This window comes from Dryobates pubescens, chromosome 36 (genome assembly GCF_014839835.1).
Source record: "Dryobates pubescens isolate bDryPub1 chromosome 36, bDryPub1.pri, whole genome shotgun sequence".
Classification (NCBI taxonomy): Eukaryota; Metazoa; Chordata; class Aves; order Piciformes; family Picidae; genus Dryobates; species Dryobates pubescens.
In genome coordinates, this window is record NC_071647.1 from 2,612,004 (window position 1) to 2,749,313 (window position 137,310).

The 137,310-nt window shown below is 58.1% G+C and overlaps 4 protein-coding genes across 5 annotated transcripts; 2 read left to right on the forward strand and 2 right to left on the reverse strand.

The window, feature by feature from the left end:
- Nucleotides 1-7,394: 7,394 nt before the first annotated feature.
- PHB1 (prohibitin 1) lies at nucleotides 7,395-14,573 on the reverse strand. Of its 2 annotated transcripts, none has more exons than XM_054176977.1 (7): nucleotides 14,489-14,573; nucleotides 13,659-13,784; nucleotides 13,109-13,270; nucleotides 11,632-11,774; nucleotides 10,423-10,539; nucleotides 9,302-9,397; nucleotides 7,395-7,686 (listed from the first exon to the last, which is right to left on the reverse strand). In XM_054176977.1, exons 2-7 carry the CDS (start codon nucleotides 13,744-13,746, stop codon nucleotides 7,474-7,476), a joined length of 819 nt encoding a protein of 272 aa, XP_054032952.1. In that variant the 5' UTR covers nucleotides 13,747-13,784; nucleotides 14,489-14,573; the 3' UTR covers nucleotides 7,395-7,473. The 2 variants fall into 2 exon arrangements, with proteins under 2 accessions (XP_054032952.1, XP_054032951.1); XM_054176976.1 differs by lacking the exon at nucleotides 14,489-14,573 and adding an exon at nucleotides 14,393-14,410.
- A 39,223-nt stretch (nucleotides 14,574-53,796) lies between these two features.
- Nucleotides 53,797-68,381, forward strand: NGFR (nerve growth factor receptor). Its single transcript, XM_054176829.1, has 5 exons — nucleotides 53,797-53,933; nucleotides 60,418-60,777; nucleotides 64,124-64,367; nucleotides 66,183-66,343; nucleotides 66,420-68,381. The coding sequence occupies exons 1-5, from the start codon at nucleotides 53,831-53,833 to the stop codon at nucleotides 66,719-66,721; spliced, it is 1,170 nt and encodes a 389-aa protein (XP_054032804.1). The 5' UTR covers nucleotides 53,797-53,830; the 3' UTR covers nucleotides 66,722-68,381.
- Nucleotides 68,382-69,092: 711 nt separating this feature from the next.
- On the reverse strand, nucleotides 69,093-114,225 carry LOC128898941 (uncharacterized protein DKFZp434B061-like). The gene is made up of 3 exons (XM_054176609.1): nucleotides 114,087-114,225; nucleotides 72,048-73,464; nucleotides 69,093-69,156 (listed from the first exon to the last, which is right to left on the reverse strand). Exons 1-3 carry the CDS (start codon nucleotides 114,223-114,225, stop codon nucleotides 69,093-69,095), a joined length of 1,620 nt encoding a protein of 539 aa, XP_054032584.1.
- Nucleotides 114,226-122,869: 8,644 nt separating this feature from the next.
- Nucleotides 122,870-124,747, forward strand: NXPH3 (neurexophilin 3). The gene is made up of 2 exons (XM_054176938.1): nucleotides 122,870-122,930; nucleotides 124,013-124,747. The coding sequence occupies exons 1-2, from the start codon at nucleotides 122,874-122,876 to the stop codon at nucleotides 124,745-124,747; spliced, it is 792 nt and encodes a 263-aa protein (XP_054032913.1). The 5' UTR covers nucleotides 122,870-122,873.
- Nucleotides 124,748-137,310: the final 12,563 nt, after the last annotated feature.

Sequence of the window (137,310 nt, forward strand, 5' to 3'; positions counted from 1 at the left end):
GGGTGAGCAGGGAAGCTGAGGCCTGGACAGAGCATTGCCACCTTGCTGACCTGGTCTGCAACCCAACCAGCTGACTCTCAGATGAGTGCTTTATCTTTTAGGTGTCCTGCAGCACTCAGGATCCTCTCAGGCAACAGGAAAGGAAGCAAAAGGAAAACAAAGGGGTTTTCCTGCTAGCTCTTGTCACAGGAAGCTCTGTGCTGTCTGAGGGAGCCCCCACCACTGAGTTCAGAGGCTTTGAGACTGCAGAGAGTGAAGTTAAAACTTGAAGCAAAGGAAATTCCTGTTCCCATTCTTCCTTCTCCTTTACTAGTTCAGTGTAAGGCCACAATTAAAGGCTGCTTCCAAATAATAGAGCAGAGCAGGCACCCACCACCCTCATGCCCAAGATTAGACCCTCAGGGCAGCAGGGTACAGGCTGAGCTGACATGCAGTGAACATCTGAGGGACTCTGATGGTAGCAGCAGCTTTAACTGTGCCCCTCTGAGGGTGTCCCCCTAGACAAATCCAGAAGAGCCTGGCAGAGCCAGGAGTGGTTTTAAACTTTCTTTGGGGTTCTGGGGGGGGGGGGGCAGAGTGACCTGAGCCATTGGCCTCTGTATAAAAATGGTACCACCAAAGAAATAAAAGTTCTCTCTGGGGAGCCTTGGGGTTGTGGTTTTTTGTTTGATGTTTTTTTTCACCCCCCCCTTGTTTTAATACAGATTCTGAGATGGAGAAGAGCAGGATGGGAGTGAGGGGAAAGTCCCAGAGTTAGGCTTTAACTCTCTGTCTGACAGAGAGTTTTGGTGTTATGCTGAGGTTAAATGGAAATGTCACCATGCCAGGCTGTTCCTGTTCCTCTGGTGCAGAGCACCTCTGCTCAGATCAGCACCAAGCAGCCTCACCACAGCAGTGCAAGTAGGGTCCACACATCTTGGCTGGTGAGGAGCCAGCTGGTTTAATGAGAGTCTTTTCCACTCACACTTCATCTCTCAGCCAAGCTGTTTGAGTAGAAACCTACTCTGAGTCTGAAAAGCATCCCTGGGAAGCTGTGCTTGGGAGGAAGATGCTGTGACACAGAAACTGAGCTCTGCAGAAGGGGCACTGCAAGGCCTGGCCCCATGGAAGTCATATTTCACTTGATGTCTCTAGGATGGACTCACCTTGTGGAGGTTTAGCCCTGGCTTCCTTCCTGTTCTTGCCTCTTCTGAGTATTTTTAACCTCCTGTTTCAGAGGCATCCTGCACAGCCTCTTCCCAGCCTCCTCCTGGCCTTCCTGCCCCTGCCAGCACAGGGGATGCAAACGTGTCTTGCAACTGGCATCTTCCATCAGCTTCCCCCTTTGCACTGCCCTCCTGCAGCTCACTCTGGGACACAATTTCCCATGCTCATCCACAGCTTTGGCTTGTCTGAGGTCAAGGATCACCCACTGCAGGACTCCAGCTGTATCCAGATCAGCATCATGTGCAGATCCAGTGTGGGGACACCCAGATGCTGATTTACAGCAGCAGCTGAGCTCAGCCTCCTGTGGCAGCTTGTCAGCCCCTCGAGTTCCTCTCCTTTCTGGGGATGTCTTGGGCAAGAGCTTGATGTTGGCTCCACTAGGCCCTTCAGATCTGAGGCTTTGTTGCTGTCTGTGGGTGGGGAAAATGAACCCAGCAGGGCTGAGGGTGAGGAAGTGGTTCAGAGAAGTCCACTGTGATTGTCTGAAGGCAGATGCTTCACTTTCTCTGGAGGTTTGTCCTGCATCCCTTAGCTGGGGCACACTTAACATCCCCTCTAAGTCACCCTGACACCTCTCTCCCTGTAACAACCCTCTCATCTCTCACCAAGTAGAAAAACAGCACAAAAAGCTGAGTTGTCCCTCAGTAAACCTGACCTACCCCTGACACTTACCCTAGTGGAAGTCAGGCCTTGCTAGGCTGAAGTCAGCTCAGTTCTGCTGATGGAAACCAGGCATGAGAGGAACATCTTGGCCCCTGGTGCTGCCCAGTGCCAGGCAAGGAGTAATGAAACCAAATCTGGCCCTGAGAATTGCTCCTCATCACCCAGCTGAGCTGAGCCCCCAGCCCAGCTCAGCACAACCCTTCCTACCCACTTCCACAAGTGCTTTCTGGCCCCCCCCCCCACGCCCCCCCCACATCCTCTGTGTTTCAGGAGAGGCATTTTCTGCTCCATCCACTTGGATATACAAACAGCACAGAGGAAGCAATAAGGAAACTCCTCCCCATCCTTTGCTCTAACCACTTCAGACATGCTGCCAGCTTGCTGCAGGGTATGAATTATCACAAACTCTGGGAGCTCCCCTACCTGCAGAAGCTTCAGCTCTGGTGCACCAGGGACTGGCAGGGAGCAGGTGCCCATTTCAGTGCCCCAGCTGTGCTGCAGGTGACCCCTGCTCTAGGGTGCCTGGCCATGAGGTTGCTTTCTCTTCACAGGTCAGGTAGGCTGGTTATCTATTAAATAGGGAGAGAGAGAGGCTGAGCATGCAGAGGAAATCAGGCAATTTCCTGTTTGTTTATCTTGAACAAAAGCTTGTTTGGCTGGTCTGAACATCGCTAGCAGGCTGGCCCAGCTGCTGCTGCAGAGCTGAGCTCTTCCATTGGGCATGAAAGGAAGGAGAAGGCAAAGTCTCCCAGGGGAAAAAAGAACAACCCAAACCCTTCTGGAAGTTTTTGCCATGGCAGAGTGGTGGGCAGGGAGATTTCACTTTGGCTTGCAGGTGTGTGAAGGTGATGAGGGGACTGGAACAGCTCCCTTGTGGGGAAAGACACAGAACTGGGTCTTTTTAGTCTGGAAAAGAGGAGAGAGGGAGGGAGAAAGGGAGGGAGAAGGGGAGGATCTCCTAAATGCTGACCAACACTTCAAGAGTGAGTGTCAGGAGGATGGGGCCAATCTTTTTTCAGTGATGCCCAGTGGCAGGACAAGGAGTACAGGCACAGACTTGAACATAAGTTGTTCCACCTAAACATGAGGAGGAGCTTCTTTACTTCAGGGGTGGTGGAGCACTGGAACAGGCTGCCCAGAGAGGTGCTGGAGTCTCTCTCTCTGGAGCCATTCAGAACCCACCCAGATGTATTCCTGGGTGGCTCTCTTTAGGTGAAGGGCTTGGTCTTGATGTCCTTTGCAAGTCCCTTCCAACCCCTGCCCTTCCCTGTGTGAAGGTGGCAGCAAACTGCTGCTTTTTGGGCCCAAGTGGGAGATGTGCTCTGGCAGCAGGGAGAGCTGCAGTCCCCCTCATCCTGGGCTCTTCAGTTACCCTCAGCAAGTCTTCCGTTGCACATTTCCAGCAGCCCTTTGCCCCAAACCTGGTCCCTGTTACTTTAGGGCTGCATTCAAAGAGACACAAGTGATAGGTCTCTGCTGGGCCACAAACTGCAGGGCAACACCTGCCAAGCTTTTACCAGCACTGGGCTCTCCAGTATGAGTTCCTGCCTGTCCATTTCGTTCTGCCCTTCAGGCAGCTCTCCTACCAGCACCTGCTTTTCCCTTCTCACCCAGGCACTGTGCTATTGTTTGCCCCTGTCTACATCCACTCCTTGTGCCCTCTGCCCCGGGGCAGAGTGACCTCGCTGTTCACCTGTCCCCGCGGGAGGCTGAGGGACACCCTCTTGTTCCCTTTGCTTGCCTTCCCCTGCAGGGAGAATTGCTGCTGCCATCTGGTGGGGGAGCAGCCCGGCTCCAGCCTCTGCTGCTCCTCAGCTCACATCCATCTCACCATGAGTGGGGTCACCTCTTCCCAAGTGTCCCTCCTGCCTACACGATCTCTCATGGGTAGCAGCAAAGCTACAGCCTCCAACCACTCACCCCAAATGATACCCCAGGCCCAAGACTTTGGTGCTGAATGTAACAACTTGCTGGAAAATGGAAAGATTCCTCTTGGTGTGGTGCTGGTGAGAGCTCTGTCCTCACTGCAAGGCCACACACCTCAGCCCTCTCTGGTTCTCCACCCCAGGTTGCACTCCACTTCCATGAGCAAGTGTTTGTTGCTGGATTGAGAGCAGCAAGGTTAGAAACACCAGAGAGGGAGAGGGAGGGTGGGGACACCTTGTTTGCTGGAGCTCTGAGGGCGGCCTGCCTTCATCTTCCCCAAGCCTGCAGCTCTTTCTGTTGCCCTGACAAGCAGAGCGCTGGGAGCCAGGGCTCACACCCTGCTAACGCCTCCCCACCGCTGCCAGGGAAGGGCCCTGGGAAGCCAGGTTCAGCCTTCAGCTCTCTGCAGTCCAGCCTTGGCCAGGAATGCCAGGCAGGCCAGTCCTTGACTGCACAAGCTCCATGCTTTGGTTTTACCTTGAGGAGCCCTGCCAGCACCTGAGAAGCTTGGCAGAGGATGCCAGGCAGGGCTCTCTCACCGCTGCACAGCGGGAGCGGAAGGCTTGTTGCCTCACCCAGCATCCTTGTGGAGTCCACACAGGGATACTCAGGCCCTGTCCTGATTTGTAGGGTCACTGTTCCCACCTGGAGCCAGACAGCTGGATGGTCCACACGGTGAGGAGCAGCTATAAACACAAAATCAACACAGGGTGCAGCCAGCACGCCCCCAGGCAGTGACAGCTCTGGGAGCAGCTCTGAAGCCTTGAGTCGTGGCAGCTTTAAGCATTAAGCGAGCAGAGCGAGGAGAAAGGAGCAGTTAACAGCCAGGGAACATTGGTGAAAAGAATTAGCCCCAAAAGCAGAGGAAATGGTGATTAATTAACCCCAGGAGCCACCCTTAGAGCCTCAGACACCTCCTCCAGAGAGGCCAACAGCAGGAGCAGCAGGAAACGCTCCACACTCCACTGGAAACACCCCACTGGAGGGCGAGGGAAATGCAGAGCCACAGCAGCTGAGGAGGGATTTCAGCCACGCTGGGTTGAGCCCAGCACCTGGAGCATGAAACTAACAGCAAAAGGCAGGAAACACTAAGGGGGATTTAAAAGGAGCCTTGGGAGGAAAGTGGAAGTTTCCTTAGAAGTGTCTGAAGTGGTAAAACCAGAAGAATAAAGAACCAGAGCAGTGGAGGAGGAAGAGGTCTGGAAGTTATTTGGGAGTTATGGACCTGACTGCTCAGCTGCTTAAAATATTTTGCAAGCTCAGGCACCTCATCACTGCAGGAACATACCTTGCCCAGGAGAAAAACCACTGGAGAGTCTGTTCTGCCAGGGATGAGGGCAACAACCCTGAATGAAGCAGCTGTACGGTGTGGGAAGCAGCCCACCCCCCCCAGCAGCTTTCCTGAGGGCTCAACATCCTCAGGGGAGGGATGACAGCCACCCAAGAGTGTGTTGCTGAGGGATAAGACACCCTATGAGCATCCTTACTTGCAGGAGGAACTTCTTTAAGGGTCACAGCCCACTGGAACAGGCTGCCCAGAGAGGTGGTGGAGTCTCCATCTCTGGAGACATTCCAGACCTGCCTGGATGCATTCCTGTATGACCTCCAGGTGACCCTGCCTTGGCAGGGGGCTTGGACTTCTCATAAAATCAACAAGGTTGGAAAAGACCTGAGAGACCATCAAGTCCAACCTATTACCTAACCTCCTGACAACTAAACCATGGCTCCAAGCCTTTCCTGAACACCTCCAGGGATGGTGACTCCACCACCTCCCTGGGCAGCACATTCCAACAGCCAATCCCTCTTTCTGGGAAGAACTTTCTCCTCACTTTGAGCCTGAGCTTCCCCTGGTGCAGTGCCATAGGTCCCTTCCAACCCCTACCAGGGTACTGTGAGGGGGTACTGGTGTACCAGGCTAGTACAGAGCCTCCTGACAGCCAGAGGGGTTTGGAGCTCACTGAGAGGTTGTCATCTGGTCCAACACAACCCCATCTTCTCTCCAACATCACCCTGCTGCACCAAGAGCACCCTGGAAAATGTGGAATACATGCAGTGACCATCCTGAACTGAGCTTGGAAGGCTGTTCAAACCCTCTCAGCCTTACCTTGTGTGGCAGGAATACAGCCCCCCAAAATGAAATCAATCACATTTCAGGCTTTAAATGGTCACAGCAAGACCTGCTTGCCTCTGCCTTTAGCCAAATAACCTGGCACAGGCACCAGGAGGTGTCTTGCTTCACTCTTCTGAGTTATGAAAGGTTGGCCCAGATGATCCTTGGGCTCCCTTCCAACCTGGCATTCTGTGATTCTGTTATCATTGAGAGGGGGGAAAAAAAACCCAAACCAAACCAAACCCCAGACCACCCCACTTGGGGACAGTGATCAAACCCCAGACCACCCCACTTGGGGACAGTGATCAAACCCCAGACCACCCCACTTGGGGACAGTGATCAAACCCCAGACCACCCCACTTGGGGACAGTGATCAAACTCCAGACCACCCCACTTGGGGACAGTGATCAAACTCCAGACCACCCCACTTGGGGACAGTGATCAAACCCCAGACCACCCCACTTGGGGACAGTGATCAAACCCCAGACCACCCCACTTGGGGACAGTGATCAAACCCCAGACCACCCCACTTGGGGACAGTGATCAAACCCCAGACCACCCCACTTGGGGACAGTGATCAAACTCCAGACCACCCCACTTGGGGACAGTGATCAAACCCCAGACCACTCCGCTTGGGACAGTGACATTTATTGAAGGCTGCTTACACAATCTCAAACCCATCCCATCCTCCTCACCATTCAGCTTCCCCAAATAAAAAAAGAGTGTGGATGTACCAGAGAATTCTGCCCACCTCTGCCTGCCTGAGCCATGGAGCACCCAGTCATGCCCTTCGTCCCAGGTGCCACCTGCAGCTGACCTCGTGGCGACAGAGCCAGCGCTGCAGCGAACGGATCAGTGCGTGGCAGCAAAGGGGAGGGAAGATGTCCCACTGCTGGCATGTCCATGAGAAGTTATTTCCTGCAGAGGAACTATCTTCTCCTCCATGCCTGAAACCTCTCCACTGCAGAAAGTGAACCTCTGCTGTGCTCGCTCCGCTTGACCTCTGCCTCCAGCTACCGGTGCTGCGCTTCACACCCGGGCACAGCGGAGCCACTCTCCCACCCACTGAGATGTCTCTTCCTCTCTCCCCTACACCTGAAACAAGACTGGTTTGACTGGAGAGCAAGCCCTGAGGAGCATCCTTGTGCCATAGTCCAGGACCTGCAAGTCTCTTAACAGCCCTGGCTCAGCCAGCCTGAAGGCACTGAAGCATCGCTGTGGAAAAAAACCTGATTGCTAGAGGGACCCTCGTGGTCAGGGAGTGAACAGATGAAACCTCTGCTCCTGTTGCTCAAACTGCCTGGCAAGGGGCAATTCTCAAACCTAGCTTGAGGGTCAGTGAAGGCTCTTGCTCTGACCTTTGATGGGAGGGATGCAGGTTTGCTGTCCAGAGTGTTCAGGTTTTATTTCACTTTTAAGAGCTGGAGAATGGGTTTGGATTTCCCCTTTCCCCCCTCCGGCTTTAGGCCCAGGAGGGAGACCACAACAGAAAAAAAAACAAAACAACCAATGATTCTTTTTGGAAAGGGCTGATCTGGTAGGTTGGAGGTGAGCAGGCTAGCTATGGCTCACTGGGGCAGCTGGAGGAGCACAGACTGTCCAGAGGGCAGGTAGGTGATGTTGCGGGAGCGGGAGAGCTGGTAGGCGATGTCCTCGGCCGCCTCCAGCTTGCGCAGCTCGATCAGCCCGTCGCCCGCCGTGGCCAGGGAGTTGGCAATCAGCTCTGCTGCTTTGGAGTCTCCCTCAGCAGAGATGACAGCTGCTTTCTTCTGCTGCTCAGCCTGAGTGCAAACAGAGGGGAGGGGCAGTAAGCAACAGGGGAAACAAGAGTTGGAGAGGAAGGAGGGCATAGAAAGGTTGGGGCTGGAGAAAGACCTCCAAAGTCAAGGCCAAGCCTGACACCACTGTGGCCCCGGGTGCCATGGCCACACATTTCTGGGTCATAGAATCAATAAGGTTGGAAAAGACCTCAAGGATCATCAAATCCAACCTATCACCCAAGACCTCCTGACTACTAAACCATGGCTCCAAGTGCCACATCCAATCCCCTCTTGAGCACCTCCAGGGATGGGGACGCCACCACCTCCCTGGGCAGCACATTCCGATAGCCAACAGCTCTCTCTCTCTGAAGAGCTTTCTCCAGCCTAAAACATCTCCAGGGATGGGGACTCCACCACCTCCCCAGGCAGCACATTCCAATGGCCATCAACACTCACTCTCTGTGAAGAACCTTCTCCAGCCTAAAACATCTCCAGGGATGGGGACTCCACCACCTCCCCAGGCAGCACATTCCAATGGCTAACTCTCTCTGAAGAACCTTCTCCAGCCTAAAACATCTCCAGGGATGGGGACTCCACCACCTCCCCAGGCAGCACATTCCAATGGCTAACTCTCTCTCTGAAGAACTTTCTCCAGCCTAAAACATCTCCAGGAATGGGGACTCCACCACCTCCCCAGGCAACCTGCTCCCCTCTTGCAGCAGTAAATTGTTCCTCGTGTCCAACTTAAACCTCCCTTGGTGCAACCTGAGGCCATTTCCTCTCCTATCACTTGAGACTAGGGAGAAGAGACCAACCCCCACCTGCTCCAGCCTCCTTCTAGGGAGTTGTAATGAGGTCTCCCCTCAGTCTCATTTCCTTCAGGCTGAACAACTCCAGGTCCTTCAGCTGCTCCTCACCAGCCCTGTTCTCCAGACCCTCCACCACCAGCTTTGTTGCCCTTCTCTGAAGCCACTCCAGGCCCTCAATGTCCTTGGACTGAGTGGCCCAAACCTGCACCCAGCACTCCGAGTGTGGCCTCACCAGTGCCCGGCAGGGGGAGACAATCCCCAACCTCCTCCCGAGGTCCAATCTGACTCTCCCCTGCTCCATGGTACCAAACACCACGGAAAACATCAGCCCCCCTCTCACAGCTCACAGACAGCAGGCTCATGGGCTGCCCAATCTCACTCCTGAACCTTTCTAACTGGCCCTCCTCACGAGTGCTGTTTCCTCCCTGCTCTGTGCAGATGTTCCTGTTCAGCACTCTGGGAAGGCCACAACATGGTAGTAAAAGGATAAAGAGACTCCAAAAGCCAACAAAACCAACCTTAGGCTTTAGCCACCCCCCAGTCACATACCAGAGCTGAGAACCACACTGGTGAGGTTGTTTAAAAGCCACAGAGATGTGGTGCTGAGGCACATGGTTTAGCACCAGCCTTGGTAGAGTTAGAGACTGGTTGGACTCAATGATCTCCAAGGTCTTTTTCAACCAAAATGGTTCTATGATTAAGACCCTAAGTGACTTTGTCATTCAACCTGCCTGGTCTCCTGGCCAGGCCAGTGAGATGTTCACTGCAAGCTAGAGGGGGACGGAGATAGCAAGCACTGTTTCAGGTTTCTCAGTAGGACAAAGTACCTTTTCCACAATGAATCTGGCTCTCTCTGCTTCTTGCTGGGCCACTTGCTTCATTTCCACTGCCTCTGTGAACTCCTTGCCAAAGGTCAGATGTGTCTGCAGGGCAGAAACCAAGCAAAGTCCACCTAAACAGTTACCAGTGAAACTGGGATGGGAGATGGAGAGCAGTATCCCTACAAGAACAGAAAGTGGGACAAGCAGGACTCCCCACCCAGTTCTGAGCTCTCAAGGGAGACACTGCAAGTGCAGCTCCAGTCCAGCAGACCATCAGAGATGCACCACACTCTTGGGTCCAGTGCTGGCAGAAGGTGCTCTGGCTGCACAGGGCAGGGAAGCCTCACTGCCTGCCAAGCCACCTTACACCTTCCATGCTCCACTGTGCACTGGTGTGCTCAGCTTGGGCTGTCTGGGCAGCTGCAGGCTCCTGGGATGGGCCAGGGGAAGATGCATTTCCTGCAGTACTGTGGCTCAGTGGAGAGCAGCAGAACCCAAGAATCAAAACCTCCTAAAGTCACCTTCCTGCAAGGACTCCCTGGATGTTCCCAGCCAAATCAGAGAGCTCATTTCCCTCTCCTCAAAAGCAACCTTCCCTGGCAAGTCCCAAAAGACAGGCAGAGGGGCACACACAAACCAAATTACAGCAGAGTTGATTTACAAAGCTTGTAGGGAGGTAGGAGGGAAAAGCTCTCTCCTTGAGCAGCCTTAGAAGACTTCAGCCAGGAGAACAATACCTCAGAGGAAAAAAGGATGCTGTAAGGAGTGCACATTTCACTGCCTCCTCATTCTGCTGGTGTCTCAGGGTGCCTGTGGAACAGCTGCCTTCTCTAAAGCAAGGTGCAGCCTGATCCACCACCCACAGAAGCCTTTCCTCTTCACCTCAGCTACAAAAGCCCTGCAGCAGCCAAGCCTGCCCATAAGCCAGCACAGAGCAGCCTTCAAGGGCTTGCTCAAGGTCACAAGCCTGTGACAAAACCAGAGGCACTGGCTTGAGCAGTAACCACCACACTCCATGCAGCTGCAGACACACAGACAGAGTCCAGACATCCAAACTTCCAGCCCACCCTCCTCTGAGTCTCCAACTGCTCTTCTCTGGGTGCACTCCAAAGAGGAAGAACTCTTACCAAGGACACATCGTCCAGGATGAGCCCGAAGGTCGCTGCCCTCTCCGTGAGGTCTTCACTCACTTGCCTTGAGACCAGCTCCCTCTGAGTGATCAATTCTCCAGCATCAAAGCGAGCCTGGAATCAGGGGGGGACATCAGAAACCCCCAGGAACTGACAGATTCTCCAAGCTCAGCCTCTCTCTGCACCCACAAGCACTTGAAGAGAAACGTGGAAAGACTTGGGAATTAAAGCTTAGGCTGGAGGGGAGGTTGCCCAGCTGAGCACTTCATGGAGGTGCTGGACTAAAGGTGGTCAGTGATCAGCTGGAGATGCTTCCAAACCTAAGGAGGGTTGTCCAGCTGAGCACTTCATGGAGGTGCTGGACTAAAGCTGGTCAGTGATTGTTTGGAGATGCTTCCAAACCCAGGGCAGGTTGAAGCTTAAGCTGGGGGGGAGGTTGCTCAGATGAACACTTCATAGAGGTGCTGGACTAAAGGTGGTCAGTGATCAGCTGGAGATGCTTCCAAACCCAAGGGAGGTTGTCCAGCTGAGCACTTCTTGGAGGTACTGGACTAAAGCTGCTCAGTGATCAGCTGGAGATGCTTCCAAACCCAGGGCAAGTTGAAGCCTAAGCTGGAGGGGAGGTTGCCCAGCTGAGCACTTCTTGGAGGTGCTGGACTAAAGCTGGTCAGTGACTGTTTGGAGATGCTTCCAAACCCAGGGCAGGTTGAAGCTTAAGCTGGAGGGGAGGTTGCCCAGCTGAGCACTTCTTGGAGGTGCTGGACTAAAGGTGGTCAGTGATCATTTGGAGATGCTTCCTAACCCAGGGGAGGTTGTCCAGCTGAGCACTTCTTGGAGGTGCTGGACTAAAGCTGCTCAGTGATCGTTTGGAGATGCTTCCAAACCCAGCAAGCTGAACTCTAAAACAGTCCCACAAGAAGTGAAAATGCCAGTCTGCTGCCTGTCCTGGAGGGGGAGGGGGGGTCTGAAGAGCAGAGCTAACAGCTGGAAACAGGGATCTCTTCCCATCCAGAATGACTCAAATCAGGCACAACACCAGAGAACAAGCAGCACGCCTCAATGTGCTTCCCCGGATGGCAAACAAGAGCCTGGGGCTGGAGGCGGGGTGGGGGGTAGACAAAGAAGCTTTAACCTGGAGCACAACCCACACTCCAGAAGGTCTAAAAAGAGGAAAGGAAGAGGCCCAGGGGACCCCAGCAAGCTCACCACCACAGACTTGAGGATCTCAGTGGTGATTGAGGGCAGGACACGCTCGTCGTAGTCCTCGCCGATGCTGGTGAAGATGCGCGGCAGCTGGGCGGTCACCGGCCTGAAGAGGATCCGCAGGGTGATGTTCACGTTCTGCAGGTCTGCAGGGAGAGACAGGCACAAGTTCAGTGGCAAGCTCCAGAAGCTGTCCTCTCCAGGGCTCACTGAGTGACAGAGAACAACCACTCAGGGTTTTGCCAGCAGACAGCAATCCGTAGAGGCCGGCGAGAGGTCTGGAGCACAGCCCTGGGAGGAGAGGCTGAGGGAGCTGGGGTTGCTTAGCCTGCAGAAGAGGAGGCTCAGGGGAGACCTTCTTGCTGTCTGCAGCCCCCTGAAGGGAGGTTGGAGCCAGGTGAGGGTTGGGCTCTTCTCCCAGGCAGCCATAGAATCACAGAATCAACCAGGTTGGAAGAGACCTCAGAGATCACAGTATCACCAAGGTTGGAAGAGACCTCAAAGATCATCAAGTCCAACCTATCACCCAACACCAAGCACCACATCCAAGCCTTTTCTGAACACCTCCAGGGATGGGGACTCCACCACCTCCCTGGGCAGCACATCCCAATGGCCAATTCCTCTTGCTGGAAAGAACTTTCTCCTCACCTCCAGCCTAAACTTCCCCTGGCACAGCTTGAGACTGTGTTCTCTTGTTCTGGTGCTGCTTGCCTGGGAGAAGAGACCAAACCTCACCTGGCTCCAACCTCCCTTCAGGAAGTTGCAGAGAATGGCAGAACAGGACACAGTCTCAAGCTGCCTCTAACCTGCTCTGGTGAGACCCCACCTGGAGTAATGCATCCAGTTCTGAAACCTCTGTTACAGGAGGGATCTGGAGGTGCTGGAAGGTGTCCAGAGAAGGGCCACGAGGATGAGCAGAGGGCTGGAGCTGCTCTGCTATGAGGACAGACTGAGGGAGCTGGGGTTGTGCAGGCTGGAGAAGAGAAGGCTCCAAGGAGACCTCACCGTAGCCTTCCAGTATCTGCAGGAGGCTCCAAGAAAGCTGGGGAGGGACTTTTGAGGGTGTCAGGGAGTGACAGTATCCCGGGGGATGGAGCAAAACTAGAAGTGGGGAGATTCAGACTGGATGTTAGGAAGAAGTTCTTCCCCTGGAGGGTGGTGAGAGCCTGGCACAGGCTGCCCAGGGAGGTGGTGGAAGCCTCATCCCTGGAAGGTTTTGCAGCCAGGCTGGAGGTGGCTGTGAGCAACCTGCTGCAGTGTGAGGTGTCCCTGCCCATGGCAGGGGGGCTGGAGCTGGCTGAGCCTTGAGCTCCCTTCCAACCCTGACAGCTCTGTGGTTCTCAGCAGCGAGGCCTCACTGATTTAGCCTGGAGAAGAGGAGGCTCTGTGATCCCTCACTCCACGCCAGACTGGACTTGGGACATGCAGAAGGAAACAGGCATGAGAGCATCCCTGCCAGCTGCAGGGGCCAAGCACTCACCTTTGCTGCCAGTGATCACCGGGATGTTGCGGGGCCGGGAGCGGCAGTCGAAGATGATCGGCTTCTGCACCCAGGGGATGAGGAAGTGAGTGCCTTCCCCCACCACCGTGTCCTGGACCCCACGGAACCGGTCAAAGATGACAGCTCTGTGGCCTGCATCGACTGGAGAAGGCAAAAAGCAAGGGGCACATCAAGCACTGCTTCCCCATTACTCTCCACGGTCCCCGGGGGAGAGTTAAAGCCTTTGGCTGCAGGAGAAGAGTGAAGTGAATTAGATCCCCAGGGCTGGGGGGCAAGGAGAAGATGCAGCGGTGAGTCCAGCTCCTGAGGGCAGCAGCTACCTGACAGCTTTCCAGAGAAAGGACCTTGCAACCCCTCTTTGCTTGTGCAATGCACAAGGTACAAAACAGCCCTGCAGACTTTGTGTGTGATTTCCACCCCCCCCACCCCCCCGATGCCAAGAGCAATAAAAGGGCAAAAGCAGCCAAATTACACCCCCCAAAAAAGGTGACAGAAGGTGATCTGCAAGCGCTGGGCCTCTCCCACTCACCATTGTAAAGAGCAGAATTGACCACTCCACCTGCAACAGCCAACCCCAGGCCAAGCTTCCCAAGGCTTTCAAACACCTTCGCAGCCATTTCACACCTCCAGTTCCAGCCCCTTTAAACAGTCCCTCCTGCAAGGACACCCAGGGTTTGTTACACACCGATTAAGCAAGAAGCAGGAGGGTCCTGCATGCAGCTGCCTGCAGAGCCACAGATGAATAGCCAAGCCGCATGGCAGAAACCCCCAGCAACTCTTTCTCCCTTCAGCAGCCACCTTAGCCTCCTCCATATGTCCCCTTCCCGGGCTCAGAGCCTGAAGCTCTGCAGCACTGCGGGTGTGTGGAACCCCCCCGCCAGAAAGCCCCACAGTTCCAAGCCGCCCCCCTAACGCACTCCCAGCCCACGCTGCCCCCAGCCCCTCTGAACTACCTCGGCTCCCCACTCCAGCCCCCCCGTACCCGGCAGAGTCGCCTCCCGCAGGCCAGCTCTTCTCCGCCAGACCTCATTCTCCCCGCACCCTCCCAGGCCTCCCAACCCGGAACAGGCTCCCCGTGAGCCAAAACTCCGCTACCGGCCGCGGCTAGGCTCCCTCCTGGCCTCGGCCCATGGTCCTGATCCGGACCCTGGCTCCCTCCCGCAGGCCGCAGCTCGGCGCCTGCTCGGCCTCCTCCCGGTCGCGGTCCCCTTTCGGCCTCGTTCCGAGCCCAGGCTCCCCCCTAGAGACTCCTTCTCGGCTCACCTCCCGGTCCCAGCGCCCTCACAGCCCCGGCAACGCTCCCGGCCCCGAGCCCTACCGCACCCTCCCACCCCAGTCCCCTCTCACAGCGCCCCTGACCTCCACATGAATCCGCGGCCACCCGCGCCAGCGCGCCTGCGCGCCGCGCCAAGACCGCCGCTCCTCATTGGTCTGCGCCCCCGCGTGGCACTCTGGAACGTGTAGTTCTGATTGGCCCTGCCGTCTGCCGGGCGTACTATGACTCCCGGCATGCCCCGCGGGATGCTCTTCCCGAGTAAGATCGCTTTCCATTGGCTATGTCGTGCCGCAAAGCCTTTTGGGAGCCGTAGGCTCGCTGGCGGGGAGCCACGTGGGGCGGCTCCGGGGCCGCTGCAGGGGGGAATGGAGGTGGCGCCGGAGCACCCAGGGACAGTGGGGCAGGGTGTGCCTGCTCCTCGTTTGTCACGAGAGAAAGAGGGCCTGGAGTGGGCCTTCCCCAGCCCCGTCTGAGGGGCAGCGGGTCCTGGAGGTGGAGGGCGAGAGGGGTGGGGCGTGGAGACAGCGATGCGGATGCAGTGCTGAGGACGGATCGCAGACGTCCGGCCACGTCCCCCTTCTGGCTGTGACAGTGCCTCGGAGCAGGCAGACGCCCGCTGTGTGCATTGTCCCCTTTGGCGTGAGAAGCCAGACAGCCGCCCCCCCGCCTCAGGGCAGCCCCCGTCCCGCCGCGGACAAAGGGTGCTTTCTCCCTCGGCATTCCCTCCGGGCCGGCAGCCCAGGGAGCTGGAGCCCCGGGGCCGCTAGAGGGAGGCAGTACTCTCCCATCGGCTCCAGAATCCTGACGGTGAAAAAAAAGAGGGGCGCAAAACACCCCCAAACCCTATGCCCAGGGATACCCCCGAGCCCTGTCCTGTCCCCACCGTGTCACCCTCCCCTCTGAGTTTTCCCTCTGACGTTACCCTTCTCGGCACACAGGACTTTATTCCTTACACCCCCCGAGGCCATGTCCTCCCTGACGGCATCTCAGGATGAAAATGGTGCTGAGCTCACTTCTTTAGGGCCCAGCACACGCCGGGGGTAATCAGGGAGCATTGTGCCCCCTCTGCAGGCTCAGAGCGTCCCCTTCCCCCTGCTGTGCTCTGTGTGGGGAATCTGAGGCATGGAGCTGCTCAGCAACCCATTGATGAAGGCTTCTGTGTGGCAGCCTCCTGGCTGCTTGCCCTTGAGAGGGGTGATGGACAGGGGCCCTAAAAGTGAGGGCAGGTCCCAGCTGATGTCTCCAGTCCCCAGCTCCCTGTGCATCCCTCCAGCCCCATGTGCTCAGCACAGGGTTGCTGTGCTGGAGCAGCTCCTGCCTGGGGAGGTCAGCCCCTCCAGGGTCCCTTGTGGCATCCCTGCATCCCCAGCACAGCTGTGCAGACAGATGTGTTGTGGAAGCTCCATCCTATGTCTGGCAATGCTCCTTCTGAGGCCACAAAAGCTCTTTTGTGCCTCAGCAGCACTGGGAAGCCGACACTGAAGAGGAACAGGATGAGGTGGAGGCATTTGGTGGTGACCAGACCTGCCAGGGCCCCCCATGAATTCCACCTGAAACAGGGGTGCCTGAACAAGCCCCAAAACTATCCTGAGCAGGACCTGGCCCTGCCTGTGAACATTATTCCCCAAATCCTGAGTCACTGCAGACCTCCTGGGTGCCAGTTTGTGCCCACTGCTCCTTGGCCTGTCCCTGAGCACCACTGAGCAGAGCCTGGCCCCAGCCACTTGCCCCCCAGCCTTTAGCTCTTGCTGAGCATTGCTCAGATCCCTTCTGAGGCTGCCCCTCTCCAGGCTCCACAGCCCTGGGGCTCTCAGCCCTTTGCTCCTCACAGAGCTGCTCCAGGCCCTTCAGCATCTTCCCAGCCTCTTCTGGACTCTCTCCAGCAGTTTTCTGTCTCTTGAACTTGGGAGCCCACAGCTGGACCTAATACTCCAGATGTGGCCTCACTAGGGCAGAGTAAAGGGAGGAGAGAACCTCCCTGGAGGTTGAATTTGGGATGCTCCTGGGCCTGCCCTTAGCCACAGGCTCTCCTCCAGGGATTACTTTGGGGGTCATCCACCTTTGCCTCCAGCCCAGCTTGTAGGATCAGCCCTCCCCTCCCCCAGGCCTCAAAACTCTCCCACCAGCTTCTGGTCTTTCCCCTCCCAAGGCTGATTTTGCTCCAGGAGGCTTCTGTCTGCATCTAATCCAATAACAGCCTCCTGACTGGTGACAAAGCCACACCTACAAACACCAAGAGGCTGCTTCCCTTTTGACCTGAGATTCACACAGGGCAAAACTCATTCCTTAAACTCAGGATTGATGGAGCTGGGGTGGAGGGGAGCTAGGGAGGGTCAGGACCCTAACCCAGCATCTCCCTCTGCTTTGCACTGCACAGCAGCCAGCCTGGGTGTGTTCTCTGCTGGGTGTCCTTCCTTGTCCCTTGCTGTGTCAAGGCAGCATTTCCCATTCGTGCATCCAGACCAAAAAAAACCCAAACCCCCCTCCCCCCAACCAAAAGAGGGGGGAGAAAGGCTGATGGCCAGGAGGAGCTTTTGGTCCAGGGCCCAGTTTTTGGGGTGGGATCCTCGGGGGCCGCCGGGTTGGAGCCAGTGACACCCAGCTGGGTGAAACAGGAGGAAAAAGGCTCCTTTGTGCAGGGAATAGCTGGTGGGTGATTCAGCCAGGGCTGACATGGGGGCTTGTGGGGGCTTGTGGCGTGCCACACTGCTGTGCTGAGCCTCTGTGGGCTGGGGGGACGTGGCACAAAGCCTCGGTGGCCTGGTGGCTGCCTGGGTTTGGGGAGAGAGGCTGAGCGGTCCCAGAGCAGCCAGGAGCAGCCTAGAGTCATAGAATCAGAGAATCAATAAGGTTGGAAAAGACCTCAGAGATCATCCAGTCCAGCCTGTCACCCAGCACCTCCTGGCAACTAAACTGTGGCTCCAAGTGCCACATCCAAGCCCCTCTTGAACCCCTCCAGGGATGGGGACTCCACCACCTCCCTGGGCAGCACATCCCAAGGGCAAATCTCTCTTGCTGGGAAGAACTTTCTCCTCACCTCCAGCCTAAACCTCCCCTGGCACAGCTTGAGATTGTGTCCTCTTGTTCTGGTGCTGGGAGAAGAGACCAACCCCCAGCTGGCTCCAACCTCCCTTCAGGGAGTTGAAGAGAGCAATGAGGTCTCCCCTGAGCCTCCTCTCCTGCAGGCTAAGCAACCCCAGCTCCCTCAGCCTCTCCTCCCAGGGCTGTGCCCCAGACCCCTCCCCAGCTTTGTTGCCCTTCTCTGGACACCTTCCAGCAGCTCAACCTCTTTCCTGAGCTGAGGAGCCCAGAACTGGACACAGGACTCCAGGTGTGGCCTGAGGAGTGCTGAGCACAGGGCAGGATGAGCTCCCTGCTCCTGCTGGCCACACTCTTCCTGATGCAGGCCAGGATGCCCTTGGCCTTCTTGCCCCCCTGGGCACACTGCAGGCTCCTGTTCAGCTGCTGTCCACCACTCCCCCCAGGTCCCTCTCTGCCTGGCTGCTCTCAGCCACTCTGCCCCCAGCCTGCAGCACTGCCTGGGGTTGCTGTGGCCAATGTGCAGCCCCTGGCACTTGGCTGTGTTCAGTCTTCTGCCCTTGGCCTCTGCCCATCTGCCCAGCCTGGACTGACCTTGGTGCCCCAAGGAATGAGGTGAAGGAAGCCATGGAGGTGCCCCCCCCCCAAAGACCCTGGTTTAGGTTGGAAGTTCTGGACAGTGAAGGGTGCTGGAGCACTGGAGCAGGCTGCCCAGGGGTGTGGTGGAGGTCCTGTCCCTGAAGCCATCCAAGAGCAGACCTGCTGTGGCCCTGGGGGTCTAGCTGGAGGTGTCCCTGCTGACCAGAGGACCTCTGAGGGTCCCTTCCAGCCTGATGGAAGCCTGGGAGTCAGTGAGAACAGCTCCAGGCTGAGCCCCTGCTGTTGGGTGGTGATGGCAGTGGCTGCAAGCTGCATCCTTCCCTTGAGCCCTCCGAGGAGGCTGCTGCCATCCAACACATCTGGTGGGGACATTCCTCCACGAGGCCAAGAAGCAGCAGCAGCAGCTTCAAGAAGCAGCTCATTGTCCTGGGGTGGTGGGGCTGGGGCAGGGCAGCCCTGGCCCAGCTCTCAGCACCACACAGCATGGGAAACAAAAAGCTTCCTCTTCTCCAGCCCTCTGCAGCCCTGCCCAGGGCTGCCCCTGAAAAATGTATGGCATGAAGTTTGCCAACTGCAGAGGCTCTGGGTGCCCCCTGGCCCTGGGGCCATGCTGGCAGATGTCAGTCCTGAGGGGCAGGGGCAGAGCCACCTGAGTGGAGAGTGGCTTGGGGCAGAAATCACAGAGGCACAGAGTGCAGCAGGTTGGAAGGGAGGCTCCAAGGGCATCTTGGCCAACCCCCCTGCAGGCAGCAGGGACAGCTCCAGCTGGAGCAGGCTGCCCAGGGCCACAGCAAGGTTGGGCTTGATGATCTTGAAGGCCTTTTCCTACCTTCCTTCCCAGCAAGAGAGATTGGCCCTTGGGATGTGCTGCCCAGGGAGGTGGTGGAGTCCCCAGCCCTGGAGGGGTTTAGGAAGAGCCTGGATGAGGCCCTTGGTGCCAGGGTTGAGTTGATCAGATGGTGCTGGGTGAGAGGTTGGACTGGATGATCTCTGAGGTCTTTTCCAACCTGGTTAATCCAATCCTCTCCCCTCCCTCTCCCCTCCCTCCCTCTCCCCTCCCTCCCTCTCCCCTCCCTCCCTCTCCTCTCCTCCCTCTTCCTCTCCCTCTCCCTCTTCCTCTCCCTCTCCCTCTCCTCTCCCTCTTCTCTCCCTCTCCTCTCCCTCTCCTCCCCTCCCTCTCCCCTCCTCTCCCTCTCCCTCTCCTCTCCCTCTCCCTCGCCCTATCCCTCTCCCTGTCCCTATCCCTCGCCCTCTCCCTCTCCACTCCTCTCCCTCTCCCTCTCCCCTCCTCTCCCTCTCCCTCTCCTCTCCCTCTCCTCTCCCTCTCCTCCCCTCCCTCTCCCCTCCTCTCCCTCTCCTCCCCTCCCTCTCCCCTCCTCTCCCTCTCCCTCTCCTCTCCCTCTCCCTCTCCCTCTCCTCTCCCTCTCCTCTCCCTCTCCTCTCCCTCTCCTCTCCCTCTCCTCTCCCTCTCCTCTCCCTCTCCTCATCTCTCTTGTGCTGGGGGGGGAGGGGAGGTCCCATAGGTGGACACAGCCCTGCAGATGAGCTCTCACCAGAGCACAGTGACAGAATCACCCCAAACCCCCCCAGGCTTTTTTTCCCCCCCATCCCAAACCACAGCTTTGCTTCCCAGGGGGTGGGATGAGGCTGCTGCTGCTGTCCCGGCTGGGCCAGCAGGGGGGTGGTGGTTCCCAGCTTGAGCCCCCTGCAGCTCCAGCCTGCCTGTAAGCCACTTAGTCTCAATCAACGCTGCAATTCAATTAGTTAAAGCCCATTAAAGGCCTGCGAGGACACGGGGCTGGGTGGAAACAGCCTTAATGTGATTTCAGCTGACTTCCCTGCCACGATTTGCAAGTCAGAGAAATCGAATTAAGGCTCTTTTTTGCCTTCCCCCCACCCTCTCCCCCCTCCCCCCTCCTGAACTCTGTCCACACAGCCTCTGCCCTGCAGTTTAATTAAGCTGCTGGAAAATTGAGCCTGCCCTGTTCACTCAGGGCCACTTCACCTGACTCATCCTAGAGAAGCAAAAGCCAGCCCCAAGGCAAGCCAAACCAAACACAAAGCAAGAAACACCCACCCCGGGCAGGCAAAAGGGCTGGGACCTCCCTGGGGCAGGCAGCAGGGATGGGTTTGGACTCCTTGGGAAGGATCTGGGCTGGGTTTGGACTCCTTGGGCAGGATCTGGGCTGGGTTGGGACCCCCTGGGCAGGCAGCAGGGTTGGGACCCCCTGGAGCAGGCAGCAGGGTTGGGACCCACTGGAGCAGGCAGCAGGGCTGGGTTTGGACTCCTTGGGAAGGATCTGGGCTGGGTTTGGACTCCTTGGGCAGGATCTGGGCTGGATTGGGACCCCCTGGAGCAGGCAGCAGGGTTGGGACCCCCTGGAGCAGGCAGCAGGGCTGGGTTTGGACTCCTTGGGAAGGATCTGGGCTGGGTTGGGACTCCCTGGGAAGGATCTGGGCTGGATTGGGACCCCCTGGGCAGGCAGCAGGGTTGGGAACCCCTGGGGCAGGCAGCAGGGCTGGGTTTGGACTCCTTGGGCAGGTTCTGGGCTGGGTTGGGATTCCTTGGGCAGGTTCTGGGCTGGGTTGGGACCCCTTGGGCAGGTTCTGGGCTGGATTGGGACCCCTTGGGCAGGTTCTGGGCTGAGACCCTCCCAGAGAAATCACTGGGCTGGGATCCTCCTGGGCAGGTGGCACAGCTGTGTTGGGACCCCCCTGGGCAGGCAGCAGGGGTGGGACCCCTTGGGCACAATCTGGGCTGGATTGGAACCCCTTGGGCATGTTCTGGGCTGAGACCCTCCCAGGGCAAGCATTGGGCTGGGATCCTCCTGGGCAAGTGGCAGGGCTGGGTTGGGACCCCCTGGGGCAGGCTCTGGGCTGGGTTGAGATTCCCTGGGCTGGGCTGGGCAAGGTTCTAAGCTGGGAACCCCCAGGGAAGGCAGCATAGCCGGGTTGGGACCCCCTGGGGCAGGCTCTGGGCTCAGCCCTGGGGCTGAGGGCAGCAAAAAGCCCTGAGAGGCTTAGAGGAGGCTGGGATTATCCCTAATCCCATCAGGGAATAAACAATCTGGGGGCAAGCTCCAGGCAGCAGCCAGCTGCAGCCCCCCTGCTGCCCACTGAGCAGCCCAGCCCCCTGCTGCCCGGGGTCCCAGCGGTGCTGGAGGCACTGGGACCAGGGTTTCTTGGCTCTCCTCGATGGTTATCATCACTTAACAAAGTTTCCTCCTCGGTGGAAGTCGGCAGCCAGCTCAAACCAGCTGCATTAAGCCTCCTGCTGCTCTGGTGTCTGTCAGCCAGCAGCCCCAAGGAGGCTGGGGCTGGGCTAGGGGAGATGTTTGCCCCCTTAAAGAAAAGGAGTCCCCCTCAACCCTCTTAACCCTCTTTATTTTCCCCCACATCCCCCCAGCCTCTTCCCAATCCTCTTCCCCATCCCCTCTCCAGCCTCTCCCCACCCTCTCCAGCCTCTCCCCACCCTCTACAGCCTCTCCAACCTCTCCCTATCCTCTCCAACCTATCCTCTCCAGCCTCCCCCCAGCCTCTTCATCCTCTCCCCAGCCTCTCCTTCTGCCTTTGTAAAGCGAATTTTGCCCCCAAACACCACCCTGGGGGGGGGGGGGGGGTTGGAGGGGGCTGCCCTTTACTTTGTGTGCCCTGAGGAGGGGTCTTTCCCCCCCTCCCCAGCCTCCCTTTGCTCCCAGCTGCCCCTCTTGCCCTGCGGGGCTAAACCGGCAGCTCCATAAAGCAGCTCCAATTAAAAGGGAGCTAACGACTTAATGAATCAGCCCCGAATCTGCTTGCATTAGCAGCTGAACTGCTGACCCTCCCTCCTCGTGGCTCGCAGCTCTTTAATTGCAGCCCTTTTGATTGCCCTCGCCGGCAAATTGGCTGCACGTTAAGTGTGCTGAGGGGGGGAGAGGGGGGGAGAGGGAAGGGAAGAAGGGGGAGGGAGAAGGGGGGGAGAAGGAGAAGAGAAGGGGGGGAGAAGGAGAAGGAGGGGAGGGGGAGAAGGAGAAGGGGGGGAGGGGGAGAAGGAGAAGGGGGGGGAGGGGGAGAAGGAGAAGGGGGGGAGGGGGAGAAGGAACCTGAAGGGGGGGAGGGGGAGAAGGAACCTGAAGGGGGGGAGGGGGATAAGGAACCTGAAGGGGGGGAGGGGGAGAAGGAGAAGGGGGGAGGGGGAGAAGGGGGAGGGAGAAGGAGGAGAAGGGGGAGGGAGAAGGAGGAGAGAGAAGGGGGAGGGAGAAGGGGGAGGGAGAAGGGGGAGGGAGAAGGGGGAGGGAGAAGGGGGAGGGAGAAGGGGGAGGGGGAGGGAGAAGGGGAGGGGGAGGGAGAGAGGGAGGGGAGCTCTGCTTGGACAGGAAGGGACAGGTAAAGCCCAAGCTGGAGCGGGTGAACCCCAGCCCTGCAGCCCAGCGCTGCCCTGAGGTCCAAGTTCCAGCAGTCCCAAGCTGTGCTGCCAGCTCCTGCTCCGGGGGGGGTTGGTTGTAATGCTGCAGGAAATTAAGGCTTAAATTAAATGGATTTAGATGAAATGAAGTGGTTGGTTTTCTTGCTGGGGGTGGGCAGGAGCTGCCCAAACCCTCAGCTGAGGCTTGCATGCTGCTGCCACATCCCCATCACCCCCCACCTCCACCTGAGAGCACACCCCCCCCCCTGCCCCAGAGCAGCCAGAAGGGCTGTCAGGGCCTCCTTCCTCTTCATTAACTCATTAAGTGCTGATTAATTCCCCCTCATGCCACCAAGGGCAGCTCCAGCAGGGGCAGCCTGCAGGGTTGCTCCTACCCCCAGCCCCTTGCCCAGCACTCTGAGCTGGGTTAGGAGCTGGCTGGGGGCTGAGCCCAGAGGGTGGTGGTGAATGGTGCCACAGCCAGCTGGCAGCCAGGCACCAGTGGTGTGCCCCAGGGCCCCATCCTGCTCAATATCTTCATTGATGATCTGGGTGAGGGCACTGAGTCCATCAGCAGTGAGTTTGCAGATGACACCAAGCTGGGGGCAGGAGTTGAGCTGCTGGAGGGAAAAGAGGCTCTGCAGAGGGACCTGGGCAGGCTGGAGATGGGCAGAGCCCAGGGGCAGGAGATTGAACACAGCCAAGTGCCAGGGGCTGCACATTGGCCACAGCAACCCCAGGCAGTGCTGCAGGCTGGGGGCAGAGTGGCTGAGAGCAGCCAGGCAGAGAGGGACCTGGGGGTGCTGGGTGATAGTAGGCTGAACAGGAGCCTGCAGTGTGCCCAGGCAGCCAAGAGGGCCCATGGCATCCTGGCCTGCAGCAGGAAGAGTGTGGCCAGCAGGAGCAGGGAGCTCATCCTGCCCTGTGCTCAGCACTGCTCAGGACACACCTGGAGTCCTGGGTCCAGCTCTGGGCTCCTCAGCTTAGGAAAGAGGTTGAGCTGCTGGAAGGTGTCCAGAGAAGGGCAAGAAAGCTGGGGAGGGGTCTGGGGCACAGCCCTGGGAGGAGAGGCTGAGGGAGCTGGGGTTGCTTAGCCTGCAGGAGAGGAGGCTCAGGGGAGACCTTCTTGCTCTCTGCAACTCCCTGCAGGGAGGTTGTAGCCAGGTGGGGGTTGGTCTCTTCTGCCAGGCAAGCAGCACCAGAACAAGAGGCCACAGTCTCAAGCTGTGCCAGGGGAGGTTCAGGCTGGAGGTGAGGAGAAAGTTCTTCCCAGAGGGAGAGAGATTGGCCCTTGGGATGTGCTGCCCAGGGAGGTGGTGGAGTCCCCATCCCTGGAGGTGTTCAGGAAGAGCCTGGATGAGGCCCTTGGTGCCAGGGTTGAGTTGATCAGATGGTGCTGGGTGCTAGTTGGACCTGATGATCTTTGAGGTCTCTTCCAACCTGGTTAATTCCCTTCCACCAATTAAGCCCCGCGGGGGTCCGTGGGGAGCAGGGAGGGGAAGCAATTGGCAGGGCACTTAAAGTGCTTCGAAATTCGGGGGGGGGGAAGATGGAAAGAGGCAGCAAAAAGGGGGGGATGGGGTGGGGGGAGAGGGCTCCCAGCTGGCAGCAGTGCCAGGGAATGAAACTGCTGGGAGAGAGCCACGGGGGGGGGCCCGGGGGGGGAGCAGTACCTGGGGAGCGCTGGAGATGCATTTGGCAGAGAAAGCCTCAGGGCTCTTGAGGAGCTGGAGGGAAGAGCTGGGGGTGCTGGGGGGGGGGGGTACAGGGGGGGTGCTCGGGGTGGGGGAGGCAGCTGCCAACACTCCCCCCCCTCCCCCCCACGGGCTGCCCCCAGGTGCTGGGGGGGGGGCAAAGAGCAGCAGCTGAGCAAGCCTCTGATGCCTGTGAGAGCCCCCCCGTGTCTGTGAAGCCCCCTGATGCCTGTGACCCTCTCCCAGTGTCTGACCCCCCCCCAATGGCTGTGATCCCTCAGTTCCTGCAGCCCCCCAATGTCTGTGCCCCCCTCCCAGCGCCAGCAACCCCCTCTCCAAAGTCTGTGCCCCCCCCAGTGCTAGCAACCCCCTCCCCAATGGCTGAGCACCCCCAGTACCTGCAACCCCCTCCCCCATGGCTGTGCCCCCCTCCCAGCGCCAGCAACCCCCTCCCCAATGTCTGACCCCCCCAGTGCCTGCAACCCCTCTCCCCAATGGCTGTGCACCCCCAGTGCCTGCAACCCCTCTCCCCAATGGCTGTGCACCCCCAGTACCTGCAACCCCCTCCCCAATGGCTGTGCCCCCCTCCCAGCGCCAGCAACCCCTCTCCCCAATGGCTGTGCACCCCCAGTGCCAGCAACCCCCTCCCCAATGGCTGTGCACCCCCAGTACCTGCAACCCCCTCCCCAAAGTCTGTGCCCCCCCGTGCCAGCAACCCCCTCCCCAATGGCTGTGACCCCCAGTGCCAGCAATCCCCTCCCCAATGTCTGACCCCCCAGTACCTGCTACCCCCCAATGTCTGCCCCCTCCTCCAGTGCCATCACCCCCCCCCAAACTCCTGTGCCCCCCTCCCACTGCCAGCCAACCTCCCTGCCCAGCTCCCCCTGCTGCCAGCGCCGCTGGTTCCTGCCCTGACTCACAGCGAGGGGGCCCTGTCCCTGCCCCTGCGGTTTGTCTGTCCCCCCCTGCCCCCCACCTCTCCCTCAGGGCTGTGCCCGGGGCGGGGGGGGGGGGGAAACAAAAGGCAGTTTGACCTCGCTGGCGTTTGGGAAGGTTTCTTTTCACAGCAGCCTCCACAAAGCTTCAGATTGTTTGTGTCCCCCCCCGCCCCCAGCAGCCCCACAGCTCCAGCAGCCCCAAGCAGCCCCACAACTCCAGCAGCCCCACAACTCCACCAGCCCCACAGCTCCAGCAGCCCCACAGCTCCAGCAGCTCCACCAGCTCCAGCAGCCCCACAGCTCCAGCAGCCCCACAACTCCAGCAGCCCCACAACTCCACCAGCCCCACAGCTCCAGCAGCCCCACAACTCCACCAGCCCCACAGCTCCAGCAGCCCCACAACTCCAGCAGCCCCACAACTCCACCAGCCCCACAGCTTCACCAGCTCCAGCAGCCCCAGCAGCCCCAGAGCCCCAGCAGCCCCAGCAGCTCCAGCAGCCCCACAGCTCCAGCAGCCCCACAGCTTCACCAGCCCCAGCAGCCCCAGCAGCCCCAGAGCCCCAGCAGCCCCAGCAGCTCCAGCAGCTCCAGCAGCCCCACAGCTCCAGCAGCTCCAGCAGCCCCACAGCTTCACCAGCTCCAGCAGCCCCAGCCGCCCCACAGCTCCACCAGCCCCAACAGCTCCAGCAGCCCCACAGCTCCAGTAGCCCCAGCAGCTCCAGCAGCCCCACAACTCCAGCAGCTCCAGCAGCCCCACAACTCCAGCAGCTCCAGCAGCCCCACAGCTCCAGCAGCTCCAGCAGCCCCACAGCTTCACCAGCTCCAGCAGCTCCAGCAGCCCCACAGCCCCAGCAGCTCCAGCAGCTCCAGCAGCTCCAGCAGCCCCACAGCCCCAGCAGCTCCAGCAGCCCCAGCAGCTCCAGCAGCCCCACAGCTCCAGCAGCTCCAGCAGCTCCAGCAGCCCCACAGCTTCACCAGCTCCAGCAGCTCCAGCAGCCCCACAGCTTCACCAGCCCCAGCAGCTCCAGCAGCTCCAGCAGCCCCACAGCTCCAGCAGCTCCAGCAGCCCCACAGCTCCAGCAGCCCCACAGCCCCACCAGCCCCACAGCTCCAGCAGCCCCAGCAGCCCCAGTTCAGCTGCTGTCCACCACTACCCCCAGGTCCCTCTCTGCCTGGCTGCTCTCAGCCACTCTGCCCCCAGCCTGCAGCACTGCCTGGGGTTGCTGTGGCCAATGTGCAGCCCCTGGCACTTGGCTGTGTTCAATCTCCTGCCCCTGGGCTCTGCCCCTCTGCCCAGCCTGTCCAGGTCCCTCTGCAGAGCCTCTCTCCCCTCCAGCAGCTCAACTCCTGCCCCCAGCTTGGTGCCATCTGCACATTCCCTGCTGATGGACTCAATGCCCTCACTCAGATCATCATGCCACCAGGCCTGGGGATCTCCACCTGCTGGGGGGGAATCTTTTGGGCCAGGAGACATCGAGGCTGAGCCCTGCCCAGGCTGCCCACCTCCCAGCCTTGCAGGAGGAGCTGCTGGCAGGGGAAGGCTGAGGGCCATGGAAGCACAGTGATGCTCCCAGCCTCTTGACCCAGACGGTAAAAAGCCTGAGGCAAAAGCTGCTAAGTAAACACTGAGAGCCAAGGAAGAGACTGGAGGTGACCCTTCCCCACCTCCCCCTGCCCCCCTCGCCCCCTCCAGCTTTGCCCAAAGCTCCCTGCCAGGGGTTTTCTGTCCCTGGGTGAGGTCTTGGAAGTCTGCTCTGCAGCAGCTTTGCTCCCAGGGGCCTCTGAGTGGAGGTTTTTATGAGAGGCCATAAAGACTGAGTGAGAGCCTGGCTGCTCAGAGCACCACTTGCCAGCACCCCACAGAGCTGGGCAAGCAGGGCTGAGGGTGAGGTGGGCTTGGGGCTTCTCATTGGGAGGGGCTGGCAGCATCCCCCCTTGGCGTGGAGCAGCACAGAGCTTTGTGGCTCTGCAGATCCATGTAACACCCCCCCATGTGACACCCCCCCCCCAGATGTGACACCCCCCAGATGTGACACCCCCCCAGATGTGACTCACACCCCCCAGATGTGACTCACCCCCCAGATGTGACACACACCCCCCAGATGTGACCCTGCTTTGCTCAGGGCTCAGCCTGCTCCAGGGCTCAGCACCCTCACACCAAAGAAGTTTCTCCTCCTGCTCCAGTGGAGCCTCCTGGGTGCCAGTTTGTGCCCACTGCCCCTTGGCCTGTCCCTGGGCACCACCAAGCAGAGTCTGGCCCCAGCCTCTTGGCCCCCAGCCTTTAGCTCTTGCTGAGCATTGCTCAGCTCCCCTCTGGGGCTGCTCTGCTCCAGGCTCTCAGCCCCAGGGCTCTCAGCCTTTGCTCCTCACAGAGCTGCTCCAGGACCATCAGCAGCTTTGGAGCCTCCTCTGGACTCTTTCCAGCAGTTCCCTGCCTGTATTGAACTGGGGAGCCCAGAACTGGACACAATCCTTCTGATGTGACTGCAGAGAAGAGGGGAAGGAGAGGGGGGAAGGGGAGGGGGGAAGGGGAGGGGGGAAGGGGAGGGGGGAAGGGGAGGGGGGAAGGGGAGGGGGGAAGGGGAGGGGGGAAGGGGAGAGGAGAAGGGGGAGGGAGGAGGAGAGAGGAAGGGGAGAGGGGAAGGGGAGAGGGGAAGGGGAGAGGGGAAGGGGAGGGGGGAAGGGGAGGGGGGAAGGGGAGAGGGGAAGGGGAGAGGGGAAGGAGAGGGGGGAAGGAGAGGGGGGAAGGAGAGGGGGGAAGGAGAGGGGGGAAGGAGAGGGGGGAAGGAGAGAGGGGAAGGAGAGAGGGGAAGGAGAAGCTTCCTTGCCCTGCTGGCCACAATCATCTCAATGCCCTCAGCCTGGCAGGGTTGGTGGCTGCTTGCTGGGCACTTGGCTGCCCCTGTTGAACAGAGCCAAGGAGGCAAAGGGAGGAAACTCAGCACTGCAAAGGTTTTGTGCTCTGGAACTCAGGTGAGAGCAGCACAGGGAGCAAACAGCCACACTGCCAGCTCCTCTCAGCCCCATTTCCCTACCCTGCCTGCCCTCAGGAACCCTCCCACGAGCAGGAGATGCAGGAGAACAACCCAGAGCCCAGGCTTTGACCCAGGGGAACCTGCAGCAGCAGCATCTCAGGCTTTCTGTGAGCTGCCTGACCAGGCAGCAGCAGCAGCCAGAGAGCCAAGCAAGAGGGACAGCAGCAAACCAGAGCAGGGAGCCAGCCTCTGTGTTTGGGGGGAGTTGTCTGGGTGGAATAATTAAGCCAAGGCCTGAAGCTGCAGGGACAGCAGGACCTGACACACTGGATCATGCTCCCATCCTCACCAAGACCTCTAGGCACAACCCAACAGAGAGCTGAGTCTGTGGCTTTGGGGAGAGGGCAAGGGGGGGGAGGCTGCTTGGAAAATGGCTTTTAAATGCATCTCTCTCAGAGCAGAGTTGTCACAGGAGGAAAAGCTGACTCCCAGCAGGGTCCCTCCCTGCCATTACCCCATCCAGGCAGCCTGAAGCACCTGGCCTGGATGAGGGATGTGAGCTGGAGGAGCTCCTCTGCACAGAAGGACAGAGGAAAAGCTGATTCCCAGCAGAGTTCCCCCCCAGTATTCCATCTGGGAAGCCTCAAGGTCCTGGTCTGGATGAGGGCTGTGAGCTGGAGGAGCTCCTCTGCACACAGAGGGAAAGCTGATCCCCAGCAGAGTTCCCTGCTCCCCCACCTCCCCCCATTACCCCATCCAGGCAGCCTCATGGACCTGGTCTGGATGAGGGAGCTGGAGCAGCTCCTCTGCACACAAGGACAGAGGACAAGCTGATTCCTAGCAGAATCCCCCTAATATTCCATCTGGGAATCCTCATGGACCTGGCCTGGATGAGGGAGCTGGAGGAGCTCCTCTGCACACAAGGACACAGGAAAAGCTGATTCCTAGCAGAATGCCCCCAGTATTCCATCTGGGATCAAGGTCCTGGCCTGGATGAGGGAGCTGGAGGAGCTCCTCTGCACAGAGCGCTGGGGCTGGGGTCTGCTCCTTCCATCCCACCCCAGCAGCAGGAGGCTGCAAGCTGCGCTGCACCGCTCAGGCTCCACCGGGGCTGGAGATCGTCCTGCAGAGGTCTCCTGCTGCCCGAGAGCCTCACTGGATCCCTGCCGGCTGCGGTTTCAGGCGCTCCATCCGCTGAGCTTTCAGCCTGCCCCCTTCCAAGCCGCGCAGGCAGAGCCCCTGCTCGCCCTGCTCCCGGGAGGAGGACTCTGCACAAGTCCATTAGCGCCCTGCGGTTTCTTTCCGAGCCGTGAAAGCAGCCAGGGACCTCCAGAGCAAAACCACCTCCGGGGCAGGAGTGAGGGATGACCCTGGGACCCCCCTGGGACCGCTCCAGCCCTGCAAGCCCTCAGGGGCTGGGAATGCCCTGCACCGTCAGCAGGGTTGCTCTGGCAGGACAGCCAAGCAGCCTCCTGCTTGAAAAGGAGCCTGGAAGGAGAAGGTCTTCCTCAGGAGCCTCCCAGGCAGCCTTTTGCTCTGGGGAAAACCACTCGTGGTGAAGATTTGGGGCCAGGGCTCAAGTGCTCCCAGCTGGCCAGGGGCTGGGCAGCAAAGGGCAGGATTTTGGCAGCCTGGGTGCCCAGCCCTGGCTCAGGGCTGGAAGTGAAGCTGGGTTCATGCCCAAATCCTGCTCCTGAGGTGCCCTGGGTGGTGGTCTGCCTTCAGAGCCCCCAGCAAGGTGAGGAGAAAGTTCTTCCCAGAGAGAGTTGTTAGCCATTGGGATGTGCTGCCCAGGAAGGTGGCGGAGTCCCCATCCCTGGAGGGGTTCAAGAGGGGACTGGATGTGGCACTTGGTGCCGTGGTTTAGTCATGGGGTCTGTGGTGCCAGGTTGGACTCGATGATCTCTGAGGTCTCTTCCAACCTTGGTGATTCTGTGAGATGCCCTCTAGCTTGCTGGGCAGTGATTCAGCCCATCTGAGACATCAGCTGTCCCTGGAAGGATCCTGTCCCTCTCCATTGACTGGAAGGAGAGCAGAGCAGCTACATTATTCATAGAAACATCTCAGGCTGCTGCCCAGGGCAGAGATGCAGCTCCCAGAGCACAGACTGAGCACACAGCAAGCCTGCTGCAGGCTCAGGGCTTGCAAGAGCAGCTGGGGAGAGCAGAGCCAGGTTCATCTCCCTGCCCCCGGAGCTCTGCCTCCATCAGGGGGTGCTCAGGGGGAGCAGCCAGCGAGGGGGAGTGGATGCAAGACTGGGGGAGGGAGATTCAGGGTGGAGATGAGGAACAAATGCTTGGCATCCTCTCTCATCCTGGCACTTCAAGCCTTGTGCTAAGCCCCTCCCAGCCCTTCTGTAGCCCCCTTCCTGCAGGAAGGCTGGAGGGGGACTTCTCATAAGGGGTCTAGAGGCAGGCCAAGGGGGAATGGTTTGAAGCTGAGGGAGAGCAGGGTTAGAGTGGAGCTGAGGAGGAAGTTCTTCAGTCTGAGGGTGGTGAGGCTCTGGAACAGGCTGCCCAGGGAGCTTGTGGATACCTCCTCCCTGGGGGTGTTCAAGGCCAGGCTGGCTGAGGCTTTGAGCAACCAAGGCTGGTGGGATGTGTCCCTGCCCACAGCAGGGGGGGGTTGGAACTGGCTGATCTCGAAGGTCCCTTCCAACCCAACCCATTCCATGAATCCCTGAACACTCTGCTGCCAGCAGAGATCCACCCTGGGACTGCAAGCAGCCCAAGGAGCTCAGCACCTCCACATGGATGTAAGAGGGCAAAGCCTCCAGCACCCAAACTCTGGGGGGGGGCTAAGAGAGAGGAGGTGGTGGAGTCCCCATCCCTGGAGGTGTTCAGAAAAGGCTTGGATGTGGCACTTGGAGCCAGGCTTTAGTCAGTCAGGAGGTGTTAGGTTGGACTTGATGATCTCTGAGGTCTTTTCCAGCCTGATTGATTCTGTGATTCTGAGCTCCAGCCCAGACTCCCTGGAAGGTTTCTCCTTCCTCCCAAGCATCCCTTTGCAGGGAAACCTGTGATGGATGAGTGAGCAAATGGAAGGAAAGCTGCTCTGCTTCTCCACATCTGGGTCAGCTGGTGGAGGCAAGGCCTTGAGAGCTGCTGGAATACCCCTGGTGCATCTTCCACCCACGGAGCAAGAGGAGAGTGATCCCTGATCCCCTGCTTCTTGCCTTGCTCTGGAGCAGGTTGCATATGGGGGGGGGAGAGAGAGAAGAGAGGCAGCCAAGGCTGCTCCAGGCCATAAATTAACCTCAGGGTTTCCTAATGGCACCCTGATTTATCTCCTGCCTCTGTCTGAACTAATTGAGTTCATTCTACTCCGTGATTCATGCCGTGGAAATGGGTTCCAGAGGAAAAATGGGACCCCGAACAGCTCCAGCAAATCCCTCTCTTTATTAGCCCAGGGAGCCCGAAGGCTTTTAAAACAGGGAGCTCGTCAACAGCAGCCTCAGCGGCGGCCACCGCCCACCCCCACCCACCCCCCCACCCACCCCCTACCCACCCCCTCCAAACCCATCGCTCGCTGCCAGGGACCGCAGCTCAGGTTTCAGTCGGGGCTGCCACTTCCATCCCCTGCCCAGCCGGGGCTGCCACCTCCAGCCCCCTCCCCAGCCGGGGCTGTCACCTCCAGCCCCCTCCCCAGCCGGGGCTGCCACTTCCATCCCCTCCCCAGCCGGGGCTGCCACTTCCATCCCCTCCCCAGCCGGGGCTGCCACCTCCGTGCCCTCCCCAGCCGGGGCTGCCACTTCCATCCCCTGCCCCTCCGTCCCCTCCCCAGCCGGGGCTGCCACCTCCGTGCCCTCCCCAGCCGGGGCTGCCACCTCCATCCCCTGCCCCTCCGTCCCCTCCCCAGCCGGGGCTGCCACCTCCGTGCCCTCCCCAGCCGGGGCTGCCACCTCCATCCCCTCCCCAGCCGGGGCTGCCACTTCCATCCCCTCCCCAGCCGGGGCTGCCACCTCCATCCCCTGCCCCTCCGTCCCCTCCCCAGCCGGGGCTGCCACTTCCATCCCCTCCCCAGCCGGGGCTGCCACCTCCAGCCCCCTCCCCAGCCGGGGCTGCCAGCAGCACCCAGAGGGCAAACCCAAGGCGTTCGTGACCCCCCCCTCCGGCCTTGCTAGGGGCAGGGGGGGCTCAGGGAGCTGCCAGCATCCCAAGAGGGGTAGCAAATGGGTGGTGGAGGGGTGGTGGTGGTCCCTTGGCCGTGCCAGGGGATGGGGAGGGAGGTGGGTGAAGGGAAAGCCACCTTGAGCTGCTCTCCCCCACCCCTCTGAGCAGCACGGGAGGTGGAAGAGGGGCTCTGATTCCTGGTGCCCACCCCCTAAGCTCAGCCCCTTCCCCCCCCGCCCCACACATTGAGCATCTCACTCTCTTCCTCCTCCTCCTCTCCATCCTGCCAGCTTCCAGAGTGTTTCCCCAAGCCTCCCACTGCCAATTCCAGCAGAAATTCAGCCCAAACCGAGGCAGCCTGGGGACGGCAGCTCCCCCAGTCCTCCCCCCCCCCGACCCCTGCTGGTTTGTTGTGGTCTCTGAGCGGACACAGAGGAAGGCTTTTGGCGACAGGAGCAGCAGATAATGGTTTGTTTGCTTTCAGCTCGTCTCGAGTGTCCCCGGGGAGTCTGAAGGCTCAGCCTCGGCATCCTGCCCCTCCGAGGCAGCGAAGAGAAGGCCACGGAGCTCTTGGAGACCTTGGAGCAAAACCTTCCATGGTTTATAAAGACACTAAACCCCTCCTGCCCCCCCCCCATTTCCCCCCATCCCACGGTGCCACCAGCCCAGCAGGGGACCTCTCCATGCCACCAAACGTGGGTGCAGACCTTGAGGGGTTGGAGGGATCCACTTCCAGGTGCACCCCAAGCTGCAGCCCCCTTGGGAAGCGTTGGTGCTTGGCTGTCTTGGCCTCACCACAACCCCCCAGAGAGCCCAGGAGCTGCTCCCCCAGGAGCTGCTCCCCCAGGAGCTGTCCTGCTTCTGGTAAGCAGGGAAGAGTGGCCAGGCCCTGGAGCAGGGAGGTGGTGGAGTCCCCATCCAGAACACAGAATTAACCAGGCTGGAAGAGACCTCAGAGCTCATCAAGTCCAACCTCTCACCCAGCACCATCTGATCAACTCAACCCTGGGTTGGAGGTTGGACCTTGGAGGCCTTTTCCAAGCCAAACCATGCCATGATTCTCTGCCAGTGATGGGCTGGGGAAGAGCAAGAGCAGGGAGACATGGGGGGAGAAGGTGCCCCCAGGGTGCTGCTTGTGCCTGGCTCAGGTCCAGCATCCTCTAGGTCCCAGGAGTTGCCTGGACAGCAAAGATAGGATAGGATAGGATAGGGTAGGATAGGATAGGGTAGGGTAGGATATTGTAGGATAGGGTAGGATAAACCAGGTTGGAAAAGACCTTTGGGATCACCAGGTCCAACCTCTCACCCAGCACCATCTGATCAACTCAACCATGGCACCAAGGGCCACATCCAGTCCCCTCTTGAACACCTCCAGGGCTGGGGACTCCACCACCTCCCTGGGCAGCGCATTCCCATGGCCAATCTCTCTTGCTGGGAAGAATTTCTTCCTCACCTCCAGCCCAAACCTCCCCTGGCACAGCTTGAGGCTGTGTCCTCTTGTTCTGGTGCTGGGTGTCTAGGAGAAGAGCCCAACCCCCACCTGGCTCCAACCTCCCTGCAGGGAGCTGCAGAGAGCAAGAAGGTCTCCCCTGAGCCTCCTCTTCTGCAGGCTAAGCAACCCCAGCTCCCTCAGCCTCTCCTCATGCCTGGAGGTGATCCAGAAACCTGTGGCCATGGCACTTGGGGACCTGGTGCAGTGGGCAGGGTGGTGTTGGGGTGCTGCTTGGTGGTGACCTTGGAGGTCTTTTCCAAGCAAAAAGAGCTCTGTGGTCCTCCTGGGTGGGTTTGCTGCTGCCCTGCTTGCCCAGCCTGCTGCTGCCAAGGCCAGCTGCCTGCCTTTCTTGCTGTCATGTTCTGGACCTCATTAAAACCCTTCTAGAAGCCAGAATAGAATTACCTGAACCAATTTCCTCCTTGTCCTCAGCGTTGTTTACTCACTTGGAGAATTCCAGCAGGTCTGGAAGGCCCTCAGGCACTGCTCATCCCAATCAGATTACCTTGATCCAATTGATCTTCCTTCATCTGACCTTTATAAAGCTCTCACCTGATTTGCAGAGCACAAAACCTTTGCAGTGCTGAGTTTCCTTCCTTTGCCTCCTTGGCTCTGCTCAGCAGGGGCAGCCAAGTGCCCAGCAAGCAGCCACCAACCCTGCCAGGCTGAGGGCATTGAGATGATTGTGGCCAGCAGGGCAAGGAAGCTTCTCCTTCCCCCTCTCCTTCCCCCTCTCCTTCCCCCTCTCCTTCCCCCTCTCCTTCCCCCTCTCCTTCCCCCTCTCCTTCCCCCTCTCCTTCCCCCTCTCCTTCCCCCTCTCCGTCCCCCTCTCCTTCCCCCTCTCCTTCCCCCTCTCCTTCCCCCTCTCCTTCCCCCTCTCCTTCCCCCTCTCCTGTCATATCTGAAGGATTGGGTCCAGTTCTGGGCTCCCCAGTTCAACAGAGGCAGGGAACTGCTGGAGAAAGTCCAGGGGAGACTCCAAAGCTGCTGAGGATCCTGGAGCAGCTCTGTGAGGAGCAAAGGCTGAGAGCCCCTGGGGCTGAGAGCCTGGAGCAGAGCAGCCCCAGAGGGGAGTTGAGCAATGCTCAGCAAGAGCTAAAGGCTGGGGGGCAAGAGGCTGGGGCCAGACTCTGCTTGGTGGTGCCCAGGGACAGGCCAAGGGGCAGTGGGCACAAACTGGCACCCAGGAGGCTCCACCTGAGCAGGAGGAGAAACTTCTTTGGTGTGAGGGTGCTGAGCCCTGGAGCAGGCTGCCCAGAGAGGTTGTGGAGTCTCCTGGTGTGGAGAGTTTCCAACTCCCCCTGGGCACTGTGCCCCTGGGCAAGCTGCTGTGGGAGCCCTGCTGGAGCAGGGGGCTCAGACTGGCTGAGCTCCAGAGGTCTCTTCCAACCCTTCCCCATGCTGGGATTCAGTGAACTCATTGGGAACCAATTGATTAAGGAAACCCCACCCCAACGGAGTTAATTGAACTGAAGGGGCTGGAGCTGGGCTGGGGGCAGGAGGGGAGCTGGCACCACGCAGATGGGACACGAGTGGAAGCTGTCTGTGCTCCAGGGTCAGCAGAAGTCAGTGCACAAAGTCCGGTGGCTCCCACCCGGAGTGGGGCAGCTCCCAGCCCAGCTCCCTGCAGCTGCCTCAGGGCTTTGTTGTGAGGGGCAGCGGCTGCTGATTTGCATGGGGAGTGAAGGCAGCAATTAGTTACCTCATCAGCTCTGCAGCCTGGGAAACCAGCTCCTGCTGCAGCCAGCCACAGTTGCTGGGAAGAGGCTCCGGGGACAGGGTGGGGGGAAGGCAGCAGCGGCGCTGGGCACCCGCTGCAGAGCCACGCTGGGCTCAAGCTGATGGGACAGCAGCCACTGTCCAGACAGCCCAGTCACACAGCAGGGCAGTGCACTCCACCTGCTGCACAGCCATGCTGGGGGCAGCCTGCAGGGAAGGAGAGCTGCTGGGGGCAGCCTGAAGGGAGTGAGAGCTCAGCCCAGTCAGCCCAGACTCACACCAATGCTCTCCACTCATCCCTGCAGAGCCACACTGGGCTCAGCCTGCAGGGAGTGAGAGCTCAGCCCAGTCAGCCCAGACTCACACCAGTGCCCTCCACTCATCCCTGCAGAGCCACACTGGCCTCAGCCTGCAGGGAGTGAGGGCTCAGCCGGCAGGGAGTGAGGGCTCAGCCTGCAGGGAGTGAGGGCTCAGCCTGCAGGGAGTGAGGGCTCAGCCTGCAGGGAGTGAGGGCTCAGCCTGCAGGGAGTGAGGGCTCAGCCTGCAGGGAGTGAGGGCTCAGCCTGCAGGGAGTGAGGGCTCAGCCCAGTCTCCCCCCAGTGCCCTGCCTTCGCTTGCTGCAGCTCAGCCCTTCTGTCCCACTCACCTCCAGGCTCATCTTGGGCAGGTCCCACCTGGATGAGCTTTGGGGAGCCTCAGGCACCTGCTTTGTGGAATCACAGAACTCTTCAGGTTGGAAGAGACCTGAGCCCAACCATAACTTCCCCAGCCCCAGGCTGGCATTTCCCCGGGGCTGGAGGCTTGTGCTTCACCCTCTTGCCCAGGGAGGGTGTCCCCAGGGGCCAGCAGGTCTGTCCATCCCCCACCTTCCACCTCCAGCCCTCTCCCTCCCTCGCTGGAGAGCAGTTCTGATGGAGCAGCTCTTCCCCGGGGGGACGTTGCTGAGCCTGGGAGGCTGAGAGCAGCTCCTCCCTCTCCTGCCATTAGGCTCCCGGGAGCCTCACCTCGATGAGCTCTTGGCTGCCAGGAGCTGATGGGAGCCTGCAGGGAGATGGCTGAAATGCATCTCCCTCCCAACCACATCGCTGCTGCTTAATTCATCCAGCCCAGCTCCGGGAAGGGCCCAGCACAGCCCTGAGGCTCCAACCTTCACCACTCCCCGGGGGGCAGAGCTGGAGGGTTTGCAGGAGCAGCAGCCCTGAAACCAGCACTCAGACAAGGTTGGCTTCTCAGGCAGCTGGGATGGCTTTGCCCTCCCTCTGCCACCTCCTGCCTCCCATTCACCTGGCAAGCCCTGAGCTCAACCCAGCTGGGCTCAGACCCTGCAGGGCTTTCCCGTCTGGCCCTAGCTGGGGTCATCAGCTCAGGCTGGGGAGGTCCCCAGCAGCCTCCCAGATGGGAAGTCTGGGGAAAGAGTGAGGGAAGAGCTCTCTACCCAGTGGCACAAAGGCTTACAGCCCAGGCTGGCCCCAAACCAGGCTCCTGGGGATGGCAGAGGAGGGAGAGAATGGATGAAAGCATCTCCTGGAGCAGCAGGGGGCTGCAGGCCCCAATCACAGCTCTGATGCCCCCCAGACTGGCTCCCCAGTGGCTCTTTGGGCAACCCCCTCCCCTCAATTTCTCCTCTCTCCTCACAGCTTCACAACATCTCCAGAGCTCCAGTCCTTCCCCAGCCCCTCTCCACCCTCCCCAGGAGGTTTCCTGCCCTGCTTTGTAGTGCAGAGATGCACAAAGGAGGAGAGGATGCTGCAGCCAGGGCCTGGGAAGCAGTTGCCATAGGGACAGCATCTCTGAGTGGCAGCTTGGCCTTCATTTGCAGTCCTGCCCTCCTCTTCCTCCCTCTTGGTATCTTCAGCATCTCTGCCAGGGTCAAACACTCTCCTGAGCCAGGGGAGCTTTGGCTGGGTGAGGGAGGAAGGGGCTGGATGCTGGAAAGCAGCATGGATGGATGGGTGGATGGGTGGATGAATGGATGATGGATGGGTGGATGATGGGTGGATGGATGGATGGGTGGATGGGTGATGGATAGATGGATGGGTGGATAGATGGATGGATGGGTGGATGGGTGATGGATGGGTAGATGGGTGGATGGATGGAGGGTGGATGGATGGATGGACGATGGATGGATGGGTGGATGGATGGATGGATGGATGGATGATGGATGGATGGATGATGGATGGATGGGTAGATGGATGGAGGGATGGATGGATGAATAGATGGATGGAGGGATGGATGGGTGGATAGATGGAAGGATAGATGATGGATGGATGGGTGGATGGATGGGGGGATGGATGGGGGGATAGATGATGGATGGATGGATGGATGGGTGGATGGGTGGATGAGTGGATGGGTGGATGGATGGATGGATGGATGAATAGATGGATGGATGGATGGATGGATGGAGGGGTGGATGGATGGGTGGATGGATGGGTGGATGGATGGGTAGATAGATGGATGGATGGATGGATAGATGGATGGAGGGATGGATGGATGATGGGTGGATGGATGATGGATGGATGGATGGAGGGATGGAGGGATGATGGGTGGATGGATGGATGGAGGGATGGAGGGATGATGGGTGGATGCAAGAATGGGGCCTGCTAGGGCAAGCATGAACTGGAGTGGGGAGGAGGGAAACATGGCCAGAGAGGTCTCCCAGAGCCTCTTTCCTTGATGCAAGTGAAGCTTTGGGCTGTAGAAACCCAGTGCTCAGAGCTGCACCAGCCCCTCCTCCTCACCCCACGGGGTGGAAGAACCTCTCCTGACCCAGCCCAGGCAGGGAAAGCCCCAGGCCACCCCAAGCCCCAGTGGGGAGGTGCAGGCAGCACCTTTTGCCCTCACTGAAGGTGACAGGAAAGGGCCATCAATCAGAGAGACAGGGCTGGAGGAACCACATGGTGGTCTGAGGAGCAGGGCTGTCAGGGGTCACTCAAGACCCTCCCCCCCTTAGCTGACATCACTGACAGCATCATTATCCCCAGACAGCAAAGGCAGCTCCCTGCCTCTCTTTGTTTCCTCCCCAAATGCTCAAAAAATATTTTGCACTTTAATCAAAAGCAGAGGAGATGAAAGCCCCTGGCCCCTGCCCCCTCCTTCCCCTCTCCTGGCCTGGGTGGTTTGGGTGATTAAAGGAGACAAGGGGGCTGGGGTGGTGGTGAGTGGGGCCACAGCCAGCTGGCAGCCAGGCACCAGTGGTGTCCCCCAGGGCTCAGTGCAGGGCCCCAGCCTGGTCAATATCTGCACTGATGATCTGGATGAGGGGATTGAGTCAGTCAGCAGGAAATCTGTGGATGACACCAAGCTGGGGGCAGGAGTTGATCTGCTAGAGGGTAGGAGAGCTCTGCAGAGGGACCTGGACAGGCTGGGCAGATGAGCAGAGGCCAACAGGATGGCATTCAGCAAGTCCAAGTGCCAGGGGCTGCACTTTGGGCACAGCAGCCCCATGCAGAGCTACAGGCTGGGGGCAGAGGGGCTGAGAGCTGCCAAACAGAGAGGGACCTGGGGGCAGTGGTTGACAGCAGCTGAACATGAGTCTGCAGTGTGCCCAGGCAGCCAGAAGGGCCAAGGGCATCCTGGCCTGAATCAGGAACAGCGTGGCCAGCAGGAGCAGGGAGCTCATCCTGCCCTGTGCTCAGCACTGCTCAGGCCACACCTGGAGTCCTGTGTCCAGTTCTGGGCTCCTCAGGTCAGGAAAGAGGTTGAGCTGCTGGAAGGTGTTCAGAGAAGGGCAACAAAGCTGGGGAGGGGTCTGGAGCACAGCCCTGGGAGGAGAGGCTGAGGGAGCTGGGGTTGCTTAGCCTGCAGAAGAGGAGGCTCAGGGGAGACCTTCTTGCTCTCTGCAACTCCCTGAAGGGAGGTTGTAGCCAGGTGGGGGTTGGGCTCTTCTCCCAGACACTCAGCACCAGAACAAGAGGACACAGCCTCAAGCTGTGCCAGGGGAGGTTTAGGCTGGAGGTGAGGAGAAAGTTCTTCCCAGCCAGAGAGATTGGGCCTTGGGATGTGCTGCCCAGGGAGGTGGTGGAGTCCCCATCCCTGGAGGGGTTCAAGAGGGGATTGGATGTGGCACTTAGTGCCATGGTCTAGTAGTCAGGAGGTGTTGGGTGCCAGGTTGGACTTGATGATCTTTGAGGGCTTTTCCAACCCCACATCCACCAGAGCAGGGCACCAGCCAGAGCTGAAGGGCTTTAGCTGTTGGGGTGGACAATCCCTGCCAGGAGAGGTCCAAGTTCCTCAGGAAGCTGTGAGCTGGGCAGGTTTATTGCCTGACTTTGAAGAGGTTCTGGAGAGAAAGCTTCATTTGGCCCTGGCAGGAAGGGATTCATCCTTTCCTTTTCCTGAGCAGGGAAGGGGTGCTGAGCTGGGCTGGACTGGATGGGGTGGGGGAGCATTGGGGTCTCCATGGGGATGGAATGGAGGGAGGTGTGGGAAGGAGGTTTCATGCCCCTCCAGCCCCACTCAGCTGAAGGTCTCAGCAGTGACTTCATGGAGTCATTAGGGCTGGAAAAGGCCTCCAAGATCATCCACTTCAAGCCAGCACCACCATGGCCACCAAACCCTGGCCCCAGGTGCCATGGCCACATGGATTTTTCAGCACCTCCAGGCATGGTGACTGCACCACCTCCCTGGGCAGCCTGTTCCAGTGCCTGACCACCCCTGCAGGGAAGAGATTGTTCCCCATGTCCCACCTAAACCCCTCCTGGTGCCACTTGAGGCCATCTCCTCTTGTCCAGTCCAGGGGAGAAGAGACCAACCCCACCTCACTCCAACCTCCTTTCAGGTACAGGGCACTCAGGGGGCAAATAGATGGCTCTGGAGCACTGCAGCTGCTCTGCACATCCTGGACAGATGACAACCATCAGGGCTGCTTCACCTCCTTGCCCCCAGTGCTGCTGGATCTGCCCTTCCCTGGCCCAGCCACACAGCAACCTCATCACGCTCCAGGAAGGGGCTCAGACTCCCCTCCCCAGCCCCTTCCCCTTTCTTCCTGCCCTGAACCTCCCCTCCCCCCTCCCCCACCCCCTCCCAACCTTGCTCACTGCCAGAACTGCCTGGAAAAGGGGAAATGAAGGTGATTTAATGAGCCAGGGCCTGCAGGGTTGGTGTCCCAGGGAGGCAGGATGAGTGATGGGCAGCGATGGATCTTGCTGTCGGAAGAGGGTCAGGCTGGGGCTGAGCCCTGGGAAGCAGCCAGTGCATGCAGGTGGTCACAGTGGGACAGCAGCCAATGTCTTCATTGCTGCTCTGGCAGCCAAAGCTTTGATGGGGCAAAGAGGCAAATCTCATCCTCAAAGGGGAGCCTCAGTTGCTTGCTGACAGTCAGGAGCAGGGGCAGAGCTCTCCTGCCTGGAGTTTGGCTGGGGAGGAGAGGGGGAGCCCTGCAGAGGAGCACCCAGCTCCAGCTCCTGAGTTAGCTGGGCAGGATGCCTGGCTGGCCTCATCCTCATGGCAAGCTGCTGAGAGAATCAGAAAGGTTGGAAAAGCTCTCCCAAGGTTCTCAGGTCCAACCAGCAACCCAACCCCACCATGGCCACCAAACCCCAAGCGCCATGGCCACAGGGTTCTTGACCCCCTCCAGGGCTGGGGACTCCACCACCTCCCCTGGGGCAGCCTGTGCCAGTGCCTGACCACTCTTGCAGCAAAGAAATTGTTCCTCATGTCCAACCTAAACCTCCCCTGGGGCAACTTGAGGTCATTTCCTCTTGTCCTGTCCCTTGTCCCACCCTGATCCACAAGCCAATGTTTCCAGTCTCACCAGCTGATAACCAGAGCCCCAGGGTCCCTGAGCTCTTGGCACTGAACAGCTTCTCTCCCCAGACAGCAGTGAGAAAAGCAGGGACCAGCTGCCCTCTGTACACACAGGGACACTGAGGCACGGCAGGGCCAGCAGGTGACACTCCTAGCATGACAACTAAGCCCAGCCCTGCCTGGTGTGGGCCAGATGCTGGGAGAAGGGAAGAGGGAGGCAAAGAACCTGCAGGATCTTGGCTGGGCTCCATGCAGTGTGAAAAGCAGCTGGAAAAGCATCCCAGAGCTGGACTGGATGATGGCTGTGGCTCCCTCCCAATTGCAATGCCCTGTTCTCTTCCTATTATATCCCTGTTCCAACTATATCCCTGTTCAATTCCAATTCCTATTCTATTCTATTCTATTCTATTCTATTCTATTCTATTCTATTCTATTCTATTCCTACTCCTATTCCATTCCTCTCCTTCTCCTTCTCCTTCTCCTTCTCCTTCTCCTTCTCCTTCTCCTTCTCCTTCTCCTTCTCCTTCTCCTTCTCCTTCTCCTTCTCCTTCTCCTTCTCCTCCTCCTCCTCCTCCTCCTCCTCCTCCTCCTCCTCCTCCTTCTCCTCTCCCCATCCCACCCTATCCTATCCTATCCTATCCTATCCTATCCTATCCTATCCTATCCTATCCTATCCTATCCTATCCTATCCTATCCCATCCCATCCCATCCAACACCTGGCTAAGCACTGAAGCAATCACAACGCTTCTCCTCTCCCCACCTAACCCCCAAGCCAGCAAGAAGCTCATCTGGGAGCCAGGCACCAAACCACCTCCCCTGCAGAGCCTCTCCAGCAGCCCCCAGCCTCCCCTCGTTGCCTCCTCCTCCTCCTCCTCACTTCCAGCCCAGGGCTCGCCTCCATTTCCCCTCCTGCCAGCAGCATTCTTGCCCCAGCAGCAGCAAACCCAGGATCAATCAGTTCCCAAAAGCCAGGCTGGTGAGAGGAAAAGGCAGCCCTGCCCCTGGCATGTGGAACCTAATCGATAGCTTAAGCAGGAAAATATTGATACCCTTGCTGCCACCGACAGATTTATCTCCTTTGTGCCACCAGGAGTGCTTTGCTCTCTTCCCCCTCCCCTGCCTGCTCCTGCCAGGGGTTATTTGCAAGTGTATCAAACCTTCCTCCTTTTCCCAGGGAGGGAAAGCAGGCTCTATTTTTACTGCCTCAGGGTTTTGTCCCGGGGAGGGATCGAGTTTCCTGGAGGCTGTGGGCTCCGCTCGCCGGAGATTCCTTCGCTCGATCCTTATAAGGAACCAGAGCTTCGTCTCAGCTGCTGCCACGAATCCCTGCCCCCCTCCCGCTGCCCTGGGGGGTGATGGATCGCGCTGGAAAGACACTTCAAGGAAGGGGGAAAAAGGGAAGGGAGGGAGGCTGGGAGCCGGCAGGCTGGGGATTAGCAAGTGGCAAAAGAAGAAGGGAAGGGAAGGGAAGGGGGAGGAGGGATGGAGAGAGGCATTAGGAGAAGTTACAGGCATGGAAATGAAGGAGGGTAATGGAAACCAGAGCAGGAGGCTTTGATAGTAATGGAAATCAGGTTCATCCCCCCTGAGTTTAGGGGAGGTTGGGTGCCTCCTACCCTGGGGCTCTGCTTCGAGTCTTCTCCCCCAGGTGGGTGCCCAGCGGTGATTTCAGGCCACCTCCCCACTTTGAGGGCGTCTGGGGGGGGGCAAACCTCGAGGTAAATCCCTGCTCAGCAACCCCCCCGCACCAGACAGCACTGGGGTGGCCCTCATGGCCCCAGGTCACAGCCCTGTGTGCCTCAGAGCCCTTCAGCCCCACTCCAGCCGTGCACATCCCCAGGGCTGCAGGTTCACCCTGCCCTCATCCACCTGCTGACGCCAGAGGGCTGTGGCCAGCCCGGTCTGGGGGCTTGATCCTGGCCCAGCCTGTGGTGGAATGGTTCCACCTCCCCTCCCCCAACTCAGCCACCAAGGCAACATCTGACTCCCCCCCCTCAGGTTTGGATGCTGTGGTCGGGCTGAGCCACATCCCCACGGGAAGAGCTGAGGGCTATCCCCATGGGAATAGCTGAGCTCTATCCCCATGGGAATAGCTGAGCTCTATCCCCATGGGAATAACTGAGCTCTATCCCCATGGGAATAGCTGAGCCCCATCCCCATGGGAAGAGCTGAGCCCCTTCCCCATGGGAATAACTGAGCTCTATCCCCATGGGAATAGCTGAGCCCCTTCCCCATGGGAATAGCTGAGCCCCATCCCCATGGGAAGAGCTGAGCCCCTTCCCCATGGGAATAGCTGAGCCCCTTCCCCATGGGAATAACTGAGCTCTATCCCCATGGGAATAGCTGAGCCCCTTCCCCATGGGAATAACTGAGCTCTATCCCCATGGGAATAGCTGAGCCCCTTCCCCATGGGAATAACTGAGCTCTGTCCTCATGGCAATAGCTGAGCCCCATCCCCATGGGAATAACTGAGTGCTATTCCCATGGGAAGAGCTGAGCTCTATCCCCATAGGAGTAACTGAGACCCAGCCCCTTGGGAATAACTGATCCTTATCCCCATGGGAATAACTGAGCTGCATCCCCACAGGAATAACTGATCCTCCTGCCCCCATGAGAACAGCTGAGCTCCATCCTCATGGGAATAACTGAGCCATTCCCATGGAGTAAATAAACCCTATCCCCATGGGAATAACTAAGCCATATCCCCATGGGAATAACTGAGTCCATCCCAATGGGAACAATTGATCTGATCCCCACAGGAAGAGCTGATCCCATCCCCCTGGGAATTACTAAACCATATCCCTGTGGTTCCCATCCCCCTGGGAATAACTGAGCCATATCCCCATGGGAATAACTGAGCCCATCCCAATGGGAATAACTGATCTGATCCCCACAGGAAGAGCTGATCCCATCCCCCTGGGAATTACTAAACCATATCCCTGTGGTTCCCATCCCCCTGGGAATAACTGAGCCATATCCCCATGGGAATAACTGAACCCATCCCAATGGGAATAACTGATCTGATCCCCACAGGAACAGCTGATCCCATCCCCCTGGGAATAACTAAGCCATATCCCCATGGCAATAACTGAGCCCTATCCCCATGGGAATAACTGAGCCCATCCCAATGGGAACAATTGGGCCATATCCCCATGGGAACAACTGATCTGATCCCCACAGGAACAGCTGATCCCATCCCCCTGGGAATAACTCCATGCTGAGCATGGATGCAGATCCCCAGAGCACTCCCCACATTCTCCAGCACAGGGCAGAGAGGAGGAGCTGCCAGGGGCTGGAGTGAGGGAGCCTGGACCCAGAGAGCTTTTCCCTGGGTGGCAAAACTCAGCCCTGGGGGGCTGAGCCTAGAGGCAGCAGCAGTTTCTGTGCTTCAGCTGGGGAAGGTGCTCAGCAGCTCTCAAACTGTGGGTTGAGATGGAGCTGAGCTTCCCATGCCTCCATCCTGCAGAGCAAAAAGGGTGGGCTTGGAGCTGGCAGAGGCAAAAAGGGTGGGCTTGGAGCTGGCAGAGGCAAAAAGGGTGGGCTTGGAGCTGGCAGAGGCACCAAGCAGGGGGAGGGAGGAAGAGAAGGGCATGCCTGTGTGCTTCCACAAGAGACTCCACCTTGGCCTCCCTCCCTAAAAGCTTTCAAGCACCTGGATCCCATTGATCGATCGCAAGGAGAAGCAGAGGCCCAGGGCCTGTGGCAGCCCTCAGCTTCCTGCTCTCCAGACGTGGGCTTGGCTCTTGCCAAGCAGCCCAAGGTGCCAGCCTCTCAAAGCTGGCCAAGGCAATTCAAATGAGATGATTTTCCCCCACCCCCACCCCCCTTCCTCTTCTTTCATTGAAGAAAAGCAGCATAATGACCTCCCTGAAAGGTGACCTACTGCCATGCAACCCTCTCCAGCCCACAGAGGCCAGCAGAGGAGACCCCTGATGGCTCCCAGAAAAGCAAAGCTCCTTGTGGAAGCCAGCAGCAACAACTCCAAAGCCTGGTTTCCACCTCACATTTCTTAGGATCACAGAAACACTGAGGTTGAGGAAGACCTCCAGGATCCTCAGGTGCAAGCAGCAACCCAACCCAACCCCACCATGGCCACCACACCATGCCCCCAGGTGCCATGGCCACAGGTTTCCTGAACACCTCCAGGGGTTGGGACTCCACCACCTCCCTGGGCAGCCTGTGCCAATCCCTGCCCACTCTGGCAGCAAGGAAAATTGTTCCTCATCTCCAACCTAAACCTCCCCTGGGGCAGCTTGAGGCCATTGCTTCTCATTCTCTCACCTGATACGAGGGAGAAGAGCCCAACCCCCACCTGGCTCCAGCCTCCTTTCAGGGAGTTGTAAAGAGCCAGAAGGTCTCCCCTCAGCCTCCTCTTCTCCAGCATGATGAAGGCTGGAAGGGACCTCTGGAGCTCACCCAGTCCAAGCCCCCTGCTCCAGCAGGGCACCCACAGCAGCTTGCCCAGGAGCACAGTGGCCAGGAAGGGGGTTGGAAGCTCTCCACCCAAGGAGAGCTCCACAGCCTCTCTGGGCAGCCTGCTCCAGGCCTCCAGCACCCTCCCAGCAAAGAAACTTCTTCTCCTGCTGAGGTGGAACCTCTTGGGTGCCAGTTTGTGCCCCTTGCCCTGTGTCCCTGGGCACCACAGAGGAGCTCACAGCATCATTTTGGCTGGAAAAGACCTTTGAGGTGATCAAGGCCAACCATCATCCCTGCACCACCATGGCCACCAAATGATGCCCCCCAGTGCCATGCCTGCAGGCTTTATGGCCAGGAAAAGGTGCAGCTTTTGGCTGGCCTCAGGGCTTACAACAGGGGCAGCTGGGTTCCATCCTTCCCCCCCCCAGCAGCCTGAAGGATGCTGCCCCAGCAGCTAAACCTCTGCAGCCTTTGGAGAGGTGACAGCAGACTTGGAGGAGTCTCTCTGTCATCTTGTGGAGCCATGGAAGGGACACAACCTCTTCTGGGACATGGAAACCAAATGTGTGCAGGGGGCTGGAGGAGCAGCACTGGGGAGCTCCTGCACCAAAGGAGCTGCAGAGGGCTGGGCTGGAGCAGAAGTTTTCACTTACCTTGGCTGGCTGCTGGCCCAGCCTGCTGCAGATGCAGCCCAGCTGAGCCTCCCTCCCTCTCTCTCTCTGCTGCCTTCAGCTGGGCATCACCAGCCCTGGGCTCTCCCTGGGGTGACTCTCATGGTGGCATCATGCAGCAGCTGTGCTCAGGGGGGTGGCAGGGAAGGAGGCTCAGGGACTGCTTGCCCCAAGCCCAAGGTGCATCCCATGGGGGGAGAACACAGCCCCAAGCCCTTCATCCCTGGGAAGTGCATCCCATGGGGGGAGAACACAGCCCCAAGCCCTTCATCCCTGGGAAGTGCATCCCATGGGGTAGGGGAACCACAGCCCCAAGCCCTTCATCCCTGGGAAGTGCATCCCATGGGGTGGAGGAACCACAGCCCCAAGCCCTTCATCCCTGGGAAGTGCATCCCATGGGGTAGGGGAACCACAGCCCCAAGCCCTTCATCCCTGGGAAGTGCATCCCATGGGGGGGCAACCACAGCCCCAAGCCCTTCAGGGTGGGCAGGTCGTGAGGGAGCCCAGCAGACCAGCTGGGTTTGCCACTAAGCTGTGGCACGGTGACAAATCAATTGCAGGAGACCCCCAGGCTGCCCCCTCCAGCTGTGCCCAGCCCCCACCATATGTCTTTGCCCAGTTGCCACCCCCCCCCCCCCCCAGTGCCCTCAAAGGAGAGCTGAGTGCTTGGCTCGCTGCCCCCTCTCCCTGCCCAGCTGATCTGTGGGTGGGCAGCCAGCACCATCCAGCCCCAGGAGCATCCAGCCCCCTTCCCACCTGGCTCCATGCTGGGGTTTTTTATCCTGGCCAGCAAAGCCATCCCCATGTGCTCCACATGTGTGTTCTGCTCCCTGCTCCCCGTGCCAGAGAACGAACAGCAGCTTTTGGATTCACTTTAATCTCGTGGAAAGGCCAAGCTGGGAGTGAGGGAATTTCCTTCCAGCCCTTTCCCGGCTGGAGCAGGGAGAGCTGGCTGGGAGCAGCTGACCTCCTGCTCCTCAGGAGGGCAACAATCCCCTCCCTAGAAGAGGAAATCCAGCTGAGCTCAGCTCAACCCTGGGCACTTGGCTGCCCAGAGCGGGGCAGAGGCTCGGGGGATGTGGAACCCTGGAATCATTTAGGTTGGAAAAGGACCTGCAAGATACAGTCAGGGAGTTGCTTGGGTTGGAAAAGGTCTCTGGGGTCATCAGGTCCGACCAGGAAATGGGCTTGAGCTGAAGGAAGAGCCCACAGGGCTGTCAGGAGCTTGGGGCTGGGGCTTGAGTGGCTGTGGTGGTGGTGGTGGGGAGGACCCCAGCAGAGCTCTGAGGAAGAGTCTGGGGAACAGGACCATGGCAAGGGGGGCCTGGAACTAGATGGTCCTTGAGGTCCCTTCCAGCCCTAACAGTTCTGTGATCCTGTGACTGTGAGGAGCAGCTGAGGGAGCTGGGGGTGCTCAGCCTGGAGAGAAGGAGGCTGAGGGGAGACCTTCTGGCTCGCTACAGCTGCCTGAGAGGAGGCTGAGGTGAGGTGGGGGTTGGTCTCTTCTCCCTCAGAGCAAGGAATAGAAGAAGAAATGGCCTCAAGTTGCCCCAGGGGAGCTTTAGGTTGGAGATGAGGAACAGTTTCTTGTGGTCAGGGATTGGAAGAGGCTGCTCAGGGAGAGCTTCCAACCCCCCCTGGCCATTGTGCTCCTGGGCAAGCTGCTGTGGGTGCCCTGCTTTAGCAGGGGGCTTGGAGTGGATGATCTCCAGAGGTCCCTTCCACCCCCCCCAGCATGCTGGAGAGGTTGGTGACAGTGAGTCAGTGACACCAGCAGGAGCTTTCCTTCACTGCCACAGCACCCCATGTGCTCCCTGCTGGGGGCTTCTCCCTGTCACCCAGGTGGCTGTGACAGGCCTTGGGGTCTGGGTCCTGGGGGTGTCACCAGCTCAGGCAGCTGTGGCATGGTGTCCCTTGTCCCAAGCAGCCAGAGGAGGCCTGGTCACCCCCCGGCCAGCCCTGCCCACTGACCTGGCCAGAGCCTCTTGCTGGGGTTGCAGTAACCTCAACAAAGCCATCCCAGGGGTGGTGAGCATCAGAGTGGGGGGTGAGGGGATAGATGGACAGATGGAGGTGGGCTTCTGAGGGGATGGAGAGAGACAGCTGGACAGACAGACAGCAGAGCAGTGTGCATGGGGATGGACGAGTGGGTGCCAGTGTTTGAGGGGCTGGAGAGATGGATGGAGAGCTCAGGAGGGTCTGTGGAGGTGGACAGATGGAGATGGTCATTTGAGGGGCTGGAGAGGGATGGGTGGACAGCAGAGGAGGATCCGTAGGGACGGACAGACGGACGTGAGGGCGTGGAGAGTGATGTGTGGATGGACGGACGGCAGAGAAGGGTGCATGGAGGAGGACGGACGGGAGTGAATAATTGAGGGGCTGCAGAGACCTGGCTGGAAAGACACCGAGCTCCCCCTCAAAACACTTCGTGGGAGGGCCACGGGGGTCGGGAGGGGCGCGGGGTGGCGGGAGGGGTGGGGGTGTTAGGGGTGCAGCCCTGGGCTTTGTGTGCCGGCGGAGGAGGGTGCGGGCTCGGCTGCTCGCTCTGATGCTCCGGGGGCGGAGAGGAGGAGGAGGAGGAGGAGGAGGAGGAGAAGGAGGGACTTGCAGCCCTTTTCTGGCTGCCGCCGAGGCAGCGGGAGGCAGAGGGAGGGCAGCCCGGCCACGCACCGGCTCTCCGGGGGGTGACCGGCCCCGACACCCCCGCACACCATGGCCGGGCTCCTGCCGCTGCTGCTGCTGCTGCTCCCCGTGGTGAGTGCGGGGGGGAAGCATCCTTGGGGGAGGGGGGAGTGGACAGAGGCTCCCCGGGGCACCGGAGGCACCAGGCGGGGGTGGGATAGAGGGTCCCGGCGGTACCGGGATGGAGAATCCCGCTGGTACCGGCATGGAAAGTCCCGGAGGTACCGGAGGCATAGCGGGTCCCGGCGGTACCGGCATGGAAAGTCCCGGAGGTACCGGAGGCATAGCGGGTCCCGGCGGTACCGGCATGGAAAGTCCCGGAGGTACCGGAGGCACAGAGGGTCCCGGAGGCACCGGGATGGAGGGTCCCGGAGGCACAAGCCAGGAGTATTTGGAGGGTCCGCGGGGGTACCAGCCTGGCAGATGCGTAGGGTCCCTGGGATAGAGAAGTCCTGAGGGTATGGGGCGGGCAGGAGGGTCCCGGAGGTACCGGGCAGCAGGGCTGGAGAGGGAACGGAACGGGGTGGGGATCCCGGGGGTGCCAGGCAAAGCTCTTGTGGGTGCAGAGGAAGGGGACCCGGGGAGGTGGATGCCCCCGTAGGGCCGGATGGTACAACTCCCTCCGACTCCCGCATCAGGCTCTTGTCACTCCTTTCAGCCAGGACAAAAAGCATGACGGAGCCCTCAGTCAAGCCGGGCAGGGGGAGAAGATGCCACCCGCACCCCAGTGCCCTCACGTCCTGCCATGCCACATCCCCAGAACCTCCCTTAGGCATTCCCAGCTCCAAACTCACTGCCCAGAGCGCAGGGCGAAACACTTCCACCCCTCGGGCTGCGACCCTGGGATGGGCACAGCCTCAGCGTCTGCTGGGGACCAAACTTCGGAGCCTGGGGAGGGGGGAAGCCAAGAGAGAGGGAACCACCCAGAGCAGGGCAGGCCGGTGGGCACATGGGGATGGACCCAACTGGGCCGGAGCCTGGGCTTTTGCAGGGGTGGGGGGAGGGTTTGCTGTGGGTCCCGGAGGCTTTGTTAAGCAGCAGGACACCTTTCAGGCAGGATATTAAAGCTGAGGCTTTGGTGGCTTCACGCAGAGGCTTGAGGAGGAGAGGGCTGTTTGTGGCTCTGTGCTGGAGGGTCTCTTCCCCCCAGTTCACCCAAGATACTGGGCATGGGATTGGGCTGGCCAAGCCCTCCCTCCCCGCCCCCCCCGCCCCGGGATGCTCACAACCGTGGGTGGGTGGCAGGAAGGGCAAAAGCTGTCACAGCTATACGGAGTCAAATGATTTCACACCAAGGAATTATCCACCTCGGCTAACGCCCCCCCCCTCACCCCTCCACCCCCCGCCTGCTGCTGTGGGGCTGGGAAAGTCCAGATCTGGATCTGTGTTCCCCAGATCTCCACAGCCACCTCCCCCTGTCAGTGCTGAGTGCTACCTTGGGACTGGATTTACTCCCTCCCCAGGATTGCACCTGCTGAGTTGGGAGGACCGAGCCCACCCCTATACAGGTCCAGATGTGCTCCCCCAGCTGTGGCCACAGCCCCAGGGCCACCCCAAACCCTGGGCACCCCAAGTTCATTACTCTACCTGTGCTGCTTGGGGCTGACTCCAAGTGGGAAGAGGCAGAACTCTCCCAGCCCTGCGGAGCCGTCCCAGCCCTGCAGAGCAGTCCCAGCCCTGCAGAGCTGTCCCAGCCCTGCGGGACCATCCCAGCCCTGCGGAGCCGTCCCAGCCCTGCAGAGCTGTCCCAGCCCTGCAGAACCAGCTCAGCCTTTCAGAGCCGTCCCGGTCCCGCAGAGCCATCCCAGCCCTGTGGAGCCATCCCAGCCCTGTGGAGCCATCCCAGCCCTGCAGAGCCGTCCCAGTCCCGCAGAGCCATCCCAGCCCTACAGAACCATCTCAGCCTTTCAGAGCCATCCCAGCCCTGCGGAGCAGTCCCAGCCCCGCAGAGCCATCCCAGCCCTGCCGAGCCGAGCCTTGGCCGGACCCTCAGACCTCAGATGTGGCTTTTTCTGCTGCCCAGGGTTTGGGGATTGTTGGGAGCCAGGGCTTTGGCCTTTCCTAGACTGGCTGCTTTGCCAAGAAAGGCAGAGCCTGTCTGTCAGGCTCACGGGAGGTTCGGATCCAGGCTTGCTGGCCGGGACCATCTCCAGCTGCAGCATTCTCCCTTTCCCCTGCTCCAGCGAGAAGCAATTCTCCGTGCCAGGGCTCCGGAGCGAATGGTGGTGTGCCGAATTCCCACCTTCCTCCCAGGTCATCTCCTCCTCCTCCTCCTCCGCCTGCCAGGAGGCACAAAACCCCACGGCCACGGCTCCAAAAGCAATTACAAGCTCAGGGAGGTGTTGCTCACAGCCTCCATCCGTGTCGTGTGTCCCCCCCCCCCAGCCCCTCAACCTCGCCCCTCCTCGGTCCAGCTGTCAAAATGCTTTATGGTGCTAATACCTGCGGCTTTGTCAACAGGAGTTGTGTTAATCACATGCACATTTCAGTGGGCTAATGCAGACCATGTGCCCCGCTCCGAGGTGTCTTGATCCTTGCAGGGCTCAAACTGAAAGGGAAACGAAAGCAGAACTGGGGCTGGTGGGGCGGGGGGAGAGGACGCAGCACCTGGGGCTGGAAGTTGCATTTAGCAGCGCTTAGGAGCGCAGAGGTAGGGATCTGGCAAGGGGGGGAAGGTATTGACCCTTCCTGCCGGCCCTACAGGGAGGGGACACGTGGCCAGAGCGGGGGGTAGGGGGTAGGGGTGTCCCCGGGGTCAGCTGCTGGTGGTGGTCTGGGTGTCACGGAGAGGAAGCGCTGGGGCTGGGTCCCAGCCCTGCGGGCTCCCGGAGCCGCTCGCAGCTGCCTGCGGCGTGGGAGAGCTGGCGAGCTGGCTGGCTGGCTGCTGCTGCTGGTCCCAGCTGCGCTGCCCCACTCTTCCCAGCGCTATTTATAGCCAGGCACGTTCGGCTGCTCCCCCGGTCCCACTCACGGAGGTGGGAGAGGGCTGAACCTCTTCCCAAGCAGAGGAGATGGGCTGCAGGGGCCGGAGCGGCAGGGTGGGCTCCGACCAGCTCGGCTGCAAAAGCCTCCCGGGCAGAATCTGTCCCCCGGGGAACAAAGCCAAAGCAAAGCAAAGCAAAGCAAAGCCTTTCTTCACCCCCAAACCCATTCCCCAGCAGTTATCTGGGGGTGCTGGGATGCTCCCTCATCACACCAAGCCCTTCATTGCCTGCCCAGTTTGGGGTCCGGCGCTGGAGCAGGGCTCCCGGGCTGGGCTGGTGAAGGAGTGCCAGGGAGGAGAGCACGAAGCGGTGCCAGGGAGGAGAGCACGAAGCGGTGCCAGGGAGGAGAGGAGAGCAGCCACACGCTTTCCAGCGCAGGGTAATTGGAGCACTTTGTCATTCAGATGCCTATAATTGGCGCTCCATTGTCTCAGCCGGGCCGGATGCTGCCGGATGATGCACAGCGAGTTCATAACGCAGCATTGTGCAAAGAGGCAGCCAACTGGCTGACGAGGCATCCAGATGCACAAGGAGGGGGGGGGGAGAAAGCTCCTCCAAGCATTAGCTTAGTTTCTTCCCTTCCCCCCCTCCCCTCCCCCAAAATCATGCAAAAACCCCACCCCGACCAACCCAAACCCCACCAAAATGCAAACCAAGCCACCCAGCTTGGCTGGATGGCAAAGGGATGATCCAACACACACCTGCTTGTGAGCAGCAGGGGCAAAAGGAGCTCTCCAGCCAGCCCAAACCCCACTAAAACGCAAACCAAGCCACCCAGCTGAGCTGGATGGCAAAGGGATGATCCAACACCCCCCTGCTTGTGGGCAGCAGGGGCAAAAGGAGTTGCCCAACCAACCCAACTCCCCCCCAAATGAAACCCAAGCCACCCAGCTGAGCTGGATGGCAAAGGGATCACAGAATCACCCCTGCTTGTGAGCAGCAGGGGCAAAAGGAGCTCTCCAGCCAGCCCAAACCCCACCAAAATGCAAACCAAGCCACCCAGCTGAGCTGGATGGCAAAGGGATGATCCAACACCCCCCTGCTTGTGGGCAGCAGGGGCAAAAGGAGCTCTCCAGCCAGCCCAAACCCCACTAAAATGACACCCAAGCCACCCAGCTGAGCTGGATGGCAAAGGGATGATCCAGCACACCCCCTGCTTGTGAGCAGCAGGGGCAAGAGGAGCCCTGGCAGAGCTCTGATTGCTGTGAGCATCCCTGCAAGCCCTGTGCCCAGGTCGAGATGCTTCCTGCACTGCACGGCCTCAGCCCAGAGGTGCTGTGGGGAGCAGCCTCCCTGCCCTCTCCCACTGCAGGGTGCATGTGAGGGGTGGCTCTGAGTGCTGCTGAGGGCAGGGTGACTGCTTCCACGTGTGGGGACAGGTTCTGGAAGCAGAGACACTCGGTGCCATTAGACAGCAAGTGCTGCTGAAGCCCTCGGGGCTGCCTTCAGGCTCATCCCTTTCCACGGAGGGGGGGTGGGGTGCCGTGGTGATTGCCGATCCCCATTGTGCACCAAGAGCACTGCAGAGCTGCCAGCCCAGCTCTCTGAACTCTCCATCTCCCCAGGCAGCTCTAACCTTGCTGCCAGCCTGTGGGCAATGCCTTCCCCGTGGGCAATGCCCTGGGAAGGGCTGAGCCCTTCAAGGACGCCTAAGCACCCCGAGAGGAGATGGGGTGTGGGGACCCCCATGGCCCTCCAGGGCACCCAGAGCCCAGGCTGTGGCTTCTCCTGACCTCTCTCCACCAGCAGGGCTTTGGCAGGGGCTTTCCTGAGGTGTGCAGGAAAGCCACTTCTCCTAGGACCTCTCTTTAAGAGGGGAGCCCCATTCAGCCCCCACAGCAGGACCCCACCTTGATGCAAGGCTCTTCCTCCAGCTGCTCTTGCAAGGAGGGTCCCATCACAAAGCTCACCTCCTGGCTCCTTTTCCTTTCTCAGGGTCCCAGCTGGAGCTCCAAGAACAACTGCTCCACCAAGATGTACACAGCCAGTGGGGAATGCTGCAAAGCCTGCAACCTGGGAGAGGGGGTGGTGCAGCCCTGTGGGGTCAACCAGACCGTCTGTGAGCCCTGCCTGGACAGTGAGTAGCCACTTCCCTCCACAGAACACCACAAAGGGGCTGGCACAGGGGCTGGGAGGGGAGCTGCAGTGGCCATGAGGTACTTGAGGCTCCCTTCTTAGCCTCCTGGAAGTGCTTTCTGGATGCAGTTGGTGCTGTTTTGCTTCAAGCCACCCAGCTCTGTGCTGCCAGCAGGCTCACAGCCAGCATCTCCCCAAAGCCACCTGCCCTGGAAATCACAGAATGGTAGGGGGAGGAAGGGTTCCCCAGCTCAGGGTCACCCAGGGGAGGTCACCCAGGGCAGGTCACCCAGGAACACATCCAGGTGGGTTTGGAATGTCTCCAGAGATGGAGACTCCACCACCTCTGTGGGCAGCCTGCTCCAGGGCTCCAGCAGCCTCTCAAGGAGTTCCTGCTCACGTTTAGGTGGAACTTCTTAGCTTCAGGTTTGTGCATCTCAGCCACCTGCCCCTGCTTTGGGGCCTGTGGGTGCCAGGCACCTTTGCAGCCACCTCCCACTTTCCAGCACCCTGAACAATCCCCCTCCCCACAGCAGCTGCATCTTGGTCTCTGATCCAGCAGCCATGGGAGTGCCCCAGCATGAGCCACCTCATTGAGTAGCTGCATCTTGATTTGACCTTTTTCTTCCCCTTTTTAAGCAAAATAAAAGGCAAGTTGGAGGGGGAAGAAGCAAATCACACAGGTCCCCAAGAGCCAGGGGAAGAGCTTTGCTCCTGGCCACTTCCTGTGTCGAACGCTTCATGGGTATGAGGTGGAGCTGTGTGCAGGAGATGCTGAGAGGTGATAGTGGCCCAACTCTTGCTCTTCAAACACCACCACGACAGGCAGAAGCAAGCCTGCCCTTCAAATTCACCTCTCCCAACCCCCTGAAGACCTAAGGAGAAGTCTTGGCAGGACAAGCTGAGCCAGCCCAGCCTGGCTTGCTCCAGGGCTGTGACTTGAGGGGGCAAAGGGACAGAGAATGGCTGCAGGAGAGCGATGAGGAGGTGAAGTGTGGGGTGAGGGAGAAGCAGAGCAGCACCAGCATGGAGCAAGGGATGGAGCAGTGGCAGGGCAGTGCTAAAAATACTTCTGCTTGCCTGCAGGATCGATCAGCAGCACTCACCCAGCTGCGCCTGGCTCGCTCCCTCCTCAGGGCTGCTGGGGGACAGCCCCTGGGGCTGCTCCCTCCTGGGCTGCAGGGGGCTCAGACCCACCTTGCTGTGGGGGCCAGGGTAGACACTCTTTGCTCATCCCAGTGACTCCTTCCTGCAGGGAGCCTCAATGAGGTGTCCTGCTCCCCCTGTTCCATCACCACCCATCCCTGTGATCCATTCCTGCCTGGGACCTGCCTAGCTTCCATTGTTCCATCACCATCCATCCCTGTGATCCATTCCTGCCTGGAACCTGCCCAGCTCCCCCTGTTCCATCACCATCCATCCCTGTGATCCATTCCTGCCTGGAACCTGCCCAGCTTCCATGGTTCCATCACCATCCATCCCTGTGATCCATTCCTGCCTGGAACTTGCTTAGCTTCCATTGTTCCATCACCATCCATCCCTGTGATCCATTCCTGCCTGGAACCTGCCCAGGCCCAGCTCCATCTCCCATTGTTCCATCACCATCCATCCCTGTGACCCCTTCCTGCAGGGAGCCTGGATGAGGTGTCCTGCTCCCCCTGTTCCATCACCATCCATCCCTGTGATCCATTCCTGCCTGGAACCTGCCCATCTCCCCCTGTTCCATCACCATCCATCCCTGTGATCCCTTCTTGCCTGGATCCTGCCCAGGCCCAGCTCCAGCTCCCATTGTTCCACCACCACCCATCCCTGTGACCCCTTCCTGCAGGGAGCCTGACCAGAGTCACCATCCTGATTTCTTTTTGGGACCTGAAGGGATAAATGGAATTTGCACCCTCTCTGGAGGCCATGGGATGTGGAGGTTATGGAAAGTAGTGCTGGCAGGCTGTGTGTTAGCTGGGATGTGGGTGCAAAGTGCTGCTCCTGCTGTGGTTTGCTTCCCAGCCCCACGTTGCCCCAGGCAGTTGCAATTTCGCAGGGGGACGAACATCAGGCAGCAGCTCTGTGGGGTCAGGGAGCTGAGCTGGAAAGCACCAGGACAAAAGAGTCTGGGCCCTTCCTCCATCCCTGAGAGGATGAAAGCAGCCAGGAGCAAATGCTGCAGCCCTGAGTCCTCCCAGCATCACACCCCCACCCCCCAAGAGCCAAGCCTCAGGGCACCACTTTGTGCCCTGCTGCTGGACCAGCAAGGCTGAGTGCTCCTGGCCTCTAGGGAGCTGCCTGTACCCCACTCCATGCCTTGATTTCCCTCTCTCCATGTCTTGGTTTCCCTCTCTCCTTGCCTTGCTTTCCCCTCTCTCCTTGCCTTGATTTCCCTCTCTCCTTGCCTTGATTTCCCTCTCTCCTTGCCTTGGTTTCCCCTCTCTCCATGCCTTGCTTTCCCCTCTCTCCTTGCCTTGGTTTCCCTCTCTCCATGCCTTGCTTTCCCCTCTCTCCTTGCCTTGGTTTCCCTCTCTCCTTGCCTTGGTTTCCCCTCTCTCCATGCCTTGCTTTCCCCTCTCTCCTTGCCTTGGTTTCCCTCTCTCCATGCCTTGCTTTCCCCTCTCTCCTTGCCTTGGTTTCCCTCTCTCCATGCCTTGCTTTCCCCTCTCTCCATGCCTTGCTTTCCCTCTCTCCTTGCCTTGCTTTCCCCTCTCTCCTTGCCTTGCTTTCCCCTCTCTCCTTGCCTTGATTTCCCTCTCTCCTTGCCTTGGTTTCACCCCTCTCCATGCATTGGTTTCCCTCTCTCCTTGCCTTGCTTTCCCTCTCTCCATGCCTTGCTTTCCCTCTCTCCATGCCTTGCTTTCCCTCTCTCCTTGCCTTGCTTTCCCTCTCTCCTTGCCTTGATTTCCTTCTCTCCTTGCCTTGATTTCCCTCTCTCCTTGCCTTGGTTTCACCCCTCTCCATGCATTGGTTTCCCTCTCTCCATGCCTTGCTTTCCCTCTCTCCTTGCCTTGCTTTCCCTCTCTCCATGCCTTGCTTTCCCTCTCTCCATGCCTTGCTTTCCCTCTCTCCATGCCTTGCTTTCCCTCTCTCCTTGCCTTGCTTTCCCTCTCTCCTTGCCTCGCTTTCCCTCTCTCCTTGCCTTGCTTTCCCTCTCTCCATGCCTTGCTTTCCCTCTCTCCTTGCCTTGCTTTCCCTCTCTCCATGCTTTGCTTTGCCCCCACAGCCCTTCTCCTGCATCCCAGCAGCCCACAGCCCAACCACTCCTCGCTTGGACATATTTTGGTGGCTGGACTCGGTGCTCTTAGGCAGGAGAGCTGCAAAGCCCTTTGCTGGGAGGGGGAGAGGGAATCCTTTTGGACCTGGGCTGACGCTGGATCCTGCTGCGGGCACCGGGCAGGTGCAGGCAGCCCTTGTGCCACCAACCCACCCTGTTTGCCAAGCAGGAGGAATGTGGGCAGGGCCCTGGGCTGCTGAGATTCCCCACCTCACCCTGGGGCTACCTCCCAGCTCTCCCAAGCCAAACTGGCATCGGGCTGCCACCGAAGTGCCCGTGGTGGGGGCGTGATGATGGTGGTGGGGCTGAAGGGCACAGTCCCTGCCTCAGCCCAGATGGCACTTTGGATTTCTTTCTTTTTTTTTTTAATGAGAATTTCCCTTTTTTCCCCTCCCCCCCCCCCCACTCTCCACCCCCAACCTTTCTTGCCAGCCACCCCTGATGGATGCCTCATGATTTATTTATCCCCCACCACCCCTTGCCAGCCTTCATCGCTGCAGGCGGGTGAGGGAAGGGGGTGGGGGGGAGAGTGAAAGGGAGGGAGAGTGGGAGAGGGGGGCAGAGAGGAGGGGAGGAGGGGGGGTTGGGAGGGTTGGGGGGAGGGCCCTTTTGAATCTCAGCTGTAATTGCTCAGCTCAGATACCTTGCTGCCACGGGAAATGTGCCCACTCAGCCGTATGCTTTTCCTGGCCACTTCCCCACTCTAATGGTGCCCATCAATAATTCAGAGTAGTGCTAAAGGATGAGCCCAGGTTAATGGCAGCTGCATGAAGCCTGGGGGTTGACCCAGTGCTGCTCTGCCTCTGGTGCTGGGCACTGGGACAGGCAGGAGGGGAGGGGCTGCTTGCCCACCCCCCCCCCCCCCTGCCCTAGGGCAGGTCATAGAATTGAGAGAGAATCGTTGAGCTTGGAAAGGATCTCTAAGAGCCTCCAGTCCAAGCAGCAGCCCAAGCTCACCACGGCCACCAAACCCTGGCCCCAGGTTTCTTGAACCCCTCCAGGGATGAGGGGGGGTCCACCACCTCCTTGGGCAGCCTGTGCCAATCCCTGACCACTCCTGCAGCACAGAAATTGTTCCTCATCTCCAACCTTAACCTCCCCTGGGGCAACTCAAAGCCATTTCCTCTTGTCCTGGCCCTTGATTCTTGGGACAAGAGGCTGAGCCCCACCTGGCTCCAGCCTCTTTCCAGCCTCTTCTCAGTGGTGCCCAGTGACAGGACAAAGGCCAATGGATGCAAACAGGAACCCAGGAAGTTCCACCTAAACTTAAGGAAGAAATTCTTCACTTTGAGGATGCTGGAGCCCAGGAGCAGGCTGCCCAGAGGGGCTGTGGAGTCTCCTCCTCTAGAGAGACTTCCAAGACCCAGCTGGATTCACTGCTGTGTGACCTGCCCTGGGTGATCTTGCTTGGGCCAGGGTGGTTGGACTCAATGATCTCCAGAGGTCCCTTCCAACCCCTACCAGTCTGTGACTCTGTGATCCCAGGGAGACAGGCAGGAACCTAAAGGGCAGCACATGGCTGGATTGCCTTCCTCAGGAGCAGAGCCTGCAGAGGGATGGAGGCTGAGCTCCCCAGCACCAGGAAGCTGGACTTTCCCCCAGCATTTTGGACAAGGGAAGGCTGGGCACTGCAGTGCCAGGGGCTGTGGTGGGATCAATGGGAGGCAGCTGATGCAGGGACAGCAGCTGTGCCCTCCAGGATGGGATCTGCCCCATCTTCCCGAGCTAAAAATATCTTCAAACACCTCTGGGAGCAGGCGGGGGGGGGGGGGGGGGAGGTCTTGCTGGGCTGCAGGAGGAGGATTGATTTCCCTGGCACAGTCAGCCCTTCAGGATGAAATCAGAGAGCAAGAAGCCCTGGGGTCAGAGAGGAGTCAGCAATTAGTGTTGTTCACATCACGCCTCGTGTCGGGGACACGCCGCAGAGGAGGGGACACCGGCTGGCCACGGCCCGAGGGACCCCGCAGGCAGGATGTGGAGGGGGAAGGGTTGGGATGCTGAGGGGCTGGGATGGCTCTAGGATGCCCATGGGGATCGTTTGGAGGTCAGAAATGGAGGTGGTGCTCCAGCTAGGGACGGGGATGGTGCTCCAGCTAGGGACAGGGATGATGCTCCAGCTAGGGATGGGGATGGTGCTCCAGCTAGGGACAGGGATGGTGCTCCAGCTAGGGACAGGGATGATGCTCCAGCTAGGGATGGGGATGGTGGTCCAGCTAGGGATGGGGATGGTGCTCCAGCTAGGGACAGGGATGATGCTCCAGCTAGGGATGGGGATGGTGCTCCAGCTAGGGACGGGGATGGTGCTCCAGCTAGGACAGGGATGGTGCTCCAGCTAGGGACGGGGATGGTGCTCCAGCTAGGGACAGGGATGGAGCTCCAGCTAGGGATGGGGATGGTGCTCCAGCTAGGGAAAGGGATGGAGCTCCAGCTAGGGATGGGGATGGTGCTCCAGCTAGGGATGGGGATGGTGCTCCAGCTAGGGACAGGGATGGTGCTCCAGCTAGGGACAGGGATGGTGCTCCAGCTAGGGATGGGGATGGTGCTCCAGCTAGGACAGGGATGGTGCTCCAGACAGGGACAGGGATGGTGCTCCAGACAGGGACAGGGATGGTGCTCCAGCTAGGGACAGGGATGGTGCTCCAGCTAGGACAGGGATGGTGCTCCAGCTAGGGACAGGGATGATGCTCCAGCTAGGGATGGGGATGGTGCTCCAGCTAGGGACGGGGATGGTGCTCCAGCTAGGGACAGGGATGGTGCTCCAGCTAGGGATGGGGATGATGCTCCAGCTAGGGACAGGGATGATGCTCCAGCTAGGGCAGGGATGATGCTCCAACTAGGACAGGGCTGGTGCTCCAACTAGGACAGGGATGGTGCTCCAGCTAGGGACAGGGATGGTGCTCCAGCTAGGACAGGGATGATGCTCCAGCTAGGGACAGGGATGGCCCCTTCATCCTGACCCCCACCCCTCAGCTACTTATTGTCGTGGATCAGATGCCCCCTCAGCCTTCTCCACACTAACCACCCCCAGGTGTCTCAGCCTTTCCTCCTCAGGCTCCCTCAGCTTCCACTCCCTCAGCTTCCACTCCCTTCCTCATCCTCACAGCCTCGGTTGGGACCCTCCCCAGGATCTCCTCGCCCCTCTCGACCCGGGGGGAGCCCGGGACTGGAGGCAACGCCTCCTTGCTGACCTCCCTCTTTCTCTCCCCGTCCCCCTTCCCGCGGCCAGGTGTCACCTACTCGGACACGGTGAGCGCCACGGAGCCCTGCAAGCCCTGCACGCAGTGCGTGGGGCTGCAGAGGATGTCTGCTCCCTGCGTGGAGTCGGACGACGCCGTCTGCCACTGCACCTACGGCTACTACCAGGACGAGCCCAGCGGCAGCTGCAGGGAGTGCAGGGTCTGCGAGGTGGGCTTCGGCCTCATGTTCCCCTGCCAGGACTCGCAGGACACGGTCTGCGAGGAGTGCCCCGAGGGCACCTTCTCCAGCGAGGCCAACTTCGTGGATCCCTGCCTGCCCTGCACCACCTGTGAGGAGCATGAGGTGCTGGTGAAGGAGTGCACCCCGGTCTCGGATGCTGAGTGCAGAGGTGAGCTTGGGGGTGCTCCTGGGGGTGGTTTAGCTGCTCTGTGTGCTCTCTGAGGTCTCTTCCAACCTGGGTGATGATTCTGTGGCTCTGGTTTGGAAAGCAGCTTTCTGATGTCCTCAGTGTTTGCTCCTTGATTGCTGCTACAGCAGCTCTGCTTGGGGCAGCTTGAGCTGGGAACTCTGGGATGAATCCACCTCTATTACCTTGGAACTCTGGGATGAATCCATCTCTGTTAGTTTGGAACCCTAGGATGAATCCATCCCTGCTAGCTTGGAGCTCTGGGATGAATCCATCTCTGTTAGCTTGGAGCTCTGGGATGAATCCATCTCTGTTAGTTTGGAACCCTAGGATGAATCCATCCCTGCTAGCTTGGAGCTCTGGGATGAATCCATCTCTGTTAGCTTGGAGCTCTGGGATGAATCCATCCCTGTTAGTTTGGAACCCTAGGATGAATCCATCCCTGCTAGCTTGGAGCTCTGGGATGAATCCACCTCTGTTAGCTTGGAGCTCTGGGATGAATCCATCCCTGTTAGTTTGGAACTCTGGGATGAATCCATCTCTGTTAGCTTGGAACCCTGGGATGAATCCATTGTACTTCCCTGGGAGTGGGTCAAAAACTCTTGGGGTTGGCTTTGTTGATCTTGATGATCTCTGAGGTCTCTTCCAACCTGGTTGATTCTGTCTTGGCAAGCAGCTTTCTGATGCCCTCAGTGTTTGTTCCTCAGTTGTTTCACTTGACCTGGGTTCTCAGGAGGGTGTCAGCAGCAGGGCTGCCTGCTACAGCAGCTCTGCTTGGGGCAGCTTAAGCTGGGAACCCTGGGATGAATCCATCCCTGTTAGCTTGGAACTCTGGGATGAATCCATTGTACTTCCCTGGGAGTGAGTTTAAAAACTCCACTGTGGTGTAATGAAAATCTCCATCAGTGGTTGAAAAGCTTCCTCAGGATGTTAGGAAGAAGTTGTTCCCCATGAGGGTGGTGAGAGCCTGGCACAGGTTGCCCAGGGAGGTGGTGGAAGCCTCCTGCCTGGAGGTGTTTGCAGCCAGGCTGGAGGTGGCTGTGAGCAACCTGCTGCGGTGTGAGGTGTCCCTGCCTGTGGCAGTGGGGTTGGAAGTGGCTGAGGCTTGAGGTGCCTTCCAACCCTGACAATTCTGTGATTCCCCAGGGAGAGCCAGCAAGGAGCCCTTGTGGCCAGGAAGGCCAACAGCATCCTGGGGGGGATTAGAAGGGATGTGGTGAGTCGGTCCAGAGAGGTTCTACTCTGCCCTGCTGAGGCCACATTTGGAATATTGTGTCCAGTTTTGGAGCCCTCAGTTCAAGAAGGACCTCAGGGGACTGCTTGGAAGAGTCCAGCACAGAGCTACAAAGCTGCTGAAAGCAGTGAAGCATCTTCCTTGTGAGGAGGAACCTTGGCACCCGGTGGGTTTCTGATGGGAACTGACTGCCCTGGAGAGTTGGGAAACAGCCAGACCCACAGCCCCGGAGGGTTTGTTGTCCAGGGGAAGGGAGAGAGCATCGTTCACTGGCAGCACCCCCACAGCTCCTTTAGCTCTTGCTGAGGATTGCTCAGCTGCCCTCTGGGGCTGATCTTCTCCAGGCTCCACAGCCCCAGGGGCTCTCAGCCTCTGCTCCTCACAGAGCTGCTCCAGGTCCCTCAGCATCTCTGTCTCCTCTGCTGGCCTCTCTCTCCCTGTCTCTCTTGAACTGGGGGAGCCCAGCACTGAACCCCACTCCTGAGGACAGCTCCCTGGGAGCTGTTCTGGCTTGGGGACAGCCCGGTTGCTCCTTGGCGGCGGCGGCGGCAGCAGCAGCAGCGGCGATTGCCTGCCCTGAGCCCAGCCGGGGAGAAAGAAGCTTTGTCCCTGGCGCCGCTGCTGCGGGGCACGGGGGGCAGCCAGCGCAGCTCCCTCGGGAAGGGGTCGAGTAAATGGAGCCACAAGTCAAGGAGCACAGGGCCAGCTTTGTTAGCTGCCCGCGGGGCCCTGCCGGATGCGGCCCTGCCGGCCACCGGAGAGCGGCTCCCAAAGGGCAGCAGGGGCCGGCCGGGGGCCGCGGCTGGGAGGGACGGCAGGGCAAGGTGCCAGCTCCCTGCCCCGCAGCCCTCTCTGTCCTCGCCATCGTGGAGGATGTGGCACAGCCCCAGCAGGCACAGGGCGAGCCCCTGTGGAGGCAGGGGGGAGGTTTGGAGGGAGCCGGCAGCCCGGTGGGGGTCGCGGCGGCCCCGGGGCAGAGGGTTTGCAACGGAATCGCAGAGCGGTTGGGCTTGGAAGGAGCCCTTTGAGCTCAGCCAGTCTCTTATCGTGGCCAAACCATGGCCCTCAGCACCACACCTCTGCCTCTGTAACACCTCCAGGGATGGGCATTCAACCACCTCCCTGGGCAGCCTGTGCCAGTCTTTGGGAACCTTGCAGTGAAGAAGCTTCTCCTCATGTCCAACCTCCCCTGTCCTATCCCTTGTTGCTTGGGAGAAGAGGCCAACCCCTCCCTGGCTCCAGCCTCCTTTCAGGGGCTTGTAGAGAGCAAGGAGGTCTCCCCTCAGCCTCCTTTTTCTCCAGGTTGAGCACCCACAGCTCCCTCAGCTGCTCCTCACCAGGTCTGGGCTCTACACCCTCCAGCAGCTTCCTTGCCCTTCTGATTGCTGGGGCAAGACAAGACAGATCCAGGAGCTCCCTGGGACACGCCTGGGTGTGGTGGAAATGGGGTCACTGGTGGAGTGCCTGGCTGCAGGCAGGGGCCAGGAGAAGGGCGAACCCAGGCTCTGGTGCTGCTGGCAGCAGAGGAGCACAGCCTCCTGTGAGCTGTGGAGGTACCTGGGCTGCCTCACACAGGTCCTGGTGCAGATGTGCAGTGGATGGGAGGCAGCTGGAGCGGCTTCTCTGGGCTTTGGGACCGGCAATGGGAGGCAGGGGCTCAGCCTGCAGCTTCCACATGGTGGGAAGAGCTGCAGGACTTGAGCAAAAGGAAAGAGCTTACAAAGCCATGGCCATGCCCAGCCAGGAGCATGCCCAGCCAGGAGCATGTGCAGCCAGAAGCATGTGCAGCCAGGAGCATGTGCAGCCAGGAGCATGTCCAACCAGGACCATGCCCAGCCAGGCCCAGCCACCATCAGCCATCCGGGGCAAGGAACAACTTGTGCTAGCCCTTGGGAGCAGTGGGGTTGGTGCTGTCTGTGGCCAGGGAATGAGGTAGCTGGAAGGAACAAGTCTGAGGGCAGTGCTGACACCTCCATGAGCCCTTGGAGACAGAGAACATTGTCCCTTCAGCAGCTGCCCCAGCACAGCCCATCCCAGGGCAGGGCTGGATGTGTGCCTAACCATTCTCATTCCCTTTCCCTCCCCTCCTGGCAGACCTCCACCCTCGCTGGACAACCCACACCCCATCTCTGGTGGGTTCTGACAGCCATGAGCCCATCACCAGGGACCCTTTCAACACTGAAGTGATGCCCAGCACCCTGGCAGACACGGGCACCACCATCATGGGCAGCTCCCAGCCCGTCGTGAGCCGCGGCACCGCCGACAACCTCATCCCTGTCTACTGCTCCATCCTGGCAGCTGTGGTGGTGGGGCTGGTGGCCTACATCGCCTTCAAAAGGTAGGGGAGCAAGATCAGCACCCTGGGGGCATGGCAGGGTGGGAAACATTTCACAGTGAGGGTGGGGAGACACTGGAACAGGCTGTCCAGAGAGGTTGTGGCTGCCCCCTCCCTGGAGGGGTTCATGGCTGGGTTGGATGAGGTCTTGAGCAGCCTGGGCTGGTGCTCCAGCTAGGGACAGGGATGGTGCTCCAGCTAGGACAGGGATGGTGCTCCAGCTAGGGACAGGGCTGGTGCTCCAGCTAGGGACAGGGATGGTGCTCCAGCTAGGACAGGGATGGTGCTCCAGCTAGGACAGGGATGGTGCTCCAGCTAGGGATGGGGATGGTGCTCCAGCTAGGGGCAGGGATGGTGCTCCAGCTAGGGGCAGGGATGGTGCTCCAGCTAGGACAGGGATGGTGCTCCAGCTAGGACAGGGCTGGTGCTCCAGCTAGGGATGGGGATGGTGCTCCAGCTAGGGACAGGGATGGTGCTCCAGCTAGGACAGGGCTGGTGCTCCAGCTGGGGACAGGGCTGGTGCTCCAGCTAGGGATGGGGATGATGCTCCAGCTAGGACAGGGGTGGTGCTCCAGCTAGGAATGGGGATGGTGCTCCAGACAGGGATGGGGATGATACCATGCTCCAGCTATGGACAGGGCTGGTGCTCCAGCTAGGAGCATCATCAACCTGGGCTGGTGGGAGGTGTCCCTGCCCATGGCAGGGGTGGGGTGGAACTGGCTGATCTTCAAGGTCCCTTCCAAGCCAACCCATTCTATGAGTCCATGAAGCAGGTTGTGCCTCCCTGCTCTGAAGTCCCACAAGGGGACCAGGCTGGATGGGTAGCAAGTTGGCTTCCAAAACTGTGTGAGAAATCAGGCAGCTGAATGGGGTGAAAGAGGGAGATGGCAGCAGGGTTGGGGAGCCCTCATTGCAACCCCCCTGTGCCTGGCCCCTGCTGGCTCTGGCACGCTGTGGGCAGCCGTCGTGGCCGATCAGGCTCAGAGGCTCATCCCTGGTCAGATGGTTTGGCACCTGGCCCTGGGCAGGCCGGGGCTGGCTCTGTGACTCTAAGGACATCCCAGGCTGGAGGCACCTTGAGGGAGGGGGAGGGACCTTCAGGCAGCCCTGGGACCCCTCTGTGTTCCAGTCTGGCAGCAGGTCCATGCAGGAGGGAGCCCTGCCCTGGCTCCTCGCACAGCTCAGGAGCTGAGCAGCTGCGAAGGCTGAGTTGAAGCATGATGTGATCACCATGATGGAGAGGTTGAGCCAGAGGCTGCAGGAGAAAGGATTCTCCCTGGGGAAAAAGTGGTCCCAAGAGCCAGAGAATCATGGAATCATTAAGGGTGGAAAAGGCCTCCAAGCTCATCCAGTCCAACCAGCAACCCAACCCCACCATGGCCACCAAACCATGGCCCCAAGTGCCATGGCCACAGGTTTCCTGAACCCCTCCAGGGATGGGGACTCCACCACCTCCCTGGGCAGCCTGTGCCAATCCCTGACCACTCTGGCAGCACAGAAATTGTTCCTCACCTCCAACCTAAACCTCCCCTGGGGCAACTCGAGGCCACCTTGGTTGGACTTGATGATCTTAAAGGTGTTTTCTGACCTTGGGAGAAGAGACCAAGCCCCACCTCACTCCAGCCTCCTTTCAGGGAGCTGTAGGGAGCAATGAGGTCTCCCCTCAGCCTCCTCTTCTCCAGGCTAAACCACCCCAGGTCCCCCAGCTGCTCCTTATAAAAGGGGGGGACAGACAGGGGGACAAAGCCACAGACCTGCTCCCGGCCTGGGGGGCGTCACCCTGAGGTGTCAGCTCCCTGCTCCTCTCTCCCTCTGCAGGTGGAACAGCTGCAAACAGAACAAGCAAGGAGCCAACAACCGCCCTGTGAACCAGACACCTTCCCCAGAGGGGGAGAAGCTGCACAGTGACAGTGGCATCTCCGTGGACAGCCAGAGCCTGCACGACCAGCAGCCACCCAACCAGAGCACCCAGGGGCCAGGTAGGGCAAGCCGGGTGCTGCAGGGTGGGCGAGGGCAGCCTGGGGGATGGGCTTAACACCGCTTCATCCTTCCCAGCCCCCAAAGGAGACGGGACCCTCTACGTCGCCCTGCCCCCCGGCAAGCAGGAAGAGGTGGAGAAGCTGCTGAGCAGCTCCGCGGAGGAGACGTGGAGGAAGCTGGCCGGGGAGCTGGGCTACAAAGAGGACCTGATAGACTCCTTCACCAGGGCGGAATCCCCTGCCCGGGCTCTCCTGGCCGACTGGTCCGCCAAGGACTCTGCCACCCTCGACGTGCTGCTGGCCGCCCTGCGCAAGATCCAGCGCGGCGACATCGCCGAGAGCCTGCACAGCGACTCCACCGCCACCTCTCCCGTCTGAAGCGCGGCCCGGGGCGGCCCCCTGGGCTCCCCTTCCCCCTTCCCCCCCTCCCCGGCACCAAGAGCCCCGGAGGGGAGGGCGGGAAGGAAGCGGGGGCTCCCCGGGCCCCCCCAGTTCACAGCCCTGTATGCACTGAGCTCCTGCTTTCGGTACCGACCCCTCCCAGCCCCCGGCAGCCCCTGAGCGGCTGGGGCGTGGGGCTCAGTCTTGCTCGGCACCCAGACCCCAACTTCTGCCACTGGAGCATCTTCTGCAGCCCCGTGATGCCGGACAGATGGACACAACGACGAGCACTGCCCCCTCGGCCCTCTCCTCTCCCCTTCCAGCCCCTGCTCCTTCCCCCTTGGGACTCCGGTTCTCCTCTTCCTCCCCACCCTGCCTCCTTGGTCCTCCCCACCACTGTGTCCTGCTGCTCTCCAGCGCCCTGGAATTCAGCTGCTTCCCCTAACCACAGGCAGAGGGCAGGGCTGGGGTGGGCAGGGGGAGAACTGAGGCGTTAGGATTTGGGGAGGGGGCTGGTCCTACCATGGGGTGTGGGCTGAGGGGAAGGATTTGGCTTCCAGCAGCTCAACCTACACTGTGAAACTTGGGGCTCCACGTGTGCCCCCCAGGGCTGCCAGCGCTGGGTCTTGGTGAGGAGCAGCCAGGACCACCTGGAATGCTGAGGACCACCGCCTCTGAGTGCCACCACCTCCGAGGTGGGGCTGGAGCTCCGAAGGTGGACACCGAAGGGTTAAAGGGCTGGAAAAGTGCCTGCCTGCTGCGGGGACGCAACGAAAGGGCTCTGCTCATCCTTCACCCAACACCATCCCCCTGCTGCACCGACCCGGGAGCAAAGCCACCCTGCCGCGATTGCACTGCCCCTCCTCACCCAGAGACCCAGCTGGGGCTGGTGGTCCTGACCCCCTGCTTGTAAGGGCTCCTTCTCCTCCAGCACTGTGAAGGGTGGCTCAGAAATGCCCCTGCGGGCTCCTCGCCTCCATCTGGGCACGCAGCAGCTGCTGCCCACCCTTGGTGCAGCCTCCCTGGGGCATCCTCGAGGGTGGCCTCAGCATGTCCCTCTGCTGGGACTCCACCACAGCCCCGGGGAGAGGACATCACTCACCACCTCCACATCTCCAGAGCTAGAAGTGCATTTTCATGGCATATCAGCTCCCTGCCCGGCACCCAGCTCGCTCGTGGGGTGATGCTGGGGACCAGCTGCTGGCTGGGTGAGCACCCCCTGGTCCCCACCACCAGCTGCCACCAAGCAGCCAGCATGGTCCTGGGGGAACATCCCCAACACAGCTACAGCTTGGACATCTCACTGGCCTGGAGGTTTTTGGCAGAGGAAAGGACTGCAAAGGTGAGCTGGTGCACGGCACCAGTGCTGGGTACCTCTGCACCTCCAGCCTCCTCCTTCACCTCCAGAGACTCTTCCCTCGAGGCAGGAGGTGGCCTTCCTCCCCTCCTCGAGGAGATACCAAGACTTGTAAATAGTATCTTGTTGTTTTACTAACTGCTTGATGTTTCTATGTGTGACCTGGGGTGACAGTGTCTGCCCCAACCCCTCTGCTCTTCCTCACAGGTGACCTCGCAGGCACTTTGCAGCCCAAGCCTTCGGTCCCACCTCGTTTCTGGCCTTAAGGACTCAATGGGGGGGCAGTGAAAGATGCAGCCCCCCCCCACTTCCTCCCCTCCCCCCCAAGAAAAAAATATCCCTGTGGCAGGTCCATGAGAAACTTGGGGACGTGGAAGGCTTTGGCTGGTCCTGGTGGAGCTGGCAGGAGGGAGAGCTCAGCGCTTTCCAAGGGATCGGAGCCTGCGTCGGTGGGAGTTGAGTGCCCAGGGCCTTCCACAGCTCCTGGGAACTTTGTCCCCTGTGCTCTGGCTGCTAAAGCAGCACAGGCTGGATCTGGAGCTCCAGGATGGGACAACCCCGATGCCTCCTGCCCTTGTGCAGCTAAAGAGCGAAGATCCCTTTGGAGGAGCAAAGCCTGCGCCGCTTTGGCCGCCGCTGCCGCACCTGCTGGTTAGCCGCACTCAGCCCCGGGCAGGCTGCTGGTGCCACATCCCAAAGCCTCAGAGCCTTCCCATCACTAAACTCCCGGGAAAATGCCCCCAAAGTTTGCAGGGGACAAGTCCAGCTCGGGGGAAAACCCCTCAGCTGGGGCAGCAGCTCCTGCCGGCCCAAGCCATCCCTGGGATGAGCTTCCACGTCGGCGATGTCAGGTCGCTTCCAGCGGTCCCCTTCGGTGGGGTACTCCCACTCCAAACGTCTGCTAAGGGGCGACTGGAACGAAGTGCCCAGCTCCAAAGCCAACCCCAGCTGCCCAGTTCACTCTGACAAGCCAACCTGGCTGGGACCTCCCCGGCTGGAGACTGCTTTTCTTCAGGACGACCTCGCCGCAGCTCTCAGGTGTCGCTTGCCGTTGACGACAGGGATTGCCTCAGGGCTGAGGGAAAAGGAGACAAAGAGAAACCACCACAACAAAAAAAAATCCACCTCAGCATCCAAAGAGCAGCCCAAGGGGATGCCCTCCAGCCCCCCTGGTTGCAGGAAATGAGTACAACTCAAGCAAAGGGAAACAAAAACCAACCCTTTCCCCCCTCCCCCCCAGAACCAAGCCAAAGTTGATGCTCTTGGGTACCTTTTGTGTCCTTTTCTAACGTTTCTGTTGTACCAAGGCTCTGTGTCCCCCACTCACACCTCCCTCCCTGCCCCCCACCCCTGTAATGCCACTGCTGAGTTAGTAGGAAGTTTGCTGGTGAAGAAGCAACTGATGTAGGAAAGGAGTTGGGGGAGGGAGGTTGTGGGTGGGCTGTGAGCAGCATGAAGGTGAGGGTGGGGGTGGGGGGGGTGGTGGGAAATGCACGGGGGTGGGGAGGGGGTGGCTGCCCCATCCTGATGGGAACTGTCTTTGTGTAGCTGTTGGATGCCAATAAAGAGCATCACCACCTTGGTGTGCTGCTTGGGTTTTTCCTCTCCCCCCCCACTCCACCTGACCTCCAGAAGGGAGGTTTGGGAAGCTGCAATAGTAGGGAAGATAGGATAGGATAGGATAGGATAGGATAGGAATAGGATAGGATAGGGATAGGATAGGATAGGATAGGAATAGGATAGGATAGGATAGGATAGGATAGGATAGGATAGGATAGGATAGGATAGGATAGGATAGGATAGGAATAGGATAGGATAGGGTAGGATGGAATGGAATAGAATAGAAATAGGATAGGACAGGATAGGATAGGAGTGGAGTGGAATAGAATAGAATAGAATAGAATAGAATAGAATAGAATAGAATAGAATAGAATAGAATAGAATAGAATAGAATAGAATAGAATAGAATAGAATAGAATTAACCAGGTTGGAAAAGACCTCAGAGATCATCCAGTCCAACCTAGCACCCAGCACCATCTGATCAACTCAACCATGGCACCAAGTGCCTCAGCCAGGCTCTTCCTAAACACCTCCAGGGATGGGGACTCCACCACCTCCCTGGGCAGCACATCCCAAGGGCCAATCTCTCTTGCTGGGAAGAACTTTCTCCTTACCTCCAGCCTAAACCTCCCCTGGCACAGCTTGAGAGTGTGTCCTCTTGTTCTGGTGCTGCTTGCCTGGGAGAAGAGACCAAACCCTAGCTGGTTCCAACCTCCCTTCAGGGACCTGGATAGAGCAAGAAGGTCTCCCCTGAGCCTCCTCTTCTGCAGGCTAAGCAACCCCAGCTCCCTCAGCCTCTCCTCCCAGGGCTGTGCCCCAGACCCCTCCCCAGCTTTGCTGCCCTTCTCTGGACACCTTCCAGCAAGTCAATATCAAATACCAGGAAGGGTTTGGAGGGCTCAGGTTGGGGCAGGGAAAGGGATACAGGAACATTGTGAACAAGGGCAGGGATGCAGAGCCCTTCCCATCTCTGCCTTCACCTGCCAGGCACCTGAGCATGGTGCTCTTTTTCACTCCCTGCCTTGTCCCCTTGTCTGTTGGGTCAGGTTTATTCCGTGCCAAGTCCCTGGGGAAGGACTTTTGAGAAGGGCTTGGAGTGCCAGGGTGAGGGACAGTGACTTTAAGCTGGGAGAGAGGAGATTGAGACTGGAAATGAGGAAGAAATTCTTTCCAGTGGGGGTGGGGAGACACTGGCACAGGGTTGCCCAGGGGAGGTTGTGGATTCTCCCTCCCTGGAGGTGTTCAAGGCCAGGTTGGATGAGGCCTTGGGCAGCCTGAGCTGGGGGTGGAGGGGTGTCCCTGCCCATGGCAGGGGGGTTGGGGCTGGCTGATGTCCAAGGTCCCTTCCAACCCAACCCATTCTCTGATTCTGGATGCTAAATCCCCTGCCCTCAGCCTCTGGACACAGGGACAGCTCAAACCTTCCCTAAACAAGAGGTTGGCTCACACCTTGAAGAGCTGGCTCCTCAGAGGAGGGTGCATGTCCCCAGGGAGGATGGTGGGGGGCACAGGCCAGGGCAGCTGAGACCTTGGGGGAGGCTTGTTGGTGGAGCTGCTTCACCCAGGGCTTGGGGTGGGGTTGCAGACAGAAGCATTCTGGAGCTTGCCTGAGGAAGCTCCAGTGGGGCTGAGTTAGGTTTTGGCTGGCCCCAGTGGCTCTCTAGCAGGACCCATAATGAGGAGCAGGGCTGCACACACAGGAAGACCATTCCCTTGCCTTTGCTTTTGCTTCTTCCCTCCAGGCTCCCACACAGTGTGGCAAATAAACGAGGGGAAAATAATTGCAATCAATCCATTAGGGTTTAATCTGCTTCCTCTTAATCCCCACCCTCCCCTGGGAAAGAGCCTGGAACAGAGGGGGAGGAGCAGCAGAGCTGGGCTGCCAGTGGGAGCTGGAAGGTTTCTGCCTGCCCATGGCCTGGGGAGGGACCCGGGGAGGGGAATGAGCATCCTCTCCCCGCCCCCCTCACCCCAGCACCCTCCCTGCATCCTCAGCTGAAGGCTGTTGAAGGGAGAGGGAGGGAAGGAGCTTAGTGAGGTGGTCTTCATGTGTGGGATCAGCTGCATTAGGTGGTCCTTGGGGAGAGGGACTTGATTTATAGTTAGTGCAGGAGCAGGGTGGGTGGGGGGAAAACTCTGAGCAATAAGGGAAGGAGCCTGATGGCTGCTGAGCAGGGCTGGGGAAAAGGCCCTGGCAAACTTCCTTCCCCTCCTTGATGGCTGCCTGGGGAGGGAGAGAGTGGTCCCCTGCTTAACCTTGCAGCTGCTGGATGGAGCTCTGAAGGGGCTCCCCGGGGCTGGGGGTCGGTGGGAGGTGGTGGATGGCAGCCACCAGCGTGGGAGAAAAGAGACGGGGACAGAGCCACACTGGATCCACAGAGCAGCGCTGGATCCACAGAGCCACACTGGATCCACAGGGCAGTGCTGGATCCACAGGGCAGCGCTGGATCCACAGGGCAGCGCTGGATCCACAGAGCCTCTCTGGATCCACAGGGCAGCGCTGGATCCACAGAGCCACACTGGATCCACAGGGCAGCACTGGATCCACAGGGCAGCGCTGGATCCACAGAGCCTCTCTGGCCCCTGCCACCCCCAGTAAAGAACCATCCCCGCTGCGAGGCTTTGCTAGACCGGCCCCGCTGCGAGACTTTGCTGAGCCGGCCCCGCGGCGAGGCTTTGCTAGACCGGCCCCGGTGCGAGGCTTTGCTGAGCCGGCCCCGCTGCGAGGCTTTGCTAGACCGGCCCCGCTGCGAGGCTTTGCTGAGCCGGCCCCGCTGCGAGGCTTTGCTAGACCGGCCCCGCGGCGAGGCTTTGCTGAGCCGGCCCCGCTGCGAGGCTTTGCTGAGCCGGCCCCGCTGCGAGGCTTTGCTAGACCGGCCCCGCGGCGAGGCTTTGCTGAGCCGGCCCCGCTGCGAGGCTTTGCTGAGCCGGCCCCGCTGCGAGGCTTTGCTAGACCGGCCCCGCGGCGAGGCTTTGCTGAGCCGGCCCCGCTGCGAGGCTTTGCTGAGCCGGCCCCGCTGCGAGGCTTTGCTAGACCGGCCCCGCGGCGAGGCTTTGCTAGACCGGCCCCGCTGCGAGGCTTTGCTGAGCCGGCCCCGCGGCGAGGCTTTGCTGAGCCGGCCCCGCGGCGAGGCTTTGCTAGACCGGCCCCGCGGCGAGGCTTTGCTAGACCGGCCCCGCGGCGAGGCTTTGCTAGACCGGCCCCGCGGCGAGGCTTTGCTGAGCCGGCCCCGCTGCGAGGCTTTGCTGAGCCGGCCCCGCGGCGAGGCTTTGCTAGACCGGCCCCGCGGCGGCGCTTTGCTGAGCCGGCCCCGCGGCGAGGCTTTGCTAGACCGGCCCCGCTGCGAGGCTTTGCTGAGCCGGCCCCGCGGCGAGGCTTTGCTAGACCGGCCCCGGTGCGAGGCTTTGCTGAGCCGGCCCCGCGGCGAGGCTTTGCTGAGCCGGCCCCGGTGCGAGGCTTTGCTGAGCCGGCCCCGCGGCGGCGCTTTGCTGGGCCGGCCCCGCGGCGAGGCTTTGCTGGGCCGGCCCCGCGGCGAGGCTTTGCTGAGCCGGCCCCGCGGCGGCGCTTTGCTGAGCCGGCCCCGCGGCGGCGCTTTGCTGAGCCGGCCCCGCGGCGAGGCTTTGCTGAGCCGGCCCCGCGGCGGCGCTTTGCTGAGCCGGCCCCGCGGCGAGGCTTTGCTGAGCCGGCCCCGCGGCGAGGCTTTGCTGAGCCGGCCCCGCGGCGGCGCTTTGCTGAGCCGGCCCCGCGGCGAGGCTTTGCTAGACCGGCCCCGCGGCGAGGCTTTGCTGAGCCGGCCCCGCGGAGAGGCGACCTCACCAGCCACTGAGAACCAGGGGAAAGGAAGCAAAGTTATGAAACCCCACCCGGGCACCAAGAGGCTTCTGCCTGAGCTCCTGGGCCCCTGTGGGGAGCTGGGAGCTTCCCTTTGCAGAGGGCCAAAGGTGGGAAGAGAAAGCTGAGCTTCCAGGCTAGCAGCAGGGCTGTGCAAGCTGCACGACAGCTCACCACATCCAGCTGCAGCTGACGAAGCCTAAGCTCACTTCTGCTTCTTCCCCAGCCATCTGTCTGCCTCCAGCAGGGAGCCAAGGAAGGGTTCTTGCAGGTTGCCTCTGGCAGTGCAGCAGGCATCTGGGGGTGCAGCCAGCTGGGGGGGTGGAGATGTTTCCTGCCCTGACCCCGGGGACTCCCCCAACCTGCAAACAGCCCTGCTGGGACCTGCCCTGAGCGAGGCAGCAGGGTCAGCCCCAGCATCAGCAGCCCCAGCACCCCCCTTCACACCCCCCCCAGGCACAAAACCTGCCTCCCATCTGCTGGCCAGAGCCACATTCCCAGGTAATGGGAAGCAGGTTGGCAGCAGAGCCAGCAGCGCCGTGGCCCTGTGCCAGCGCTGGGCACAGGATGGTCCTGAGCACCCTTGGGCTGTGCAAGGGTGGGGGGGCTGCTCAGGGGCTGCTGGGGTGGGGGCTAATGGCCCCCAGGAGAGCAGAGTGCCAGCCTTGTTCTCTCAACCTGCTCTTAAGCTCCTGGCTGGAGGCTTTTCCAGCTCTGCAGCCCAGCAGAGGCGGAACTGGGCTGGCCCCCAGGCTGCTGCTTTAGCTCATCAGCTCAGCTCTGCTGGCCAGGCTCAAGGCAACACTGGCATGGTCCAAACCTTGAGGGGCCATGGATGCTGGTGCAGCATCCAGAGACTCCAGCCAGGAGCCTCAGATGGGATATGGGTTGGCTTGGAAGGGACCTTGGACATCAGCCAGTCCCAACCTCCCTGCCATAGGCAGAGACAGCTCCCACCAGCCCAGGTTGCTCAGGGCCTCATCCAGCCCAGCCAAGAACACCTCCAGGGAAGGGGCAGCCACAACCTCCCCTGGGCAACCTGTGCCAGTGTCTCCTCACCCTCACTGGCAGGAATTTCTTCCTCATCTCCAGTCTCACAGAATCATAGAATCAGAGAGCTGTCAGGGCTGGAAGGGACCTCAAGGCTCAGCCAGTTCCAAGCCCCTGCCATGGCCAGGGACACCTCACACTGCAGCAGGTTGCTCACAGCCACCTCCAGCCTGGCTGCAAACACCTTCCAGGGATGAAGCTTCCAACCCCTTCCTGGGCAACCTGAGCCAGTCTCTCACCACCCTCCTGGGGAACAACTTCTTCCTGATATCCAATCTGTATCTCTCCACTTCTAGTTTTGTTCCCCCCCCCCCCCCCAAGTCCTATCTCTCCCTGACACCCTCAGAAGTCCCTCCCCAGATTTCATGGAGCCCCCTTCAGATCCTGGGAGGCCACCAGAAGGTCTCCTGGGAGCCTTCTCCTCTCCAGCCTGCACAACCCCAACTCCCTCAGGCTGTCCTCAGAGCAGAGCAGCTCCAGCCCTCTGCTCGTCCTCGTGGCCCTGCTCTGGACACCTTCCAGCACCTCCAGAGCCTTCCTGGCACAGAGGCTCCAGAACTGCTTTTCACAAGGCAGGAATTGTGACTTGCCATCCAACTGAGCCTCAACCTCCTCTCTCCCAGCTCAAAGCTGTTGCCCTCACCCTGGCACTCCCAGCCCTTGGCCAAAGTCCCTCCCCAGGGACCTGTCCTGTGCCAAAATGAACCTGGCCCAGAAGACATGGGGACAAGGCAGGGAGTGAAAAAGAGCAACACTCCCAGGTGCCTGGCAGGTGAAGGCAGAGATGGGAAGGGTCTCTGCATCTCTCACCACCCCCTACAGGTTAGGGCACACAGGGGAGTGGGATGTGGGTGTCCTGGCACAGGTTCTCACAGGACAAGGCTGGCTGAGCAGTGCCAGAGCCCAGGGCAGCTCCTGCAGCCACCTCACTCAACCCCACCCCTGATTCAATGCATCTAACAGATACTGCATCTCAGCCACTCACCTGGGAGAGAGGGACAGCACTGCCACCAGCCACAGGGACAGGCAACAAGGGGAGAGGAGAGGGGAGGGGAGAGGGGAGAGGAGAGGGGAGGGGAGAGGAGAGGGGAGGGGAGAGGGGAGGGGAGGGGAGAGGGGAGGGGAGAGGGGAGGGAAGAGGGGAGGGGAGAGGGGAGGGAAGAGGGGAGGGAAGAGGGGAGGGAAGAGGGGAGAGGAGAGGGGAGAGGAGAGGGGAGAGGGGAGGGGAGAGGGGAGGGGAGAGGGGAGGGGAGAGGAGAGGGGAGAGGAGAGGGGAGAGGAGAGGAGAGAGGAGAGGGGAGGGGAGAGGGGAGGGGAGAGGGGAGGGAAGAGGGAAAAGGAGAGGGAAAAGGAGAGGGAAAAGGAGAGGGAAAAGGAGAGGGAAAAGGAGAGGGAAAAGGAGAGGGGAGAGGGAAAAGGAGAGGGAAAAGGAGAGGGAAAAGGAGAGGGAAAAGGAGAGGGAAAAGGAAAATCCTACCCTACCCTGCCCTTCCTCTCCTTCTTCTTCCTCCTCCTCCTCCTCAAATTCTGCCCCCCCAGGTGATTCTGCTTTGCTGCAGCTGGGTGCAAACCCAGGGAGGTGGTGATGGGGCTTTACTATAATGGATGTGGCCTTCCTGGAGGGAGCAAGGAGAGGTTAAACAGTCCCAGCTGGGTGAGTTTGTCAGCAGTTAGCAAGGGAAGCAACCTGAGAGCAGATCCAGTGGCCAGGACAAGGCAGTGGTTCCCCCCCTGCCTCCCCCCTCCCCCCCCAGCCTGCCCCAGGCACATGGAATTCCCATTGCAGCTGTTGGATCACCTCAGCAGGACCCTGCAGAGAGGGTCTGGCAGAGAGGGGTGAGATGTAGCCCAGAATATGCTGAGACAGCTCAGGGCCAGCCCAGCAGTGCAGGAGTGAGGGTAGAGAGGAGCTGTTGAAGCCTGAAGTAGCTCCCCAGCCAGGTGAGCCCCAGGATGAGTTGTGGAACCCCAGAATCCCAGCCTGGTGGAGGTTGGGATGGACCTGTGGAGAGCATCCAACCCACCCCCCCCCTGCCAAAGCAGGGCACCCACAGCAGCTTGCCCAGGAGCACAATGGTCAGGAGGGGTTGGAAGCTCTCCAAGGAGAGACTCCAAGGTGAGACACAAGGAGACTCCACAACCTCTCTGGGCAGCCTGCTCCAGGCCTCCAGCACCCTCCCAACAGAGAAATTCCTCCTCCTGCTCAGGTGGAGCCTCCTGGGGTGCAGTTTGTGCCCCTTGCCCTGTCCCTGGGCACCACTGAGCAGAGTCTGGCCCCAGCCTCTTGCCCCCCCAGCCTTTAGCTCCTGCTGAGCATTGCTCAGCTCCCCTCTGGGGCTGCTCTGCTCCAGGCTCCACAGCCCCAGGGCTCTCAGCTTTTCCTCCTCACAGAGATGCTCCAGTTCCCTAATCATCCTCATGGCTCTCTGCTGGACTCTTTCCAGCAGTTCCCTGTCCCACTTGACACCCCCCCCCCTCCTCCTCCCCCCCCAACGGGGGCCAACACTCTGCTTTCCCTCAGAGCATCACTCTGAGCTGCAAATTGCTGCTGGCTGGTCACAGTTTGAAGGCTGCCTTCAAGCTGGAGCTTGAAAAGAAGCCACCTGGGGATTGAGCAGGGCTTTTTGCTCTGGCAGAGAGACAACAACCTGCCAGCTCTGAGCGTGGGGAAGGGAGCAGGGAGCCACTGAGGTGGCCAAACCCTTCTGATGGAAGGGCCACAGCAGGTCCTTGAGCGTCTAGCCTGCTCCTCTGAAGGGCTGGAGGCTGTGCACAGCAGCCCTGGGCTGAGCTGGGCTGTAGGGAAGGCTGCCAGCAGCTCATTTTCCTGCTCTTTTAATTGTTTCCTTTATTGGAGGCTGAAAGGGGAAGGGGAAGGAGAATGATTTACAGAGACTGGGAGAAAGCGGTGGGCTTGGGTGCCTTCCAAGCACAGCAGAAGGCAAAATCCACCAAGAGCAGGAAAAAGCCTCCAAGGGCTCTGGAAGAGTTGACTTTCTCCTCTTTCCAAGGGAGGATGCACCAGAGCAAGGAGATTTTCATTCCCAGGCACAGGGAAGATGAGCTACAGCCAGGACATTGCTGCAGCGGAGGAGGCTTGCAGGGTCTCTTGCCAGAGCTCTCCTAAGGGGAATGGAACTGTTTGGGGGCAGCACAGGGTTGAGAGCCAGCCTGAAAGCATCTCCTGGGGGGAATGGAACTGTCTGGGTGCAGAAGAGGGTTGAGAGCCAGCCTGGGAAGCATCTTCTGGGGGGAATGGAATGGTTTGGATGCAGAAGAGGGTTGAGACCCAGTCTGAAAGTGCTCTCCTGAGGGGAATGGAATGGTTTGGGTGCAGGACAGGGTTGAGAGCCAGCCTGAAAGCATCTCCTGTGGGGACTGGAACTGTCTGGGTGCAGAAGAGGGTTGAGAGCCAGCCTGAAAGCATCTCCTGGGGGGAATGGAACTGTCTGGGTGCAGAAGAGGGTTGAGACCCAGTCTGAAAGTGCTCTCCTGGGGGGAATGGAATGGTTTGGGTGCAGAACAGGGTTGAGACTCAGTCTGAAAGTGCTCTCCTGGGGGGAATGGAATGGTTTGGGTGCAGAAGAGGGTTGAGACCCAGGCTGAAAGTGCTCTCCTGGGGGGAATGGAGCTGTTTGGGTGCAGGACAGGGTTGAGAGCCAGCCTGGGAAGCATCTCCTGGGGGGAATGGAGCTGTTTGGGTGCAGCAGAGGGTTGAGACCCAGCCTGAAAGACTGGCAAAGGAGGTTTGCAATCCTTCCAGAGACGAAAACCCCTCCTGGAATTCATTCCAGGTCAGCAGCTCCCCTTGGGGGCCGTTGGTTGGTGACTCATTTTCCCCCATGTAACAAAACAGAGCAAGAGCCTAAAGCCTTCCCCAGCCAGCGGCTCTCAGGTTCGTTTGTCACTCGGTGCAGGATAAATATTTCATCCTTTCTTGTTTTGTTGGGGTTTTTTTTTGCCTTCCCCTGCCTTTTCTCTCAGTCTCCAGCTGCTGGGTGCTGGAAATGCCTCTTTGGTTTCGAGGCAACACCACCCCCCTCCAAGCCCAACCCGAAGGGGCAGGGGGATGGAGTTTTCATGAGGTGCAAAGCGAGGCTGCGCCGAACAAAGCGAGCGGAGCGTGGCCGCCGCTCCCAGCTGCCGGGGCCCTGGAAGGCTCCGCTGCGAGGGCTGCCAGGGGAAGCTCTCAGGAACACGAATCGCTGCTCTTCCAACTTCAAAATCATAGAGGGGAAAAGAAAAAAAGGCAGCCAAGCAGAGGCTGGGCTGGGAGCCAGGTGAGCCGTGGGAAGGCTGCAAACCTTGGCCGGCTCCGGCGCACCGCCGCCGACCCCTCGGGCGCCGCAGGGTCCCGGCGTGGGGTGGGGGGTGGGGGGGGTGGGAAGGGAGCTCAGCCTGGCCAAGCCCCTACCCCCCACCCTGCTTAAAGCAGTGGTTCCCCTCTGCCTCCCCCTCCCCAACCTGCCCCAGGCACGTGGAATTCCCATTGCAGCTGTTGGATCACCTCAGCTGGGCCAGAACAAGAGGACACAGTCTCAAGCGGCGCCAGGGGAGGTTTAGGCTGGAGGTGAGGAAGAGATTCTACACAGAGAGAGAGATTGGCCATTGGGATGGGCTGTCCAGGAAGGTGGTGGAGTCCTCATCCCTGGAGGTGTTTAGGAGGAGACTTGATGGAGTGCTTGGTGCCATGGTTGAGTTGATCAGATGGTGCTGGGTGAGAGGTTGGACTGGATGATCTCAAAGGTCTCTTCCAGCCTGGTTAATTCTATCCCATCCCATCCCATCCCATCCCATCCTATCCCATCCCATCCCATCCCGGGGTTGGGGAGGGTGATGTGCTGACACCCTCCAGCCCTGCTCTCCTGAGGGAGCCCAGCTGAAGGGCACCCAGGAGGATGTGGTCTGGGCAAGCAGCACACTCCTGCTCTCCAGAGCTGGGTAAGAAAGAGATTAAGAGCCTACAGACAGTGTCCAGGGGGGGGTTCAAACACAGCCACATGCCTCTGGGATCCTCCCCCCCCTGGGGAAGGGCTTCCTGCACAGCCCCCAGGAAAGCTCCATCCCCCGAGGCAGCTCAAGCCAAAGAGCCTCAATCTGACACTTGAAGTGGAAGGATTGAGACATTCATGATTGAGCCCAGGCTGAGGGAGAGAAACAACCCCCACCCTCCCCCAGAATTCCTGGGAATTGCCTGTGCAACCCATATGGATTTGTTCCATGGCTTAAAGAACACAAAACCCTCCAAGACATTCCCCCTCTTTTCCCCCTCCCCTCCCCCCACTTAAACCCCAGCTTCCCACCCCCTTCCTTCCTCCCCTCAGCTCAGAAGGAGCCACTTGCTCTGCAGCCTTGGGCCCTGGTTTCAATTATCTCCCTGATTAACTTTCCTGGGTTTACAGGAGGTCCCTGCCAGCTGCCCCCTTCCCACCCCACTGGGGGGCTGGGGGGGGGTGGTGGTGCTGTGGTCAGGGTGGAGGAAAAGCCTCCCCCAGGGCAGCTCAGGGTGCTGGTGTTGGGGGGTGGTGATGCTCCAGCTCCACCAGTCCAGGCTCTGGGGATGCTGAGCTGAGAGGGGGCAGGCAGACAGAAAGGGAAAGGGAAAGGAGGAGGCAGGATGGGAGAAGGGGGGAATGGGGGTCAGGAGAGGTTTGGAAATGGGGGGGGTTAGGGAGGGAGTGGGGGGAAAAAGGGGACCTGGAGGGAGGGAAGGGGGAAGGAGGAAGGGAAGGGGGAAGGGAAGAGGGAAGGGGGAAGGGAAGGGGGAAGGGAAGAGGGAAGGGGGAAGGGAAGAGGGAAGGGGGAAGGGAAGAGGGAAGGGGGAAGAGGAAAGGGGGAAGGGGGAAGAGGAAAGGGGGAAGGGAAGGGGGAAGGGAAGAGGGAAGGGGGATTGGAAAGGAAGGGGAGGGATACAGGGAAGGGAAGAGAGAAGGGAAGAGGAAAGGGGGAAGGGAAGGGAAGGGAAGGGAAGGGAAGGGAAGGGAAGGGAAGGGAAGGGAAGGGAAGGGAAGGGAAGGGAAGGGAAGGGAAGGGAAGGGAAGGGAAGGGAAGGGAAGGGAAGGGAAGGGAAGGGAAGGGAAGGGAAGGGAAGGGAAGGGGTGGATGTCAAAGAAGAGACAAGAAGGGAGCAGCAAGCAATGGACTTTATCTTGCTGCTCCCACCCATGCTCAGCCCCCAAGATTCAACTGGGAGCATCCACCAGCTGCACCCATGGGTGCTGCACCCAGTGCTTGTGAGGAGCCTGTTCCACAGGGCATGGAGGGCTGTGGATGGTCTCACCCAGTACAGCTCAGTGCTGATGTCCTTCTCCATCCCTTCCTGAAAGGAGGCTGTGGTGAGCTGGGGGTTGGTCTCTTCTCCCAAGGGTTAAGTGATAGGATGAGAGGAAATGGCCTCAGGGAGGTTCAGGCTGGCCATGAGGAACAATTTCTCTGCTGCCAGAGTGGTCAGGGACTGGCACAGGCTGCCCAGGGAGGTGGTGGAGTCCCCAGCCCTGGAGGGGTTCCACAACCCTATGGCCATGGCTCTTGGGGCCAGGGTTTGGTGGCCATGGTGGGGTTGGGTTGCTGGTTGGACTGGATGAGCTTGGAGGCCCTTTCCAACCTCAATGATTCCATGATTCTCAACATCCCCTGCCCCTTCCAGCAGCCCCAGGTGCTACCCAGGACACTTTGGTCCATCCATCCATGCCAAAGAGCTCTACCAAGCCCAGAGATCACAGGGAGCCCACCAGAGCCCAGAGTGGGTGTGGGGTCACCTCCAGCCACCCCCACCCTCTGCAGCAGTGAGAGAAGAGCAAAGAGAGACCAAGAGCCCCCTCCTCCCCACCCTCCAGGACCCTCAGGGGAAGCCATGGGATGCCCTGACCCACCTCACCCTGGCCATAAATCCTGCCCCCATTGCCAGCAGGTGCTAGAAGCTGATTTGATTCTAATTTCCTTCTCTTGACTCAAGATTGAGCCTTTAATCCCCTCCAGCAAGCAGGCCCCGACCTTACCACCTCCTCCCTCTCCCCTTTTCCTCCCCCCCTGCCCCCCCCCCCAGGCAGCCTCCTGCCCAGGCTGGGCAGTGAGTGGGAACCAGCTGGGCTCCATTGCCAGCCCCCAGGGGCTCCTCCAGCAGCTCCATGGTTACATGAGCCTTGTCCTGCTGCTCAGCTTAAGCAGGGGGTTGATTGCAGCTCAGATTGCTGCAGACCCTGAGGTGGGTCCTGGATTCCCCTTGCCCCTTCCCTGTGCTGCAGAAGGACAGGATGGAGAAACCTCCTGGGTTTCCCTTCCCCCTCTCTTAGGCTGGAGAAGAGCAGGATGGAGGCACCAGAGGGCAGATCTCCACCCTTCAGGGGGGGGCAGGAGGTCTCAGGGGTGGTTAACCCAGGGGAGGGAGCTGGGGAGCACCTCGTGGTGTGGAACTGTGCTGTGGGACTGCCCCCTCCGTGCCTGCTTCTTGGCCAGAACAGGCAGCAAGAGGTTGAATGAGAGCTGAAGGGAGCCCAGCTGGCTGCTGGGACACCCTGGGAGGACCTGGTTGCTCTGTGGCTTTGCCAAGACCTAGGGAGGGCAGTGGGGCTTGTGGTGTCCCCAGGCAGCAGCCCCTTTCTCCCTGGAGGAAGGACACAGGAGGCTGTGATGGACCTCCCCCATCCCATTCCCAACATCCCTCTGTGGGGCAGGGCTGAGGGAGACACAAGCTGGAAGCTGGAGCTCAGGGGGGGCTGCAGGCAGACATTGAGCAGCTTGGAGCACCGTGAGGGGCACCAGAAACCCTTCCTGAGGGTCTTCTCCCAAGATTCCCTCCCCATTCCCACCTCCCCCACTCCCTGCTGGTCCCTCACCCCTGGCCTGCTGTGGTCAGGCTCTGCTGAGGAGTGGATGCAGAGCCCTGGGGATGGGTGAGGAAGATGCTGCTGTGGGAGAGAGGTGGATGTGAGGAAGGCCCAGAGTGTGTGGCTTGGAACTCCAGGGACAGAGGCCAAGCCCGCGGTGGGGGGAGCAGAAAGGCTGAACCCAGAGGCTGGGAGTGTTTGCCTCGAGGAGCCAGAAGGCTGCAGGACATCAGCACAAAGCCAGGGGAGTCCTCCCTTCATTCCCCACCACACCTTGCAGCGAGGCTCCAGCTCCCGCTGGGCTTTGGGGGAGGACCAGAGGCATTTTGAACCCAAGGTGAGGGACAGAAGAGGAAGAGGAAGAGGAGGTGAGGTGAGTCCCCGGCCTTCCCGCACCTCCCCGCCGTAATCCCAGCCGGGACAGCTGCAATCGCCCCTTTGTCCGGAGGAGGAGCAGGCAGATCAGGTTACCCAGCGCCACCAGCTCCCCCTCTGCTTCCCACCCCATCCCTCACCGACTGCCCCCACTGCTGGCTATGGTTACCCCCACGGACAAAGGTGCAGGGGGGTGGGGGTCCCCGGATGGGGAGGCAGCTCAGCCCACGGCGCTTTCATCTCCTCCCCACTGCTGGTGCAACAAGAGATAACCTCTGCCCCGAGCAGACTGCGGGCTGAGATAAGATCAGAGGCAGCAGGTGAAGGCTCAGCCCCTCGGTACCTGACACCAGAGGGCTTCTTCCGAGCCTTCTGCTGCTTTGTGGCTCAAGCCACTGCCTCCCATCGCTCTGCTGGGTGGTAAATCCACAGCTGCTCCCCTCCTCCTGCTCCTTGCACAGCTTCCCCCCACTGCCCTCCCAGGCTGTGCTGCCCCTTTGGGTCCAGGGCACGAGATGGGGATGCTTGGACTCAAGGATCTTAGAGGTCTTTTCCAACCAAACCAATCCCATGGTCTCCACCACTCCACGCAAGCTGGCTTTGGGTGCTCCCAGTTGCAGCCTGGCTGGGGCTGGGGAGCCTGCAGTGTGTGGGATTGGTGCTCCCAAAGCCTCTTCCTTTGGGAATGCGGGCTGGGATGAAAGCAGGGGGATGGGGACAGAGCAGAGATCCAGCACCCAGCAGGGAGAGTCAGCTGAGATCTTCTAACAGATGCCACCAGCCCACTGGCACCATGACTTTGTTCCAGAGAGAGCCCTGCCCCTGCTTTCAAGTCCCTGGAGGTCCCCTGAGCTAAGGAGGGTTTCATGGGCAGGGTAATTGCTCTTCACTGCAGTGGGGAGGAGGAATCAAAGGCAAGCAGCCTCCAGAGGCTGCAGGCAGGAGGGAGATTGGCTGTGGATGCCCTGCTGCTGCTGGGTTTGTCACTTCTCCTTCCTCACCAGGACAGGAAGAGCTAAGGGACAAAAGGGAAGTCCCAACCTGCTCCAAGGGCTGGTTCCTCCAGCATTGCAGGCTGGAGCCCTGGCAGCAGGAGAAACAACCAAACATGAGGGCAAAATGCTGCCAGATGTTGGCACTGGGCTTAGACCTCTGCCTGGGGATGAGGAGGGACTGCAGCAGAGCAGTCACATTCCATCAGAGAGCAAACAGCCCCCTGAGAGGATGACTTTGCTCCCCAGAGCTGCTCAGGATGCTCCTGGGAGATGCACCTTGGGGCTGAGTGGAGGGAAGGGCAGGAGCCCCATGAAGCACATCTGGATGCTCCAGCAAAACCTTGGGGCTGGGTGGAGGGGAAGGCAAAAGCTCCCTGCAGCACATCTGGATGCTCCAGCAAAACCTTGGGGCTGGGTGGAGGGGAAGGCAAAAGCTCCATGCAGCACATCTGGATGCTCCAGCAAAACCTTGGGGCTGGGTGGAGGGGAAGGCAAAAGCTCCCTGCAGCACATCTGGATGCTCCAGCAAAACCTTGGGGCTGGGTGGAGGGGAAGGCAAAAGCTCCCTGCAGCACATCTGGATGCTCCAGCAAAACCTTGGAGCCGAATGCAGGGGATGGCAAGAGCTCTGTGCAGCACATCTGGATCTAGCTGAGAACATCTGCCCAGAGCCTTCTGGCTGGAAACGATGGAGGGAACCCCAACCTCCCCCTGCTCCTGGGACAGAGCCTGAGCCAGCTCAGGATTAAACCCAAGCACTTTCCCAAGATTCCCAGGAAGCCCCGGCCGGGAGGAGGGGAAAGGAGAGGATCCCCACAGCCGGCAGCACGTCGGAAACGTTCCCTTTGCCCTTCCCTTCCCAGCCCCTCGGTGTGCCTGAGGCTCCCCTGCGCTCCCGGCACAGCGGTGCCGCGGGGGGCCTGGCCTCTGGGCTCTGTTGATGCGCTCAGAGGCGTGGGGGGAGAGCCTGGACCCCCTCTGCCTGCGGGGAGAGGCTCCCTCGGCGCCCACACCACCTGGGAGAGCTTTGGTCCTGCACTGGAGGCCCCAAATGCATCAAAGGATTATGATTATGATTATTAGTACCACCAGTATTAGTACCACCAGCATTAGTACCACCAGTATTAGTACCACTACTACTACTACTAATGCTCCAATTACTACTACTATTAATATCAGTATTACTATTACTGCTATTATTACCATTACTATTATTACTACTGTTATTATCACTACTATTACAGCTACTATTAATATCAGTATTACTATTACTACTGCTATTATTACCATTACTATTATTACTACTGTTATTATTACTACTATTACAGCTACTACTATTAATATTAGTATTACTATTACTACTGCTGCTATTATTACCATTACTATTATTACTACTGTTATTATCACTACTATTACAGCTACTATTAATATCAGTATTACTATTACTACTGCTATTATTACCATTACTATTATTACTACTGTTATTATTACTACTATTACAGCTACTACTATTAATATTAGTATTACTATTACTACTGCTGCTATTATTACCATTACTATTATTACTACTGTTATTATCACTACTATTACAGCTACTACTATTAATATCAGTATTACTATTACTACTGCTGCTATTATTACCATTACTATTATTATTACTGTTATTATTACTACTGTTACAGTTACTACTACTGCTACTACTATTACTACTGCTGTTATTATGACCATTGCTATTACTACTACTGTTATTATTACCACTATTACTGCTACTACTGTTAATATAGTATTACTATTGCTACTATTGCTATTATTACCATTACTATTTCTACTACTGTTGTTACTACTGTTACTACTACTACTAATATTAGCATTACTATTGCTACTACTGCTGTTATTGCCATTACTGTTATTACTACTGTTATTACTACTACTATTACTGTGATTACTACTACTATTGCTGCTACTACTATTAGCATTACTATTGCTACTACTGCTGTTATTACCATTACTGTTATTACTACTGTTATTACTACTACTATTACTGTGATTATTACTACTATTACTACTACTACTAATACTAGCATTATTATTGCTACTACTGCTGTTATTGCCATTACTGTCATTACTACTGTTATTAATACTACTACTACTACTGTTATTATTACTACTATTAGCATTACTATTGCTACTACTGCTATTACCATTACTGTTATTACTACTGTTATTACTACTACTATTACTGTGATTGTTACTACTATTACTACTACTACTATTAGCATTACTATTGCTACTACTGCTATTATTACCATTACTGTAATTACTACTGTTATTAATACTACCATTACTGTTATTATTACTACTACTACTATTAGCATTACTATTGCTACTACTGCTGTTATTACCATTAGTGTTCTTACTACTGTTATTAATACTACTATTACTGTTATTATTACTGCTACTACTAATATTAGCATTACTATTGCTACTACTGCTATTATTACTACTGTTATTAATGCTAATATTACTGTTATTACTACTACTAATATTAGCATTACTTTTGCTACTTCTGCTATTATTACATTACTGTCATTACTACTGTTATTAATACTACTACTACTGTTATTACTACTACTAATATTAGCATTACTTTTGCTACTTCTGCTATTATTACATTACTGTCATTACTACTGTTATTAATACTACTACTACTGTTATTACTACTACTAATATTAGCATTACTTTTGCTACTTCTGCTATTATTACATTACTGTCATTACTACTGTTATTAATACTACTACTACTGTTATTACTACTACTAATATTAGCATTACTTTTGCTACTTCTGCTATTATTACATTACTGTCATTACTACTGTTATTAATACTACTACTACTGTTATTACTACTACTAATATTAGCATTACTTTTGCTACTTCTGCTATTATTACATTACTGTCATTACTACTGTTATTAATACTACTACTACTGTTATTACTACTACTAATATTAGCATTACTTTTGCTACTTCTGCTATTATTACATTACTGTCATTACTACTGTTATTAATACTACTACTACTGTTATTACTACTACTACTAGCATTACTATTGCTGCTACTGCTATTATTACCATTACTGTCATTACTACTGCTCTTATTACTACTATTCCTGTTACTACAGCTGCTGCTACTACTACTGCTGCTAGTATCACCATTACTATCATTACCATTGCTATTATTACTACTGTTACCACTACTACTACTATTAGTATTACTATTGCTGCTGCTGCTATTATTCCCATTGCTGTTATTCCTGCTGTTAGCATGACTGCTGTTGTTACTGCTGCTGTTGTTGCTATAATTACTGATAATAATCATGATTTTTGTTATTAATACTTATCATTAACCCTCACCATTAATCGCTGTTAGCAATAGTTCCTGTTAATTTAGTCGTCTTATTATTCCTATTCCTGTTATTACTAACAGAGGCTGTGGTGAGAGCCTGGCACAGGTTGCCCAGGGAGGTGGTGGAAGCCTCAGCCCTGGAGGCTTAAGGCCAGGCTGGAGGTGGCTGTGAGCAACCTGCTGTAGTGTGAGGTGTCCCTGCCCATGGCAGGGGGCTTGGAGCTGGCTGGGCCTTGAGGTCCCTTCCAACCCTGACAGCTCTGTGATTAGAAGAGCCTGGCTGAGGCCCTTGGTACCATGGTTTAGTTGATTAGATGGTGCTGGGTGAGAGGTTGGACTGGATGATCTCTGAGGTCTTTTCCAACCTGGTTAATTCTATCCTATCCTATCCTAGCCTAGCCTATCCTAGCCTAGCCTACCATGCCCTATCCTATCCTATCCTATCCTATCCTATCCTATCCTATCCTATCCTATCCTATCCTATCCTATCCCATCCTATCCTATCCTATCCCATCCTATCCTATCCTATCCTCCCCTACCTACCTATCCTATCCTATCCTATCCTATCCTATCCTATCCTATCCTCCCCTACCTATCCTATCCTATCCTATCCTATCCTATCCTATCCTATCCTATCCTATCCTCCCCTACCTACCTATCCTATCCTATCCTATCCTATCCTATCCTATCCTATCCTATCCTATCCTATCCTACCCTATCCTCCCCTACCTATCCTATCCTATCCTATCCTATCCTATCCTATCCTATCTACCCCATCCTATCCCATCCCATCCTATCCACAGCATTATTGGCATCTCTTCTTACCATTTATTGCTAACTTATGATTCTTACTTTCTTATTTTGATTGCTTTAATCCTGCTTAAGATGGGGGACAGCAAACCACCCTCCTCTGAAGAGCATCCCAGCGCTGCAGCGCCCAGCTGCTGGCCGTCGAGCTGGAAGCCAGCACGTCCGTGAGGGAGCAGCAGCTGGTTGGGAGGGATCCAACCAAAGCGGGGGGGTGGTGTGGAAAAAATATCTTATCAAGGAAATATTTCATCCCTCAGGTGACTCAGTTCTGCTCTTGAGCCGCGTGAAAAGCACCAAAAATAGAAAGAATCCCGAGCGGTCGCAGCGGAGAAGCAGCCGAAGGGAGCCCCGGCCGGGGCTGGCCGCGGCTGGCAGGCGGTGGGGAAGGGCACAGCAGGGCAGCGGCGGCAGCCCCCTCGGAAATCTGCTCCGAGTTTTGCGCTCCTAACAAAGCTGAAAGCCCAACGACTTTCACAGGGTTTTGTGTTTCTCCCCCAGCGTTTCCCGCGGCCACAAAAGGAGGCGCTTTGAAAAACGACCTCGGAGATTTGGTCGGGGTTGTTGGGTTCCCCCTACCCCCGCCCCCCTCTGAGTTGAGCAATCTCTCCCTGCCCCCCACCCTGACTCATCCCGGCTCTGAATGACCTGCTGGGAAGCAGCAAGGAGCAGAAGGACCTGGCAGTGCTGCTGGACAAGTTCACCACGAGGCAGCAATGTGGCTGAGAAGGTCAATGGGGGACTTGGGGTGCGTGAGGAAGAGTGTGGCCAGCAGGCCAGGGGAGGTGCTCCTTCCACCTCTCTTCTTGCTCTGGTGAGACTGCACCTGGAGTATTGTGTCCAGTTCTGGGCTGCCCAGCTCAGGAGGGACAGGGAACAACTGGAAAGAACCCAACAGAAGGCCACAAGGATGATTAGGGGATTGGAGCATCTCTCAGGGGGAAAGGCTGAGAGCCCTGGGGCTGAGAGCATGGAGAAGAGCAGCCCCAGAGGGGAGCTGAGCAATGCTCAGCAAGTGCTAAAGGCTGAGGGGGCAAGAGGCTGGATCCAGACTCTGCTCAGGGTCAGGCCAAGGGGCAATGGGCACAAAGTGGCACCCAGGAGGTTCCACCTGAACAGGAGGAAAAGCTTCTTTGTTGTGAGGGTGCTGGAGGCTTGGAGCAGGCTGCCCAGAGAGGTTGTGGAGTCTCCTTGTGTGGAGAGCTTCCAACCCCTCCTGACCATTGTGCTCCTGGGCAAGCTGCTGTGGGTGCCCTGCTTGAGCAGGGGGGGTTGGACTGGGTGATCTCCAGAGGTCTCTTCCAACCCTTACCATGCTGGGGTTCAGTGAATGCCTGCAGAATAAAGCTGGAGGGAGACCTCTGCACCCAACACACTTCCAAACAGAGCCAGAGCTTTGGTCTGATTCCCTGATGGCCTCTGCCACACTTCCCTTTCCTTAAGAAATGCCTCAAGTGACACAAACCTCTGTCTCAAGCCCCTCCTTGAGGCAGGGTGCTGCTGGGAAGAGCCACAGGATGCAATGGGGACCGTGGGGGGACCTCAGTCTGGACCATTCTAGGGGTGGCAGGGAAGCAGTTGCCTGCTCCCAGTGCTGCCTCTCTTACTCAGCACTGAGAGGCAGTTTGGTGACGATTTGTCCAGCTCCAGTTAATTAGAACCTCTCCAGCTGCTTGGTGGACCTGGGGCTGTGATGTCCCTGTCCCCACAGGCTCTGGCCATTGCGTGACACAGAGAGGTGATGCTGTGTCTGGCAAAGGACTGGCACTGCCTGAGCTGGGAGAGGAAGAGCCTCCAAGGAGCTTTAACCCAGCTGCCTCTGGGAGCCAGGGGCATCTGCAGCTCAGCTGTCACTTCAGCTCTGAGTCCTCCCACGAGCTGCTGGCAGTGTCCTCCAGCCTGGCCAGGCAGAGGGGATCAGCTCCCAGTTCACAGCAGGATCAGTTTCCTGTTTGCAGTGGGATCGGTCCCCAGTTCACAGGGGGATCAGCCACCAAAGGCAGGGAGGAAGGAAAGGAAAGGGGGAAAGGAAAAAGGGGAAGGGAAAAAGGGAAAAGAGAAAGGGAAGAGGAAAAAAGGAAAGAGGGAAGGGGAAAGGGAAAGGGAGAAGGAAAGGGGAAAAGGGAAAAGGGGAAAGGAGAAAGGGGAAGGGGAAGGGGGAAGAGGGAAGGGGAAAGGGGAAAGGGGGAAGGGAAGGGGAAAGGGGAAAAGGGGAAAGGGGAAAGGGGAAGGGGGAAGGGGGAAGGGGGAAGGGGGAAGGGGGAAGGGGGAAGGGGGAAGGGGGAAGGGGGAAGGGGGAAGGGGGAAGGGGGAAGGGGGAAGGGGGAAGGGGGAAGGGGGAAGGGGGAAGGGGGAAGGGGGAAGGGGACGGGAAGAGCAAGGGCAAGGAAAAGAGAGGGGAAAGGAAAGGGAAAAGGAAAGGGCAAGTCAAAGTGTAAGCACAAGGGCAAGGGCAAGGAAGAGAGTGACAAGTCCCAGAGGGAAGCAGGTCAGCAGGAGCAGAGCAGGAGGGTGGATGTGGATCCCTTGCCCACCACCTGGACACGGCAAGGGGGGTGCTGGAGCAGCCAGTGCCCAGCATGTGAGCCCTAGGGAGGATGAGTTTGGGCAATGCCACCCTGGCTGGGTCTGTGCCCGTGGCACCTGGGGTTTGGGATGGGGTTCTGGGGGGGTGGGGAGAGGAGGTTGTGAGTAGCTGGCAGGGGCTTTGCTGCTCAGCTTGGATCTCCAGCAGGAGGAAGAGAAGCTCTGTGAGCTTTCCTCGGGTAGAGAACCAGCCCCCCCCCCCCCCGCCCCAGGCCCTGCTGATGAAGACAAGACTGCTCAGTTTTACTGCTCCATAAATCAGCCCTCAGCCCCCCCACGGCCCAGGGCTCCCCTGGGTAAATCATCACCTCCCCTCCAACAAAGTCCAGCACCAGCAGGAGCGGGAATGGGGAGGAAACATTATCCCAGCTCCCATCCCTTGCTCTTCCCCCCCCACTCCCCTCCCCTCTCCCCTCCTCACACTGCCCCTTGGGAGGAGGTTTTAGGCTTTGAGTGAAAGTCTCTCTGTATGCTTCTAATTCCAGAGGCTTGGGGTTTTGTTTTGGGGCTGGGTTTTGTTTTGCAGCTGACACTTCCCCTGCTCCCTGTCAGCTGCAGCCTCTCTGGTTCCCAACCAGAGGAAGGAACAAATAAAGCTGCCAGGAAAGAAAAACCCCAAACACAAACAGCCCCAAATTCTGCAGAGCTTTGGGGTGAAATGGAAACCCAGCTTCCTGTTTACCAAGGAAATAAATGACAGGGGGGAGGAATGTTTTTCCATGCCCTTGGAGCCAGGCCCCATCCTCCAGCCACCATTTCTACCTCCTCTGCCCCTTCCAGGAGGGAAAAATCCAGAGCAAGGGAGGCAAAACTGAGCTGGGGGCAAAGGCTGCTGCCTGCCTGGGCCTTGGTGCAGGCAGCCCCAGGAGGGTTTAGAACAGAATAGGATGGGATAAGATAGGATAAGATAGGATAGGATGGGATGGGATGGGATGGGATGGGATGGGATGGGATGGGATGGGATGGGATAAGATAGGATAGGATAGGATAGGATAGGATAGGATAGGATAGGATAGGACAGGATGGGATAGGATGGGATAGGATAGAATAGACCTTCAAGGTCATCAAGTCCAACCTATCACCCAGCACCATCTGATCAACTCAACCATGGCACCAAGGGCCCCATCAAGTCTCCTCCTAAACACCTCCAGGGATGGGGACTCCACCACCTCCCTGGGCAGCACATCCCAAGGGCCAATCTCTCTGGCTGGGAAGAATTTCTTCCTAACATCCATCCCAAACCGTCCCTGGCACAGCTTGAGACTGTGTCCTCTTGTTCTGGTGCTGCTTGCCTGGCAGAAGAGACCAACCCCCACCTGGCTCCAACCTCCCTGCAGGGAGTTGCAGAGAGCAAGAAGGTCTCCCCTGAGCCTCCTCTTCTGCAGGCTAAGCAACCCCAGCTCCCTCAGCCTCTCCTCCCAGGGCTGTGCCCCAGACCCCTCCCCAGCTTTCTTGCCCTTCTCTGGACACCTTCCAGCAGCTCAACCTCTTTCCTAAGCTGAGGAGCCCAGAACTGGACACAGGACTCAAGGTGTGGCTTAACCAGTGCTGAGCACAGGGCACAATGACTTCCCTGCTCCTGCTGGCCACACTCTTCCTGCTGCAGGCCAGGATGCCATTGGCCTTCTTGGCCACCTGGGCACACTGCCGCCTCATGTTCAACCTACCATCAACCAGCACCCCCAGGTCCCTTTCTGCCTGGCTGCTCTCAGTCCCTCTGTCCCCAGCCTGCAGCACTGCCTGGGGTTGCTGTTTCTCACCTTTGCTTCATGGATCCTCTTTGGAGGAGGTCCTGCTCCCTCCCTCTGCTCCTGGGGATCCCTCAGCACAGGCTGGGGGGGGGGGGGGGCTGCAGGGATGGGGCAGGCTGGCCACGACCCACCCCTTCCCCCCCCCCCTCCCCATTCCCAGCTCAGCTCCCTGGGAGATGGCCTCAGGGACAGCCACGGGGGGGGCTGCCGGCCCCAGCTCCGCTGGAGCATCCCTTTGCTCCCCTGCCAGCCCCGAGTGCTGCTGGCTTCCTGCATCCTATTTGTTTGAGAGGGCTTTCCAGGGAGCTTTTGGACACCCAGCCTGCTCCCTTCCCACGTTCCCTGCCGGCTCCCTGCAGCAAGGAGGCTGCCTCGGGGCTGAGGCCGTGGGAGCCTCCTACCGGAGCGAGGCAGCTGAGAAAAGGAGCCAGGAGCTCTGCCCGGCCCCGGCGAGCTGGGGGAAGGGTCGTGGGGGGCTGCTGCAGCGCAGCTGTGCAGGCTGGGCAGACATGGGGGAGGGCTGGAGGGGGAAGGTGGAGGCAAAAAGCTGCTGGATGGAAGGAGCTTTGTTTTCTGCTTCCCCTCCACCTGCCCCACGGCCAGCAAGGAGCTCAGACATGAACTGACTGCTGTGAGCCTCCAGAAATGCCTTTTCCCCCATGACATGAGCAAGGCATGGCAGGCAACAGCTGGGACAGCTCAGCTTTTACCTCTTACCTCCTGCTGCTCCCAGTTTCAGGTCCAAGATCAGCTCAGCCTCTTTCCCCAGGCTCTGCTTTACGGCTGCACAAGTTTCTTGCTCAGCAGCAGCAGCTCCTGCACCTCACTGCCTGTGGTGCCTCCACCACCCACCAGCATTTCTGCCCCCAGATCACCTGGAAAATCTGCCCAAGGAAGAAAGGAAACTGCTCCAGGAGCTCCCAGTGGAGCCTGGTTCCAGGAAAGCCCTGGGAGAAACCAGCTCCAGGGGATGCATTTCCCCAAGTGTCTGTGGCTAGGAACTGGCCAGGTTGGAGAGCTGAGTGGAGGGGAACCTCATGCTGGAGTCCTGAACCTGGTGGGGGGAATAACCTCCTGCTCCAGGTGAGAGTTTGACCTGCTGGAAAGCAGCTCCAGGGAGAAGGACCTGGACCAGGAGCCCTGGAGCAGGCTGCCCAGAGAGGTTGTGGAGCCTCCTTCTCTGGAGAGCTCCCAACCCTGGGCATTGTGCAACTGAGCAAGCTGTTCTGGGTGCCCTGCTTGAGCAGGGGGCTTGGACTGGGTGAGCTCCAGAGGTCCCTTCCAACCCTCACTGTGCTGGAATTCTGTGGAGAAGGAGGGGATGGTGCAGCATCCTGCCATGCTGGGCTCCACAGGATGAGGTTGGGCTAAGAGAGCATCCTGGAGGACTTGCTGGCCTCAGGCACCAGCTCTGGGCTGCAGCAGGAGCAGCAGCTGTGGGTGGAATGCCCCTTCCATGCCCTGCCAGACACCACACAGCCACAGCTGGCAGCCAAGCACCCAGCCCTGCTCCCAGGTTTCTGCCCCCAGCACCGCCCCCAGGAGCACCCTCTGCCCCTGGCTGGATGTGCAGGCTTGTGAGCCCATTTCCAAGCATGGATGGGGGGTAGGAGCTGATCACCTGCGTGCTGAACCCTGCCACCAACTCATCCTCAGCTGCTGCCATGGCCTCTGCCCGGCCCAGGGCGGCTGCAGCTTCCCATCCCCTCCCCAGCCTTTCCCTGGATCTATAGGGGATCAATATGTGTCTAGTCAAGAGGTGAGAGGTGAACACATTAAAATACACTTAGTAAACACCACGGGCAGGGCTGGGGGGGGGGGGGAGGTGAAGGCAAGAAATCATTGGGAAACAGCCCCTGGAAGACACAGGACAGGAGAGAGCTGCACCCAAGAGCGTGGAGCTGAGCCCTGGAGGGAGAAGCTCTGGATGCAGCAGGGCAGGGGCTGAAAGCAGAGGGCAGGATGGGGTTGGTTTGCTTTCCAGGAGGGATAGCCCCCCAGATTCACCCAAACTTAAGGAGAAACTCCTTTGCTGGGAAGGTTTAGCCTGGAGAGGAGCAGCCCCAGAGGGGAGCTGAGCAATGCTCAGCAGGAGCTGAAGGCTGGGGGGGGGGGGGGGGGGGGCAAGAGGCTGGGGGCCAGACTCTGCCCAGCGGTGTTCAGGGTCAGGCCAAGGGGCAATGGGCACAAACTGGCAGCCAGGAGGTTCCATGTGAAGATGAGGAGGAACTTCTTTGCTGGGAGGGTGCTGGAGGCCTGGAGCAGGCTGCCCAGAGAGGTTGTGGAGTCTCCTTGTGTCTCTCCTTGGAGAGCTTCCAAGCCCCCCCTGACCATTGTGCTCCTGGGCAAGCTGCTGTGGGTGCCCTGCTGGAGCAGGAGGGTTGGACTGGCTGAGCTCCAGAGATCCCTTCCAACCCTCCCCAGGCTGGGATTCTGTTTTGAAGAGTCTTTGCTGGGACTTCTGGGCACCTTTAGAGGTCCCCAGGAGTCCTGCCTGGGGGTTTCCTCCTGCTGCAGCAGAGGGAGGAAATCTTCCTCCCCCCATCCCTGCCCTTCAGTGTCTGCTGTGATAATTGAGCCTCAATTGATTTGAACAATTTCCTGTAAGTCCCTGGGGAATACATTTCCCAGATCAATGGATGCCACTGGCCCTGGCTGCAAATCTTGCTGCCCTCAGCAGGGTCAGGAGCAGCACTTAATCACGTCTGCAACAGCTCCCACTTGTCCCAGTCAAGCCTGGCTTGAGCAAGGAGCCACATTTCTCTAGGCTGATGGTGCTCTGGGCATGGATCCCTGTGATCCAAGGAGCAGGACTAGCCCAAGGCTTTGGTTCCCAGCCTCTCCATCCCCAGCACGTGGTAGCTGGTGACAGGAAGGAGCTGGGGTTTGGGCCCCAGGAGTGTGCTCCAAGCCCCTCAGCATCTCTGTAGCCTCCACTGGACCCTCTCCAGCAGTTCCTTGGCTGTCCTGAACTGGGGAGCCCAGAACTGGACCCAGGACTCCAGCTGTGGCCTCACTAGGGCAGAATAGAGGGGGAGGAGAACCTCCCTTGACCTGCTGGCCACACTCTTAAGGCAAGCCCCAAACAAACCAACATCACTGGCAGGCAGCTCAGGCTTGCCCCTGGGGAGCCTTTGGCTTTGCCAGCAGGCACAGCAGCTTCCCAAGCCCACAGAAACACTTTGATCACAGAATCATAGAATCAATAAGGTTGGGAAGGACCTCATCAGGTCCAGTCTGTCACCCAACACCTCAGGACTAACTGAACCATGGCTCCAAGTGCCACATCCACTCCTCTTTTGAACACCTCCAGGGATGGGGACTCCACCACCTCCCTGGGCAGCACATCCCAAGGGCCAATCTCTCTTGCTGGGAAGAACTTTCTCCTCACCTCCAGCCTAAACCTCCCCTGGCACAACTTGAGACTGTGTCCTCTTGTTCTGCTGCTGCTTGCCTGGGAGAAGAGCCCAACCCCCACCTGGCTCCAACCTCCCTTCAGGGAGCTGGAGAGAGCAAGAAGGTCTCCCCTGAGCCTCCTCCTCTCCTGCATGAGAAGCAGCATCAAAACCAAGGCACCTGACAGAGCTCCCAGAGGAGATGCTGAGAGGACATCTGGCCCCAGCACCTCCTCTTGGCTTCTGGAGAGCAAAGCAGAGCTGCTCTGCTCCATCCATCTGTGCTTTGGTAGCTCACTGAGACCAGCATCACCTTTCCTCTTGGCAGAGGGCCCAGGCTGCAGGGTGGCAGGTAAATGTGGGGCCAGGATGGATGGGACAGCAGCGTGGGAAAGCCTCAGCCATAAAAGCACAGCAGCTGTGTGCTCTGCAGCCCCAGCTGAGGAGCTCACAGCTCTCCCCTCCAGCAGCACGGACATGGGAAAGCACTCAGCACTCTCTCTCCCCTCCAAGCTCACTCCACAATCCCCCAATCCCCAAATTCCAGGACCCCACAGCCCTAGAATCCCAGAATCCAAGAACCCCAGCAGGGTAGAGGCTGGAAGAGACCTCTGGAGATCATCCAGTCCAGCCTCCTGGCTAGAGCAGGGACACCCAGGGCAGGTGAGCTTTGAACTGGACACAGAACTGGAGCCCCCAGCTGGATGCAGAACTGGACACAGACCTGAAGACAGAGTGAGACCCTAGGAACTGGACACACAGCAGAGGTCAGAACTAGACACAGAACTGGACACAGAACTGGAGCCCCCAGCTTGATGCAGAACTGGACACAGACCTGAAGACAGGGTGGGACCCTAGGAACTGGACACACAGCAGAGGTCAGAACTGGACACAGAACTGGAGCCCACAGCTTGATGCAGAACTGGACACAGACCTGAAGACAGAATGGGACCCTAGGAACTGATCACACAGCAGAGGCCAGAACTGGACACAGAACTGGAGCCCCCAGCTGGATGCAGAACTGGACACAGACCTGAAGACAGAATGGGACCCTAGGAACTGGACACACAGGCTGGAGGCCAGAAGTGGACAGAGAACTGGAGGCCAGAAGTGGACACAGATCTGGAGGCCAGAACTGGACACAGAATTGGAGCTCAGAACTTGATGCAGGATTGGACACAGAGCTGAAGTCCAGGACTGGACACAGAATTGGAGCTCAAAACTTGATGCAGGATTGGACACAGAGCTGAAGTCCAGAAGTGGACACAGATCTGGAGGCCAGAAGCGGACACACAACTGGAGCCCAGAACTGAACACAGAACTGGAACCCTGAACTGGACACAGAACTGGAAACTGGAATGGGAGACAGAACTGGAACCCAGAATTGGACCCAGAATTGGACATGGAACTGGAAACTGGAATGGGAGACAGAACTGGAACCCAGAATTGGACCCAGAACTGGACCCAGAACTGGAAACTGGAATGGGACACAGGACTGGATGCAGAACTGGACCCAGAAGCTCCTGGCCCAGGCTGCAGCTCCACAGCCCCAGCTCAGGGCCAGCTGTGCTGCTCTGCTGGCTGAGGGAAGAGTTAAAGCAGATGTTAGGAAGCAAAAAGCAGAGCCAGAGGCTCAGCAATAAATCTGCCTGCCCCTGGCAGGGAGCAGAGCAGTGAGAAAGAGCACAGGAAGCAGCCCAGACCTCTGCTTCCACCGACAAACAAGGAAACAACAACAAGCACCAAACAGCTCAGGGATGAAGCTGGTGAAAGGGAAGCTGCCCCCCAGGGCTGTGGGGGCCACCAAGCCCCTCTCACACACATGTCTGTGCCCTCCAGCCTCCTGGAGCAATGCAACAGCCAGAAGCAAGCTTGGATCTCCCACAGGGACGGCAAACCCCCTGCAGAAGGAGAGTCCCTGTGGGACCATTGGGTGCCATCCACCAACCAAAGGTCCTTAGAGGCTGGGAGGCAGAAATCCATGTCCAGCACAGCCTCCTCCCCAGGGCTTCCCTCCTTGTGCTCTGGGCTTTGGTTTTCCTCCACTGTTTTGGGGCTGGTTTGGTTGCTTTGCAGTGTTTGAGAAGGGGAAGGTGGTGGCTGGGTGGTGGGAATCCGACCCCTCCACGGATCCAGTGTCTGCTCCTGCTCTGGCACGAGGACCATGGGAGGGGGGAACCAGCCAAGGGAGGGGGTGGGGAATAAACAGGGATAAAAGAAGCCTGAGAACAGCTGGCCCAGGCTGCCCAGGGCAGTGGTGGAGTCTCCATCCCTGGAGAGGTTGCAGAGCTGTGGTGCTGAGGGCCGTGGTGACCTGGCAGTGCTGGGTTAAGGGTTGGGCTTGATGACCTGAAAGGCCTCTTCCAGCCAAACCCATCCTCTGATTCTACATCCTGGAGAAATTGGCTGATGCTGAAAGGGTTTTGGTGCCTGGATCTCCAAAGCCTGCCTGGAGCAGAGGAGGCTCTCTCAAAGCACTTCAGAGAGAGTGAAAGGAGCCAGCGACTGCAGGCCAGCAGGGTCATGTTTGTGCTGGGATTAGAGGCACTTAACACCTTCTGCTTGCCTCTGAAAAGCACATCAAACCACAGAGCTCTGCTCTGGACCCCATGAAACACAGGCTGACCTGCCAGGGGAAAAGCAGCTCCAGGAGCTGGGTCCATTTGTTTGAACTCCCCAGGGGAAACTCACCCTGAGCCAGAGCTTGTCGTGGAGAGGACAAGAGGCTGCTGCTCTCCCTGAGCCATGGAGAGGGTGAGAAGCTGCTGCTCTCCTTGAGCCACAGAGAGGACAAGGAGCTGCTGCTCTCCTTGAGCTGTGGAGAGGATAAGAGGCTGCTAACTCTCCCTGAGCCATGGAGAGGGTGAGAAGCTGCTGCTCTCCTTGAGCTATGGAGAGATAGGAGGCTGCTGCTCTCCCTGAGCCATGGAGAGGGTGAGAAGCTGCTGCTCTCCTTGAGCCACAGAGAGGACAAGGAGCTGCTGCTCTCCTTGACCTGTGGAGAGGACAAGAGGCTGCTGCTCTCCTTGAGCCACAGAGAGGACAAGAGGCTGCTGCTTTCCCTGAGCTATGGAGAGGATGAGGTGCTGCTGCTCCTCTTGAACCATAGAGAGGATGAGGAGCTGCTGCTCCCCTTGAGTCATAAAGAGGACAGGTTGCTGCTGCTCTCCCTGAGTCATGGAGAGGATGAGGAGCTGCTGCTCTCCCTGAGTCATAAAGAGGACAAGCTGCTGCTGCTCTATCTGAGCCGTGGAGGGGACAAGGAGCTGCTGCTCTCCCTGAGCCATGGAGGGCACAAGTTGCTGCTGCTCTCCCTGAGCCATGGAGGGCACAAGGAGCTGCTGCTCTCCCTGAGCCGTGGAGGGGACAAGGAGCTGCTGCTCTCCCTGAGCCATGGAGGGCACAAGTTGCTGCTGCTCTCCCTGAGCCATGGAGGGCACAAGGAGCTGCTGCTCTCCCTGAGCCGTGGAGGGGACAAGGAGCTGCTGCTCTCCCTGAGCCATGGAGGGCACAAGTTGCTGCTGCTCTCCCTGAGCCATGGAGGGCACAAGTTGCTGCTGCTCTCCCTGAGCCATGGAGGGCACAAGTTGCTGCTGCTCTCCCTGAGCCGTGGAGGGGACAAGGAGCTGCTGCTCTCCCTGAGCCATGGAGGGCACAAGTTGCTGCTGCTCTCCCTGAGCCATGGAGGGCACAAGTTGCTGCTGCTCTCCCTGAGCTGTGGAGGGCACAAGTTGCTGCTGCTCTCCCTGAGCTGCTGCCCTCACAGCACGAAGGTGTTGAGCTGAATCTATCCTGTGCCCCTCTCATGTTTGTGGCTCTCACCATCACTGGGCAGCTGGAAGGGGCTTTGGCACCCAGCTGGGGTCCCTGGAGCTGCTCTGCCCAGGAGCTGCCCCCAGCTGCCTGCGTGGCATCGTGATTAGCCGCGGGGGGGGCTGGCTGTGAGGTCAGACCGGGAGGACTATGACTTCAAAAGGCAGAAGCAGCAGGAGGAGCAGAGGAGAGCCTCCCCCTCCACACAAGGGCTGCCCAGATGTAGAGCTGTTGCTGCCAGTGACAGAGCAGAGAGGATGCTGGCGGCGCTCCCGGGCGGCGGCGCTGCAGCCTGCGGGGGGTTGAGGTCACCCCGCAGCCAGCTCCAGCTTTGGCAAGGACCACCCGGAGCTGAGACCTCCAGGCACCCCTCGAGGTGCCCAGCCAGGCTCTGGGCACGGCTTCATGCTGGGCCAAACCAGCAGCTGCTCTCACAGGGTGTCTGAAAGCAGAGAGGACCCAGAGACACCCAGGGGGAAGTCAGCTGAGCAGCCCTGCAGCCTGGCTCCTCACAGCTTGGTGGAGGTTGGAAGGGACCTCTGGAGCTCACCCAGCCCAACCTCCCCTGCTCCAGCAGGGCACCCACAGCAGCTTGCCCAGCAGCACAATGCCCAGCTCTCTGGAAGCTCTCCAGAGAAGGAGACTCCACAACCTCTCTGGGCAGCCTGCTCCAGGGCTCTGAGCCCTCACACCAAGGAATTTTCTTCTCCTGCTCCGGTGGAACCTCCTGGGTTCCAGTTTGTGCCCTTTGCCCCTTGCCCTGTGCCTGGGCACCACTGAGCAGAGCCTGGCCCCAGCCTCTTGCCCCCCAGCCTTTAGCTCCTGCTGAGCACTGCTCAGCTCCCCTCTGGGGCTGCTCTGCTCCAGGCTCTCAGCCTTTGCTCCACACAGAGCTGCTCCAGGCCCCTCAGCAGCTTCCCAGCCCATCCTGTCCTGACTCTGTCCCTGTCTGTGTCTCAGGGCAGGGTCACAGCCCTGCAGCCAAGGGCAGATTCCTGCCTCCCAAACAGCAACCTCCTCCTGACTGGAGCTCAGCCTCTCCTCCAGGAGCCTCTCCAGGAGCGGGGAGCTGAGGCAAGCCTCCAGCACTCATGTAAACACTCTGTTCCTGCAGAAGGAGCCTCTGGCTCCTCTGAGCCACACTATTTATTTTTGGAAGATCATTTCTTCTGCCCTGGCACTGTGGATGCTGGGCTCTGACACTCACTTCCTCGTGGAGACCAAAAGGGATGAATTCTTGCTGCTTAACCTCCTCCTGCCCTGGGTCCCTGCCTGGGGACAAGACTTGGTGGGAAACCCAGCAGTGCTCTTGACTACTCCCCAGCCCCTTGCTGGATCTTTCCAGCAGCCCTCCCTGCCTCTTGCATATCTTTCCCAACCCATCATCTGCTTCTCCCTCCCAGTCCTGACCTCCTGAAGGTGCTGGGGCTCCCATCTATGGGAGAGAAGACTCCCTACCCCTTTGCTGGATCTATCCAGCAGCCCTCCCTGCCTCTTGCATATCTTTCCCAACCCATCATCTGCTTCTCCCTCCCAGTCCTGACCTCCTGAAGGCACTGGGGCTCCCATCTAGGGGAGAGGAGGCTGGGTGGGGGTGCTGCAGAGCAGCTCCGGGCACCGCACCCCCCCCGTGTGGTGCTCTCGGGCCCCGGCGGGGAAGGCAGGAGGAGAATCTGCCGCCCACGGAGAGCAGGGCCCGGGGGCCAGGCTGATGGCAGGAGCAGACCCTGGGAAGCAAACAGGCTGAAACGAGAGAACATTTGACCAGGAGCCATCTGGGCACAGCAGCCAAACGTCAGCCCAGCTTCCTGGAGCCCTCCCACGGCACCACTCCTGCTTCAGAGCGGGACCCTGCTCCTTCCCCTGCGCTGAAACCACAACCCCTCTGACCTCTCCCATCCCGGAGGGTTGCAGCCCCAGCCCCCCGTGGCACAGCCCAGCCCCAGGGGGGGCAGGCACCAGCTCCTCTGTGCTCTCCCCCCCCCCCATTGGCCATGAGGCCACGCTGTGGCGAGCGCCAGGCTGCTGGGAAGGAGCTGAGCTCCGTGAGCAGAGCCCGAGGATGTGGTGCTCTCCATCCGTGCTTTTCCTGGCAAGCATTCACCTCCCATCGGGAATCACTCAGCAGAGAGGCTCAGCTGTCCCTGAGGAGCACCATGCCTCTCATCCAAGGGTGCATCGAGCTGGTCCTCCTGTAAACAGCAGCAGCCAACCTCCCTTCTCCCAACCCCCTTTCTTCCCTGGGGGTTCCAAGAGGCTGCAAAGGGCCCTGAAGTGTGGGGAGGGAGCCAGACCCACGCAGAGTTGTTTGGGTTGGAAAAGACCTCTGAGGTCATCAGGTCCAACCAGCAACCCAGCCCCACCATGGCCACCAAACCCTGGCCCCAAGAGCCATGGCCACAGTCCCCACCAGGGCTGGGGACTCCCTGGGCAGCCTGTGCCAAGCCCTGACCACTCTTGCAGCGAAGAAGTTGCTCCTCCTGCCCAACCTAAGCCTCTCCACATGGCTGGCATCACCCAGCTGCACCTGAGAGGGTGAGGCTGGGGGCACTCGACTTGGGGGGTAACTCCAGGCCCATGGATTCCCAGCTGCTCCAGGGAAGGGCAGGGTGGAAAGCAGCTCACTCTCCCCCTCATTCCCAGAAAGGCTTCTTGGGGCTGGGAAGGAAATGGTTCCACGTGCTCAGCCAGAGCAGCAGCCAAGCCCTGATACTTGGCTTGGTGAGAAGGTCACAAGGAGGGACCTGCTCAGCTCTCCTCCAGCCAGAGGAGGCTGAAAACCCAAGCTCCAGCCAGGCACACACAGGGGAAGGAGCCATGCAAGACTCCCACGGTGGAGCTGAGATGCCCTTCAAGCCTCACACCACAGGTGGCAGGGAAGGGGACACAGGGGTGCAGGGGAACTGCTGGTGGTGGCCATAAGCCTGGGCAAGGAGGGGTGGCAGCCCTTGGCTGGCCAAAGCCCCAGGAATCTGGCAGCTCTTCCTGCTGGGGAGCTCCAGGCTGAGCAGAGGGCAGGGAAGAAAGGATAAAGCCCTCGATTGAGGAGGAGGAGGAGGAGAGCTCGCCCCAGCCCTCGCCCCTCAGCCCAGGGGCACGGCCAGCCCTTGACTCACATCTCCAAACACTTCAAAGGGCTCTTTGTCTCCCACCAGCACCACTTGTCTTGCCCGGGGAGGGCTTCAGAGGCTTTCCCCTGCCCGTGGGGATGCTGTGAGCCTCGGGGGGGGTGGCAGAGAAGGAGCCACATGAGCCCGGGGATGCTCTGCGGCTGCTGCTGCTCCCTCTGCAACGGGGTGGTGGAGCCTGCAGGCAGCTCTGCTCACCCACAGGAGCAGGGGAATCTCTCCCCAGAGTGAAGCCAATATTGGAGCCCTTTCATCCCCCAGATTTGGGGCAGACACTCCCCTCTGCCTCCCCCCAAGCCAGCTCACTGCAGCCATGGGGCTTGGGAGCTGCTCCCTCCGGAGGAACCTGCCACGCTCCCGGCCCCAGCCTGTGATCTGCTTCCTTGATCTCTGCATCAAGCCCTGCAGAGGTTTCCAGCTCCTCTGGGAGGCTGGGATTGGGGTTTTTACCCCCTTATTTCCTCTCCCCCCATCCCCTTTTGGCATCAGCTGTGGCTCTCCCTGCAGGGCCAGAGGGGAGGAGGAGGAGGAGGAGGAGGGAATGAGGAACGCAGCCGGCCTCGGATTGCAGCCTTCACACATTTCCAGGCTCTTGGAGCTGTGTTTCCCACCAAGCAAGCTGGAAACCTCCAATCTTGTCAGGGCCACCTAAACAGAAACACATGGCCCCAGCTCAGCCAGCTCCCTGCAGTCAGGAATCAAAGCCAGGGAGAAATGGAAGGGTTTGACCCAGGGGAGTGGGGCAGCCAGCTGGGGGGGGAGGGGGGGAACGTGGCCAATTTGGTGGCTCTCCCAAAGAAGAAGAGATGAAAGATGTGTGGAGAGCTGGAGAAGAGGAATCTGAAACCCTCAGGGCAGAGAGGATAAAAGATGCTGGATAAGCCTTGGGGAGGAGGGGGGGAAGCCCTGCCTGAGGGGATGGGGAAGAGCAAGGCTGCAATTGGGGAGGGGAAGCAGGGGGGAAATTCAATGAGCTTCCCTTCCAAAGAGGAGGTGCTGCTCACCTGGGGGCTGTGCAGAGGGACAGAGCATTCCAGGGAAGGGGGAGGAAAAAGAAGCCTCCAAAAGGATTCCCCCCCCCCACCTAGGAAGCACTTAGAGTATTTGCATGAAAGGCCCAGCAGGATTAATAGCACCACAGTAAATTGCAAACAAATTAATAACCATTAGGACCATCACATAAAAGCACTCCTGGAGCTGGCTGGCTGGCCTGAGCCTCCCTGTAAATCACTTTGCTGTCAGTAGCAAATCCTCTGCTCCCAACCCAGCAGCTCCTTTTTGGGCCAGCAGGGCCTCAAGAGCAGCAAGAAAAACCAACCCAAGAGCAGCATCTGCCCAGCAGCACAGGTCCCCAAAGCCTGAGAGTCACAGAAGCAATGAGGTTGGGAAAGACCTCAGGGATCAGCAAGTCCAACCTGGCACCCAGCACCTCCTGACTAACTAAACCATGGCTCCAAGGGCCACATCCACAGAACCACAGAATCACCAAGGTTGGAAGAGACCTCAAAGATCATCGAGTCCAAGCTGGCACCACAGACCCCATGACTGAGCCATGGCTCCAAGGGCCACATCCAAGCCCCTCTTGAACACCTCCAGGGATGGGGACTCCACCACCTCCCTGGGCAGCACATCCCAGTGGCCAATCTCTCTTGCTGGGAAGAGCTTTCTCCTCCCCTCCAGCCTAAACCTCCCCTGGCACAGCTTGAGACTGTGTCCTCTTGTTCTGGTGCTGCTTGCCTGGCAGAAGAGACCAACCCCCACCTGGCTCCAACCTCCCTGCAGGGAGTTGCAGAGAGCAAGAAGGTCTCCCCTGAGCCTCCTCTTCTGCAGGCTAAGCAACCCCAGCTCCCTCAGCCTCTCCTCCCAGGCTGTGCTCCAGACCCCTCCCCAGCTTTGTTGCCCTTCTCTGGACACCTTCCAGCAGCTCAACCTCTTTCCTGAGCTGAGGAGCCCAGAACTGGACACAGGACTCAAGGAGTCTGTGGCAAGTGTGAAGCAACAAGGGTCACAGAGAATGTCACAGAGCCTCACATTGCCCTCAAATGCTCTGTCCTGTTCTGGTGTCCCCAGCAGAAGGAGGACACAGAGCTGGTGGAGAGAGTCCAGAGGAGGCCACAAGGATGAGCCAAGGGCTGGAGCAGCTCTGCTGTGAGCACAGCCTGAGGGAGTTGGGGCTGTGCAGCCTGGAGAGGAGAAGATTGCTCTCTCCAGCTCCCTGAAGGGAGGTTGGAGCCAGGTGGGGGCTGGGCTCTTCTCCCAGGCAAGCAGCACCAGAACAAGAGGACACAGTCTCAAGCTGTGCCAGGGGAGGTTCAGGCTGGAGGTGAGGAGAAAGTTCTTCCCAGCAAGAGAGATTGGCCACTGGGATGTACTGCCCAGGGAGGTGGTGGAGTCCCCATCCCTGGAGGGGTTCAAGAGGGGATTGGATGTGGCACTTGGAGCCATGGTTTAGTTAGGAGTTGCTGGGTGCCAGGTTGGACTTGATGATCTCTGAGGTCCTTTCCAACCTTATTGATTCTATGATTCTATTACTCCAGGGGGACCTCAGAGCTGCCTGCCAGTGCCTGGGCTCTGCAGGAAGGCTGCAGAAGAGCAGCTGAGGGAGCTGAGGGTGTTCAGGGTGGAGGAGAGGCTGAGAGGAGACCTTCTGTCTCTCTACAGCTCCCTGAAAGGAGATTGGAGCTTTCCACTAGCTGAAGGGATCCTGCAGGAAGGCTGCAGAGAGACTTCTCCTGAGGGTGTCCAGAGCCAGGCCCAGGGGGAATGGTTTGCAGCTGAGGCAGAGCAGGGTTAGAGTGGAGCTGGGGAAGAAGTTCTTCAGCCTGAGGGTGGTGAGGCTCTGGCACAGGCTGCCCAGGGAGCTTGTGGCTGCCTCCTCCCTGGAGGTGTTCAAGGCCAGGAGCTCAGAGGCATCCCTGCTCATGGCAGGGAGATTGGAGTCGCTGACCTCTGAGCTCCTTTCCAGCCTGAGCCATTCAAGGACTCTCTGTGATCAGCACAAACAAAACCCATCCAGGCCTCCCCACAGCCCCCTGCCCATCACTTTCCCCCCTTTTTGGCTTATTGTAGCCTTTTTACAGTCCAAAAGCACCAAGGGTTTGGTGCCTGGGAGCTCAGCTCCTACCTCCTTGCTCTTATGTTGAGGGCAAAGCTCCCAGGCAGATGCCCAGGGTGGAAGAGGGCTGCTTTGGGGGTTAACAGAGCACCAGGGAGGCTGCATCTGATCTCCAGCTGCCCTGAACATGCAAGGCCTTACCCAGTTAATCCACCACCCTGGCTCAGTTCCCTTCCCTTTCCCAGCAAAGCCATTTGGCATGCAGGGACTTCCCAGCTGGGTTGTCCCATTGGCTGCAGCCAGCTGGCCCCCAGGTGCCATCTCACTTGCCCCCCTCCAAGTCCCATCAGGCATGGAAAGGGATCAGAAGGGTTGGTTTGTGCTGCTGCCACCTCCAGCCAGCCCCTTTGAGCCTCACCTCCCAGCAAGTTAAAAAGGTTGAGGAGCACAAAAGCTTCTCCAGGCCCTTCGGGGGTGGGCAGCAGTGGGTGCCAGGGTGAGGGGCAGCTGGGGAGAATTAGCCTCCCCAAAGCCATTGCCATCAGCACAGCTCCCAGCCAGCTTGGAAGAAGGTTGACCTCTGCTCCTCTGAGTCCCTGAGATGAATTGCTTGGCTTAATCACAGCATTAGCAACCAGCTCAGTCAGCAGCCCAGCCCTGCCTCAGCCCAAGGGGGTGAGAAATGACCCCTGCCTTTTGCCCTGCACCCCTTCAACCAGCCTGGGCTGGAGGAAGCTCCTGTCCTCATGCAGCCACGGAGCTGTTCAGGCTGGGAAAGAGCTTCCAGATCACCCAGCCCAGCTGGGAGCCCAGCACTGCCCCAGGGCACCACCAAACCATGGCCCTCAGCACCACCTCTCCAGGGCTCCGAAAGCCCTCCAGGCATCAGGGCTCTGCCGCTGCCCTGGGCAGCCTGGGCAGCCTTGCTGGGGAAGAAATTGCTCCTCATGGCCAACCTAAACCTCCCCTAAACTCGAGGCCATTTCCTCTGGTCCTGTCCCTTGCTGCTTGGGAGAAGAGACCAAGCCCCAGCTGGCTCCACTCTCCTTTCAGCAGCTCTCCCCTCAGCCTCTCCTCCACCCTCAGCACCCCCAGCTCCCTCAGCTGCTCCTCCCCAGCCCTCCTCTCCAGACCCTTCCCCAGCTTTGTTACCCTTCTCTGGAGCCTCTCCAGCCCCTCACTGTCCCTCTCAGGAGCCTTTCCTTCCTGCAAAGCCTTTTTTCCCCAGTCAGGACTTCCCTTTTGGGTTCCCCCCACCCCATGCACTGTTGGTTTTCACCCTGCCCTGCTGCTGCCACTGGGTGCAAGGAGGTCCCCAAGGGCAACTCAGGAAAGATGCCAGGAGGACCTGACCACCACTCTTGCACTGAATCCCAGGAGGTTAGGGGTTGGAATGGAGCTCAAAAGCTCATCCAGTCCAACCCCCCCCCCCCCCTCTGCCAGAGCAGAGTCACCCAGGGCAGGGCACAGAGGGACACATCCAGGTGGGGTTGGAAGGAGAGACTCCACAACACAGCAGGAGACTCCACAACCTCTCTGGGCAGCCTGCTCCAGGGCTCTGGCACCCTCACAGGGACAAAGCTTCTCCTCCTGTTCCCCTGGCACCTCCCCTGGCAGCTCCTCTGCTCCAGCTTGCCCCCAGTGCCCCTTGTGCTGTCCTTGGCCGTCCCTGAGCAGAGCCTGGCTCCAGCCCTGCACATCTTGATCCCCAGCACTGAGGGCAGCCCTCAGGCTCCTCTGCTCCAAGCAGCCCCAGCTCCCTCAGCTGTGCTCACAGGGAGCTGCTCCACTGCCTGCAGCATCTCTGTGGCTCTGGGCTGGACTCTTCCAAGCAGTTCCCTGAGGTCCTTCTTGAACTGAGGAGCCCAGACCTGGACACAACATTCCAGCTGTGGCCTCAGCAGGGCAGGAGAACCTCTCTGGACCTACTCACCACATCCCTTCTAATCCACCCCAGGATGCCAGTGGCCTTCTTGGCCACAGGGACACCCTGCTGCCTCCTGGCCCTTCCTTCCAGCAGGGCTTGCTGGTTCCCCACTGCTTGTGTAGAGCAAAGGAATCCCCCAGCCCCTGTTCCCCCCACCTAGGAGCTGGCTGCCATTCAGCCAGCTGCTTCCTATAAATAAGAGAATGAGGAGCACACAGGCTGCAGAAATTGGGGAAGCAAATCCAATTAAGGGTGGAGAAGGCCTTCTGCTGTGCTCCCAGCAGCTCTGTGGTCGAGCATCTGGCTGGGAGCATCGCTGCTAAAACAACAGAGAGCTGAGGGGGGGTGGGGGGGGGGATCCTGCTTCAGCCTCTGCCCTGGGGAGCAGGGAAATGCTTCCCCATCCCTGCCCCTGTGCTTTGGAAGCAGGACTGGGAAAAGCTGAGCCAAGGAAAAGGGGAAGAAGAGGGAGGGGAGGGGGAAGAAGAGGGAGGGGAGGGGGAAGAAGAGGGAGGGGAGGGGGAAGAAGAGGGAGGGGAGGGGGAAGAAGAGGGAGGGGAGGGGGAAGAAGAGGGGGGTGAAGAGGGAGGGGAGGGGGAAGAAGAGGGAGGGGGAAGAAGAGGGAGGGGAGGGGGAAGAAGGGGGAGGGGGAAGAAGAGGGAGGGCAGGGGGAAGAAGAGGGAGGGGAAGGGGAAGAAGAGGGAGGGGAAGGGGAAGAAGAGGGAGGGGAAGGGGAAGACGCGGGAGGGGAAGGGGAAGAAGGGGGAGGGGGAAGAAGAGGGAGGGGACGGGGAACACGAGGGAGGGGGAAGGGGAAGAAGAGGGAGGGGAAGGGGAAGAAGAGGGAGGGGAGGGGGAAGAAGAGGGAGGGGAGGGGGAAGAAGAGGGAGGGGAGGGGGAAGAAGAGGGAGGGGAGGGGGAAGAAGAGGGAGGGGAGGGGGAAGAAGAGGGAGGGGAGGGGGAAGAAGAGGGAGGGGAAGGGGAAGAAGAGGGAGGGGAGGGGGAAGAAGAGGGAGGGGAGGGGAGGGGGGGGAAAGAGAGCTTTGGGTTTGTTTTGCTTCCTATAATAATGATTGGTTCTTGAGTTCATCTTTTTGCTCTCCTGCTGCTCTCCTGGATTTTTGGCTGGGGCCTGGGGGCTCCCCTGGGGAGCAGCCTGCAGAGCAGCTTTCACTTAAGTGGGCAATTTGCTGCTGTAAGTTGCTTAAAACCTCAAAAGCCACAACGGGGCTGGGCTGCACCAAGCTGCTCCTTTCCCACCTCAGGTCAGGCGACAGACTGGACCCTGCCAGCTCAGCCAGCAAGCCACAGAGCTGGCAGTGGCTTCTGCCCTCCCAGGAGCCTCCCCCTCTGTGATCACAGAGTCAGTAAGGTTGGAAGAGACCTCAGGGATCAGCAAGTCCAACCTGGCACCCAACACCTCAGGACTAGCTCAACCGTGGCTCCAAGGGCCACATCCAGTCCCCTGAGCTGGGTGCTCAACAAAGGCTTGGATGTGGCACTTGGAGCTGTGGTTTGGCTGTCAGGAGGGGTTAGGCATTAGGTAATAGGTTGGGCTTGATGAGCTCTGAGGTCTTTTCCAACCTGGGTGATTCTGTGATCTCTCTTGAACCCCTCCAGGGATGGGGACTCCACCACCTCCCTGGGCAGCACATCCCAGTGGCCAATCTCTCTGTCTCTGAAGAATTTCTTCCTCACCTCCAGCCTAAACCTCCCCTGGCACAGCTTGAGACTGTGTCCTCTTGTTCTGGAGCTGCTTGTCTGGCAGAAGAGCCCAACCCCCACCTGGCTGCAACCTCCCTGCAGGGAGTTGGAGAGAGCAAGAAGGTCTCCCCTGAGCCTCCTCTTCTGCAGGCTAAGCAACCCCAGCTCCCTCAGCCTCTCCTCCCAGGGCTGTGCTCCAGACCCCTCCCCAGCCTCATTGCCCTTCTCTGGACACCTTCCAGCAGCTCAACCTCTTTCCTAAGCTGAGTCACAGAGTGCCACAGAGCCTCACATTGTCCTCAAATGCTCTGTCCTGTTCTGGTGTCCCCAGCAGAAGGAGGACACAGAGCTGGTGGAGAGAGTCCAGAGGAGGCCACAAGGATGAGCCAAGGGCTGGAGCAGCTCTGCTGTGAGCTGGGGGAGCTGGAGGTGTTCAGGCTGAGGGAGCTGGGGGTGCTCAGCCTGGAGAGGAGAAGACTCCAGGGGGACCTCAGTGACTCCACCACCTCCCTGGGCAGCACATCCCAGTGGCCAATTCCTCTTTCTGGGAGGAACTTTCTCCTCACCTCTGTGATCTTCAGGGTTTGAGGTGGGCCAACTCAACAGCCCTCCAAAGCAGCCCTAAATCCCCCCCAGTTCCAAAGCTGGGTCTGGCTGGGGGGGGAGTTGGTTGAGGCAGCAGTGGGATGCTGGAGTGAAGCTCAAAGGCAGCCCCCAGACAGGAGGTTTGGTTTCAGAGCTTAACCAGCTTGGACCTAACTAAATAATGATAATCAAAGAGCCCTGCCCACAAAACCCCACACAAAGACAGAGAAACCTTCTCCTGGAGCCACTCAGCTGGGGCTGGAAACTGTCCTGAAGGGTTGGCTCAGCTCAGGCAGCGAGGGCTGCAACGCTGAGCCCTGGCTCCTGTCCCTGCTCCAGGGGCTCCTGATGCGTTTTGCATTAAGCACTAATTGGCCAAAATGCATAACCAGGCACTGGCAGAGGCAGGGAAGCCAAAGCTCCCTGGCCCCAGGGTGTGAGGCTTTGCTGGCCACAGAGTCCTGGGCTCCCAGAGGTGGTCGCTGGTGGGGAGCTGTGCCCTGACCCCTCCCCCAGCTCCTCACCTACAGGGGAAAGCCAGGAGGGAATCCTCCCACCTGCAGGAAGGAAGAGCAGGATGTGGTCTCCCCAGCTTGGATAAGGACCATAAAGCACCCTAGAGGGACACCACCAGCCTCCATCAGCCAGGGTTTGGGGGCTTCTCCCAAGGCTCTTGCTGGTTTGGGAGCCCAGGATCACCTCTGAGGTCACAGAATGGTTTGGCTTGGAAGAGACCTCTAAGAGCATCCTGCTGCAGAGAGCCCAGGGGAGGCCACAAAGGTGATCCAAGGGCTTGGAGCAGCTCTGCTGTGAGCACAGGCTGAGGGAGCTGGGGGTGTGGAGAAGACTCCAGGGGCACCTCAGAGCTGCCTGCCAATACCTGAAGGGATCCTGCAGGAAGGCTGCAGAGGGACTGTTCCTGAGGGTGTCCAGAGCCAGGCCAAGGGGGAATGGTTTGCAGCTGAGGGAGAGCAGGGGTAGACTGGAGCTAAGTTCTTCACTCTGAGGGTGGTGAGGCTCTGGAACAGGCTGCCCAGGGAGCTTGTGGCTGCCTCCACCCTGGAGGTGTTCAAGGCCAGGCTGGATGAGGAGCTGAGCCTAGCTCAGAGGCATTCCTGCCATGGGCATGGAGGTTGGAGTCGATGATCTGTGAGGTCCCTTCCAAGCTGAGCCATTCTGTGAGCTCCAGCTCCTTGAGCACCCCCAGAGGTGGGGCCCCCACCACCTCCCTGGGCAGCCTGACCACTCCTGCAGGACTAAAATGGTCCCTAAGCTCCAATCTAAACCCATCCAGGGCTGGAGGTTCCCCACAGGCATCTCCCAACCCCCTCTGAGGGTCATCTTCAGATCCTTGGGAGTCAAAACCAATCTTGCATCGACTGGGAGCCTCTGATCTAAGAGATCCTCCTCCCTCCCATGAATTGCTGCCTTTTGCTGCTGCTGGAGCTCCAGGCAATGGCACAGGGGCCACCCTCTGTTCCATCCCCTGACCTAAAGCATCAATGGGACCCAAAGCCTCAGCTGCTGCAAGCTGCCTCTGATCCATGAGCTGCTCTGTGCTGCCTGGGATCTGGCCCTTGGAGTCCATCAGGGAGGCTTCATCCTCACCCCAAGCATGGGTTGTGTTTTTCCTTTCCTTCCAAGAGGAAATCCATCTGGGTTATTCCCTGGGGAGTCTGAGCTTGTCAACACCAGCCCCAACCCCACACCGTGCTCTGCCCCCTCCTGGGCCAGCCAGCTGCAGCTTTGGCTGTGGGAAAGAAAGGGGTTGGGAGAGAGAAAAGGAGTCAGGTTTTGGGGTGGGAGGGGGGAAAAACAGGCAAGATCACCCCCCAGGAATTTGAAATTGCACCAAGAGAGAATGGGATGGGATGGGATGGGATGGGATGGGATGGGATGGGATGGGATGGGATGGGATGGGGTGGGATGGAAAAGACCTCAGAGATCATCAGGCCCAACCTAGCACCCAGCACCATCTGATCAACTCAACCATGGCACCAAGGGCCTCATCCAGGCTCTGCCTAAACACCTCCAGGGATGGGGACTCCACCACCTCCCTGGGCAGCACATCCCAAGGGCAAATCTCCCTTGCTAGGAAGAACTTTCTCCTCACCTGCAGCCTAAACCTCCCCTGGCACAGCTTGAGACTGTGTCCTCTTGTTCTGGTGCTGCTTGCCTGGCAGAAGAGACCAACCCCCACCTGGCTCCAACCTCCCTGCAGGGAGTTGCAGAGAGCAAGAAGGTCTCCCCTGAGCCTCCTCTTCTGCAGGCTAAGCAGCCCCAGCTCCCTCAGCCTCTCCTCCCAGGGCTGTGCTCCAGACCCCTCCCCAGCTTTGTTGCCCTTCTCTGGACAGGAGTCCTGCATGGGTCCAGCCCTGCCCAGCCCCTCTGCTGCTCGACCCTACAGCCAAATCCTCCCACCTCCAGCCCAAAGCAAGCCCAGGACACCTGGCCCAGGCACCTTTCTCCGGGCAACCTGATCCCTGGGACGGAAAGAGCTCCAGGGCAGGGTGGGGGCTGTGCTCCGGCCGCCCCCGGCTTGGACCCGGCCCAGGCTGCTGATGGAGTGTGAGGGCTGGAAGCACACAGCTGAGCACCTGCCCTCTGCAGGAGCTGCTGGGGGAGGACAAAACCAACTGACTTTGAATTAGTATGGGGAAATCTGAGGGTAAGAAGGGTCCTTAGCTGAGCCTCCAAGAATGGGCAGCCACCTTCCCCCCCCCCGCCCGGGGACTGTCAGCACCTCCCCTCCACGCAGCACTGAAGGTGTTTGCATCTCATCACCTTCACAAAGCCATCTGAGCTCTCACCAAGCGCCTGGGAGGAGCAGGATTGGTGCTGAGCAGCCTTGGGGAGCCCCAGGAGGGAAGCTGGGGGGAGGTGTGACCCTCCTGGGCGCAGCAACCTGCCCCCCACTGATGCTGACAGAGCAGGGAGCACCAGGTGGGATATTCCTCCCCCCCTCCCCAAGTCTGCCCCCAGCAGCAATTCAGGGGCAGGAATTCTTGCATCAAACAAAGCAGCTGAAGAAAGATCTTCAGAGCAGGTTTAGGGCATCCAAACCCTTTAGAGGAGCTGCCTCAGCTGGGGTCCTAGAAGAAATTGCCTCTCCCAAGACCCCCCCAATGCTCTGAGGGCTCAGGCAGGTGTTAACCATTCACAAAGGAGTCTCTCACCTGGATTTTTTTCCCCTGCTCTGACACAAGGCAAAACCCCAGAGGGTGAGCTGGGAGCCCTGTGGAGCTGTAGGCAGCCAGAAGCTCTCCCCCCCAGCCTCCTTTTCTCCATGCTAAACACCCCCAAGTCCCCTCAGCTGCTCCTCCCCAGCCCTGCTCTCCAGACCCTTCTCTGGACCTGCTCCAGGCCCTCAATGCCCTTCTTGGAGTGAGGGGCCCAAAACTGAGCCCAGTTCTGAAGGTGTGGCCTCCCCAGTGCCCACCTCAGGGGCATGATCCTTCCCCTGCTCCTGCTGGCCACAGCGTGGCTGAGCCAGGCCAGGCTGCTGGTGGCCTTCTTGGCCAGCTGAGCACACCCTGGCTCATCTTCCAGCCAGCTGCTGACCAGGGAAGGAGGTTCCCTGCCTGCAGAGGCTCAGGAAGAGGCACTTGAGAAGCTCAACCTTCCTCCAGGATGTGCCTGAGGAGCGAAGCCTTCCCTAGCAAAGCTGCCTTCATCCAAGGGGGCTGCTGGGAGGGCATCTGCTTCCCTCTGCTTGTCAGACACACACCAGACCCCTTTCCAACCCCCCCTTCCTCTGCAGACTCCAGGTGTTGACAGCACATTGAAACCAGGAGGTGAGAGCCCAGCACAAACCCCTCAGCTCCAGCAGCCAGGACTTCAGCCCCAGCCCGCAAGCCAGGACAAAACTCAGCCCATCCTAAGGCAGCAGAGCTGCAGGCAGTTGCTCTCTTTGGGGGGCTAAAGCAGAGCTTTGAGCCTCTGAGACTGGCTGCTAAGAGGTGATTTGGGGTCGGTTGTGAGGGTTTTTTCCCCCCTTCCCTTGCAGCTCAAGCAGTAAGCTGGGAAGATTTCGGCCTCTTCCCTGTCCAGGCTGAAGCAGCACCGAGAGCGTTTTGCACGCCGAGAGCTGCGTCGGTTTTGGCGCTTTGTTGTTTTTTTCTCTCCTCCTCCTCCTTTCCAAAGCCACAAAGACAGCTCAGCCCCAGCCAGAGCTCAGTCGTCACAGCTCTGATCGTTTTCCTTTCCTTCAGCACCGTCCTGCTCCGAGGGCTGGGCAAAGAAAGCCCTGCTGGCTGCCAGGCTCGATGCTGGCCGCGTCGATGCGGGACGTGACCCGGCCCGGATGTCACCGGGTGGGTGAAGCCTTTTCAGCTCCGATTTATCTCTTCGCATCGGCCCTGGAAAACCCGATGGCACCGCTCTTTGCTGAGCCCAGCAGAAAGGAGCTGTTAATCTCTCGTCCTGCTCCGAAGGGAGGAAGGAAGGAGGGAGGGAGGGAGGAGGTGGGAGCCGTCCTGCAGCGCCTCGGCAGGCGGCACTTAGCTTTCCCTTGAGCGCTGGGGTGTTGCAGCAGCTGCCTGCACGCACTCTGCGCTCCTCAGGGAGGATTTGCAGGTCGCATTAAAGCCTTCCTTCCAGCAAAAAAAAACACAACCCCAAACCCACCCCGACCCCGTGTTCTACCCCCAAAAGGGGCTGCTCGTGGCTCCGAACATCCCTCCAGCAGGGCTTGGCTCTGGGCAGGGGGGTTTGGGGCAGCATCCATCACTCCCAGCCCCAGCAGGGTTTGGGGGTTGCTGCCCTTGCCCTGCTGGCCGCACCCAGAAACTGGGAGGTGCCCAAAGCAGCTCCCTGCTACCCTCTGCAGTCCCGCAGCAGAAGTCCCCTGCTCACAGCCTCCTCTGTCTGCCTGCGAAGGCACAACCTCCCCCGGCCACCCTCCTGCTTCCCACGGGATCATTTTGCTTGGGGAGGACCTTCAAGCCCAACTCTTACTCTACCAAGGCTGAACCAAAGCCCTCAGCAGCACATCTCTGCCTCTTTGAAACACCTCCAGGGATTCAACCACCTCCCTGGGCAGCCTGTGCCAGTCCTGAGAGCCCTTTTAGTGAAGAAGTTTCTTCTGAGGTCCAGCATGAACCTGGTGCAGCCTGGGGCCATTTCCTCCTCTTCCCTGGGAGAAGAGACCAAGCCCCAACCTCCCTCCAAACCTCCTTTCAGGGACTTAGAGCGGTCTGGGAGCTCTCTCTCTTCAACAGCTTGGGGGAATCTCTTGCTACCTGCTGATCACAGACCACAGGATTGTTTGGGTTGGAAAGGACCTCGGAGATCACCAAGCCCAGCCCTTAAGCCAGCCCTGCCAAGTGCTTAAGCAGTGCAAGGCAAGGCTCTGGGAGAGCAGAGGCTGAACGAGCCACGTTTCAGACGCTCCTGGGTGCCAACAGCATCCACCTGCTCCCTCTGCACTGGGAGCACGTTTCTGCAGCTCAGCCCAGCTGAGGAAGGCAGAGAACATCCAGCAGCTCCTGGAGAGGAGGCAGGAGGCAGAGCACTGGAGCGTGGCTCAGCAGAGCCGAGCCGAGCCGAGCTCTCGCCGCTGTGGTGGAATAACCTTGGGCTGCTGGGCTGTGAAATGAGAATGGGGATGGCAAAGCTCTCTCCCACAGGGAGTGCAAGGGGGGAAAGGGGCTGCATCAGGGGACACAGAGCAGCTCAGGCTGCAGATCCCTCTTAATCAACACCTGAATTAATGATCCCCTTTCCTCTCACAGCTGTCAGGCATTTGAAGGCTTGGGTTCCTACTCCTGCTATGCTCCCTTGCTCCTTCTGAGCCTCTGCATGAGCCAGCTCCCTGACCTCCTGAGCTTTGCTGTCTCTCCTGGAGCTTATTCCCTTTCAGGTTGGGGCTTTTTTTTCCCCCACTCTCCTCCTCTGCTTTGGTCTTTGGCACTCACAGCTTTGACAGCTTTACAAGCAGCTGCTCCAGCTTGGCAAGAGCAGCACCGTGTGTTTGTGGGGCCAGCAGACCCACCAGGCAGCTCCACCACGCTGCATCACTCCCCCTCCGTGGCATGGGAGGACCAAACCCTTTCCTTTGGGGGGGAACCTCTCAAATCCCTTCACCTCCATGCCATAGGAGGACCAAATCCTTTCCTTTTTGGGGGGAACCTCTCAAATCCCTTCCCCTCCATGCCAGGGGAGGACCAAACCCTTTCCTTTTGGTGGGGAGCCTCTCAAATCCCTTCACCTCCATGCCATAGGAGGACCAAATCCTTTCCTTTTTGGGGGGAACCTCTCAAATCCCTTCCCCTCCATGGCATGGGAGGACCAAACCCTTTCCTTTTGGGGGGGAACCTCTCAAACACCTTCCCCTCCATGCCATGGGAGGACCAAACCCTTTCCTTTTGGGGGGGAGCTTCTAAACCATCTGCCTGGCATCCTGCAGAAGTCTCTGGGCCCCCTCCAGCAGCTCTCTCCCTAAGGGCAGAGCTCAGGCTGCACTTTCTCTTGTGTGCCATTTGCCCTCTCCCTGCTTTTAGACCTCAGCTACCACCCTCTGGGCATCCTGCAGGGCTTCTCTCACTTCATGAGGTAAAGGTGGTGATCTGAGGGGTGGGTTTCTGTCCTGCTGAGCACAATCCTCCAGCTAAGAAAGGCCTCTTGCATGCTGACATTGGAGCTGCCACCATCCCCTTGCCACCCTTCTGGGCACCTTTAAAGCAGCCCAGCTGGTGCTGACTTTGGGGAGGGGGTTGGGGGAGGGAGGGGTTGGACTCAATGATCCCAGAGGTCTTCTCCAAGCCAAACAAGCCTGTGATTCCATGATTTAGTTATATATCTATCAGGGCATATTACTCTCTGCCTCAGATAATCACAAGCCTTCCTCCTTGCTGTTCCTGCCTGCTGCCCACAGCCAGCATCTCCTCCTCCTCCTCCTCCTCCATCACATGGCTGCATCCCAGGTCACTGCAACCTTTCTGCCTAAAAATATGCTCCACTTTTCTGGCCTTCTCCCCACTTCCTCTCGTTTTAATCTTTCTAGTCTCCTCCTGGCCTTAATTCTGCTGAGGATGATGATGATGATGCTCCCATGGCAAAGAAAAGCATCCCAAGTGAAGACCACCCCCCCGCGTTGATAGAAAGCTACTGGGGGAAGCTGGAGGTGCCTGCCAGAGCCTCTCCCCTCCCCACTTCACTCCCTCCTGGCGCTCAGCATCCTGTGAAGCCTCCGGAATCAGGCAGAGCTGAGCATCCCCTACCCCACCCCGCCACATCCCAGCCCCCCCTCCCCAGTTCGAGCCCATCTTCCCGGCACAAAATCCCACTAGAGGGCAATAGAAACCCAGGAAAAGAAACTCGCAGCTGGGCTGAGCAGCACCTCCTCGGCTTCCCCCACTTCAACCTGCAGACAGATCACCTCCAAAACCAACCTCAGCTGCTCGCCGAGTTGCTTCCCCTGGCTGGGATGTGCATAGAGCCAGGGGCTGCATCCTCTGTCCCCCCTCCCAGTCCAGCCCCTGCTCCCTGCAGTGGTGAGAAGATCCCTCCCAGAGAGCTGCACCTCCTAGACCTTGGGACAGAAGTTTCCCCAAGCCCTAGAGGGTCTGGAAACGAGCACAATCTGAGTGTCTGCGTTTGCAGCAGCCCCTGGAGCCCCAGCTGGAGCGGTGGGAGCCCTCACAGCCCCTCACTGCTCCCCAGGAGTGTGCCTGAGCCCAGCTGGGAGAAGCCCACCCAAAGACAGTGAGGATCTTCCTTCAGTGGCCAAACCCAGCAGAGTACACTTGCAAGGGCTGTGGAGCTAGAGGATGGTTGGCTCTGATGGTCACACACATGGGCAGGGACACCTCACACCAGAGCAGGTTGCTCACAGCCACGTCCAGCCTGGCCTTCAAAAGCTCCAGGGATGAGGCTTGAACCACCTCCCTGGGCAGCCTTAAAGGGACTTTTCCAGCTGAGATGGTCCCAGGCTTCCATGCAAAGCCCCTTTGGCACCCACCAGCTGGAGATGCAGCCTGGGAGCAGCTGAGCAAAGCTGCAGTGAAAACCTTGGCATCAAAGCCCCCAGCCTCAACAGCTGCCCAGCAAGAGGCTGGGATGCTCCTTCCAGGCACCATCCTGGCCTGGCATCCTCCTGAGGGGATTAAAACCCACCCCCAAACCCAACAACAACCAAACAGCAGGGACAAGGCTCCCCTCTAGATGTGCAGGAAGCAGCAACCAACCTTCCCACCCCCTCCTCCCAGCCCAGCCTCTCCTGAACGGGAAGCACCAGGAGGGTTTCCACTGCTGTACAAAAGGAAACTTCTCCCTAAATGCTGAGCCAGGATAAAGCTGGAGGGGTTTGTTTCCTAACAGCAAGCCTGTTTTTTACTGAGCAGACCCCCTTTGGGTGGGCCAACAGGCTGGGACATGGCCCTGGGCTGGCCTGGAGGAGGCATCCTCAGCACCACCGCAGGCAGGTGGAGGCATCAGCCCCACGCTTGGGCTAGTGAAGTAGCTCCAGAGGGAGCCATCGCAGCACAAGAGGAGCTGGAGCAGCTCCTAAATCAGTCCTTCTTCATGCCACCCCAGCCCCCAGCTCCCTCCAAGCCCCAGGAAAGCCAGGGGGTGGCACTGAATCGTTTTTATCCCTTCTTCTCCCTCCTCGTCCCCAGCGGCGCTGACCGCAGCTTAGCCTCGCCGAGGCACGAGGAGCAGACCTGGAGCCACAGAGCTGCTCCCCCCGAAGTATCTCACCTCCCAGAAGCAGCCTGGCAGGCACAGAATGATTGTCCTGGTTGGAAAAGACCTCCAAGGTCATCCAGTCCAAGCAGCAGCCCAACCATGGCCACCAAACCCTGGCCCCAAGTGCCACGGCCACAGGTTTCCCACGGATGGGAGCTCCATCACCTGCCTGGGCAGCCTGGGCCAAGCCCTGACCACTCTTGCAGGGAAGAAATTGTTCCTCATGGCCAACCTAAACCTCTTCTGCCCCTCTGCTCAGCACTGCTTAGGCCACACCTGGAGTCCTGTGTCCAGCTCTGGGCTCCTCAATTCAAGAAGGACATTGAGAGACTTGAAGGTGCCCAGAGAAGGGCAAGAAAGCTGGGGAGGGGTCTGTAGCACAGCCCTGGGAGGAGAGGCTGAGGGAGCTGGGGTTGCTTAGCCTGCAGAAGAGGAGGCTCAGGGGAGACCTTCTTGCTCTCTGCAACTCCCTGCAGGGAGGTTGGAGCCAGGTGGGGGTTGGGCTCTTCTGCCAGGCACCCAGCACCAGAACAAGAGGACACAGTCTCAAGCTGTGCCAGGGGAGGTTCAGGCTGGAGGTGAGGAAGAAATTCTTCCCAGCAAGAGACATTGGCCATGGGATGTGCTGCCCAGGGAGGTGGTGGAGTCCCCATCCCTGGAGGTGTTTAGGCAGAGCCTGGATGAGGCCCTTGGTGCCATGGTTGAGTTGATCAGATGGTGCTGGGTGATAGGTTGGACTTGGTGATCTCAAAGGTCTTTTCCAACCTGGTTAATTCTGCCCTATCCTATCCTATCCTATCCTATCCTATCCTATCCTATCCTATCCTATCCTATCCTATCCTATCCTATCCTAACCTATCCTGTCCTTCCTCCTCTCCTCTCCTCTTCTCTTCTCTCCTCTTCTCTTCTCTTCTCTTCTCTTCTCTTCTCTTCTCTTCTCTTCTCTTCTCTTCTCTTCTCTTCTCTTCTCTTCTCTTCTCTTCTCTTCTCTTCTCTTCTCTTCTCTTCTCTTCTCTTCTCTTCTCTTCTCTTCTCTTCTCTTCTCTTCTCTTCTCTCCACTTCCTCTCCTTCTGTCACCTGATGCTGAAGGGAAGAGCTTGACTTGGTGCCATGCTTTAGTAGCCACGATGTCTTGGGTGACAAGTTGGACTTGATGCCCTCTGAGGCCTTTTCCCACCTCCCTGATGCCTCTCCCCCCAGCCTCCCCCCAGGCACGCAGCAGCAGTGCTGCGGACCCCAGCCCGCAGGGTGCAGGCAGCTCTGGGGAGGCTGTGCAGGGGGTGCAGGGCTGGAGGGATGGCAGAGCAGGCAGTGGGGCAGGCACTGGGATGTTTTATGGAGATCTTTTATGGAAACCAGAGGAGTTGGAGGCCTATGAAAGGTACCCAGCCCCCAGCAGGGGCCGGCACAGCCTTGGTGCCGTCGTATCTCCTCCAGCGCTGCGCTCCCTCTGCTTTTAGGAGCCCCCGGGGTCCTTGCAGCGTTGCTGTTGGATGAATACTCTGGAGTTTAACCCTGCCTCCCAGGAAGCTCCTTTTTGCCCTGCCTTTTGAGGGATTTGTCACTCCTTTGCTGCCTTCACTGCAGGTTGGTTGGGGGGGAACCGGGCTCGCAGGGCTGCCCTCGCCCTCTCTTGGCATTAAGGAGGTGTCTTGTCCTCCTGTGCCCCTGAATGCCACCACTCCAAGGGGGGGCTAAGGGCCATCAACACCAGGCAAGTCACTCAACAGCAAGCCAAAAGTGGTTCAAGCCTCAGGTATCTCCCGTGGCATCACTCCCAGGTGGCCTTTCCGACCTGATCCAGCTCCCACCGAACCCAGAAGGTGCCAAGGCAGAGCTGCGGGCAGGCAGCAGGCAACACATTTGGCATCCACCTTCCTCCCCTCCCCAGAACTGGAGGAGCAAAACCTCCCTGCCCAGCTCCCTGCACCACAAGCACAGGCAAAAAAAAAGCTGGACCAGTTTGCTGTGCAGATGGGATTGCTAGCAGGGCACTGGGCACCAGCAGCCTGCAGCTCACAACCTGCTCCTTCCCCCCATGGTTTGTTCCATCTTTAGCCTGGCTGCAAGAGCTGGCTCCCCAAAGCAGCCCAGGAAGAGGTGGGGAGGGGGGACATGGAAAAGGCTGCAGGGAGGAAGGTGAAGTGATGGAAAGAAGAGGAATCCTCTGCTGCAGGGTGAGAAAATGTTAGGCAGCAGACTCTTGGATATGACAATATTGGATATTAGAAGCAGCTCCTTGACTGAAAGGAGTCTCAAAGCCTGGGACAGGCTCCCCAGGGAGGGCCATGGGTTGAATCCCCACCCCTGGAGGTGTTTCAGAGCCACAGAGATGTGGTGCTGAGGGCCATGGTTCAGCAGCAGCCTCAGCAGAGTTAGGCAATGCTTGGACTGGGTGATCTTCGAGGGCTTTTCCACCCCAAGTGGCTCTCTGATGCTGTGAAGCCTCAGGTTTCATTCTAGCCTTGTCCCTGCTGCATGACTCCTGGGTGCTGCACCTTCTCCTGCTGAAAGATGGGAGAGGAGCAGCTGCTGCCTGTGGTGGGACAGAACCCCACCATGCTCAGGGCTCTCTGTCCCACCAGACTGCTGCCTTCTCTTTCTTCTTGAGCCCAGTGCTGCCTGTCATCCTTTTACTGCTGGGCTCATACAGCAGCCTGGCTTGGGGGGGATTGGATCTGCATTTCCTTGGTCCTCTTGTGACTCCTCAAAGTTGAAGAGGAGCAGTGAAACCACACAGCTCCAGTCAGTCCCTCACCTTCTGCCCCTGCTGTGTGGAAGGGAGGGGGGAGAATGCTCTTGCCCAGGCTTCCCCCAGCATGCCCACACACGACCCCCCACAAATGAATCCAACCAAACCTCCCACCCAGCCTGTGCCCCTTGGCAAAGGAGGTGCCAGATCCTCCAGGATCCCCCACATCAATTCTGAGCAGGTAGAAGGGGCCACACAAAGCCCCCAGCATCAGAAGGGCCTGGAACTCTTAACCAGATCTCTCTGGGTTTAGTGATTCTAAGGGTGGGGAGAGGAAGGAGACTGCACAGCCACAGGGCCCTGGGCTGGGGAAGGAAGCATCTCTGCAGGAGCCACTCTCAGAGGAACACAAATTCAACCTCCCCAACAAACCCAAAGGGTCTCCCCTCACCTCATCCATCACCTCCTGAAGGGCACAGACACTCCAGCCCAGTTCCTCTCTTCCTCCCCAGCAGCATAACTGTAGAGATGGGATGGGGGAACAACCATGGAGTGGTTTGGGTTGGAAGAGACCTTGAAGATCACCCAGTTCCAAGCCCCCTGCCATGGGCAGGGACACCTCCCACTAGCCCAGGCTGCTCATCCAGGCTCCACTGCCCGCTGGAAGGGCCCATGGCAGGGCAGGAGCAGGCAGGGGACAGGCAGGGGAGGGGGCAGAGGGGTAAATAGAGGAGGGAGCAGAGGGGCAGGCAGGGGGATAAATAGAGGAGGGAGCAGAGGGGCAGGCAGGGGAGGGGGCAGAGGGATAAATAGAGGAGGGAGCAGAGAGGCAGGCAGGGGAGGGGGCAGAGGGTAAATAGAGGAGGGAGCAGAGGGGCAGGCAGGGGAGGGGGCAGAGGGATAAATAGAGGAGGGAGCAGAGAGGCAGGCAGGGGAGGGGGCAGAGGGTAAATAGAGGAGGGAGCAGAGAGGCAGGCAGGGGGATAAATAGAGGAGGGAGCAGAGGGGTAGGCAGGGGAGGGGGCAGAGGGTAAATAGAGGAGGGAGCAGAGGGGCAGGCAGCCAAGCAGGCAGAGGGAAGCAGGGGACAGGCAGGGAGGAGCAGGCAGAAGGGAGCAAGCAGAAGAGAGCAAGCAGAGGGAGAGGCAGGGAGGAGCAGGCAGGGAAGAGCAGGTCCAGAGGAGCAGGCAGGCAGAGAGAGAGCAGCAGGCAGGCAGAGGGAGAGGAGCAGGCAGGCAGAGGGAGAGCAGCAGGCAGGCAGAGGGAGAGGAGCAGGCAGGCAGAGGGGGAGCAGCAGGCAGGCAGAGGGAGAGGAGCAGGCAGCATGGCAGGAGCAGCAGCGGCAGCAGGTGAAGCGGGTCCGGCACAGCGGGGTGGGAGCTGCCGGAGCCACGATGGGCTAGGGGGGGGGTGCCTAGGAACTGGCTTATAAAGGGGGACACCCCCTGCCCCTCGCTGACGTCCCTGCCTTGAAAAGAAGGGAGGGAAAGGGGGAAAAAAAAAACCCCAACACCCAAAACCAACCAAAAAACCCAGCCCGAAGCAACCCAAGCCCCGAAAGCCAGCGGAGGGCTCTGGAAATCGGAGAGGACGGCGACGGCAGGCGGCAGCGGCTGGAAGATGAATCTGCCTCGGAGCTGCATCGTCCTCCTGCTCCAGGGGAGCATCTCGCTGCTGGTGAGCAGCGGGGATGGGGAAGGGGGGGAAGAGGGGCTGGAGGGGTCGTGCTGCCAAAGGGACCGAGAGGGGTGATTCTCCCCCCCCTCAACCCCCCCCCCCAGGAATATTTCCCACATGGATTTATCCCTCCCCCGGCTCCATTTCCTCCCCCCCCCCGCAACCGAACGAGCGTCCCAAAACTTCTGCTATTTTGCAGCAGGTGAGCAGAGGGCAGGGGAGGGGGGGAGGTGGGGAGGGGGGCTGGAGGTACCTCCTGCTCACCCGCAGAAAGCTGCGGCCCCCTCCCCACCTCAAAGCAGCAGAGCAGTCCTGGTGTAGCTGCTGGGGGTGCTGAGCTCCAGGCCAAGCTCCACTCCCTCCCCATCTTCCCCCCACTGCCCAGCTGAGCCCTCCTCACCCCAAGGCAGTGGGGCTGCAGCATCCACCTCCGCCCCGGGCACCATCCCAAGCTGCTGGCTACTCACAGCCCCCTACCCCCAGCAGCTTGCCCAGCTCCTTCTGTGCTTATTTTGGGGTGCCCAGCTGGCAGAGCCCCCCTTTGCCCCCGCCCCCCCCCCCCAAATGCCAGCAGGAGCAGAGTTCGTGGAGGAGCCCGAGCAGGGCTGTGAGAGGTGAAGGACATCTCCTCAGGTGAGGGCTCACATGGTGCTGTGCTGTCCCCTCCTGCTCCCAGCTCTGTCTCTCCACTGGACCATGGCACAGTCTGGAGGTCAGAAGAGGGCTCCATGGGATGATGCTGCCGGTGGGGAGGCCACGAGGTGGGGCAGCCTCATCCCAGGTGTGTGTCCTCCTCCAGAGCAGCCTCTCCCCACAAGAGATCCCTCGGGGGGCAGTGCTCTGCCCTGGAAGAGGTGGCAGGCTGCAGCAGCAACGAGCACAGTGCTCCTGTCCCAGCTCCCAGGCAGAGCAGGAGAGGATTGCTGGCAGAAGGGAAATAGGAACCGTGGAGAGAAGCAGGGGGGAGAGGGAGATAAGGAAGGGAAGGATGGGAAGGAGGACAGCTGGGTCAGGTCTGGGGAAGCAGGGGGACTCTGGGGGGGTCCAGGCACCCAGCACCCATCTCTCACTTTCCACCACAGGTCATCTGTGGCCAAGAAGAGGCAGGGAAAGGTGTGGAGCAAAGGGAGCCCAAGAGCCAGGAGAGAGCTGGAGCACAGAAGGCCAGAGGGCTGCCCTCTCTCAGGTCCCTCTTCACCCCAAGCCTAGCCCAGAACCTGACCCTCCTGGAGCTGGTGAGCTCCAGCTCGCGGGAGCTATGGGACCTCCTGGACCACCTGTCCCAGAGGGATCCCCCTCTGCAGCCCAGAGGACAGAGGGACTTGGGGCTGGCTTCGGGCAAGCTGAGGAAGGTCTTTGGCTGGGGAGATTTCTACTCCAACATCAAGACAGTGAAGCTGAACCTGCTGATCACCGGCAAGGTGGTCGACCACGGCAACGGCACCGTCAACGTCTTCTTCCGCCACAACTCCACCGGGCAGGGCAACATCTCGGTCAGCCTCGTCCCCCCGACCAAGGCAGTGGAGTTTGACCTGGAGCAGCAGATCTTCATTGAGGCCAAAGAGTCCAAGATCTTCAACTGCAGGGTGGAGCACGAGAAGGTCGACCGGGCCAAGAAGACCACGCTCTGCACCTACGACCCCTCCAAGACCTGCTACCACGAGCACACCCAGAGCCACGTCTCCTGGGTCTGCTCCAAGCCTTTCAAAGTCATCTGCATCTACATCACCTTCTACAGCACAGACTACAGGCTGGTGCAGAAAGTGTGCCCTGACTACAACTACCACAGCGATGTCCCTTACTACCCCTCGGGATGAGGCGCTCAGCCCCTCGCAGGATGCCCTGGTGACAGGGAGAAGGGGAGGGTGGGGGTGGGGAGGGGGGGGGTTGGGAGGGAGGGATGGGTTTGTGGTCCCTAGAAACCAGAGGAGGATTTGCCAGCTCTCCCCCCTCCTCCTCCCCACCCCCAAAAAGCAAAGGACTCCCATGGCAGGAGGAGGCATTTGAGGCTGTGGGGGGCAGCAGCAGCAGCGCTAAGCCTGGCCTGGATCCGTGGCCTTTAGGGGCGAGGGGGCTGCAGTTAGGATCCAGGACAAACAGGGCCAAAAAAGCCACAATCAGGACTTGTGTTTCTCAATGCAATAATGGATTTGCCTGGCTCCAGGGCCACGCGGCCCCCACCAGCTCGGTGGCCAGGCAGAGAGGGCTCTGGGGGCAGGGTGACGCAGCCTGGATCCAGGGGAAAGACCTCAGGGGCGGGGAGGAAAGCATCTGATGTGCTCCCCATGGCTGCCAGGTGCCCGTGGGCAGCTGCCCATGATCAACCCCACATCCAAGCCCTGCAGCAGCAGGAGCTGGGGCTGAGCTTTCCCCCGTTGGGGTGCCAAAAGCTGCCAGGATGGAAGCAGGGGAGGGCAGGGGAGGACCTTCCCGAGGCGCCGCCTCCCCCCGGCTCGCACCAGGCACCATCACACGAGGGGTGGGGGGTGGGGTGGGTCTGGGGACTTGCAAACTGTGGCTGGGCAGGTAGAGAAGTCCTGGTGGAAGCTGTCCAGCCTGCTGACACAATGCATGATTCATGGCTCTCCCCTGGCACGCCGTGATTCATGCCTCTCCCCTTCATCTCAGCCGTGCTTCGGATCACAGCCGGCTCCCCGGTGCCTGCTCCTGCCCTCACCCAGCCGCTCCCAGCTCCAGGTGAGAAGGTGCACAGCCCATGTGTGGAGTGGAGCTCTGACTGGAGCAGTTCATTTACTTCCAAGGGGAGAAAAAAACCCCCACCACCACTCACCCACCCTCCCACCCATCAATCCCCACACCAACGCTGTCCTTGAGAGAGAGAATAAAGTTGTCACGGTGGCACCGAGGCAGGCCCAGTGTTTTTCCTGAGAGCAGTCTCAGCCTCCTTGGGGGAGAAGGAAAAGCAGCTGCAGGGGGTTGGGAAGGAGCCACATGAGCTCTGCCCAAAGCTCAGCTGCAGCTGGGCTCACCTCTGCTAGGAGCTGGGTGTTTGGGTCCAGCTTTGGAGTCCGCTGGGACCTGGATTTTCCCTCCAGAGTCACAGATTGCATCGGGTGGGAAGGGATCCTCAGAGGGCATCTTGGACCCTCAGAGGGCATCTTGTCCAACCCACCCCCCCCACCAGCAGTCAGCAGGGACATCCTCCAACTCGAGCAGGCTGCCCCAGGGCCCCATGAATGCTTGGCTGCTGCTGCCTGTGAGCTCATTCTGCCCCACCGATAGTCATTCCCAACCTCCTCCCCTTCCCCATACAGCCCAACTTCAGGCTCCTACTTAGGTGGACCCATTCCCTCCTCCAGAGAAGACCAAACTAAGCATCACCCTCTCCCCAGTCCTTCCTTTCCCCCCACCAAATCCCATATCCAGAGCACCAGCCCAGCTCCCAAGCCCCCCTCAGCCCCCAGCAGAGTTGCCAGGTGGGTGCTAACCCCAGAGCAGGATTTATGCTTCAGCCTTCCCAGCTCAACTTCCTCCCCCCCTCCCCAGCCTGGGGAGATGTTTGCTGGCTGCTGGCAAAGTTTCACTGCATGCACTTTCACATCTAGACAGGGGCTGCTTCCAAGGCACATCGAGCAGAGAAAGCCTTTTAGTGCAGCAATCAATGGGAGGACTTCCACTCCGAGGACAGGAGAAGTTGAAAATGCTTTGAGAGCAGCCCTGGCAGAAAATAACAGGCAGCAAGAGCTGCTGTGAGGAGGGAGGGAGGGAGGGAAGGAGGAAGGAAGGGGAGGAAACAACCCCCCCCACACACACACACAACCAGGAGCTAGCTGACTGAAGTGTCTTCCCCAGAAAGGTTCTTCTCTGAGGGTTCACCTTTGCTGGAAGGGAGGGCCACAAACACACACAGAGAGAGAGAGAGACACAAAAGATCCTTCCTGCCAGCACAGACCAAGCAAACGCCACCCAGCCCGGCCTGGAAGTTGCTCGTCTGGAGGAGGGTTCAGCCGTTCGCCGTTTGAAGGAAGCAGAGGAGCAGGCAGCAGGGAGCAGGGAGGCAGCCTGCAAAGGATGCACCATTGTCCAAAAGGGATGTGGCAGCTGCAGTTACTAGGAGACCAGGACGGGCCCTTCCCCGGGCTCGGGAGAAGAGGATTCCTGCCAGCACAGTCACCGCCCCGGCTCGGCAGAAGCAGGATTGCACCTGAGAGGTGGGACGAGCAATGGCACAGGGAAGGAGGGGGGGAAACAGAAAGGACCCCTCCCCCCCAAAAACCAACACAGCCCTCACCCCCTAGAGGGCCCCTAACCTGCCACCCAGATCCCTGCAGGATGAGAGAGGGTAGGAGAGGATGGGGTAGGGTAGGATGGGGTAGGGTAGGATGGGATAGGGTAGGATAGGGTAGGGTAGGATAGGGTAGGGTAGGATAGGGTAGGATAGGAGAGGATAGGATAGGATAGGATAGGATAGGGTAGAACAGAATAGGATAAGATAGGATAGGATAGGATAGGATAGGATAGGATAGGATGGGATGGAATGGAATGGAATGGAATGGAATGGAATGGAATAGAAATAAAATTAACCAGGTTGGAAAAGACCTCAAAGATCATCCAGTCCAACCTATCACCCAACACCATCTGATCAACTCAACCATGGCACCAAGCACCCCATCCAGGCTCTTCCTAAACACCTCCAGGGATGGGGACCCCACCACCTCCCTGGGCAGCACATCCCCAGGGCCAATCTCTCTTGCTGGGAAGAATTTCTTCCTCACCTCCAGCCTGAACCTCCCCTGGCACAGCTTGAGACTGTGTCCTCTTGTTCTGGTGCTGCTTGCCTGGGAGAAGAGAACCCCCCTCCTGGCTACAACCTCCCTGCAGGGAGCTGGAGAGAGCAAGAAGGTCTCCCCTGAGTCTTCTCTTCTCCAGCCTAAGACGCCCCAAGGCCCTCAGCCTTTCTCCATCAGAGATGCTTCAGTGCCCTCAGCATCTTTGCAGCTCTTTGCTGTACCCTCCCCAGCAGAGCCCTGTCCTTGAGCTGGGGAGCCCAGAGCTGGCCCCAGCACTCCAGATGTGGCCTCACCAGGGCAGAGGAAGGGGAGGACAACCTCCTTTGACCTGCTGACCGTGCTCTGCTTGATGCATCCCGGGTGCCCATTGGCCTTCTGGGCCACAAGGTCACCTTGCTGGCTCGGCTGAGATGTCCTTGAGTGGATTTGCTCCTGGCTTATGCTCATTGGCTTGGAGCTGGTGGTGCTCAAGCTGGGCTGCAAGGTGGAGCTCAGCCATGGAGTGGTTTCTGCTTCTTGGGTGGAGGAGTTAAACCTTCTCTGCTGGCAATAGCACACCAGGAACTGAGGGTCCAATTCCTTCCCTATTAGCAGATGAACATGAAATAGATCTGGGGGGTGTTGGGGGGCAGCTAAAATGTATCCAGATGAAGTTCCACGAGTTGCAAACTTCATTACCAAGGCAGCAGCTCTGTAATGAGTGTGGAGAGCAGACTTCAAACCTGCTGGGTGACACCAGGGTTCAGGCAAGTGCTGCAGAAGGATTGGGAGGCATCTCTGCAATTAGAGCCCATCTCCATTTATAAATTGCAGCCCCTTATCATCTCTGACAACTCAGTGGATGGCCAAGCTCTCTGTCTCCCAAGCAGGGAGAGCCCTGATGGGAGCTACTTACTGCTGTCATCCCCAGCTCCAGAGTGAACCTTCTCCATCTCCAGTAATTAGCTCTCTTTAGTTTGTTAATACTTTCCCCCTCTTTCCCCCCACCCCCCAAAAATAAAGCCTCCTGATTTAAATTTCATGAAGCTCCCTAGCCTGAGCTTCTGCACATTTAGACCCTGGCTTCCCAGCACAGCCTCCTCCACCCTCCCCACCAAGGCTGAGCAGCAGCCCCCAGCCATGAGTTGCACCCAGCAGAGCTGGGGAGGGGGATTCCAGCTCCCCACACTGGGGTTCAGATGAGTCAGGAGGAAAAGCAGCACCCACCAGCTCCCCAGTCCTGCCACCTCTCTCCATTCCTGGGGGTGGTGGTGGATGATAACATAGCATGGGAGGGGTTGGAAGGGACCTCCAGAGATGGTGAGTCCAAACCCCTGCCGCAGCAGGATCACCCAGGAACACATCCAGGTGGGTCTTGAAAGTCTCCTCAGAAGGAGACTCCACAACCCCTCTGGGCAGCCTGCTGCAGGGCTCCAGCACCCTCAACACCAAAGGAGTTTCTCCTCATGGGTGGGTTGAGGCTCCCACAGCTTTTGCCTCCTCTGCTTGTGAGGACCAAAGTGATCACAGAACCACAGAATGGGTTGGCTTGGAAGGAACCTTCAAGGCCACCCAGTTCCAACCCCCCTGCCATGGGCAGGGACACCTCCCCCCAGCCCAGCTTGCTCAAGGCCTCACCCAACCTGGCACTGAACACCTCCAGGGAGGAGGTAGCCACAACCTCCCTGGGCAACCTGTGCCAGGCTCTCCCCACCCTCACTGCAAGAACTTCTTCCTCAGCCTCCCCTGAGAGATCTGCTTTAGTGGTGGACTTGGCAGTGTGAGGTTGATGGTTGGGACTTGATCTTAAAGGTCTTTTTCCTAACCTTAATGATTCCTTGAGGCCCTTGAAATCCTCTCTGACGTTGGACTAATCCTCCCAGGTCCATAACTTCCTCCTCCCTGCACAGCCCAAGTTCTCCTTTATTAATTTTGCCCTACATTGTAAAGAATAATTAAGGACTAATCGACCTCAAATCAACCTAAATCCATCTCCCTGGAGGCTACTGGGACTTCTCCTCCTCCTCTTGTAATCTGCCAGTCAATCAGATTTGCTCCTTTATTGATTTTTCATACACTCAAGAAGGCTGGAAAAGACCTCAGAGATCATCAGGTCCAACCTATCACCCAGCACCATCTGATCAACTCAACCCTGGCACCAAGGCTCTTCCAGGCTCTTCCTAAACACCTCCAGGGATGGGGACTCCACCACCTCCCTGGGCAGCACATCCCAAAGGCCAATCTCTCCTTCTGGGAAGAATTTCTTCCTCACCTCCAGCCTAAACCTCCCCTGGCACAGCTTAAGACTGTGTCCTCTTGTTCTGGTGCTGCTTGCCTGGGAGAAGAGACCAACCCCCACCTGGCTCCAACCTCCCTTCAGGGAGCTGCAGAGAGCAATGAGGTCTCCCCTGAGCCTCCTTTTCTCCAGGCTAAGCAACCCCAGCTGTCCCTGGCTGGGGCCAGACTCTGCTCAGTGGTGCTCAGGGACAGGACCAGGGGCAAAGGGCACAAACTGGAACCCAGGAGGTTCCATCTGGGCAGGAGGAGAAACTTTGATGTGAGGCTGCTGGAGGCCTGGAGCAGGCTGCCCAGAGAGGTTGTGGAGTCTCCTCCTCTGGAGAGCTTCCAACCCCCCCCCTCCTTGGCCATTGTGCTGCTGGGCAAGCTGCTGTGGGAGCCCTGCTGGAGCAGGGAGCTTGGGCTGGCTGAGCTCCAGAGGTCCCTTCCAACCCTCCCCCTGCTGGGATTCTGCAGCAAGTCCTCTTGCCAGGACAAGCCTGAGCCTTGTGCTCCTGCAGCAAAGTGCTGAGGTTGAGGCTCACAGGAGGAGTGCTGCTCTGAGAGCTTCCCCAGCTCAGACAAACACATTTGGTGCTTCCCTGCCCAAACTTATCAAACGGCTAAACAGGTCCTCAGCTGAGCTCCAGCTCCGAGGGGCGAGGGCTGCTGCCTGCGTGCAGTGCTGCATCTTTATGGAGATTATTAGACTTTAATGAGGTCTAGTGAGTCAGCCAAGCCTCTGTGCTCCTAATCCCCCATTTCAGTAGCCATGGGGAGCTCCTGGATGCATTCATGCTGCCCTTTCTCCTGCTCTTCTGGCGGCACAAAAGCAACTTGCCATCCGATTTGGATCGCCACCGAGCGCTGAGCTCTCAGGGTGGGTGAAGTTAAGAGGCTTGGGGCACCACAAGTGCCTGGGGGAGGGGGGGAGGAGGGGTCCTGCTCCAGCCCATGGTCCACCACAACCTTCCCAGGGAGCTTTCAAGTCCTCTTGAAGTCTCTTTGCCACCCACTCCTTGACGGTGGGAAGAGTTTCTCCTCTTTGCAGCCCACGTCTCACGGTGCCGGCGCAGGATGCATCTCCTGTGCAGCCCTGGGAGGAGAGGCTGAGGGAGCTGGGGTTGCTTAGCCTGCAGAAGAGGAGGCTCAGGGGAGACCTTCTTGCTCTCTGCAACTCCCTGAAGAGAGGCTGTAGCCAGGTGGGGGTTGGGCTCTTCTCCCAGGCAAGCAGCACCAGAAGAAGAGGACACAGTCTCAAGCTGTGCCAGGGGAGGTTCAGGCTGGAGGTGAGGAAGAAATTCTTCCCAGCAAGAGAGATTGGCCCTTGGGATGTGCTGCCCAGGGAGGTGGTGGAGTCCCCATCCCTGGAGGTGTTTAGGAAGAGCCTGGATGAGGCCTTTGGTGCCATGGTTGAGTTGATCAGATGGTGCTGGGTGATAGGTTGGACTTGATGATCTTTGAGGTCTTTTCCAACCTGGTGAATCCTATTCCTATTCCCATTCCCATTCCATTCCTATTCCATCCCATTCCTATTCCATTCTTATTCCATCCCATTCCTATTCCATTCTTATTCCATCCCATTCCTTCCCATCCCATTCCTACTCCATTCCATTCCCATTCCTACTCCATTCCCATTCCTACTCCATCCCATTCCTATTCCTATTCCATTCCTATTCCATCCCATTCCTATTCCATTCTATTCCTATTCCTATTCCATTCCATTCCTATTCCATCCCATTCCTATTCCTATTCCATTCTAATTCCATTCCATTCCTATTCCTATTTCTATTCCATCCCATTCCATCCCATTCCTATTCCTATTCCATCCCATTCCATCCCATTCCTATTCCATTCTATTCCTATTCCATTCTATTCCTATTCCATTCTATTCCTATTCCATTCCTATTCCTACTCCATCCCATTCCTATTCCTATTCCCATCCCATTCCTATTCCATCCCATCCCTATTCCTATTCCATTCTATTCCTATTCCATTCTATTCCTATTCCATTCTATTCCTATTCCTACTCCATCCCATTCCTATTCCAACTCCATCCCATTCCTATTCCATTTCCATTCTATTCCTATTCCATTCCTATTCCTATTCCTATCCCATTCCTATTCCATCCCATCCCTATTCCTATTCCTATTCCATTCCATTCCTATTCCATTCTATTCCTATTCCCATCCCATCCCATCCCATCCCATCCCATCCCACCCCATCCCTTCCTCCAAGTGCTCTGAGCGCCCTTAATTCCTGGCCATAAATCCTCATCAAGCCAGCGCTGGAGGGTGGTGGTGGTGGGGGGGGTGGGTGGATGTTTTTGGTTTGTTTGTTGGGGTTTTTGTTGTTTTGATCAACTTAACCAAGTTATTGCAGGCCTTTGTCTGGGCTGCCTTATCTCTCTTTAGAAGAGATAATATTCATTTGCCTTCTGGGGCTGGAGCGAGGCTGCAGGAGCTCCGGCACTCTGGAAAGCCTCCGCTGCAAGGGGAAGGCGAAGCCGAGCTGATTATTCATGAAATCCCCAGTGTTATGACTTGTGATTGCAGGCAGCAGGCTGAAAATGCAAGTGGGCTGAAGGCATCATGTATTTGATCTAAGAATTATTACAGTTTTCCCCCCAATTAGACTCAGAACCCAAATACAGCCACCTCCCTCCTCCCCCTCCTCCTCCTCCTCCTCCTCCTGCTGCTCCCCCCGCCAGAGCTCAGCACTGGCTGCCGTTTTGTGTCCACCACCGTCTCCCCAGCTGCCTGGGCTTCCCACAAACTCCAAAAGCAGCAGGGTCCCTCATTGCTTCCCCCTCCAGCTCGTGGCAGGGTGCAACTGCTCTCCCAGGAGGAAGCTGCGCTGCCCGGGGTCACATCCCCACCACCAGCCGCTCCGCTTCGCGCCCGAGCGGGAGCCAAGAGGGTGAGTGAGGGAAAAAAACCCACCCCTTGGAATCTGCCCTCTCCCCCCCCAAAACCTTCACCTACCTGAGAGCATCAAACCCTGCTGGGGCTGGAGGGATGAGGCTGAAGGATTAAACAACTGAGCTGCTCTGCTGCTGAGTGCACCGGTGGCAGGATGGCAGCCGGCCAAGCGCCGCAGGAATAGGGCAATCTGCTCCCTCGGGGAGCTGGGCTCGTACACGCTGTTCTGCAGAGCAAGGCCTCAACCTCCTGGTGGGAAGGAAGGATTTACACTTGCCTGAGAGGTTTCCAGACCCACCAGAGCAGCACCCATCTGCCACCCAAATGTCTTTGTTTCCTCATGCCCAAAGAGTAAGAGGGAGGCGTGAGGCAGTAAGCCCTTTCTCCTCCGGTCCCCTAAGGTCACCGGTTGCCACGCTGGAGTTGCTCTCTTGCCATCCAGCTCCTGGGGGGGGGTCTTGTTAGATTGTAAACAAAGAGAAAAGAAGAGCTGAGGACCAGAAGAGATTCCCCCCCCCTCCTTTTAAAAATAGAAAGACTGCCACTGAAGTGCTGCAGGGATAATTCAGGCTGCACACAACCAGCCAGGAGCGCTGGGGTACGAGGGGAGCGGCAATCGCAGCTCCTGGCTCTGTGCACAGGAGCAACATTGAATGGGTGTTAAATGGAATCATTTGGGTTGGAAAAGCCTTCTCAGAGCATCCAATCCAACCATCAGCCCAGCACCACCATGGCCACTAAACCATGTCCCCAAGTGCCATGGCCACAGGTTTCTTGAACCCCTCCAGGGGTGGGGGCTCCACCACCTCCCTGGGCAAGCCTGTGCCAGTGCCTGACCACTCCTGCAGGGAAGAAATTGTTCCTCATCGCCAGCCTAAACGTCCCCTGGTGCAGTTTCAGGCCTTTCCTCTTTTTCCATCACTTGACACTAGGGAGAAGAGAGATTTGCTGCCCAAAGAGCCCCTGGGGCAGGCAGGCAGAGCCAAGTCAGGGATGAACCAGCACCAAAGGCTGCAGGAGCAACCTGGGCGAAGGATGGAGGAGAACGGTGCCTGCCTCCTGCACACACACACACAGAGGGGCCCAAAAGCCTGGACAAAGCAGAGGGAGGGGCATGGAGGGAGCAGGGGGGAGAGATTTGAGGGGACTGTTGGTCCAGATCCACTTGGATGCGGTTCGAGGTGGAGCTGTTTGAGCCACCTCAGTGTGGCCATCCCTGTCCTCTCCCCTTGGGATGAGCTTGAGTGTTGGCACAGCTCTGCAGAGCACCTCCTGGAAAGAGTGAGAGAGAAAAGGGGAAAGCCCTGAATGAAAAAGAAGGGGAGAAAACCTCCACCTGAACACAGGGAAAAACCCTGAAGAAGAGGGGGGAAGAAAAAGGAAAGAATCCTGAACACAGCAACAAACATAAAGCAAACAACAGAAAAACTGAAGGGGGGAGGGGGAAAAAAGGAATAATAAAAATTAAACCTGAATGAAAAGAACAAAAAAACTGAAGAGGAAAAAAGAGAAAGCTGAATCCAAGGGGGGAAAAAATGAATGGAATAATAATTAAACAGCAACAACAAAAAAAAACCTGAATAAAGTAATTTTAAAAGGAATTAAAAAAATCATTAAAAGGAATAAAAATAATGAATATTAATAAAAAATCACTAAAAGGAATAAAAATAATAAATATTAATTAAAATCATTAAAAGGAATAATAATAATAAATATGAATAAAAAATAATTAAAAGGAATGAAAACAAAAATAATAAAAATAAAATTTAATAATAAATAAAATTAATGGAAAATAAAATTAATAAAATGAATAAAGATAATAAAAATAATTTTTAAATAATAAAAATAATTTTTAAAGGAATAAAAAAAATGTTAAGGAATTAAAAAGCATAAAAAGGAATAAAAAAGTCAAAATAATAAAAACAAAATGGATAATAAATGATAACATCAAATTAATGAAAAAATAAAAATTAATAAAAGGAATAAAAGTAATGAAAATAATTTTAAAATAATAAAAATAATTTTTAAAGGGATTAAAAAATAAAAGGGAATTTTTAAAAAATCAAAATAATAAAAATGGTAATAAATAATAATTTAAAAATTAATGGAAAAATAAAATTAATAAAGATAATAAAAATAATTTAAAATTATAAAAATAAATTTTTAAAGGAATAAAAGCTCATAAAAAGGAATAAAAAATCAAATAATAAAAATAAAATTTATACTAAAGAGTAATAAAAATAAAATTAATTTAAAAATAAAAGGAATAAAGATAATAAAAATAATTTTTTTAAAAAATAAAAATAATTTTTAAAGGAATAAAAAATAATTTTAAAAGGAATGAAAAATAATCTTCAAAGGAATAAAGAAAGAAGCCTGAATAAAAGGGAAAAAAAAAAAAGGAAAAGGGAAAAAATGAATTAAAAGAATAAATACAAGGGGGGGGGGGGGGGGAAGAATTAAAAAATAAAAGGAAATAAAATAAAATTAATAAAAAGGAATTTTAAAAATGAATTTTAAAACTGAAGAAAAAACTGAATTTAAAAAACGAAATTAAAGAAAACTAAATTAAAGTAAACTGAATAAAAAATGAAAAAAGGATAAAAAAGTAATACAAAATGAGTTAAAAATGGATAAAAATAATTTCAAAACTTAAAAATATTAATTTTTAAAATGAATTTAAAAGTCATTAAAAGTTAATTTTAAAAGCCTGAATTTAAAAAACCTGAATAATAAAACTGACTAAAAAACCTGAATAAAAGCAAAAAGACTGAAAAATTCTTAATAAAAGAAAAAGAAGGAAAGAAAAGAAGAACTACACTGAAAAAAATAGGGGGGGGGGGCATGAATAATTTTTTTTCATTCATAATTTTTTTAAGGAGGGGCAAAACAATTAAAATAAATTGAAAAGGAATGAAAAACGGGAATGAAATAATGAAATGAAATGAAAAGAAAATGAAATGGAAATGGAAATGGAAATGAAATGAAATGAAATGAAATGAAATGAAATGAAAATGAAAATGAAAATGAAAATGAAAATGAAAAGAAAATGAAATGAAAAGAAAATTAAATTAAAAGTAAATGAAATGAAAAGAAAATGAAATTAAAAGAAAATGAAAATAAAAGAAAATGAAATGGAAATGGAAATGGAAATTAAATGAAATGAAAAGAAAAAGAAAATGAAATGAAAAGAAAATGAAATGAAAAGAAAATGAAATGGAAAGAAAATGAAATGGAAAGAAAATGAAATGGAAAGAAAATGAAATGGAAAGAAAATGAAATGGAAAGAAAATGAAAATGAAATTAAAAGAAAATGAAATTAAAAGAAAATGAAAAGAAAATGAAAATGAAAAGAAAATGAAATGAAAAGAAAATGAAATGAAAAGAAAATGAAATGAAAAGAAAATGAAATGAAAAGAAAATGAAATGAAAAGGAAATGAAAAGAAAATGAAAATGAAAAGAAAATGAAAATGAAAAGAAAATGAAAATGAAAATGAAAATGAAAAGAAAATGAAATGAAAATTAAATTAAAGACAATTAAAAGAAAAGAAAAATAAAATGAAAAAGAAAATGAAAAATAAAATAAAATAAAATAAAAACAAAAACAAAATTTAAGCCAACCAACCAACCAACCCCCCCCAAAACCCCCTACCAAACCCCACCCAAACCAAACAAACCCAAACCAAACAACGACGACAAAACTCCCCCCCAACCCCCCCTCCCCCCCCCCCCCCCCCCCCCCCCCCCCCCCCCTCCCCCCCAACCCCAACTGAAATACTGGGGGGAAAATCAGACTAAACCAAACCCACCCTGACAAATGGACCCCAAGCCTTAAATAAGATTCACCTCCCCCGAACAAATCCCTCAACCCCCCTTCCCCCCACCCCAGTCACGAATCGGCTCCCCCCGAGCCGGCTCCGGCTCCGGCCCCAGCCCTCGCCCCCTGCGCAGCCTTCGGGGGAGCCTGGGCGGCTCCGTCCGCGGCGCAGCCGGCGGCCGCCTGCCCAACCAGGCTGAGCCGCTCCGGCAGGGGCTGCTGGAGCTCGCCGAGTCCCCCGGGACGGCGGATCGCAGCGCCTGGCGTGGTGGAACGCGGCGCTGTCACCGCTCGATGGATCCTCGCGGAGAGAGGGGAAAGGGAGAGGAGGTGGAAAGCAGGGGGGGGAAAAAACCGAACAAGAATTCAGACCTGAAAACAAAAGGGAAAAGCTGTCAAGAGGCGGCGAGGACAGGGGTGGAAAACTTGGCCAGCTCTGGCTAATCCCACCAGACCCTAAGTCCTCTGCAGACAGTTCCCAACTCCAACTGTTTCAAGCCCCACAGCTGCTTGCACTCGAAAAATCTGCTCAATAATTCAGGCTCCACTCGAGCTGCAGAATCCAGCCAGCTCCTGCGGCTCCCTGGGGGAGGTTAGGGGGAAGGTTCTGTTCTGGGCTGCTCCAGGTCAGGGG

Coding starts and splice junctions, on each gene's coding strand:
- LOC128898941 (XM_054176609.1), bottom strand. CDS start 114,225: ATGCGAAGAGATAAATCGGAGCTGAAAAGGCTTCACCCACCCGGTGAC. Junction 73,465..114,086: donor CCAGCCCTCGGAGCAGGACG/GTGCTGAAGGAA, acceptor CCTGGTTCTCAG/TGGCTGGTGAGGTCGCCTCT. Junction 69,157..72,047: donor AGCACTGCCCTGTGGATCCA/GTGTGGCTCTGT, acceptor CTTTTCCCTCAG/CCCTGAGGCAATCCCTGTCG.
- NXPH3 (XM_054176938.1), top strand. CDS start 122,874: ATGAATCTGCCTCGGAGCTGCATCGTCCTCCTGCTCCAGGGGAGCATC. Junction 122,931..124,012: donor AGGGGAGCATCTCGCTGCTG/GTGAGCAGCGGG, acceptor TTTCCACCACAG/GTCATCTGTGGCCAAGAAGA.
- PHB1 (XM_054176977.1), bottom strand. CDS start 13,746: ATGGCTGCGAAGGTGTTTGAAAGCCTTGGGAAGCTTGGCCTGGGGTTG. Junction 10,540..11,631: donor AGATCCTCAAGTCTGTGGTG/GTGAGCTTGCTG, acceptor CCCTGATTCCAG/GCTCGCTTTGATGCTGGAGA. Junction 9,398..10,422: donor TCCTGGACGATGTGTCCTTG/GTAAGAGTTCTT, acceptor TCTGCCCTGCAG/ACACATCTGACCTTTGGCAA.
- NGFR (XM_054176829.1), top strand. CDS start 53,831: ATGTACACAGCCAGTGGGGAATGCTGCAAAGCCTGCAACCTGGGAGAG. Junction 64,368..66,182: donor GCCTACATCGCCTTCAAAAG/GTAGGGGAGCAA, acceptor CTCCCTCTGCAG/GTGGAACAGCTGCAAACAGA. Junction 66,344..66,419: donor CCAGAGCACCCAGGGGCCAG/GTAGGGCAAGCC, acceptor CATCCTTCCCAG/CCCCCAAAGGAGACGGGACC.